The sequence below is a fragment of the Drosophila albomicans genome, chromosome X (assembly GCF_009650485.2).
Source record: "Drosophila albomicans strain 15112-1751.03 chromosome X, ASM965048v2, whole genome shotgun sequence".
Lineage (NCBI taxonomy): Eukaryota > Metazoa > Arthropoda > Insecta > Diptera > Drosophilidae > Drosophila > Drosophila albomicans.
This window is the reverse complement of record NC_047627.2, coordinates 9848457-9978728: the sequence shown is the minus strand read 5'-3', so window position 1 is coordinate 9978728 and position 130272 is coordinate 9848457. Positions and strand designations below refer to the sequence as shown.

Here is a 130272-nt window from a genome sequence, read left to right as displayed (position 1 = left end):
GGCAGGCAAAAGGTGCGGCCCCAAAAAAAACATCGCGACAGAGTGCGGCACGCACAGCAGCAGCAGCATAAGCAGAAGGACATGCAATTTCATTGAGAAAAAGAGGCAGCAGCAGCAACAGCAGCGACAACGAACACCAAGCAGCATCCAATGTTGCCAAAGGACAATCCGTGCGACAGCAAAACTCAGTCGCAGTCGCAGTCGCAGTCGACGTCGTTGTTGCGCCTGGTTGGGGTTTACATTTTGAAGCTGGCACATTTGGTAACATCAGTCGGAAATTCATCTCCAAGCCAGCCAGTTCATCAATCCGCACATCCGCAACATTGCGAGCAATTCAAAAAACAATCTTCTATGTATAAAAACAGTTACAATTTTTTTACAACTTTTTTTTGGCGTGTTGAACGCAAGCAAATGCGTGTTGCAAGTGTTGAACATTTTTTTGTGCAAGTGTTTTATAAACTACAACAAAATGAAAATTCAAAAATTCACTGGGTAAGTTTTGCTTTAAAGACGAAGGAGGCGAACTTGTCATCCGTGCGAGTTCCACTAATCAAGTTTTGGGCGTATTTGAAATTCAAAAACTTGACACGTTGAGCTCGTATGTGTGGCAGTAACAACAGTTGCCCCAACTCAACTTCGAAATTCACATTCTTTAAAATACTTTCCTTTAATCTAACACTTAATCCAAATTTGTAATTAAAGATTCATTTCATGCTGAAACTTTTAACTATCTTTGCGTATTTCAACTCATATTCTTATTAATTTAAACTTGAGTTTTAACCCGAATATATTCCGCATAATATGTTCTTATGTTCTTGTTCAATTACTTTGTAAATCTTTAAATCTTTAAGCAAAAATTTATCACAACAAAATAGTATTCGTATTTTTTTTGTTTTAATATTACTCGCCTAACTAACAAGCTTAAAAGAACTCTACTGATCTCTACAAAATTATTGAAATTTGTCAAGTCAGCAACAGCAATAAATAAATAATATATTGTATATCATTAGCATAATCATATTATATAAAATCATAGCCAATACAAAATTGAATTGCACATTGAGTAAAACAATGTAAACTAAAAGTTTAAAAAATACAAAGTAAATGAAATATTGATTTTAAAAATTAAATGATTTTCACAATTCGTAGAATGTGTTGTTAATGCACTTTATTGCTGTACTGTTGTAAGGAGTTGAGCTACTTAATAGATCAAAAATTTATAAATGAATTAATTATCATCTAACAAGTTAAGTTAATTTTATTCACATTGTAATAAATGAATTAAGGTTAACATTAAGTAAGGATGGGCAGACAGAAAATAAGTGCTACACTCGGCATGTTAAAAAAAAGCAGCGAATTTTTCAATTTTTATACCCGATGCGAATAGGGTAAAGGAAGTGAATGAAATAGTAGTATAGTATATATATATAGTATATATATTTTCTTGATCAGCATCAACAGCCAAGAAGATATAGCCATGTCTGTCTGTCCGTCTGTCTGTCCGTTTGTCCAAATGAGCAGCTAAATCTCAGAGACCATAAGAGATATAATCTTATTTATTATAAGTTCGAATATGTTTATTTAATGTGTTGTTATGGTATTGCTTTAATCACTCAATAAATCTTTAATATCTAAAAAACAAATTATTAAAGTTTTTAAATTAATAATAATACTTTATTTTATATATCAAAATGTGTGTACTTCAACGAATGTATCAATATAACCATAATAATTATTATTATGACGACTGACTTTAAATAAATAAATATTGATGCACTACAAAATTTACAATCATCGTAATATGTAGTTTATGACCTGAGATATAAGTTTGTAATCACAGAAACTACTAAATTGCTTACAAAATTAATCAAATTCAAAATCTTGGTCGCTTCATATACTATTTCTGTCTTTGCAACGTTTACTATCTGAGTTCAAACAATGTTATATTACACTATTAAAAAGTTACAGTGAAGAGCAATTTTTTTAAGTTTATCTTCTTTGTAATATTTAGGAATAAGAATTCAGTTTAAAAAAAAACGTTGCCTGCTTTCAGGCGCGACCAATAAATGTGAGTGCTGTGTAAGAGTGTGTTTGTGTGTGTGTGTGTGTGTGTGTTGTGACTGCGTGCGCCAGCAACATGTGACTTGCTGGCAGAGGCCATTTACCCGCCAAGCTGCTGACGTCATTGTCATCATCTGTGGCAACGCACTGAGGCCAAGCCCAGGTCAGGAGCAGCATCGGCATCGGCATCGACATCGACATCGACATCGACATCGGCAGCAGCACAGTAACCCAGTGCCGTGAGATGACGAGCAAAAACGAAACGAAACGAAACGAAACGAAGCGAAGCAAAGTCAAAGGCCACCGAAAGCCACAATGAACTAAAAAACCAAAATACCGAACGAGCCTGCCACAACAACAACAACAACAACAACAGTCTGCAACGTCATCAACGATGCTGCCAAGTGGGCAGCAAGGGGCAAAGGCAAAGGACACAAGAGGATGGCAAGAGGAGAAGAAAGAGACGGAGAAGCTGTAGCCGAGCCCACAATGTTGGTTGTCCTAGATTTTGGTTAACATTACATTATTATTTGCTTCTCTTTTTTTTTACTCTTAACACTGTTCAGATGCGAGTGCATGTAATTATGCGCAACTTCCTCCCCTTTCCTCTCTCCCCTCTTCCCTTCCACCCTTTCCCCTCTTCCCTTCTGCTGCCCTGCCCGATTGCGTGACGTTACAACAATGAAGGTTGAAGGTTTTGTTGTTGTTGTTGCATTTGTTGCGCGCTGCGTCGCGTCTCTGACGTCCATTTGGTTGCATTGGCATATGGCCTCGCAATTTTGTGGTCGCCTCCTGCAAAGGACACGTTTGACGTGCGCTTCCCACAACGCCAGCCAGCCAAAGGACAGCCCATCGCAACCCATCGGAGAGCAATGCAATGCAGCCCAAGTCAAGTAAAAGGCATTTATGCTGTCAGTAACTGATACTCAGGTGTGTGTGTGTTGTGGTTTCTTTGTGTATGTGTGTGTGTGTGTGTACTTGTGCACATTTAATTACAATGTTATTTCGTGAATATTGATTGAAATTGAATGTGACAGTTTGATGGGGAAACGCAAAACGCATTATTTTAGCTGCACACATTACGTTTATGCGATGCAACTTATTGCGATAACTCTTCATGATTCCCTTATTTGCTCAACCGAAAATAAAAAGATAAAAACATACAAAATAATTGACAAAAAAGGAGATTATTAAAAAGCTTCATTTCATTTAAGTAGAGTACACGAACAATTTATATACTAAAATATAATGAAATACTAAATCTTAGATAAGAAAGATTGAAATAAAGAAGAAGACAAAAGACAGAAGTAGGTGAAATAAGAATAAGAAAGAAGAAAAGGAAAGAAGAAGATCATATCAATGTTTTAGGTACGTAAGAAGATACATTTTAAAGTATTCAAACTCAGTTCAAGTATTTTCTAACAACAAATATTTAAGCAAAAGTTAGTTAAAGAAAAAATTTCCAATTCAAATACACAAATCCTGCTAATCAATAAAGAAAGAAATAAATGCTTAAGCTAAAATCACAAACATTTTCAGGCAAGAAGATTCAAGAAATCCCAATTGTATTTAAAACAAGTAAGAAAGCTACAGTCAAGTATATTTGGTATATTGATATAGTATATTAATATAGTACTACATTCAAAACATACTATAGAGTACTAAACATAACAGATTGTCAGCCAAAGCAGCTAAGTAAAAAGTATTAAATAACTTCTACAATTTTTGTCTAAATTCTAAATAAATTCTGCAGTTATTATTATTATATATATATACTAAGAATCGCTATAATTAAACGACCATAATTTAAATTATAAAGCTTGTAAAAGAAAAGCAAATAAATAATTACTAAAAGTGAGTTCTAATCAGAATAAGAATATTAATGAAAAATCCCAATGGACAGTTATTGAAAATGAAGTAAACAAATCTTAAAGAAGATAAACTATCCCTAACATAGATAGAACATTACATTACCTAACATTACATAGAAAAGAAAACACAAATTTGTCACATTAATAACAAAAAATTGAACTTTAAGTTTGCATTTGATCAATTGAAAAATGTCAATAGCAAATGATTGCAGCTGATGTTATTTGCCACATGCCACATGCCACAAACTCAAAACAAAAAGCGAACAGAGAAAAACACGAACAAGTTCTCACAATTAAAGCGGTAAATGAGGCATATGTTGAAACTACATTTAAGTTATTCCAAATTGAAAATGGCATTCAAATGCCAAATTCGATGAGCTCGAATTTAATTTGCCGGAATACTTATTTATGTATTTTGAGTATAAACTCAAATGCCAACTGCCTTTCTGGCTGAAACTGAAAACTGTTGCAAGTCCTTTTGCAATTGGCAACACACACCAACTACACACACACACATACACATACACATACGTAGGTGCAACATAGTTGCGCAGTTGAAGTCAATTATGTGGCTTCTTCTTGTCTAGCGTGTTGAATTGCACTACAGTTGAACAAAGGAAACGCATTAAGCACTTATTCAACTAATTACTAATGTTGACCTAATCCAACTTGCATTCACAGCTTATCACAAGCGAAGACAAATGTTACACATTAATTTACCATTTAAATATTATTTTAGAAATAAAACCTAGACGTCATAAGTTATTTAGCATATTTATGAAATTAAATCATTTATTTAAATACTATTGTAGTAACAAAATAGAAAGGAAATTCAGATCAGTTAAAAAATAGAGTTTGGAATTCAGTTAGATACGACATTTATCTACGAAAAAATTGTATAATAAAAACAATGTTATTTACTATTGAAGATACAAACATTATATAATGAAAAATATATTAATATTTCTTTACGATTTGATAATATTTGAATGTTTAACTGACTGTAATCAGGCTCTCAAAAAATATTAAGCATATCAAAATATTGGTTTTAATTGACGGAATAATTTCGGTATCCTTTTTTTTTAATTAAAATTAAATTTCGAAAACTATAGAATAAGAATTCAAATAATAATTCATAAATATTATTATTAGTTTGGCCAGCTAATGTCGACTTATTTGTCTAAATTACTTAAATTTCACAAATTCAATTTATTCATCTCAATGTACAATCAGTTTATTCACAATTTAGGAACAAATATTTCTAATGTAATAAGGATTACCTAAATTATTGAAAATATATTTACATAAACATTCTAAATCAGCTTTCCCTGCAAAATTATATATTTTCTATAATTTAAAATACATAATAAATCGTAAATCCTTTTTTCACTTGGATAAATTAAAAATATAACTAAAGCAAATCTCTTATATTAATTTTCTTCAGTTTCATAACTAATCTGTTTAATTTGGAAATGATCTAGTCCTTACACTTTATTTTGTATTATGAATTCACACCTACTTTAAATATTAGATAAATATTTGTTGAAAATAATTAATTATATCTATATTAATCTAAAGTGAAAAAACATATACCAAAACATTTGTTTTTATTTTGAGTAAAGATAAATCTTATACATAATCTTATAAAGATCAATCTTAGCAACTTTATTGTAGCTAAGAATGGTTTTGGAATTATTTTTCTGTTGTAAAAATTAATAAATTCGTACGCAAACCAAAAAAAAATTTGGTAAAACAGAAAAAGTTTCTAAAATTTATCTTACCTATAAACATAGTGCTAATCCAGAGCTATAAGAATAACCTTCACTTATTTTTAAAATTGGTTATGTTTATATTTTTTCACTTTAATTCCGACAGAGAATTAAAATAAAAAATCTATTTCCGAAAACGTTTGAAATTTAAGGAATTGACAGACCTTGGCTTAAAGGGAAGGTAAATAGGATGATGTCCTGTTTAAGATGACCACGATGGCTGTTATTAAGAAGACTAACAACTAGTAATAGTAAAATTAAAAAATAGAATGAAAAGATATTGCTGTTAAAGAAAATCAATATTTATCGAAAGCATTTAGTAATTGTAAATTATTGTAAATTGTTGCTTGACAAAAGTTGCATTTTACTCGTATTTTGAACAACTTAGTTTGTCGATTCTGTGATTCCCCGATTTGATATGGAAACTTAAAAAAAAAAGTAAAGTAAAGAAAAGAAGAAAAAACTGTGCGAAGAAGTAGAAATGCAAGCGCTGGAAACATACGCAAATAACAGAAAGAAGGTGTCAAAAAGCGTTGCAGCTACAAATATGCATGTGTGTGAGTGTATCTATGAGTGTAGGTGTGTGCGAGTGTGTGTGTGTGCGAGTGTGTGTGTGCGAATGCGTTTAGCTGCCGTCCGCTTTGAAAATTATGGTTTCACAAGAGCAACAACAGCTCGACAACGTTCTTGTCTGTTGTCTGCTGTGTGTGTGTGTGTGTGTGTGTGTATGTGTGTGTGTGTTTGTGTGTGTGTGTGTGTGTTGCTGTCCAATGTGGAGCTGTTGGCCTCTTTGCCGCAGACAATCTGTCACTTGATACTCGCCATTTCGCTAAGCGCCGCTGTCCGCTGTCCTCTCCTCTCCTCCCCGCCCCGCCACGCCCCGCTCACCATGCGTTGCCAGTTTAAGCTCCTGATGGTTGTTACCTTGTTGAGATTCCCAACACACGGGGACAGGCCCCGTTATACGGGCGCAGCGCAGCGAAGCATTCCAAACGGCGAGATGCCATACAAGTGATCGGTCAGCGGAGCGAGCACCGCCGAATGCATGACTGCGGGGGGTGACTGCGGACTGGAGGGGGGGGGTGAACGGTGTCACATGCATGCAGAGGAACAATGTTATTTAATTTTCGTAACGCCCTCGCATGGAATACAGCACCACATTTCCACTGATTGCGCGCTCCCCCGCGACTTCTCTTCTCCCTCCTCGAAATGCAACCGAAGAAAAAGAAAGAAGGAAAAAAACAACCCTATATGGAATCGGAATAGGAATCGGAATCGGAATAGGGAATTGGTATTGTTGCAAAGTGGAGTTGCAATTGCATAGCTCGAGGCGGCATCATATTTCCTCACTTTCCTCACACCCTTCTCTCCGCGCTCGCGGTTTCCTCTCTCTCTCTCTTTCTCTCTCTCTCTCTCCATCGCTCGCTGGCGTTGGCGTTGGGCTTCTTCTTTAAAGCCTGCCTCAATGATTTTTTTTCTGCTACGCTCTCATTCAAATGTGTCGCATTGTTGTTCTTGCTGTTTTTTTTTCTATTTTTTTTTTTTAATTGCCTGATGTAAGCGTGCAATCCACTAGCACCTAAAAGTAGGCAGCGACTTTTAGTTTAGCACTCACACACACGCACACACATGCAGGCGGTCTGTGTCCGGTCAAGGCATGCAATATAGTGGGGCTTTCACACACTAATACCGTCTAATAATATTACAAAGTCGCAAGCACACACACGCACACATGTGGGACTTCGCAACGATGCGTGCATCTGTATGTATGCGAGCGTGTGTGTGTGTCTGTGTGTGTGGGTGTCTTCGATGCGGTGCGCCGCACAGAAGGCAGTTCAAAACTTGACTACAGCGGCAACTACGATATATGTGTGTGTGTGTGTGTGTGTTATACTATCGTATCGTAGCTTGAGGGATGCGACGCCTACGGCAACGCTGACCGCGACGTTGACGCCGACGTCGACGTTGACGTTGACGTTGACGCCGTTGTGGTTCACCTGCAACTATAAAAGCTGGCTGGTGGCCTGAACATTGTCTCAGTTAAACATTGTTAATTAAGCGATAACAGCAACGAGCAGCAGCAAATCCATCTAAATACAACAATAAAAATACTATGTAACAACCAAAGCCAGCGTCAACAAAGTAAAAACTACTTTTTTTTAAGTGCATTAACTATACAACATCGTTGCATGGATCACAACGAAACAGGGATACCGAGATTATCCCGATACATTTTTTTTCAAAGAATTTTTTTTCCAACTTTGTGGTTGTCAGTGCAAATTATGTTTCGAAAACTATGGAACAAGAATTCAATTAAGAGGCGAATGTGCAATTTTTGCATACTATTGCATACTTTTGGGTGCAACGTTCAATGTAAATTCCTTGCCTGCTTTTAGGCGGCAAGGAGAAATGCAAATTACTAAAGCGCAGCGCTAGCATTCGTTTTGGGACAAATTATTGATGCATTCGTTATTTATGGAGCTTGGAAATGGTTTCAATTGGAAATCAATAAAGGATCGAACTGAACAACTCAGTATAAAAACAACAAAATTGTAAACAGTCGCAACAACAACAACAACAGCAACAGCAATCAGTAAGAAATCAAATATTCAAAACAGTGCCCAAGAGCCCTAGGCCAAAACACTTTGGAATTGTGAACCAGAACATATGTTGGTTCTGTTTCTCATCATTAATTCAAAACTAACGAAATCGCATCAAATATGCCAATAGAATGGAGTCCGAGGAGTCCTTCAATCTGTCAACACCCACAAATAAACCAAAAAAAAAATGACCAAATACCAATAGTTTGGCGACCAGTCAAATGTGTATAGTGATGCAGTAGAGTGCAAATGTGTAAATGATAACGACTATAAAAATATAATAGAAAAACAACGAATCGAGAGGTGCTTATTGCAGCTGCTGGCCACTGCACAAGATTAGACTCAAGACTCTTGTGCGTGTGACAGCGGCTATTGTAAGAGACCGTAAATACAGCACAGAATCTACAACGACGAATCCGAAAATCGAAAATAACTATTTTTCTTACTGATATGTAAAATTTAAACTATTAATATTTTATCCTCTCCATTATTAGCTTAGATAAGCAATCTTACTGTCTTTTACAACAAATTCCAAAATTATGAATGGCGATAATTAATTAAATTAGCGTTTAAATTCAAATGGAAAGCGCGTTTCGAGAGCATGCCCATGAAGTTGGCTGCACGCAAAAATGCCTCCGACGTGAAGTTGGCGGTGCGCAAATTTTGTCTCACATGACGTTTTTTATTTAGAAACCGATAAGAAAATTCATTTCCTAGAGTAATTTTGGCTAGGTTGGCAGGCTGGCGCTCTAAACAGCTGACACAATATTTTGAAACAGGTAAACAATATTATAAATTTCGCAAAAACCTACAAAATGAGCCAACTGCCAACGCAAGCGCCACATCCACCAACGGGAACACAACAACCACTGCAGCCGCCACCACCAATGGGCCAGAATATTGCACCCACTGGCGCCTTTCCAGGTAAATCGATTGACGAAGCCACATGCACCACGTATGAGAGACCGAATTGAATTTCTCTTTTCAATAGGTTCACTAACACCCGGCTGGAACGATCCGCCACCAATTTCTGCGGAAGCGGCCAGCAATCTCAACTCCCGAAGACCCCGACTGGATCTGCGAAAACGCGTGGCATATCCAATGGATCAGCCACCGCTGCAGCCACAGCCGCAGCCACCACTTTGATTTTAGACAAGGAGGCGATATCAAAATTTCTGATTTCTAGAATTTTTCTTCTTTTTTTTTTAATAAGCACCAGCTAAATATACAATATACATAGCTTCAACAAAAATATATATACTTTGTATAGTTAGTATATACATACATACATTCATACATAGATGAGTACGTGTGCTTTGCACTTACCAGGGCAGTTGAGCACCATCGTATTGATAGAAGCCACCGTTGTGAGACTCATTCAACTTGCAAATAGTCTCAACGATTTGGTCGGTGCTTGTGGTCACATCAAGGGGCGCATTGCCACCTCCCATGTCCGTGCGCACCCAACCCGGATGCAGGCTAATGCAGAGTATCTTCTGGTCACGCAGATCGATACTCATCGATTTGGTGGCCGCATTTAGGGCAGCCTTCGAAGTGCGATACGCATACATGCCGCCCTCCACATTCGACTGTATCGAACCAAGTATTGAGCTCATATTGATGATGGCCGCCCGTCCCACGCCCATTTTTTGCTCCTCATTGGCCTGCGAGGCCTTCTTCAAGAGCGGCAAACAGGCCTTGCTCAGCATTATGGGCGCCACAGTGTTCGTCTGAAGCGTATCGAGCAGATCCTGCTGCTTGGTGGCACCAAGACGCACCGACTTTGTGGCAACACCAGCATTGTTGAAGAGCACATTGAGACCAGCATCTTTGGTAACATCAGCAATTTGACCCACCAGTTTGTCATAGTCGTCAAAGTTTTTTAGGTCTGCCATTAAACAAACACATTATAAAGGTCAAACGCAAAATCAATAAACGAATTTGCTTACCAATCTCAAGCACATGTATGTTCGAATGCTTTTTGGCCAGTTCAGTAAGCTCCTAAAAAAATTCATACATTAACATTTATTAATTTAATTAATCAGTGATTTTAGTTGATTACAATTAGTATAACAAATAAATCCCAGCCCCTTTGAGATCCACGTTTTCATATAAAGATTGCAGTTTTCTAGCATTTACCGTTTGAGCTATAATACCGTCTAATACATATTTAAAAATTCAAAACTCATCATGCGCCAACAACTGTAGGACCTAAATATCGATATTTATCGATAGCGCCATAATCTGTGCTTCAGTGCGTCCATTTTATGCTTTTCCAAGAAGAATACCAAAAAGTTAATTTTTGGTATATTCTGAAATTGAACTCGCGATCGCTTATACAATGTCAATTCGTTAATCAAGTTTTGGTAAGCACTTAGTGCTAATGTGCTAAACTGTTTTTGATTTCTGTTTAGAAAGCAATCTAAAACTAATAAAATGTAACCAAACTATTTAAATAGCGACATATTTGATATAATCCGCCAAGTAAAACAGTATATTAGTGGAAGTTTTATGATGCGGTCACGCTGCTGTGCTTTCCATAACTGGAAGCGAACGAGCGAACGAACGAATGAACGAACAAAGCGTCGTGAGCCGACAGAAAACATAAAAGCAATTGCAAAAAGTTTACCGCTTATTTCGCATTTGCGTTCGCTGTGCGAGTGTTCGAGAGTGTGACGCGGAGTAAATTTAACGTGCTGCTTACTGTTATTTTTGTGTCTGTGTTCTATTGCACTTCCGTATAACAAGAGTGTTTTTCATCTGCGGCTGAATCCCAAACAAGAAAATTAATTAGCATTATTTGGAAATATCTGCTGATCCTATTTGTTAGTCTAAAACACTTGCCCAAACTGCAAAATATGGCGCCCGTCGATAAAGGTGAGTTTAGTTTTTCTCTCTCACACTCGTTTCTGGATTGTTATTTTTTGTGTTGACCTTTTAAAATATTCGAGTAGTTTCGATATGTGATGTGATGTGATGTCTTTGACAAAATGGTCGTGGATGACTCATCATCGAGTAGAAATATTAGTAGTAATTATAATTGCGCGTCATAACTTACTGTGGCCTGCTCTAAATTGCGGCAGGTGGTAAAAAGATGCTGCGGCGGCTCCGGCAACGAGTTAAACGCCTTGACGAGGCCCAAGCCGAGGCCTCGATTGCAGCCGGTTATCAAAATCGATTTCATCCTATTCCCGTTTGCGTTCCTACTGAATTGTTGTGATTGTCACTAGTTTTTTAACACTCGAATTTCGTCACGAAATCTAATCGTGTGTGTATTTATACTTGAGATTAAGTAATTGGGCACAGAGCGAACGCACACACAATAAAAAAAAGTTACGTTAAAGTGGAAGCTTTACAACTGACACTTGCTAACTGTTAACTGTGCTGGTCTGCTCCTTGAGCAACGTCGATGTGGTTGTGGTTGGAGTGGAGTGCGTTAAATGCGCGTTTATCGCTAAACGTTGCCGTCGTCGTGTATTCGCTTTTTGTACGCTTTTTCTTTTTATTATTATTAGACAAGAAGCAAAAAGAGCTGAAAGCAAAGCGCAAAGCAAGCAGCGGCCGGCGACGGCAGCTGACAGAGTTGCCAACTGAGAGCAAAATCAGAATGACATCAGTTGAGAACATGTGGCAACTCTTGCCAAAAAACCAACTGTTGCGCATTTCTATTGTGTTAAGTATATATGCTAATGATGCCGATTATATTATTTTCTTTTGTTAAGCATAACGTGTTTCCATTTCTACGAAAGCTAACTTGGCGACTCTGTTGCTGCCGACTTCTTCAACGCGCATTCTCTTTTCATCGCGCATTCGCATTCAACCGCTCTGCCGCTGTTACGTAGTTGAGCGTCAGCGCTGCTTTCCAATAAATCGTTCCAAGTGTTGCCGCGCTTGCTTGACGACGTCGCGTATTTTTTTGTATGCTTGCCTCTCCGTCTCTGTCTGCATCAAATATATTTTGCACATTGTTGGAAACGCGCAGCGCAGAGTAGTAAACATTTTATTAAAAAACAATAATAATAGAAAATCGTATTTAACTATCTTGTGCTGCAAAAAAGAACGTGCTGTAAAATCAAATCAACGAAAATATGTCGCTGACACTTTGGAATTCGAGATTTTCCGTAACGTTATTGCGCCAGCACACGACGATATTTACGTCAGCTGCTCCAATAACAGCTGCGCATAGTTTACACTACAACTACACGTTCAGTACGAATTCGAAATCACAACAACGGAGAAATCTAGCAACAACAACAAGTATGAAACCAACAAATCAAGGTGGTGCTGAGCGGGGCGGCAATCGCAACTCTAGTTTAGTATCGGGGGGTCGCAATACTCGCAACATTCCGCAGGGTCACACTTCGCTCGACAGCTCGGCAAGTGATACTGGAGTGCCGCCATTTAATCATCCCCATTGCGATCGACAGGCTCAGTATCAACAGCCAGTGCGCAAGGTGAAGCCCCTTCGAGGTAAGAAGCAGCAGTAGGCAGGTGAAGCCCCAAAGCGTGCAGACAGAGAGTCGCAATCATCGCAATCGCGTTTCAGCTGTAAATCGATCAGTATTTTGCAAAGTCAGTTGGCAACGCGAGCGATAAACCGCAATGGCTGCTCTTGTTCTTGTTACTTTATTGTTGCTCAACATACAAACCCAAACACACTCATACACGCACATATTTGCATACTCACATTGTACATCCATAGAGATATATATGTATGTATGTTTGTTATGCAATAACTGTTGTTAAGCGGCTCGCGCTTTTACGCACGTACCTGCGAGTCTTACTTATCGAATTTCATTTTGGCTTTTGCCGGCTCTTTTGCTTGTATTACACATTTTACCTATAGGCAAAAAATTCGCACCGTCACGATCATAACAATGTATGTCGGGGGAGGGGAAGTGGGCGAGGCAATAGGGCCCATGTAGTGCGTAGAGTGTGTGTTTGAAAGCAACTTTCTAACTGTTATGCTGCCCACTTTGTCTGCCTATCAGTCTGTCTTTCTGTCTGCTGATTTCAAATCTCACTTCAGCCTTATTGTGTGCGAAAAAACGTGATAGATAAATAATCATTATTTTTGGGTTTTAATGATTACCGTCTAAAAAGTATGAAATTACTGCAGGAAAGCATTGAAAATTAAGAGGTTCAATTCCTTTCAAGTCTATTCTAAGTAAGATATTAACAAAAAAATACCATAAACAATTATTATTTTCGGTTTCGCAAGAAATATGTATATGCATTTATATTAAACTAATGAATATTCGAGAATTTCTTGACATATGTATTTCACAAGCACAAAACAAAGCGCATCTCCCACCTGATTGCTTATCTAGTAGTACTGGCAATTGATTACGTCATCCGTCATCGTCATTATTATCATGATGATGACGATCTTCATTAACACTTTCGTCATCGTGAATGGCAAAGTGCCATCGTGACTTGTTTGTTCTTTGCCCTTCATAGGGATCACAAAGATCGTTTATTGCAATGTCATCGTCAACTAGTTACGAATTAATCCAATTACACATAGATTGTAATTAGGCAAATTTAGTAACTAACTATATTAACTATTAGATATTCGATAGACACATTGTATTTCCGTCACGATCCTCTCCCAAATTATTTGCATTCATTTGCGGTCGTAATAAGTTGATAAGGCTGTTTTTTTTTATTTTGTTTTTGTGGTTTATTGTTTCCTTAATTAAGTTTTACGAATTGAGATTTGCGCTTATCGGCGACAAACCTTCTGTGCCATGTGGTTCAAAAAAGGCCCTTTTGGACCGTTCCCCATTTATTAGATTTTTATGCCCACTAACCAAGGTTTACTTCAAGTATATAATGGCTCATTGAAGACTGTGCCGTCGTCTTTAAGATCTACAAGTCAGGCACTCAAATAGCTTAAACTATCAAATTTGTGGACAGGTGCTACCCATTAATAACATAGTCTCAATGATTATGCTTATTAATTGATTGATAACTTTTATGGTTGCTCACCAAATATTTGTGGAATTTCTAGAAATGTGTAGCTCTAGTATCTGAACGTCGAGCACATTCTACAGTAGCTGCCCTCTTAGTTGTTTCGTGGTTTGTTGTTATAATAATAACCAACTATTCGCACTCTATCGCTGGCAATTGGCTTATCAATTGCCCTTATAATGCGTCATAATTAGATGCCTAAACCAAACTCTGGGCTAATGACGCAACTAACGGTCCAACAATACGGTTTTCTGATACCGACTTTGATGTGAAGTACATTTGATTAGGTTTGCATGCTTCATGAGAAATTGCGCTCCGCCTCAGGTGTTGCTCTCCGCTGCTCTTTGCTCAACCCTCCCCAACTACTATACATAGTATGTGTAATCCAACACCCAAAAAACTTCGTATAATCGTCGTGCCATCAGTAGAAAATCGTAACCATGGCAAGCGTATTGGGTCAAAGCAAACCACCAGTCAAGGCGGGGCTCAGATGATTGCTCCAGTTTGATTTGCACAGCGACACACATGTTCAATTGTTACCAACTACAACGACAACATTGACAACATCGTCGTCGTCGTCGTTGTCGAGTGCTAGGACAACAAGAAGGCGTGCCGCGAGAAGCCTCAGTTGTGGCGCAAGTTGCTGGCCAAATGCATCTGTTCGAGTTTGTGCCCGCTTCGCTGGCTGATGAGCAGCCCTCGCAGGGTCGCAGCATTTATCGTTCCGCCTATTTGGACATACGATTGCGTCCCCAAATGGAGCAGGGTAGCATCCTCAAGCATCAAGCAGCACAGAATTGAATAACGCTTTCGACTTGCATTAATTTTAATTCCTATTTGTGTTCTTTGCCTATTCGCAGGTAACTATGATTACGATCTGGTTGTGATTGGTGGCGGTTCCGGTGGCTTGGCCTGCGCCAAGGAGGCTGTGGCCAATGGCGCTCGTGTTGCCTGCCTGGACTTTGTCAAGCCGACGCCAACGGGTACCAAATGGGGTATTGGCGGCACCTGTGTCAATGTCGGTTGCATACCAAAGAAGCTGATGCATCAGGCTTCGCTGCTGGGCGAGTCTGTGCATGAGGCTGCCGCTTATGGCTGGAATGTGGATGAGAAGATCAAGCCCGATTGGAACAAACTGGTCACCTCGGTGCAAAATCACATCAAGTCTGTCAACTGGGTGACTCGCATCGATATGCGTGACAAGTAAGTGTTTGAAAAGTTGCCTTCTTTAAGGAGAGTCACTCAACTAATTTAATTTGAATTGTGTTATAGGAAAGTGGAGTACATCAATGGCTTGGGCTCCTTTGTGGACTCACACACACTGTCCGCTAAACTGAAGAGCGGCGATCGCACAATCACCGCCCAGACCTTTGTGATTGCTGTGGGCGGTCGTCCACGCTACCCCAATATTCCCGGCGCCGTTGAGTATGGCATCACCAGCGATGATATCTTCAGTCTGGACCGCGAGCCCGGCAAGACACTTGTCGTGGGCGCTGGCTGTAAGTTTCACCCCTAAACCCCAACACTCCTTAGAATATAATTGTTAATGATAACTTTATAACTCGTTGCAGACATCGGCCTGGAGTGCGCTGGCTTCCTGAAGGGTCTGGGCTATGAGCCCACTGTGATGGTCCGTTCGATTGTGCTGCGTGGCTTCGATCAGCAAATGGCCGGTCTGGTTGCCGCCTCCATGGAGGAGCGTGGCATCCCATTCTTGCACAAAACCGTGCCTCTGTCCGTGGAGAAGCAAGCCGATGGCCGCCTGTTGGTCAAGTACGAGAACACAGAGACTGGCGAGGTGGCCAGCGATGTCTTCGATACGGTGCTGTGGGCCATTGGCCGCAAGGGTCTTGTCGAGGATCTCAATCTGCAGAATGCCGGCGTCTTGGTGCAAAAGGACAAGATTCCCGTGGACAGCGAAGAGACAACCAATGTGCCCCACATCTATGCTGTTGGTGATATTATCTATGGCAAGCCCGAGCTGACCCCCGTCGCTGTGTTGGCCGGTCGCCTGCTGGCGCGTCGTCTCTACGGCGACTCTGATCTGCGCATGGACTATGCCGATGTGGCAACCACTGTGTTTACGCCCCTTGAGTATGCATGCGTCGGCCTGAGCGAGGAGGATGCCGTTAAGGCGCACGGTGCCGATGAAATCGAAGTGTTCCACGGCTACTACAAGCCCACGGAGTTCTTCATTCCCCAGAAGAGCGTGCGCTATTGCTATGTGAAGGCAGTGGCCCAACGCTCTGGCGAGCAGCGTGTCTATGGCCTGCACTATCTGGGCCCCGTGGCCGGTGAGGTTATCCAGGGCTTTGCGGCCGCACTCAAGTCTGGCTTGACCATTCCCACGCTGATGAACACGGTGGGCATCCACCCAACCACCGCGGAGGAGTTTACACGTCTGAGCATCACCAAGCGCTCTGGCTTGGACCCCACACCAGCCAGCTGCTGCAGCTAAACACTTCGAGTGCCCCACCCCATCAATCTAAACGTATTGTCCCTTTCTCCCCCTTCAAAAAGAACAAAACAAAAATGAAACCAATCAACACAGAACACAATGCTACACGACAAAGATTGTCACCAACGAATTAGAAGAGTTGTTGCCGTTTTTATTTAGATTCGATAGAACACAACACACTCCTTTTCCACACAGACACACATACACACACACACACTTACAAAATAGCTCAGTTATTGCACAGACAGGCGAGTTGAAAGGGCAAGACTGTTGTGACAACTCCAGTCGAACTGGAGCAGCACGCACGTGAAACGTCTGACGAGGAAAAGGGAGAATGCAGGCCTTGTTTTCAACACAACCACAACAATGTCGTCCGTTGATGTTGGATATTGTCGTTGCCGTTGCTTCCTCTGCCTCTGCCTCTGTGCGGCATGCACTCAAAATTACGAAATTATCTTACATGTGAATACAAAATATGAATAAAAATAAACTAAACCTGTATTTTTACGGTCGAAAAATAGAATTTTTCACCCACATACAAAAATTGCAATGATTTTTTTTTTTAACTATTTTATTATGGAATAAAACAGGCTTGCTTTGGATTCTGTGGAACTTGGAACTTTAAAGCTTGTATAATCAAAAGCTAATATCAACTGGATAACTTGAATTGAACATAATTCCGTAAGGTAGTAATAAGGAACCATACATAAAAATGTAAACGTGATCCCGTCAAGCATTTAGTCTGTCTTGGAGCTGTTATTACCAAAAGCAACTAGACTAAGTAAATGAAGCCATGAACACTCTTGACATCAATAACTGGAGAAGGTCTGTGTCCGATAAGGTTAGGTAGGAACTAATATTAAGTGCCGCGTAAACGTAAAATCTATTTTTGTGAATTTTTTTTTTTATATAAAAAGTATATTATAGATTGTAAATATACACAGAAGAAGACATATACGATTCTATAAGGTATATACATATGATATGTACACTATAAATGAAAGTATGTTGATGCGACATAGCAAGTATATGTATATGAACACTTACATATACATATCTGATTTGTCTCTTCATATGCATGAACTGAGATTATCAGAGCTAGGCGCTCTATGTGGGTCGAGATTACGTTAAATTTTGGATGCCACGACTGCTTCTGCCTCATTTTAAGAAAATCCTGAACAACTTATATATTTTTAAAAGACAATTATGTATATATGCAAATATTCGAAAGTTGCAATGTAGAGTTCAACATACAATCTATGCTTTAAAACTGAAAGTCTAAGAGACGGATTTTTTAATCTCTCAATAAATCTTTTTATTCGAATAAGGAGAATCTCATTTCTTCAATGTCGCAATAGCGCTATGTGATCTAAAAGCGCTCTAGGAAACTTGTTCTGTACTTTGCTGTCAAATAGACTCTTAGTATACCCTGTAATTTTGGTATAAATTCAACAAACAGAACAAAAGATATTTGAAGAGCAATATAGAATGATTTAAAAGATGTGATAAGGTAAAATATTATGCCATAAACTTTAATATTATATTATTATACCTTATTCTAAACGAGAAACTTTATGGCAACCCTGCATTAAAAGCCAACACCGATATAATTTCTATATCTGGCAAACACTAACTTTGTGTGTCCTGAATTCTTCCCTCTATAATGAAATAATCTTTTTTTGTGATTTCCTTCCTAATGTTACTAAACTAATGAATTGCTGTTGTAAAGTCGCAAAGCAGTGAAGTTTTTAGATTGCTTTATGCACATGTGCATAATTCAGAGCGAAATGGAAATATGATGCTATCTCTAGTATATCAAGTATACGACAAGTCGAAAATAAATATTTTGGCTATTTTTTCTATTTCACGTTTATTTGCGTTTTAAGTATTTTGTTTTTGTTTTTCTCCTAATTTCGTATTGTATAATTGTTTGTTTTGAACAAAAATCAATGACATTTACAAACTGCTCGGTGCCCGCTCAATAAATGTATCTTTTAAATAGCTTCTTCTGCATTCTCTGTCGCTCTTCACGTTCCTGTCGCTTGTCCGACGCTTGTTGCCTGTTGACCGCTGGCTGCTGTTGTTTGCTTAAAGTTTTGAGTAGAATAGCAATAATCGAAGACAAGATACAATAATTAAAAAAAAAAAATATTCAACATTAATTATTTAATATTTATGTTATATCATCAGATCAGAGTTGAAGCGTTATTCGGCATTTAAATCGCTGCGCTCTGCTTGGCCTCCTCATTCTGTCGCTGCTGCTTGTTGACCGCCGATATGCACTTGGCCATGGTGGGCGAGGCGCGTGAAATGGCATCGGTCATGAAGTAGTCGCGCAGCTCCTTGAGCTTCACATCGATGGCACCGCCGCTGATGGATTTGTTCTATGCACCACAAAACAAAAGCAATTAGCTACATGATAAGCAATTCTTTCAACTGAAACTTACGGGTGTTGTCTGTGCGCTCGCATCGCTGTTGCTTGCAGGCACCAACTCGCCGAGACGCGTCAAATGTGGCGCAATATCGTCGAGACGCGAACGCAGCTCATCGAGTGTGTCATAGGCCAGTGGTTTGCCCACAATCTCGGACAGAGCGCGCAATATCTTCCAGTCCTCGCGTGCCATGCCTGGTGGCGAGACACCTGGCAAAGTCTGCTGTGCGCGGCCCTCTGTGTTCACATAGATCGCCTGCTTCTCGGTGTACGCAGCGCCAGGTAGCACGGCATCAGCGATTGAAGCACCATTGTCACCATGCGAGCCAATGTACACAACAAAACAGTCCTTGGGCAACTGATCGCGGGTCAATTTACCAGAATCGGCATTCAGCAGGAACAGCACCTTTGGCTGTCCTTGCAACGCACGCTGCAAACCCGGCTGGTAGCCCACATCGAAGGCGCCCACCTGAGAGGCACTGTTATGCAACACATTGAAGGCATTCCAATCCTGCGGTAGTTAATAAACATGGTAGTGAAGTGACCGCAACAATACGGAAAAGGAGCATTCTACTCACGGGCTTCTTCAGCTTCTGACAGTACTCGGAGATGGTGGCATGAATGGCAGCGCCATCGGGACGCGCCAGCAGATCGGCTCCAATGATAATGGCCGGTTTCTTGGCACCCTCCAGCACCTTGGAGAAGGCATGCGAACCGCTGCACACATCCTTGATGAGGCTGGCATCGGCACCCAAGTTCTCATGCTGATATGACAAATCAATGTTGGGACCAATCGATGCAATCTGCAGCTCATTGTGCACATAGGCCTTGCGCAGACGGGTATTGATCAGCGGGGCCTCATAACGTGGATTGGTGCCAACCAGCAGCACAGCATCAGCTGTCTCCAGACCTGTCACAAAAATACACACAAGCTAGAAATAGCCAAATCGCAAATGTTTGAAGCGACTTACCAGCAATGGTGCTGTTGAGCAGATAGCTGGAACGCACATCGATGCCACTGCCCTTGATGAAGTCCTGCTCGGTCACCAGATTCTCGCCGCCCAAACGATTAACTAGATCCTTGAGAGCCACCATGGCTTCCACATCGGCCAGTTGACCGGCAACACCAGCAACCTGTCCGTTGGCATTTCTCACCGCCTTGGCCACCGCAATGAGTGCACCTTCCCATTCCACAGACTGCAGCTCACCATTTGGCATGCGGACCATGGGTGCAATGAGACGCTGACGCTTCAGACCGTCGCAGGCAAAGCGCGACTTGTCAGCCAACCATTCCTCGTTGACGTCTTCGTTCTCACGGGGCAGAATGCGCAACACTTCGTTGGTGCGTGTGCTGACCACAATGTTGCTGCCAACGGCATCGAGCACATCGATGCTGCTCACTTTGCGAATCTCCCAGGGACGTGCCACAAAGCTGTAGGGTTTGTTGGTCAACGCGCCGACGGGGCACAAATCAATCACATTGCCCGACAGCTCGGTGAGGAACAGTTTCTCCACATAGGTGCCAATTTGCATATCATTGCCGCGTCCCGTGGTGCCCAGATCATCGACGCCAGCAATTTCGGATGCGAAGCGTACACAGCGGGTGCAGTGAATGCAACGTGTCATCACGGTCTTCACCAGCGGTCCAATGTCCTTATCCTCCACAGCACTGAAGTTGACACAATAAAATTATTTCATTTGAAATGGGAATCGTTTTTGTTGCATCCTTACCGCTTGCCCGTGTAGTTGATGTCGGTGAAACGCGAACGATCTGATCCAAAGGCCATGGCCTGATCCTGCAGATCGCATTCGCCGCCCTGATCACAAATGGGGCAATCGAGAGGATGATTCATGAGCAGGAACTCCATAACACCCTCGCGTGCCTTGCGTGTCAAGTCGGAATTGGTCTTGATACGCCAACCCTTCATCACGGGCATAGCGCAAGCGGCGACAGGCTTGGGCGACTTCTCCACCTCGACGAGGCACATACGACAATTGCCGGCGACGGCCAAGCGCTCGTGATAGCAGAAACGTGGGATTTCCACGCCAATTTCAGCAGCAGCCTGCAAAGAGAATAGCAGGGATTATACACATGCACAGCGAGAGAGAGAGAGGGATGAGGAGAAACTTACCTGCAGCACTGTGGTGCCGGGCAAAACCTTGACGGGAATATCATCGACAAACACTTCGATTTTCTCAGGCGCCTTGGCCGGTGTTTGGGCCACAACGGCGCTGGTGCGCACTGCTCGGCTGGCTATTTGGTGTGTGGGTGAGCCGAGTGCGCCCAGCGCCTTCACTAGCGGTGCACGTATCATATTTTCTACAATCAAATCCAATGGATGGACAACAACATTAAAACTTTACCTATGCCAATTACATAAGTTGCAAGCAGGCCAAGCAGACACACAGACAACACGCTCTTTGCTGCCCCGTATTGATTTATCGTTTTATTGTGCAGCTTGCAACGTCAGCTTACGTTTTCTTCTTTGGCATCGAAAGCAAAACAAAAACTTACCAGGAAAATATTTTGCAGCGCTACACAAAAATTTCTAATGCCGAGCAGACAACTTTTTTTTTATCGCTTTTGACAGTCGCACTGTGTAACAGTGTGCAGGGCTGCCAACTTGTTTTAGCATGACAGCTGGTCTGGCCAAATTGCGCGCTCCATTCAAACATCTAGACACACATTACAGGTATTTCAATTGTTTTAATTTTCATAAGACTCGATTTCATAACTATTGCAAGCACTGCTTACATATATTGCTTATTTTAAATTAACTTTTTCTTTAAAATTCGAGCTCATGCAGCCCTGCTGGATATTATTAACATCTGGCAATGCTGTTCATAACAGCTGTTATTGTGGTTTGTTTACTTCTTTTGCAGCAGCTGCCATTCACATGTCGCCGTTAATGCGTGTACGCAACAATGTTTGATGTGCAATCTCTCGAATTCAAATTGTAGTTTCGAACCAGAATGGAAGTGTGGGTCAGACAACAAGACATGGGCAAATGCAACAGCAAGAGTAACAACAATGCAATGTTGGCGCCACTGGGGCAACACACACACCGGCGCCACAAGTGAGATCTGTTGATTAGAGGAGATCACGCGAAAACAACAACAATCAAGTAGCAAGGATGATGAACATGATTGTGCGCATGTGTGTGTGCCAACGCACGATTTGTGCTTAGTCTGTCTGTTGTGCTGTCTGTTTGCCTAGTAATCAGATAAAAATATATTATGACGTACCAGACTGACTTTTCATTGTTAATTGAGCGGCGTTGGCGGCAGCCGCAAAACAAAACAAAACACAAAAAAAAACCTTTCTGGCAACGTCTGACCAACAAAACCCCGGCCCTGAATGATTCGAGATTGAGACGTGCTTGATATCTGTTGGCATCAGCAGCTCAATCTCACTGTCGTCGTCTCCGCTGTCGACTGTGGCGTTGGCGGCGATGCTGCGTCGCCGTTTGTGCCTGGCGTCTGTTTGCTGTCGCGTCGCATCTCTTATCTTGTATCTCTGTTGGTGTTGTAGTAGTATCTGTATGTTTACCCGCTAACCAGTTAAGTACAAAGGGTATTTTAATGATGTGGCTAGCAGCATTTTAATTATTGTGCCCAGCTAAAAGGCTAATTTAATTATAGTCCCATGTATATGTATGTAGGTAGGTATTCAAATAATATGCTAGCTAAAGGGACATTTTAATGCTGTGCCAGCAGAACAGGGCATTTTAATGTGGTGTTAGTACATACATTTGTATGTATGTACATACATACTATGTATGTACATATATGGAAATAGTAAAGTGCTAAGCAGAAGGGATATTTTTAAATTGGGCCCAGCGAAATGGGCAGCAACGCTCTGGTCACACTTTGAGAGCAACAGGTATTTTGGAGTCGCGCAAACTCGCTTTTTATTGTCGCTGATGTTGCTGCCACACGCTCTCCAGCTCTAGCTGCACACAGCGCAGACGTGTCGCCACAATTTGCCGCCGCCGCCGCGCTTGGCGCCTAAAAATCAAACGGGGCGCCACATTGTTTTTTTCGCCTCGCTTTATTTTTTTTTTTGAAAAATAACGTGCAACAACGCCGACGCCGACGGCGGCGACTTGAACTAATAATGTGATTTGTTCTCGTGTGGCTATTTTTGCGCAGCCGGAGTGCATTGTTAATGATCTTCTCCTGCTCTCGGACTCCACTCGACTCTGATTTGTGGCGTCTGGCGTCTGCACTTTTTACAATGTGATAATTTTCAACAATTTACTCCCCTTTTTGCGCCGGCGGCGGCGGCGGCGGCGTTTAACGGTGTCGTCCTTGATGTACCAACAACAACAGCAACAAGACGAACTGTGGAATCGACGGCGCCGGCGAGAAGACGATAACGCAGCAATTTCTGCGCATCATGATATGATGATGATAATTATATGTATGTACGGCAAACAGTCGCAATCGTTGATAGCGACACGCACAACAACAACAACAATAACAACACCAACAACAGCAACTAATACAACACGCAGACACAGTCAAATGATGACAATGCTGATAATGGACTAGCGACAGGGTCACTGCCAACCGCAGCAGCAGCGACGTCGACAGCAGCAGAACTCAGTCGCAGTTGCATTTCCTTTTGCAGGGAATTCGCTGGGGGTCACAATGCAGCTGGCGCGGCAGCAAGACGCCGCCGCAGCAGCAGCAGCTCCATTCAGAGTGACGTCGCTGCCATCAGCAATTTCATTGTAACAGCTGTGCTGTCGCCGTCGCACAACAGCAACAACAACAACATCTCGACATCAACAATGCTCGTAAGAGCGAGAACGACGCGTCGTGATCGCTCGTTTATTCATTCGTGAGTTCGGTTTGGTTCAATTCGGTTCGTTTCGTTCGTTTGCACATCGTGTTCGTTCGGCCGGCACTTGTTCGGCTCTTTGGGCTCCGGCTTTGGCTCTGACTGCGGCTGGTGTTGCTGTTGCTGCTGCTGCTGCTGACTTTGGCTCTGTCTGTCGTCTGTCGTCTCTGGTTGGCGGCGGCAGTGGGCTCCCCAATCTTTCCTTCAAATAAAACCAGTGCCCGCTTGCAATTTTCACTTAGTTTGAGTCTGAACGGCGACTGCGCCGGCGTGTCCGTGTGTGTGCGTGAGTGTGTGTGTGTATGTGTGGATGCGCGTGCGTGAGTAAGAAGCGTATGCACAATAAGATCGCGATACGAATCACTTGAAACTGAAACTGCAATTGCAATCGATAAACAATAATCGGTGAACGCGCGCGCCAAACTAATTATTTGTAGAATTCGTCCTATCGATTTGTAAGCTTCTTTGTTGTTGCTTTCTTTTTGCGCGTGTGCTGCGCATGCGCAACAATAACAAAAGCTTAAGAAAGAACGGAAACTCGAAACGAAAACCGAAACGGAAACTGAAGCTGAAAAATAAAACTAATCAAAATCTAAAATCGCTTAGTCATTGGCCGGCGCATAGATTGTTGTTATTATTTAGTGTGTGTGTGTGTGTGCTTTTTTTTACAATTTTTTTTGTGACTGTGTTTTACTGTGCAACTCTGACGACAACATACAACACTTACCTGACATCATCCCATTATCTTAACGTCGTAATCATAGCACTATAATCATTACCATCAGCGCCACCATAATTATAAGCAGCAACAGCGTTGTCGGCATTTGCGGTTGACATCTTTACGGGCTTCATTCAGAGCAAAATAACCAAAACAAACACAAACACAGCAACGGCAACACAGTCGGATCGGCAACAACACCAACAACAACATCAAGAACCGCGGCATTATTTTGGTGAGTAGCGAGTACGATATATTATACATGTATCTTAAGATCACGGGGGAAACATATAAGATTTGGCGATCTTTATAGTAAAGTTTTTAACATAGCTTTTATTTTTAGGCAATCTTGAATCGATCGCCTTAATCAAATTATTCACATTTTTGTTGTTCAAAATGCCAATTTGCTGTGATTAACAATTGTTTTGTTTTGTTTTTTTTTATTCTGTTGTTAGATCTTAAAAGGCTCCGATACTGAATTATTTAGTATAATATTATGATCATGCCGCTATGCTGGTTGGGCTCGTGATTTTGATCACTGATCGTCGAGTTAAGGCCAGCACCATTTTTTCGAGCGGCGGGTCTAAGGAGAGGGCGCTCTTTGTTTTTCTCAAGAAACTGGGGGAACAGCAAAAACCTAAAGAAAAAACCCACAAAAAAAAAAAATAGACAGTTGTTTTTTTCTTCCAATTTGCTATTTTAAAGCTCAGGCTATTTTCAGTTGTTTCTCTTTTTTTGTGGATTGCTTGTTGTTGCCTTTCGGGCAAAACAGTAGCCATATATTAAGCTAATTTCCTGTGTGATCTCAGCCAGCGCACATACACACAAACAGTGAGAGACAGACTGAAACACACACACACACACACTTGCACACATTCGTATCTGAGAGATACACAAACAAAGCCAGGCTAAATGAACGCCAAAAGCAACTCCCAAAAATGGTCAAAATAAGCGCGGCGCATGTTTTTGGCCAAAACAAAAAGCAACAACGCCACAACACTGTATGCGGCACCAAAACAAATCAAATCAAAACGAATTAAATGATTTGTTATAACATATTTTGTAGGCTGCAGCAGTGCGTCCAAAACTTCATCCATCCGTCAGTCCGTCGGTCCGTCAGTCCGTCGGTCCATCCATCCCAATTGTCTATATCCGTCTCTTTTGTGACGATCCGCGGCCATCCCAAGAAACGCCTGTGCAAAATTTATGGCCTGCATTTTGTTGTACTACAACAAGAAGCTGGAGTCGCAGCTCCAGAGAGAGAGAGAGAGAGGGAGAAACAAAAAGTAAAAGAAAAATAAAAAATCAAAACGACGTCGCCATAAAAAATACATTTTCGGCCCACATGCGATGCGAACCGACGCGGAGACGCCCGCCACTAAAGAAATTAAAATATGCCTCGAGACGGCAACACAGAGAAAAAACATAATAAAAGAAAAAACAACAACAACAACATGTATGTGAGTGTATCTTTGGAGTTACGTGCGATCTGGACAGACCTCCTCGCCTCGCTCTCCACCCCTGGCCCCCCTCAGTTGCTCCTCTGAAAGCGTTAGTCGTTCCGCGTTTTACGTTAAAAGTTTCATTTCATTCATAAAAATAAAAACTGTGACTGTGCGAGTGTGTGTGTGTGTGTGTGCGACGACTTGGGTGTGTGTAAGTGTGTGGTTGTGTGTGTGGCTCAATGAAACTACAACGCATGAATGAAAAATATGTGAATGAAGCTTCGACAATGGGAGTTTAGTCTTGGCGGGTAGGCGTACAAATTGCTTTGGTTTCGTCTCCGGTTCGCTTCAAGTGAAATCTTTCAAAGCCTCAAATGTTCAGCCCCTTCCTCTCACCTCTTCATTCCCATTTATGCTACGCTTTGTAGCAGACTCGTAGATCATTTTTCTCTCAGCGTTTTTGCCATTTTCACGTTCGCTTTATGGCCTGGCCATATGTTGCTATTGCTCTTTGCTGTTGGTGGGCAGAAGATCCTCATCCAGCATAAATCGAGATACTCTGCATTTGCATGCAAGGCGATCATCCGAAATAAATGATCAGCAATCAGTTGATCAGAGATAAGGAACCGAAAGCCAATTTATCTTATATATTAATTTACAAAATTCAAGCAAACAAGTTGAGCAAAATTTTTAACCCATGTAGGAAAACAATATTAAAATAAAAAATACCATAAAAACACAAAATTATTGGGGATAAATTTCTCTTAATATTGATTTCATATATTTAACTTATTTTAAAACGATTTGGCATGCTTGAATATTTCTTGTTTTATAAATCAAATCAGTCGTGTCTTTTAATTCAGAATTTGTTTTGTAATAGAAAATGATCTGCTCATCTCTGATGAACAATTAAAAAATGATCTTGTAAATGTTTAATTTTATTTGTATTATTGCATTTTCTTTTTTGATAGTCTTTTACATTTTTTGTGATCTCCATTATATTTCGACGATCCCTTATTATAATAGCATACAAAATTTTAATACAGAAAAAAATATAATAAAAAACTGACGATCGTCAAAGATATGCCATCATATTTGTCAACGAAATACTTGAACCAAATTAAAAGAATATTTTATATTCATCGTTATGCCATTAATGTTCAACCTTATATAGATCACAACGATTGTCTTGGTATATTTATGAATCATCTAGAATATATTGAGAACTGTGCAGAGTATCCAAAAATGTTCTGCTTTACGTGATTCCATTTTGCGGTTGCGTTTGCGTTCCTTCTTAGGCATGGCGTATTTTTCATTTTTCTGGGAATTTTTTGTTTTTTTTTTTTCAATTTTGTTTTTTTCTCCATTTTTTTTTGTGACTTGGGTCGCATTATTTGCATACAAAGTCGAGATGATCTAAGAGTAGAGCTTAGTTTGTCGCCCATGTCGCAAATGATGACGATGTTGATGATCATTATCGCGAGATGATGATGTGATCGACCAGCCAAATGTAAAGCGACAACAAAACGTGGCTAATAAATTAGGCAAAGCGTCAACAAAGCTGTTGACAAATGTCAATTTTTGAACACCAACGCCAAACAGCCAAACAGACAAACAGCCAAACAGACAGCAAGCAAAAGCCAAATGCAAATACGAATACAAATTCCGAATACAAAATCAATATGGACGATGTGTAGAGGATGACGATGATGATGAGTATATATATTCGTATCGTTGCAGTGAAATTTGTCGATTTTAGCTTCGTTTTTTTTCTTTTTGGCGATTGATGGCTATTGAGGATAAAAGAGCCCAGTTAGGAGAGAGAAACTAACGTACACATGGTATGTGAGATCATTCAGCACGTGGGTCGTTTACACAGCTCGAAAGAAAATAGGCATTTGGCGATTAGATAAATCAGTTAGCCTAATGCCTAATGATTGAATGAGTTACGACTTGAACATGTCGGAACCGACTCAATTTCCGAATGAATGAATGAATGAACGAAAGCTCCTAGCGGAGAGTTCATCAATCAACTTTGGCTGCAATTGCAATTGGCAGCCAACGAAGCATGGCCAACTCTGATCAGCAGACAAAATCATTGATCAATGCTCTCTGCGGATGTGGATGCGCGTCTGCGACTGCAAATGGAAGAGCGAGAGGGAATAAAGAGGAAACTGGTATTTGCTGTCTGCCAAATGAAAATTCAATCAATTGCCCTGACATTTAATGGAGGGAGCCGTCAAATGTGATTGATTGATAATTAAAAGTGGCGCCTGCCAGTCGACGCAGTGCAGCATAATGAACAGCGCCAATGGCCAATTCAGTCAGTCAGTCAGTCAGTCAGAGACTGGAACACGAGTTGATACACAGACACTGAGACTGGGGACTGGAGACTGAGACTGAGACTGCGACTGAGACTGGGTTTGAGACTGGACTCGACTTCGACTTCGACTTGATTCGACGCAACGTTTAACATATGATAATGTGGCGCTTGCTAATTTCGTGCGATTCTTTCAAGTTTTGCCGCAATTGCAAATGAGAATGGCTCGCGGCTCAGGATGGGACGATAGACAATAGGACAGATAGACGGACAGACAGCCAGACTGACTGACTGACTTACTGATGGAGAGACTGTCTCTGGACTCTGGAAGTCGAGCTAAATCATCATTTTATTGTCAACATTATGCTCACGATGGGGTTTTTGTTTTTTATTTTGCATTGCATTTGAATTTAAATTAAAACGGCGCCTGCTAAAGGCGCCAACAGAATCTGTGATGTCTTCGCTTTCACTACGCTCTCCTTGCGAGTCCGCTCATCCGATCATCTGCTTTGGCTGCTCATTAACGGAAGGTCTAGACTCTAGAGTGCTTTGACTTATTTATAGTATCTTAAATTTGTCAGAATTACTTATGAATAATAATAAAATATAAAATAATATTGATAATAATTTATAATTTGAGTAAAATTTTAGGGTACAAGGTGTAGGCATATATCACATTATTTTTTGTGTGTTGTTAGCAGATCGTAAAATATTATACCTTTTTAATCCGTTTCGGTCGTAAATAAGGACTTCAAATCATCATTAACTGTAGACAAGATTATCGCAAAGCAATTGCAAAAAATACTGACAAGCAAAAAGCAAACTCGTCTTTATGATACTATTTCAATGATACACCTTCAAATATTGTAAGAGAAATGTGTTATTATCACTTAAATATACCAAAATAAAATACCTGAAATATACCAATAGTTATATTTCGTATATCGCTATTTTATTTTCAAATATAGTAAGATTTGTGCGGTATTATCATAAAATACTAAAATCTACCGATGCGGTATTATAGTTCAAATACACCGAAAAAATACTGAAATATAATAATATAATACTGAATAATAATGAAAAATAATATATATATATAAATATAATTCGGATATAAATCTATGAATTTAGTATACCAAAAAATACTGAAATGCTTCAAAAATTATATTTCGATATACTACTACATACATGCAAAATATACCGTACTCAAATATAGTGCGGTATTATATTATCATTAAAATATACCAAAATAAAATATATAAAAAAATACTGTAAAGTACCAACATTTATATTTCGTATATCGATATAATACTACATGCAAAATATACCAACTAAAGCAATTAACTTTAAAATTGTTTCTTAAACAGCTTCTACGATTTTTATTTGCCAGCAACTTTTCAATATCAGACATTTCGTTATTTTGTATCTTTCTGGGAAAGAGTATTTAGAACACATTATAGCTGGCTGAAAACTGAAGTCACTCACTCATGTGATTTGTATATTTTTTGGGCACGTTTCGCGCTTGGCAAAATTTAAAAGAAAAGATTTTTAATTTGTTTCCAAGCTAATGAGCTTTGTTTAATTTTATTAATGGAATTGCCAACATTTATCATAAATTACAAATCGTGATCGTGATAACAGCGCCAGTGCCCCCAGAACAACACCAACAACAACAGCAGAAACAACAACAACAAGTTGCCCGAGTCAGTTCTCAGCTTGTGCTTGAAGCTTCAGTTCCCAGTTTCATTTGCTCTCCCAACTTGACTTCGTCATCTGCTCATCTGATGAATAATTAAGTTGTCGTGTGTTGCTTTGATAATAAGAACAACAATGCTGCTGTTGCTCCTCTTGTTGTTGTAGTTCTTGCTAGTTCTTGTTGTTGTTGCTGTTGCTGCTGTGTGGTTTTTGTGTTTCTCTTTCAAGCGCCGCATTCAAATTATTTGCTTAATTTTATTGCTCGTGTTCTGGCAACCAAATATCGTTGCTCACTGTCTCACTCACACTTTTTGGGAACTGCCCAAAAAACAAATACATCATTGGCAACTTAATTTTCCCATTTGCTAAAAGCAAATCAGCTTTTATTTATTGTCCAGCAATAGTTGTCGTTGACATTGTTGATGTTGTGGTTGTTGTTGTAGAATATTTTCGTAGAAATTTGTGCCACAATTGTTGCAAGTTGGCATCGTTGATGTCCTGCCTCGTCAATTGTCAATTGTGGAGCTCAGATTGGCGCCACACAGCGCAGCAGCAACAATTTGCTACCTCATCAGCAATAATAACAGCAACGGCAGCAACAACTGTTGCAACAGCAACAGCAACAACAACAAAAACAGGCAATAATCTTGATGAAATGCGCACAATTGAAATTCAATCTCATTGCAGTGGCAACAATCTTAGCCTAAAGCGACGCCAACACTGCGCTGTGGTTACTCGATTTCGCTATTGCTGTTGTTGTTGTTGTAGTTGTTGTTGTTGTAGTTGTTGTTGTTGCTGTTGTGTCGAGTGACTTGAATGTGGCATTAATCTTGGATTAATCTTATAAATGAAGCATTTCATTCGAGCTTAACGCGTCCAATTTGCTTAAATCCATTCATCTCGCAGCAATTAAACTTGTTCCATCTTAATGGGCTTTCAAAACCTGTCAAATTATTACATTAATCTTGGATTAATCAGTATGTAAGTCACATGAATAATACAATACACAACAAATGAATCAAATATAATTACTCTTGAACAATGCAAATGAGTTCGTCCCATGCTCTTCTCGAAGCTCTTCCTGCTGTTTTAAATTCAAATGTGAATTAACTAATTATTGCATTTCCTACATTGCAAATCTTTTAATTGCTTTGCTAAATGTATTTGTTTATTTTAGATTAATAAACAGATGTTCTCTTAATGCGACAATCAAGAAAAAATATGACTTAAATGCGATGCAAAGTATTTCTTTAATATTCAAATAAAGTTGTCAAGCTATCACTTTTGTTTTTTTTTTCTGTGCTCTACTTTTAAAATTCTGATAATAATATGTTACAGCTGTTTTTATGCCATTCTCATTTTACAATAATATTTCGTGAGAAAACAAATAGATTTGCCTCTTTCAAATGGAATTTCAATATTCAAAATGCTCTTTGTATCAAAATTGCTGAATGTGCAAAATGAGGAATGCAAAAACAATTGCAACATATGATAAAAGATGTAATACATAATATGTTGGAGCTTCATACAAATGGTTTTACAATTTTATAATATAACATATTATAAACATATATATATTTGGTATGAAATTGGTGCAGCATAAAACCTGAAAATTAGTTCCAATTTAAATTAAATTTGTATACTCGCTATCCATAGAATAGAAGGGCTTTACAATTTTGTGCCTACAGAAAATGTAACAAGTAAAATGAGGCATCTTTGACCTCATAAATTATATATATTTTTGATTATCATCAACGATATAGCCATATCCTCCTATCCCATAAAACAAAATCGACTACAAAGCGTAATTTTGAAGATAAAGTTAATTGTAGTACAAGAGTAACAATAACTATAGTATTTATGATTCCTGTGATTTGGTTAAGATCTGATGAAAATTGTAGAAATTATTTCAGAATTACGTTTGTAAGATTGCCTGCTGCAATCGGGTCTTAAAAGCAGTGACAATCTGGGATATTTTGACATCTGTGGTATATTTCGAATGTAGTACTAGGTATACTATATGGATAGCGGGTATCTTACAGTCGAGCACCCTCGACTGTAGCTTTCTAAACTTGCTGTATTTAAATTCATTGTTTGGTTTTGGCGAATCTAAATGTCTAGTTAAATCGAATCTACTTCTGAGCTAAGCTTTAACTTTTGCGGTTCTCGCGTTTTGTATAATACACTTGAAATCTTATTCTGTGGCTAGTCTATACCAAGAATGAGATAAATTCAAATCGAACTGAAATCAAACCTTTAATCATTTGCCTTACAGCTGTCGCCCTGTTGGAGATATAATGCAATCGCTGCCATGTGCCCGCTAATTGCCAAGCTGCTGAGACGCATCGATAACGGCTAAGAGACAGAGATTCTCCCTAGAAAAAACTCATTGAGAGAGTCCCAGAGAGAGAGAGAAAGATAAGGAAAGAAAGAAAGAGAGAGAGAGTAAGAAAATATATAGAGGAGAGCCACACACAAAGTATTTGCAAGCATGAAGCGCCTCTATTTGAGCACTCTGCTCTGCCTGTGGTTCAGCTCTGGCGGCAGCCTCAAGCTTTATGGCCTGCACACCGATGAGCTGCTCGAGGGCGAGGGACAGCTGGTGGTGCCACGGCGTGTGCACGCCGATGGTGCATTCATGACACACACACTCGACTATGCCCACGATCGGGATCATCGGCGGCATCGTCGCAGCACTGACCATCAGCATCAGCAGCCGGAGTTGCATTTCGAGCTGCCGCTGGCCAACGAGACGTTGCATCTGGAGCTGACGTAAGTGCCACCTCACGAAATGTCTGCACTCCTCAAGTATTCTAATGCATTGCCACTTCCACTTCCATTTCCACTTGCAGGCCAAATAGCTATTTCCTGGCGCCGCATCTGATTGTGGAGCGTCATCGTCGCGATCTGAGAACTCGTGCGCCTCCAGAGGCGCATCAGCTCAATTGCCATTTCCATGGCAAGGTGCGTGGCCAGCCGTCGGCCAATGTCGCCATATCCACATGCTCTGGTCTGGTAAGTCAAGATAAATTAATATTTCAAAGAAATTTTGATTTACTCTTCAAAAATATATAAAAAGTTGCACAACAAATTGATAGTAAATTTTATATTTCATGCTTTATTGCAATAACTCCAATAATTGGAATTTCTTTAAAATACTTTACCACTTTTAATAGCAAATTTTATATTTCTTGTTTTGTTGCATTAATTTCAATAATTCTAAATTGCTTAAAATACTTTACCACTTTAAATGCAAATGTTTTTCTACTACATTCCTTATCTTCAGCTATCCAAGAATGTCGATAATAATCTCAATTAATAATGTGTTTAATCATTTTAATTACTCGTCAAAAGTGCCACACAAAATTATTCAGAATTTTCCATCATGCTTACGAAAGCTGTTGCTGTATTTGTATTTTTGCTTATGGCGAAATAAATTGTTTTCACAGAATTTTGCGTATAATTGGGCCTTATTAGAATTTACGACGAAAATATATATAAGCTAGTAAATGCTGATAGTATGTATATATATAGTATATACTCATATTGATAGTATATAGTACAGACTCATTATGGATAGTATATAGTATATACTTATATTGATGATATATAGTGTTTACATATTATACTTATGAATTGTAAATGCATCAGCAAGTTTGTTGCCTAAGTCTTTTGTTTTGAAACACAGTAGCTCACTGTTTTTATTTCAATAACAGGTGGGGCATGTGAAGACGGCCAGCAATGAGTATTATATAGAGCCGTCCAAGCAGTATGCGGCACATCCTATCAATGGGCATCCACATGTGGTGTTCCAGCGCTCCTCGGTGATGCCCAAGCAAAAGGTAAGTCAAGCATTTAGTTGTTGTTTATATAGTTTCTCATGGTTGATTCGCTTAGGCGACACAACAACGACGTCGCCACAAGCGAAAGCGTAAGGAACAGCGCCGAAAGGGTCACATCAGCAATTGTGGCACACGCGAGCCGCGACGACGCATGGAGACGCGTCTCGAGTGGCAGTCGCGTGGCAAGTTTAAAATACAAGGTGGTCGCAAAGTGCGTCGCCATCATCAGCATCATCAGCAGCAACTGCAACAGCAGCAGCATACGCAACATCATCTGCCTGCACGTCATCATCATTACCATCAGCAGCCGCACACAAAGTTCAAGTACGACACACAGCCCGAGGAGCCACAGACGGGGCCACGCAGCAGACGCTCGATTAGCAGTCCGCGGCATGTGGAGACACTGATTGTGGCCGATGCCACAATGTCGGCATTTCACAAGGATGTCGTCAAATATCTGCTGACCATTATGAATATGGTGTCTGCTCTGTACAAGGATCCCAGCATTGGCAATGCCATTGAAATTGTTGTGGTCAAGATTATCGAATTGCAGGAGAACGATACGGCACCCGAACTAAATCTAACGCAGAATGCGCAAAAGAATCTCGATCGATTCTGCAGGTAAATTCAAATCAATGATCACCCCGTCAGCTGGGAATCACAAAGTCATTATCTCGTATGTTGCAGCTGGCAGCACAAGCAGAACTCGGCCAACGAGAATGATCCGAATCATCATGATGTTGCCATACTGATCACGCGCAAAAACATTTGCGGCAACAATTGCATGTGAGTAGACAATGATAAAGTTATTTAAACGAAAAGTTTACATATTTACTTTATAAAGACTTAGACAACAGTTTATTCAGTTCTAAAAAATGATAATTTATTTTAAATTGAATACTTAAATTATTAAAAGCCTATATACCAAATACTAATACGAACAAAACTAATAATAAATAAATATTTGATTTAAAATAAATTTTATTTTATTGAATGATTTGTTCCACTTTGAACGCTTTCTGTGAATCTCATTGCAATCGCAAATTTAAATTTCTAATATTAATATTTTATAAAATTCTAAGAAAATGTATTTATATTAAACTAAATATATGTATGATTTCAAAGAATTTAACTACAATCGCAAGATTATTAAGCATAAATTATTATTATTATATTTTGTGGAAATATAAATTTACTTTAAATTAAATACTACAAACTTCAGCATATACTATTATAAATACATATTGCATGTTTTCTGAGAATTTCATTACTATCGAAAGTTTATTTAGCAACAATAATTTCGTATAATTCAACATCATTTTACTAACTAAATACTACAATCTTCAGACTATATTATTTTAACCACAGACACTGCGGGATTTCGAAGAATTTCATTGTGATCACAAGTTAATCAAGCAACAATTATAATGTGCGAATATCACATTAATTGTTTTTAAATATAATATATTCATAATGCTTAAGGTGTAAACGTCTTTCTTATGTATTTTACATTTCTTCTTTTTTTTGTTATTGTTGCAGGACTCTGGGACTGGCGAATGTGGGCGGCATGTGCAAACCGAGGCAATCGTGCAGCGTCAACGAGGACAACGGCATCATGCTCTCCCACACGATCACGCACGAATTGGGGCACAAGTAAGTCGGCACTTCCGTCAGTTTAGCGGCGCCTTGCATTCGCAGTTGCAGTCGCATTTGCAACATGCAACATGCAACCCATAGAAGAGACAGAGAGAGAGAGAGACACACAGTATGCTAGTTGGCCAACATCGAAATGCACTTTCAGGCCAGTCACTTGTGGCCAGCGGCAAGTGGCAAGTGGCAGGCAGCCAACGCAATGCAAATGCATCAATTGATCGCAGCCAAAGATTTATGTGCAGCCCAATTCGTTTAATGAATGAATCAAAGCAACAACCACAACCACAACAAAAACAACTGCAACTGCAACAGCAACAGCAGCAACTAAAAAATGAATGAATTGCTGCCTCTAAGTGGACGCGACGGATGCTTTTGACACCTGCGTGTGTTGTGTGACAATGATCGCCTGCGTTCCACGCCCACAGTTTGTTTTTAGCATCAAGCAAAACAGTTGCCACCACAGTTGCCTCCTCGCCACTTGCCACTCTCCCTCTTCGCGCCTTGCCCCTTCCCCCTGGCGGCTGCCGCCTCCTTCGCTATTCAAACTCAATTAGTCGCAGACTCAGCGACAAAAACACACACTCACTCATTACCCACTGCTAGGGATGCACAACCACTTAAATGTTCCGTCACTTTTAAGTTTTAACTCAGTTTCTGGTTGTATTTTGAAGCACATTAAATCGTTCAGCATTTAGGTGCACATTCATGAGCTTTTTTAGATTGTTTTTAACGAGCTTTTATGACAAGCAAAAGTCTTATTAAGCTGTTTTATAGCTTGCGCTTTTCTGAGCGTGTTGTTTCTGTTTGAAAGCACATTAAAATGTAACTTGATTGGCCTACATTGTGAACGTTTGTTTAGTCATATATTAATGAGCAATTTTTTAATTGTATTTATCAAGTTTTTATTTTCTGTATGTGGAACATATTTAGAAGTTCTATAGTTTGTGTTTAAAAGCGCATTAAACTGTTACTTGACTATTTTATATGTTGCATATTAATGAGCTTAATGAGCTTTCGTTTTGAGCACTTTTTCATAATAATCACGCTATTAATCAATGTATTATAATAGGTAGGTAACTTTGGCATATTTCAGCTTATAAGCTTTTTTATGGTTTACGAATTTGTGGTTTATTACTTTTATTTGTGCGAATTATTGAGACGATGAAACCTCTAACATTTAATTCAAACACTTGACTTGCAACGTCAAAAGTTTATTTTGTATTTAGTAAATTTCGTTCATGCAAAAAATGTTAATTTAATTAACTTGTCTGTGGCGCTAACTGCTGCTAAAAATCAATATATTGGAAAGTTCATTTTTGAAGTCAAGTCGCAGTTTAGTGCAACCCTGGCGCAAGCTGGCAAAAAGAGTGAGAGGGGAAGTAGGCAGCAATTTGGTAGCCAGTATTGTTGTTGTTGTTGTTGTTGTTGTTGTTGGTGTCGCAGTTGCTGCAGTTGTCGGTTGTCCGGTTTCGTAGGCTTATCTCGTTTCGTGTTCGTGCCAAGTGGATTTTTGTAAAACGCCTTATAAGCGCAGCCAAGTGCCCGTCAGTCTGGCGTGTTCCGATTGAGTCAACCCAGCCAGGCAGCCAGCCAGCCAGCCAGCGGATCACCAGTTCACCAGCTCAGCTCAGCACCCGGCTCCATCATCACAACACTCAGACACACACACACACACGCACACACTTAGACACCTCCGACACCTGTTGTTGTTGTTGTTGTTAGGCAATTTAGGTTTGATTATCGTTGGGTCGAACGGTCATCGTCAGGTGGCAGCTACCGTCCAAACAACGATATGCTTATTCACACTCTGTGTTTGTGTGTCTGTATGTGTGTTGTTGCTGTTGTTCTTAATTTAAGCACTATTCTAATAATCAGGTTTTTGACTCGCTTTTGGCTAGTCGCACAGCGTGGCATAAATTGCTTGTCGCGTTTTGCTGTTGTTTTGCTTCTCCAAAGACAATACAAATAATAAATCTCGTCTCATTTTGCCACTGGCAACTGTCCGAGCGAATGGGGGGGGGGGGGGGGGGGGCGAGCGAAGGGAGGGGGAATTTTACTTAACGCTGTCGTGCAGTCGCAACAATGTTGATCGAGTTTAACCCTTGTGGCGCAACTGTGCACAGCTTGGACATTTGTTTTTAACGTACAACGCTTGCAGCGTTAAAAGGCAGCAACAGCTAGATATGCGACTATTTCAATAACCAACTGCATATAGGAAATATGAAAATATAAAATGAAATATTTTGTATTCGTAAGTGTAGAATACTTTTCTAATTCGATTTAATAATATTTTGTTAACTATTTACTAATTCAATAATTGAGGGAAAGTTATTTTTTGTTTTAAAAAGCAAAAGGGTAACTGACAGAATTTGGTATATTCTTAACTCTTTGGTATATTTTAAATGTAGTACTACATCGTTATACCAAATACAGCTTGTGGTATATTTTAGTTTTTTCTGTTTATTTATTTTGCATATTAGTATAATATGGTTTAATTGAAAATGGGTAGCGAGTATCTCACAGTCGAGCCCATCAGTCTGTAGCTTTCTTACTTATTTTTCTTTTTTGTTTACAAAACATTTTTAGGTACAAGCTTTATACTATATATACTATTCGTAGTACCAACAAAAATAAATATTCCTTTTAGTTAACTATCCTACATACTTAGGGATTCTATAGCTAAATTAGAGCACAGATTATTTTAAGTATTCATATACAATTTTATATATCCATACAAAAACTAGTATACAAACAAATATTATTTAAGAGTTCTTAGTTCTTCGGTTCTATTAGATTTGGTATGACAGAGTAAACATTGCTTCTCTAAGCCTCCAAAAAGCTTGATTTTTATCGTCGTTTTTTTCAGTCCGATTGATTATCCCTCCTCTGGAAACCGATGTACACACAAGCTCATAGGCAAACGAGTCATTGCAAAAAATATAACCGATTTATGTTGTTGGATATCTTTTAGTATTTTTAGTTTTTTATTCTAATTTATTTATATTTTTTTTTTTTTTTGTCATTTGTACTATATTTTTTATTATATTGTTTTGAGTCACCCCAATTTAGTTATTTCTTCAGTTAAGTAATATTTTCTTAGTTACTGATTATATACAGGGTCTCTTAGAGTCAGCTATAACTACTTTTGTTTGTAATCCAACCTAATGCTTGTAACTTGCAGCTTCGGCATGTTCCACGACACTGCAAAAATCGGCTGCCATCCGCGAGTGGGCTCCATAGTCCACATTATGACACCAACCTTTGGGGCGGACACGCTGCAAGTTTGCTGGTCGAACTGCAGTCGCAAGTACATCACACACTTTTTGGAGTAAGTACAAAAAGAGTTAAAAAAAAGTTAATTGATCTTAACAGCGAACAAACTTTTGCATTACAGCCAGGGATTGGGCGAATGTCTGGACGATTCGCCGACCACGATTGCGGAATACAATTATCCGGAGACGCTGCCGGGTGAGGCATACAACGCCAAGCGGCAGTGCCGAATGCAATTCAACCTAACCACAGATAGCGATGTGGGCGCCTGCTCATCGCCACATGAGTTCTGCTCGACGCTGTGGTGTCGCGTCAATGGCGAATGTGTGACAAACATGCGACCCACGGCCCCGGGCACCACGTGTGGCAAGAACAAATGGTGCCAGAATGGCAAATGTGTGCGCATGGAGGAGCTGACGCCCATCAACGGGGGCTGGGGCAATTGGAGCGAGTGGAGCGAATGTTCGCGCAGCTGCGGCGGTGGCGTCTCCACGCAGCAGCGCGAATGCGATTCACCATTGCCCGCCAATGGCGGTGTCTTCTGCATTGGCGAGCGCAAGCGCTACAAGATCTGTCGCAAGCGGCCGTGTCCCGAACACGAGCCCAGCTTCCGGGCCCAGCAGTGTGCGCGCTACGACAATGTCAGCTATCAGGGTGCCACCTACAAGTGGCTGCCCTTCTTCGATAAGAGTAAGTTTGGGAAATTTTAAGATATTTACGGAATAATGTCGATAAGTGCATATACTCTAAATTCTGAATTTAAGATAACTGCGAATCCAAGTTAGTTGCATAGAATTTAAATTAGGCATTGCAGTTAATTGCACATCCAAGTTAATTGTATAAAATCCAATGTTGATCGCATAAAGCAGCTCATCTGTTAACATAAGTGGACTGCACATAAGTTTGGGAAGTTTGTTTGGGAAATTTGAAGATATTTACGGAATAATGTCGATAAGTGCTCTAAATTGTGAATTTAAGATAACTGCGAATCCAAGTTAGTTACATAGAATTTAAATTATGCATTGCAGTTAATTGCACATCCAAGTTAATTGTATAAAATCCAATGTTGATCGCATAAAGCAGCTCATCTGTTAACTTAAGTGGACTGCACATAGGTGCACATTTTGCATTAAAATGTAAAGCCATTACTATGTTTTGTTATATATGAAAAATTTGACTGTTAAATATTAGGGTCCATATACTAAAAATAAAAATGCAGATAATTGCATATCCATTTCCTACACATAAAGTATGTAATTATCTGCAAAATACATTCCAAATGCATATATTTTGAGGTGATCATTCAAAATGAAAATCCAAATATTTGCAAACCCATCTGTTATTTATTTTTATTTTAATTGCACATGGCTTAGCAATAATACGAAATGTGCCCTTATATGTAATGGCATTATTTTAAGCTTGGCAGATTTTAAGCTTATTCACATACAATTTTATGCAATTATATTGGATTAAATGTAGTTGAAGTTATAGAGATTAGTAGTAGAAAAACCAAGAATAAATTTACTTAAAATAAATATTGCATATAATTGCAACCTTTTTGTGTGCAGTTAACGATATTATACTACGGTATTGTACTTCTTTGCTAATCAACTCTCTCTTTCGGTTGTTTTGCAGACAATCCCTGTCGACTGTTCTGCAGCGATGTGGATGACACAATCATCGCCAACTGGGGCGAAACGGTGCTTGATGGCACTCCCTGCACGCTGGGCACGAATAACATGTGCATCGATGGCATCTGCAAGGTAAGTTCGGGTATAAACAGCGCACACTTGTTTCACGGCGAGATCAATTAAACGTGTATTTCATTCAGAAAGTTGGTTGCGATTGGATCGTTGACTCGGACATGCAGGACGATCGTTGCGGTGTCTGTGGCGGTGCTGGTGATCAATGCAAGCCCATAAAGGAAACCTTCATCGAACCCTTCAATGTCAGTGACGGTGTCTACGTTGATATTGTCAGCATCCCAGCGCGTGCTCGTCACATACTCATCCGTGAGTTGGGTAATTCACCGCATTTCCTTGCCATCGGACGGGGTGGATCGGGTGCGTTCTATTTGAATGGCGACAGCTTGATCTCGATGCCAGGGGAATTGGAAATTGCCGGCGTCGAGAGTCTCTACGATCGCCAGGATGAACAGGAGACTATCAAAATACCTCAGCCCATACAGCATTCCATAGTGCTATACGTAAGTTGTATGAAGACCAGTATCCTGACATTATCTAAGCTAGACTATGAGTACTACATATATCTATTGCTCTTGTTTGCTAATAGTCTAGACTTCTGATCTTGTAAAAGTGTATTCTTAGACTAGAAGACTAAAACTCTGTCTTCTTATCTAAGATTCTTCTCTAGTCTCTGATTCTTTTCTTCTTCTATAAGATTCTTCTCTAGTTTTTTATTCTTTTCTTCTTACATACGATTATTTTCTATTCTCTGATTCTTTTCTTCTTATCTAAGATTGTATTCTAGTCTCTGATTCTTTTCTTCTTCTATAAGATTCTTCTCTAGTCTCTGATTCTTTTCTTCTTCTATAAGATTCTTCTTTGGTTTTTGATTCCTTTCTTCTTATATAAGATTCTTCTCAAGTCTCTGATTCTTTTCATCCATAAGATTCTTCTCTAGTCTCTGATTCTTTTCTTCTTCTATAAGATTCTTCTCTAGTCTCTGATTCTTTTCTTCTTCTGTAAGATTCTTCTCTAGTCTCTGATTCTTTTCTTCTTATATAAGATTCTTTTCTAGTCTCTGATTCTTTTCTTCTTCTATAAGATTCTTCTCTAGTCTCTGATTCTTTTCTTCTTCTATAAGATTCTTCTCTAGTTTTTGATTCTATTCTTCTTATATAAGATTCGTCTCTAGTCTCTGATTCTTTGCTTCTTCTATAAGATTCTTCTCTAGTCTCTAGTCTCTGATTATTTTCTTCTTCTATAAGATTCTTCTCTAGTTTTTGATTCTTTTCTTCTTATGTAAGATTCTTCTCTAGTCACTGATTCGTTTCTTCTTCTGATTCTTTTCTTCTTCTATAAGATTCTTCTCTAGTCTCTTATTCTTTTCTTCTTTTATAAGATTCTTCTCTAGGCTCTGATTCTTTTCTTCTATAAGATTCTTCTCTAGTCTCTGATTCTTTTCTTCTTATATAAGATTCTTATCTAGTCTCTGATTCTTTTCTTCTTCTATAAGATTCTTCTCTAGTCACTGATTCGTTTCTTTTTCTGATTCTTTTCTTCTTATCTAAGATTCTTCTCTAGTCTCTGATTCTTTTCTTCTTCTATAAGATTCCTCTCTAGTTTTTGATTCTATTCTTCTTCTATAAGATTCTTCTCTAGTTTTTGATTCTTTTCTTCTTATGTAGGATTCTTTTCTAGTCACTGATTCGTTTCTTCTTCTGATTCTTTTCTTCTTATACAAGATTCTTCTCTAGTCTCTGATTCTTTAGCACTCTAGTTGCTTATTCCTACTCAACTTGTAATCTAATCTCTTTCCACTTGCAGGCGATCGTGCGCGGCAATGAGAGCAATCCGGGCATCTACTATGAGTTCACATTGCCCGCCCTGAATGTGAGCGCTGGGCGACAGCATCAGTGGCGTCTCAGCAACTGGACAGCCTGCTCCGTCAGCTGTGGCGGCGGTGTGCAACATCGTGAGCCCATTTGCCATGAGAATGGTAAAGGTAAAGAATTGACTTAATTGATTTAAAAGTTCTCATTCCTTTATGTACTCATTCCTTATTTCTTATCAACAGTGCTGTCAGATAAGTTGCCTTGCTGGACGCATGCGAAGAACAAACGTCCGTTGCGACAAACACGCGCCTGTGGCGAGCAACAGTGTCCGGCTCACTGGTGGCCCGGACCTTGGCAATTCTGCCCGGTTACTTGTAGGCAACCGGGTGCTCCGATGCCTCAGCGACGTCGCTCCGTTGTCTGTCTCGATCAGCACGATGTCGTTGTGACGGATGCCCAATGCAGCGCGCAGCCTCGGCTGCCCGAAACGGAGCCCTGCGAGGCTACGCTGCCCGAGTGCAGAGCAAAGCCCTGAGGCCAAACAGGAGATGGAAACTATTTATTTGCTACTAATAAATCTAAAGCTAATGTAAGTGAGAGCTGCAAATACTAAATCCCAGTTAGACAGTCAAGCTACATAATTTATTATACGATTCGGTTCAATTTGTGCCGTGGCGCCATCTAGCGTTCAGACATGGCATGCAAATTATGTAAGCCCCTTAATTCTAGTTTGTAATATTGTAATATTGTATTGTACGTATGTGAACTCAGTTCTTGGTAAATTTCCACAATATTTTTTCATTGATTGTAATGATTCTTTTTTTTTGTATTTTCGAAAATCGATCAGTGAAACTATTGGCATAAAATGCTTTCGATCTGTCCATTATAAACTTGATTTCCTTATTTTGAATTATGTGCAATGTCCAGAACATATTTAAAAAACAAAACCAATTTCATACTATGATAGTAGCAAATTTTTGAAATATATATTAAATTTCAAAAAGGGCCTATAAATTTGCACTTAAATAAAATACCTGACAAAAGTATTGTTGATCAACGTTTAATATATATATATATATATTTTTTTATATAATTTTCGAAAAAGCTAACTATTCTAATAGTTATACAGTTAACTTTGGGCACATGAGCGTATGAAGATATCGTGCTTAAAGCTATACATTTGATATATCTAATTCGATCCGAATGCATGCCGGGCATATAACAAATTGTACTAAAAAAAAAATTAAAAAAAAAAAACAAAATATATTTAGAAAAGGCAATTAATATTAGCATTACTTAATGAGAAACATTATAGATTCTAATGATGTATGTAGTATTATCTATGATCGATCTATAAATTGTATTGTATTTTTTTAAAATAAGCCGATAAACATAATCATAATAATTATAATAACAATACACAGTTATATGATGGCGTGATTGTTTAACTAGAAGCGCGTGTTGTCCGGCATTTTGCGGAAGTAGGCAACCTTGTCCTTGGGCACTCGATAGCCATGCATCCAGCGGCTTCCCTTGCGCAGTGATCCATCGATGCCATCCTTCCACACGCCCTGCGGCAAATACACTGCAAGAAATGATAATCAAATTAGTGAAATGTGTGAGTGATTAACGGAAGTCTATTACCTTCGCGTTCCTCGCGACCTGCATCGAGAATGGGCGCCACAATGAGCTCCTCGCCCACAGAGAACTCATCGCTGACAATGAGACAGGCGGGATCATGGGGATCCAACATCCACAGCGGACGCACCAACGGCAAACCCTCCGTCATCGATGAGTGCAAATACTTGTTGAGCAACTTGATCACCACCGTTTGTCGCACATTCTTCAGCTCCTGTGCAACGCGGGTCACCAGCTTGCTCTGGTATTCATCGGGCAGATGACTGAACTGCATCACAGGCAAAAACGTGGCCAGCTGCAGCCAACGTATGAAGAGCTCCATGTCGGGCAGCGGCGGTTGCGCCAACGAGTAGAACGAAACCATTTTGGTGAGCGGTCGCTGAAGCAGATAATCGCCACCAATGGCGCCGGGTAACACAAACGGATAACCGATGACGCCGTAGTTGAGCACAGCCGCGAGCGTTTCGCGGAGTCCCTCCCACGTTGAGTTCGCCGGCGGAGTGCTGACAAATGTCGGTGGCTTGGGCACCACACTTGCCGTCGACACCGCCATGAGTCCGGCACTCTCCAGGCTCTGGGTCAACTTGCGTGCGTACTGATCGGGATTGTCGAGTGGCTGGCGGCATTGATAGTAATGCGGCAGATTGTAGCCAGTGCCCAGATCCAAATAGAAACTCTTGACACCGTACTCGTCCTTCAGCCGCTGCAGCTTCTCCAGCAGCCAGGGCACCGACGCATTGTTCGTGATGTCCAGCACACCGGCGCTGGAGCTGCTCTTGTAGCGGGTGAGCGCCGGGATGCTGCGCTCCGAATGCCGTTCATAGATGAGCAGCTTGCGAGCGACGGCATCCTTGAAGTTGGGACTGTCGGTGCTGATGAACGGCTGGATGGTGAAAACCACCTTGAAGCCACGGCGATGCAGCACAGCGATGGTATCATTCAGCGTGGGAAATCTCGTGCGATCGACGGTGAAGTCACCGATATTCTCCTGCCAAAACTCATTGATCACAATGTGCCCCAAACCGATGGCAATCGCATTCTCCGAATAGTCGCAAATGATCGATTCATTAAGTGAGTCACGATGCGCCTGATGTGGTATCTGCCACACTGGCTCCGCAAGCAGCGGCTCCAGCTCCTCGGTAACGCCATTGAACAGCGGCTGCTGTGTCATCAGCATGTGGAGACTCCGCATATCCTCCGTCGTGCAAATCTTATAGTCCAGCTGCGGCAATTCGGTCAAACGATTCACGAATGTGAAATCATCGTTGGCCGCCCGCAAACAAAACTGATTCTCGGTGCGATTGATGCCAAGCTGCAGCGGAGTGCGTTCATTCACCTGCATCGCCACGCCAATGGAGTTGATGAAATACCGCTTGACCGCATTGCCAAACTGATGCACCTTGTGATCGCCACTGGCATAGGGCATAAAGTCAAAGTTGGCATAGCTCAGCGACCACTCCTGACCCTTGGTAATGCCGCCTCCAAACCACAAGCCATTGTCCCGCTTCAGCTCATAGCAATCGGTGGGCAGCAGGCCGGGAGTCAACGCCTGCCACTGCAGCGTGTAGCAGCGAAAGACTTTCTTGTCCTCGAAGTTCATGTGGAGCCTCGCTATTCCGTTCCATTCGATGCACACGCTGCCATCGCTGCGCCGATGATCCTCGAGGCAGTGAAACGGCGCCGTATCGCTGCCTAGCGTCACTCCCAGATGACCCATTATCACCTCCTTGTCCTCGTGGCTGAGTATGCGAAAGATGCGATCTTTTGAATTGAACTTGATCTTCTGGAAGTAGCTCTTCGTCAGCACCTGCTGATGGTAGGCGACATAAGCATAGCCAATCTGCAAGCCACAAAGGTTATTGCTCATTAATCTTAATATAATAAGAGTATTATTAAGTAACTCACCAGAAAGATGATGATGAAGAACATCATGATCACAAAGATCTTGATCTTGTAGTCCTTTGTCTCCCGCTTCTTCTTGCGAATCAATTGTGGAAAGGCCTTTGGGAAGAACAGACAACAATTAGTTAACTATTGTAATGATATTGTGTGTGTTTTTATTTCAGTATTATTTGGAATTTTTCCCCTATCTTCTTTCTCACGCGCTTACTTTCTTTTTTGTCTCAAGGGTTTTATCACCTTTTGCACACCTAATTAGCTCGTCATATCAGTGTAGTTGCCTTTCTTCTGTCTTTCCCTCACTTTTTTCTAGGTACACCCTTTCTCTACTTTTCTCTCCCATTTTGAATACACTTTATTGATCATTTTCCTATTTATTTTATTCATTCTTCAATGCATTTACTTTTACTTACTTTATTTTTTCTAAATTCCCCTTCATAGCTTTTATTCCTTTCGTCGCTAATTTTCTATTTGCATTCTTCTGATTTTTCAATACTTTTTAGCTAATGCTTTACATTTCAATCCACTGCCCTTTTCTTCCCCTATACCTACCTGATAACTTCAAATTAATTTTTTTATTCTTTCTATTTTTATTTATTTCTTATTCTAGTTTATTGCTTTACCTCTTCTATTTTGGTGTCTTTCATACTCTCTCACTTTTTTTCTATAATACCTAACTTTATCTTTCATTCTTCTTGACTTTACTTTCTCTCACTCCCTGTTTTTCCATTTGCCATACTTTTTCCCCAACTTTTTTGCTCACCTGCATTTTCTCACGCAACAAACTAGCCAAGGAGTTGACGCTGGTGATGGAGGCCTGGTTGCTTGCCACGCTGTGGGTGTCGAAATCACTTGCCAGCATCTCCTTGCTGTTAAGTCGCAGGGCGGGCAGCGGGGCGATGGAGGCGCGTCTTCGGCTGCGAAAGCGATCGCTAAAAAAAAAAAAACACAATAAGAAAAGCAAATACAATTTTCTTGTCTGTGAATGCCCAATAAAAAATACTCTTTTGACTATCGCTGAGTTGTGGTAATGTTTATGATCATGATCGTATTGCTGATAAACGATATTCCCCAGTGATATTCACCTATCAAAGTGCTGACAAACGTCTTATAAATAATGAATTATGCGACTCAGATATGAGTAGTATAGACAAACGCACATAAATATTATAAGATGCTCTTCCAAGACAAGTATTTTGTTTCTTTTTTGTGACAGTTGTCTATTCTCATATCTCAACTGTCGATTTCAGAGCACTAAAATAATATAATATATGACTTCATGCATTGACGTATAATGAATGTATCTTTGTGACGCTTGAGACAAATGTTGCAACCTATTGGATCATTAGGTATACATTTTATTTTCTCTACGAAATATATAGATCTCTTAAATTGTAGACTTGCAAATAATAAATAAACTGACTGCTCTTGAAAAGTAAAGTAAAAATACATTAATCATAAAAATATAAACAAAAATATTGTTGCGAAACTTGTAAATTTTAACGAGGCGTGAGATTTGTTTCAATTCTTATTTAGCCTGCGATTAGGTGTAGTTAAGAGCTGTTCTTATCGTGCTCACTTATCTCTGATTGTACACAAAATGAATAATCTCTATGGTAGTCGACTAAATGATACCCTGCAAAGCATTGGATTGGAGTGCGGAAACTTCGATGAAAGCCTGTTTAATGTTGATCATTGCGGCGTATGAAAACAAAAGGTTGAATGGATTATTTGTTCATTCAAAAGCCTTGGCGAAAAGCAACTTGATGACCCATTTTGCGTATTGTTTTCTTTGTAGAGTGTGAGTTTGTTACTTGGGGCTTATCTTTATGGCGACTTTATGCAAATGCGAAAAGTTCGTGGCACAAAACAGAACCGTTAATGGATCGTAATAAACATGCTCGTAATTGATAAAGGCCTCTTTAAGCTTCGATGTGTGTACAATAAGTATAAGTATTTATATTCGTATAAACATATAAATATTTGTATTTACTCGTATTTATTCTCGCATCCACAGATCTCTCAATGTGCAACGTGTTCGCGATAAGGCCATAAATAAATGTTGTGTGTTGCCCCACAAAATTAGCACATTTGACGAGCAGAATATATATGTATATAGTTAACACAAAGACGACAACAAGTACGAATGTTACCTGTGTAACAAGTAATTATAGTAGTATTATAACTATTTATATGTATATTTATTTTATGGCAATCGAGTCGAGAAATGTGCCTGTTGTGTGTTGCTTTCTCTCCGTTGTTATCACGGCTAATCTCAACTATCTACTGAGCTGGGAAGCTACTTTAAGATATTAAAATCCCGACATCTCAGTTATGTACTTATGTACATCTCCGTAGAATAACACACACACGCCTCACATCAGTTCAGTGCTATCTCCATACAAGTACATGTACATTACATTTATTCGTTGTTGCAATCAACAACGTTTTCATGAACGCCAACACAACAACAACAACGCTTGATTGTGTGTGTGTGTGTGTGTGTGTGTATCTCTGCCTTTCATTTACTTATCAACAACGAGCGAGATTTGCGTTTACCTTCATCTCCGCTCTCCACCAACACCACCCACTGCCATCGCTATGGCATTAATTCGCTTAAACTGCAAAATTACTCACAAGCACGCACAAACACACACGGTTGCGTGTCATCTGTGTGCGAGTTTTAAAAGCTGTTTGTCGAAACTTTTGCTGGGGGATGAAAGCGCAAGCGCAACATCTGTTAAAGCTCACTGTTTGCTGTTATCTGTGCATCCAACTGTTACTGCACTGCTGTTGCGCTGTTAGTTAACAGTCGACTGTTAAACGGTTTTCAATGTGCAATGTAATCAACTTTGGCTGCTTATTAATTCAAATATTCATTGGGTTTTTTTTTGCATTGCAATGAATTTGATTTATTTAATTAATTTTGTTTTGCTGATGTATCAGATATCAGCGTCTCACACTTGCACAAACAGGTTATTTCTATAGGAAATAAATTTCACATTTTTCCAACTATATTTTCGAATGGTCAAACCTTAATAATTTCGGCGCAAGCTTTGTATTTGACAACTTTTCACTGTCTGGACACCGATTAACAACAAACTTGTGTTTCAACGTCCGTTTGACTGCATTTTAACTGTAAATTCAACGTGGGAACAGATTTTGCTGTGGCTGGTATGTTAAGAAAGACACGTTCAAAAATATTCACATGCCACCGACCCCCTTTCCACATGCACAACATTAAATTTGAAGCCAACTGGCATGTCGTTAATGTAGTTTAAACAGAGTGAGTACAACTACAAAAAAAAATTAAATTAATTAATTTAATTGCAAGCTGAACTTTGGCATGAGGCGAGCAATGATCACTGTCTGGCAACGTATGTATGAATAATTACAACGGGAAATGCTACAAAATACCCAACATTTAATAATAGGGTATGAAAAGCATATATTTCACGAGTATAAAAACGTTGGCAGAGCAATCGACTTCTGGATACCCTGTACAAAATTCTAAAGCATGCAGAAAAAGAAAATGTTTTTTCATTTTCTACAATTGAATTGAATGCTAGTTATTGAATGAACTTTTTGATTTGTTGAAATCTAAAAAAATATAATTTTTAAGACTACTTTCTTTGCAGGGTATTTCACATTCTAGTTAGCTCTCCTGGCAAACTCTGACTAATTAACACTTGTATGTCAAGTGTTATTGAAAAATCTTAACTGAACTACGAACTGAACTCAGAAAACTGAAACTGAAACTGAACTTGAGGTTTTCGAAGGTAAAGAATTCCGTGAATGTTCGCTGGATAACTCACCGATAAACTGGCTTCTTGGCATTGCCAAACTCATCGCTGCTGTCGTCGTCGTCGCCGTTGTTGCCATCACCCTTGTGATTGCCATTTGCATTCCCTGAATCGGGCGTCAGATTTACCGCTGTGGGCGTGCCCATGCTCGAGGCGGAAACATCGTCGACAATCTGCATAAAAATAGCAACGCATAAAACACGATTATTATCAACAGCAGCAGCAGCAGCAATTCATTTTATTATTTTGGTCAGATATCTTGCAGAATGAGGCGAGGCGAGGCAACGTGACGTATACGTAATATATCAGCAGCCTGTCATATGACGCCTCCTGCCTGTTGTTTTCTTTGCGGTAATCACTTGAGATGCAACAAAAAAAAAAACAAAAACCAGTGCAATCCAGCGACAGAACCAATATTGATCAGTTCGCATCCAGCAGAGATCGGTTCGATTTGGATTTTGTAGTACCTGCCTTGACCGCGATTAGTTGAGATGTTGCATCCTCATCATCTGCACTGAAGTGGTCACTGGGATTCGGCGAACTCATCGCCAGGAGCACAACTCACAAACTTAACAAAAATACAAAAAAAAAAACAAAAAAAAAAAAACAACAGATCACTGACTCCAGAACGCAGTTCGTCTGCTGCCTTTGCCGGCTGCTTGATAATTGCTCGAATATTGTATTAGAAGTGTCGGTCGGCTTTGCTTGAATTTGCTATCTATGTGTGTCTCTGTGTGAGTGTGTGAATGTGTGAATGTGTGTTGGTTTAATCACTCGACGTCGAGCTTCACAGCTACAGCTACTACGAATACAAACGAGCTTCTCTATGACGAACTCGAAAGGGAAGTAAATAATTATCACAGAGCGGACGAATCGGTTGTAACACCACAAATTCAAAAGAGATGCCGTGTGTGGTTCATCAAAGGCAGGCTTCACTGTACGCGTTCCTGAGTAATTAATTACATCGCTTCAGCTTCAGCTTCGGCTTCGCATTTCTCACAATTTCATTGAGACTTTTGCCAACCGCGCGCGGCTTTCCTATTGCAATAGAGGGCAGCACAAGAAAGAATGAATTAAATACGAGTACACAAAAGAATAATGAAAGAAATGTTGTATATATTTTTTCGGTATATTATATATTCTAAACTTCGATCAGTTATCGTGTAAAATAATCAACGTATTTCCCGCAACACTCAAATATTTTAGGGTATGCCATTTATTTTTATTGCTCATCCATCAAAGCGCGACGTATACATCAAATATGGTAAGTATTATTATTTATTTCGACGCAAAACACTCGCGAGACAAAAAAAGATTTGCTTTTGGTTTATTTAGGGCCATTGGCTAAACATGCTAATTGGTTAAGTGCTTATCCAGGAGAAACACACGCACACAAATACTTTTCTAAAAAATGAATGAGTTGTCGAAAATTAATCGGAGTTGGGGATTCACTATTAATACATATATATGTATGTATATATAATAATCACATTACTTTTGCAACTTGTTCGGCAACTTATTGAGCACACCTCGCGGCAACCACACATCGACTCTCGCCATGGAATTTTGATTTTGATATGTGGCGAGAAATTGCCGTGGCAGACTCATAAATTACTCAGCTCAGTTGACTTTGGCGTGCTTTATAATTGCAGCCGACTAGATTTAGCATTTAATCTAAACTACTTCCCATAAATTACAGTCTATCGGGTTTTGGACATTGTTCTCATCGCTGTGTGTGTGTTCCCGCAGGTGTAAAATATCAACCATCAACTATCTCCGATGTCTGCTGACAATTTAATTATCTTTTATAAACCATCCCGCATTCGATAACATCAATCAAGGGGCAAGTGTTGAGCAGTTATACTCTTCGTTTTTAGAAGTGTTTATAAATTTTACAAAAATAAAACAATTTTTGCTAAATATTCATTTCCATTTCTGCAACTGAAAATCAAGCAAGTATTTCCAGCTTACAAGCAGAACATTTGTAATTAAATTTGCAAAATGTTCATTTCAATTTAGCTGACAAATTAATTTACTGGCATTGTTTTAATTGCCCGACTGCAAACGCTTGGAATTGTCATTTGTCTGTTGTGTTGCATTATATTTGAAATTTTAATTGCAGCTGGTTGAGGCGTCTAATGAAATTCAAATTTCGTTGCATACTTTTGGGCTGCCGCACTTCGGATATAAGTCGAGCTTATTAAGTGCATTCGATATGTTATAGCAAACCCGGAATTGCAAAATTTCCATTTTTTTAGCTACAAAAATTACTTGTTTTGTAGTATAGAAAATACGTACTTTCTGGTATTGGAAATACTTGTTATCTGCCATAGAAAAAAACACTTTTTAAACAATACTTTTTCTTGTTGAATTTAAAATAATAAAAGTTGCAGTTTCTAAATTTGCTTCGAATTAGAAATGCACGTTTCAAAAATGGTGATTTTCTTGTTTAAGTGAATTTAGCATTAAAAAAATGTAAATAAAAACAAGTCAAGCGTCAAGTATACCAGATTGTCAACCAAAGCAACTAAGACACTACTGCAGCAGCTTTTTTTTTGCATAGGAAACCACATTTTCTTTAGGCACAAATTTATAATACTCTTTTCCTCTATGGGCAACCGGTATAAAAACGTTGAAATATAACAACCAAATGCAAGTTTTATCACATTAAGGAATAACAAAAGTTGAAAAAAAGAAAAAACATTTCAAACATTATCCACATTAAAAATTGGTTATTTAATCATCAATCAAATCATCAATCACTATACTAATATAACTATTATAGCTTTTACGAAGTTTTTTTTTTATATTAATTTGGTTTTATTTGCAGAATAATACCGCACTGTTTTGCTTATATTCAAAATGAGTAACGGGTATCTCACAGTCGCGCACACTCGACTGTAGCTTTCTTACTTGTTTTTAATTTCTAAAGAAGTGCTCTAATTAAATAAAATAATAATAAAATATCTGATTTTAATAGATCATTACCAACGCTTACTTACACTAAACGAATATTGTCTTGACTTTGTTGCATAGTGTAATTATCGTAACGCAATATTCTATTGTGTATTTATACTCTAGAATAAAAACTGCAAGCGGCATGCATTACTTAAGAAAGTTCAGATACAAGTTTTATAGTTTTAGGCAGCTGAACTTCAAATAAATTAACACGCATAAAAATAATAACCTGAAGATCTGGTTAATCTGATTGCAATAGGGAATTGTGTTCGTTATTATCAGAGTTTTATCTTATCAAATGGCTATTATTATTTTCTGAATAAGAATTAATGAATACCAATAATTTAACTAAATAAAATGCAGCTTTATAGCATTTTTATAATTTCGAAACACAACTCGAAAATTTCGCACCGCAATCTTGCCTTGAGTTTAAATATTCCAACTCAAGTCACTAATTGAGCATTGCGTAAATATTGCAGGGTAATAAATAAATCATACATGTAGTAGACAAACAAAAATTTTTGCTGACTATTTGCAATTCACATTAATTACAGTCGAAGTGTAAACACAGGTGAAAAGAGAACAACAACAACCACAACAACAACAATAATAGCATTAGAATAGATCAAATGCGTCTCGCTGATCGGCTGGTGACATGATGAGAGGATGAGCTGATGGCATGATGAAATAATGCATTGATGATGATTTGAATATGGCTGGAAAAGCGTTTTCACTGGCATCAGTTGCGTGTTGCGTGTTGCGTGTTGAGTTGTCTTTAAGTTGTTTCCAACTCAAATTGAATTAGCGAATTACTTTTTTTTTTTTATTTTGGGAGGGGGTAAACTACACTCACACATTGTGGCAGAGATAACACTTAATGAGCGTTTTATGATTACTTATTTTTATACGTTTAATGATGCCAGCGATGATTGCTCAACACTTTTGGCGACTGTGCGAAAAACCCGTTTGCAAGATATAACATTTCAGTTCAGCTCTGTTCGGTTCGGTTGACGCTGTGACTTGAGTTCAGACAGAACAATTGACAGCTACATTTCGACTACACTACTCACACTTTCCGTTTGGCTCTCCTCGTGCAGCGCCTCTTGGGCTTGCAGCTGATGCCGTCGCCTCATCGCCTCCAACTCCAGCGAATTGATGCCCGATGGCATCGAGATGGAGTTGCGTCGCAATCCCGGACCAAAATGTTCACGCTCTCGCTCCTTTTCGTTGGCCGGCGGCGATGGTGAAGGCGTTGGCGATGGCGATGGCGATGGCGTTGGTGCTGTGCTTGGCTGAGCGGGCAACTCGTTGATCACCAGCAAACGCGGCAAATCCACATTGCGTCGCTGCCCCAACGAAGGTTTCCGCGAGAGGCGCGTCTCTATCGCAGTAGGTGGCAGCAACGGCTGTTGCTCCTTCTCCTTCGGCTGCTCGTCATCTTCATCAGCGTAGGGCAACTCCAAGGGTAGCCCATGCTGAGCGTTAAGCGCCTGCGCAGCCAACAGCGACTGCGACTGCGACTTCGACTGCGGCATCCTGCGATCAAGGAACACACACGATATGGAATGGATCCAGACAACGACAACGACACTATGACTCTCTGACACGTGCGCACGCGAACGCAAACCGAAACGAAATGAACCCAAAACCCGTCAACAGCGTTGAGAGCGCGACGTTGAGCTCAGCACTGAGGGCAAACTATGGTGGAGAGGGGAAAGGAGGGGAAGGGGAGGCAGTCGGGGGACTACTTGTAGAGGGTGGCAATAGGTAATAGGGTTATGAGCCATAAAGCCGCCGTCGATTTGCCTTTTAATCATCATCGTTATACTATACTTATCATTATCATCCCATTCCGTTGTGGGCAACGATTATCGCCAGCACTGATTACGTATGCGACGCGTTGTACGCATCGCTTTTAACTGGGCCGCCACACACACACGCACACACAGTTCATTTTTGTTCCCCCGCTTTTGTTTGCCAAATAACATTGTTTATTGTTTATTGATTTTGTTAATTAAATTCATTTTTCGCCCCACAAAACAAGCTCTGATCGCTCTGTTTTGTCCACCTAATTACCCAATATCCCTATCGCTCTCTCTCTCTCTCTCCTTCTTCCTCCTTCTCTCTCTCTCTTTCTCTCGCTCTTCTGCTACTCACTATCTTCCTCATTCACCCTCGATCGCTTAACGTCTACGGTTTTAGGCTGTTATCAGTGCACATAAAACGCTAAATCGCGCCAATTGATCAAATAATACGAACAACCTACAAGCGTCAAAGGTTGTCTATACTCTAACGAGTTAAACATTCACACTTCAATGAACATCTTCGATATATTTTTGTTGAATTTTATTAGTTAAGGGTTACGAAATTGCTTTTAAACTGTCTTAAAAACAATTTTCAATTTTGTAGATATCTTTTTCTTTGTTGGCAACAAGATTATTTACAAATTTATGATCGTTTGTCTTTTTCAAACAAAACTTTAACTTATATCTTTTGACTTGTAGCTTATTAATTTATTCTTTTAAACTGTCTTAGCAATAACTTTGATCTCCTTTAAGCAAAACCATAAATAGTGATTATTCTTGTGATTTTTCAATGAACAAAAGCACTTAGAAAATAGATATATAGTATGTACTTAAGGAGAAAGATAATACCACACTGATCTTTTTATAATAATCTATTCGTTTCCATAATAATTTTAAAATTTATAATATCGATTGATAAAACGCAAAAATAATTATCATGCATAATCATTATTTTTTATTTTTTACTTACCAAAAATTATAGTTACTTTTATTTTGTTACGAAATTTACTACAAATTAATCGTTATTAATGATGATAATCAAAAAAAAATCAACTACAAATTAATAATTATTCCATGATTTTTCGGTCCCTGCTTTTAAGTACTAAGAAGCATAATAATAACAAAATGTCTTCTGCAAAATTGCATTTCAAAATGTATACTAAATTTCTCAAAAAATAGTTAATGTAGCACTCTATTAACAAATTTTTAGAAAGCGTCTTAATAACAACTCAATTAACTCAATTGCTGTTGATAACAGGGAATTTGCTATCCTAAACATCATACAATAAATTCACTTAACGGCTATTAACTAGATAAGTAACTACTTGACTTTCAAAGATTTAGAATGTTTCAATGTTTTAGAATGTTTCTCAAATTTGATTGAGTTTTGAATAAAAGCCCAACAATTTTTTAATCATGCAAAAATGCAAATACAAAATTAAATTTTTGACTACAATTTTAAATTGTAAATGAAATAAATTAAATGAATAAAATAAATTAGCTTATATACATAACTTACTTATATGAAAATATAATATTCACTTTGTATGCGTTCTTTTATAAAAACTTTTTTACCATTAAACATTGAATCTATCAATTTAAAAGTTTTCGCTTACAACTGAAGGGTATCTAACATTCGGTGCGATTTTTGCGTTTTTTGTTTTGTTAAATAATAACATGTGTTAACGCTTGGCCAAGAGCGGAACAAGGGACCGCGGCTTTCCCTGATAAGTTGATTAGCGTAGCTCTTTACATATAAGCCAATCGAGCGGGGCTATAAAACGAATTCGCAATATTGTGCTAATAAATTCCTGACTAATAATTCTGCGCAGTGAATTGAATTGGATTGAAAATAGATTGTAATATGGATTATGGCTATCTCAAACCACATCAGATTCATGAACATACATATAGTACTAAGTTACTTATGTACAATGGGCTGTAAGCGCAAATTTCGTAACCAAACCGCAAAATTTCATTTTGAAAAGATAATTGTATTTTTAACAAAAGTGTAGTGAGCTATGAATGCTAAGTGAAAATGGTTGGCTTACAAATTTTAAAAACTAATTGTAACTTGTAATTGTAATTGTAAATAAATTTAAAAATTTGAGATCAACAAAGAACTCAGAGAACACGGAGCTCAGCGGACTTAAATATTGCAAATGGTGGATCATCTATCATTAGAGCTCTTCCTAGCAACTCTAGCAATGCGTATCCTGTGAAAATGCGGAAGGATAAATCAGCAGCAATTAGAACTCCAGTAGTCACCTTCTGAATTAGTGGGGCTATCCCCTATGAAAGTAGAAAGTAACTGACAAGAAAAAAAATAAAACTGTTAAAATTCAAAAATAATTTGTTTTAATATTCTTTTTGTTTTTTTTTTTTTGCCATACCTCTGAAAAATCCTTAAGTACCTTGCAAGGATTGACCTATTTGTAATCAGGATAACTAACTTTATTGATTGTCATTCAAGGACGTTGAGGATTTTCCTGTAAAATTAATCATCAATTTTTTCAAAAAATTGCCAAATAGTATAATATATCAATAATCCACTGTATCTTGATCATTTGAAGGGCGATCTTGCTATCCATGCTATATTTGGCACAAGGATTTGTCTTATGACGACAAACAGAGTAGTGTCCTAAATAGGACGGAAGTCCTTACAGGACTCGAGATATAACAACATTTTTGAATACAGAGAAATGCGTTTTTAGCGGCCAACGAAGTCCTTTGATGAAGACTATTATCGTGCCAAAGGACATTTAAATCGTTCTTATAGTTCTCATGTTTTTCTAGGCCTACGAACTGAAAATTGCAAATGTTGGATCCTTAGACGACGCCACATTTTTTTAATGCCAATTGATAGAGATGGTTCTTGCGATCTTAGCAATATGTGCCCTTGAAAGATGCGCCAAGATTTGGCCAAATTAGGATCATTATTCAAATAATCAGAATGCAGAAACTATTTTTGTTGCATACTTCTAAGCTTTTTTAGCTCCCTATATTTACTTCTTACCTTCTGTTAGTACTTACAAGGTGATTTCTTGTCTTTATTAAAAGACGTTTCATCTCGTCATTCTCGTCGATTCAGTTTATTAATTAAACTTATTAATTACTATTATTACTTTTTAAATCAAGAAACAATAAAATCACAAATACTACCATAAAGATGGAGGAGCTAATCCTGCGCCTTGATGATAGGCAACATTTATTTTAAGTCTTAAATTTATCATTAATTGAAAACTGAAAATGTAACCTCGAGTTTTGTAAGCTTCTCCAAGAAGAGGGTTCCCTAATCTCACAAGTGCCAAGAGGTAACATATTAAGTGTAGTTTTTATGGTCTTTAAAAATAAATGAATTATTTTTTAAATGAACTTCAAGACTGATAAAAAATAATACAAATAAAAAATAGACTATGAAAAACCATTTTATTTTAGAAGCTCCAAATTTCAAAACATTAATATTAAAAATATTTAATATTATTTAAAGGAATTAATAAGAATTCGAGACATAAGGCAAGAAGCTGCACTAACCAAACCCAGAAAAGAGCAACTCGTGATTTTGAAAAGGGGAAAAATGCAATCTTTATTTTCAATAAATTGGTAATTTGTTTAGTTTATTTTTTTGTTTTGTTCTCCACGGCTTCTTTGCGTTTCGTTTCGTCTCATTTGTTGTTGTATTTTGTATGTTTGTCTTCTACAATTTGTTTCTATCTCTTGTGTTTGTTTGTTAGCTTGCATTAAATTGTTTCGTTTGTTTTTTTTTTCAGTTTCACATTTTACTTTACATTTTAACTCGCAGACTGCTGGCGGGAGGTTGTTTTTGTTTTGTGTGTATGTGTGTTGCTTAATTTGGATACTGACTGTACAGTAGATGCTCGATATATGGCTCTTGAGACGCCGTTCAGCGATTGCGTTGAGCGTAACTTGTTAATTATTGAATTAGGCGCATATTTTTGGTTTTTTTTTTATTTGTATTTTGATGTTTATTTCATTATCCATTTATGTTTATTAAATATGTAAGAAAACATTTGATATTCATTTTTATATGACGCTTTGCTTTTGTTTCAATCGATTTTTAAGGAATGTTTTTTTTTTTTGCTTGTTTCTTTCATTAATTTTTTTTTATGTGTGAATTTTTCTTTTAATTTGTATTTATTTACTTTATTTTGTTAGCATATTTCATGATTTTTGCTTTTCGATTTAATATTTAGAAATAAGTATATGCATATGTTTGTTGCTTCACTTCGCTATCCGTTTTCATGTTTTTGCAAATGCAAAAACCACTTTGAAGCCTTTGCTTATGTATTTAATTAATGTGTTAACATTTTTGTTTCTTCTTGTTTTCTTCTTCATATTTTTTGTTCAATTGTTGCCGATCTACATATCTTTTCTAACAAAACAAATACAAGTACAATTACAATTACAATTACAATGGAAAAAAAAAGAACTTAGGGAGAAATAGATAATAAACATATAATAATATGGAATATACATAATTAATTAGTTGTACAACTAAGAACGTAAAACGTTGCTACAGTAAATGGCCAAAGAGCGTTGCGATGCGTTGCGTCTAATTGTGATTTCTCAATCTGCTTTCATTATTTTCTTTTGTTTTTTGGGTTTTTTTATGTTTTTTGCTTTTCTAGACGCAAGTTTTGTGACAAAAAATTTTGTTATGGTTTTTGTTTTTGCTTTGAAACACAGTTCGTATTACACATTACATATTACAATATGCCTTATGCTTGCTTAGATAATTCGAATAAATAACTTTGATACAGGAATACAAAGCGTTTTGCACTACAAATACAATTATACAAACGAAAAGAAATGAAAACAAGTGAAAATCATATAGAGTGAGTGAGAGAGAGAGAAACAATAGAAGACAGCCAAAAAGAGAATGACAGAATGAGAATATACTCGTACATACATAATAATCATATCATAGTGGTAAATATAATCATAATAATAATTGTGTAAATTGTAAATATCACAAGCAGACGTCACTTGCATCGTTGATAAATGTAAATATACATACATATATGTATCTATGCGTGTGTGTGAGTGTATATATATTTATATATGTTTGTGTGTGTGTGTATGTAGAAATATAATTATGTGTATGTGTATGCTTATGTAGCTGTAGCTGTCTCGCCGTGTCTCTAAAGTGTGTTCAATTTTGCATTTTCTTGTTTTCGAGTTACAATTCAAATTTAGCTTGTGCCTAAGTACTATGTGAGTGTGTGGGTGAGTGAGTGTGTGTATGTGTGTGTGTGTATATGAACACTAAACTACATTGCCATCAGATTCAAGTGTTACTTCAATTTCAATCACACACACACAAACACACTCTTGCATATATTAACGGCTCTTAAATGGTTACTAACATTTTCTATTAGAAAATTAGAATGAGTACATAATGTCAACATGTTGTATCGCTTTACAAATCATATTCCTATTCAATATATATGTATGCACTAGTATATATGTATATCAATGTTCATCTATATTAAGTTCTATTAAAATTGACTTTTACATTTTCATTTTGCATGTTCAACGAGCACAAAAAAATTACACAAAAAAAAACCACATACATATTACTAATTTGTAATGATTTTTGCTATTTGCTTACAATTTACATATGTGTATGTGTGTGTGTATATTTATTTATTATAATTATTTGATGTGATTTTGCGATTTTTCATAATTTGTTTTGAATGAGAATCGTTGCAGCATTTACTAACTTGGTGCCATGCTGTATTGCTGTGTGTGTGTGTGTGTGAGTATCATGTGTGTGTGTGTTACCACTTGTTCGCTCTCTTTCTAACACTAACTGGCTATCTCTATGTGTATGTGCTAAAGTGCTTGCTGAACTATTTGAAACATTCTTTTTTTCCGCTGTTAACATTTGTTTTTCTTGAACTCAACTTTTGCTTTCTCCGTTATTGCTGTCGATTAACCCATGTTCGCCCGTCTATGTATCATTTACAAGTATCGTATTTGATATATTTTACAATATAAGACATACTCTTAAATAATATTATCTCGTGTGTTCTCAATTTCTACGACTAAGCGCGAAACACACACACACACATACACATACGCATACACAAACACACGCACACAACTTTGTGATACAAGAAAATTGTACATACAACAGAATTTCGATAAACAAAAACAAAACACAAAACATAACTGAGAATTTGCAAGTGTGTGTGTGTGTGACTGTAAATGTGAATGCATGAGTGTGTGTAAGTGTGTGTGTGTTTATGACTAAGACTGCCTTGGAGCCACTTTGCTGTGATGGTGTGTTGATGATGATGTTGATCTTGAGATGATTGAGTTGCTTTATCGAATTAATCAATGCGCTTGATGAGCCTCCTCCTCGTCCTCGTCCTCCTCCACGTTCTTCTCCTCCTCCTGCTCCTCCATCTTCTGCTCGCATCGCCTTGCTTAGTTGCCTCTTAATCGCCACTATCCTCCCATTTGCGCTCCTCCATGATGCGATCAAAGCAGTCCGCAAGGAATGCGTGCTAAAATAGAGAATGAAATCAATTCGACATATTTATGGAGTTTAAGCATTTGATTTTACATATGGCGTGTAGACTTTGACCCAACGTGCTGGCTTATCTGGACGATTGTACTGAAAGCAGAATGACATGGACTCCTCGTCGCTCTCCGAACGCGTTATGCTGTCCCATGTCAGCTCGACCATTTGCGCCTCCAGCGAGCCATCCTCGCGGCAAGCGTGCAGTCGAAAGCTCTTCATTCCTGCAAACAGAGAACTGTTTAGTAAAATTTCAAACATATACAAATAAGAAAACTACAGTCGAGTGTGTTACCCGCTACCCATTATGAATAAAAGTGCCGTATTAATGTACCTTAAAAATACTACAAATATACCAAAGGCAATTTTTGTTATATTGATACAGTACTACAATCAAAATATACCATAGAGTGCAAAATACACAAGATTATTATGAATAAAAGTGCCGTATTAATGTACCTTAAAAATACTACAAATATACCAAAGGCAATTTTTGTTATATTGATACAGTACTACATTCAAAATATACCATAGAGTGCAAAATACACAAGATTGTCAGTCAATACAAAAGTATTTCCCTAATAACTTCTACAATTCTCTCAATATCTTGTCTTGACTGTTGACGCTGAACAAGAATATATATAATTCATAAACTTATATATAATATATTTAAAAATATATTTAAAATCTAGGCAGCTAACTTTAAAATTTTGTTAATCTTTTATCAATAATTCCATCTCATTAAAGATAATTTACATTAAATACCTGTTCTAAAGTTTTTCAATAATTTGTGTTTATCTATGCTCGCTCTCTTTCATTCAAATGTTTTCAGCCTATTTTCGCCTTGATAGTTAAAAACTTTGTTTACAATTAGCTTAACCTAGACTTGCACTTATTCTAACAGCACCTAACATAAATCTTCTTCTTCGTGGAGCACTTACCCACGGCGGGCACAACATGTCCCTCCTTGCGACTATCACAGGAGCAGTGTGGAAAGACGACATCACCGTAGCCGGGCAGTGTGCGTGCCAGGGCCAAATAATCGTTGGCCTTCTTGGCATCCTGCAGAGCCTTTAACTCGTACAGCCGACCATCGGCACGTATATTGCCACGATTGACCTCATCGACAGCCTGATAAAAGATGAAACGCGATGCCTGCTCGCCATCTGGTAGCGTCAGCTCCTTGGGGACCGAAAAGAGCCAGCGTCGCACACAGAGGCATGTCGATGAGGCGGTGCTGTAGTTCTGCACATAGAGTTGATGGGGAATCTCGTGTGGTTGCAATTTACGCTCAAAATTGTATTCAACAATCTCAAAGAGATAGAAATATTGTTGCGTATAGGCGGTGAGATTGGCGCGCTGCACCAAAATCTCCCATACGACCTGAGCATTTGATGATTTCTTCACCGAAACGCTGGTGACCTCGTGATCGGGCAGCATCACCTTAATGTCCACCGGCGATGCGGAGATATCATCCTCGGTGTCAGTCAAAAAGTCCTGCACAGCATCGCTCTCGGCAATCACACGAACAGCGCACACCTTCTCCAAATACTGTTCGAGGCCGCGCCGACGTGTGTCCAGCTGCTGTTCGCTCAGCTGAAATGGCCATTTGCCCGGCAGTTTGGGGAACGTGAAGCCGCTGAACTCTTTGCGCAGCATCGAATGCAGATTGGCAAACTCCCGATATCGACGCGAGCACAACTGCCGTCCGGCCATGTGTATGTTGAAGACAATGTAGCGTTCGCCATTCCGATTCACGATGCTGTAGTCGGGTATGCTGCAAGGAAATGGGGGAAATGCAAAGCGATAAGTTCAGCACAATCAGCGAAATAACAAGAAGAGAGACTCACCTAATGGGCAAGGAACGCTTGTCGGAGTAATCAATGTAGGAGTAGCCGCTTTGATCCTCCTGCGGCTCCAGTCTATCGGCCTCCTGCTGTGTCACTGATATGACCGTTAGGGTCAAGCAATCGCCACCAGATTTAATCAGATCCACCACCTGTTTGTGTGTGGCGCCCTCCACGCTGACGCCATTGCTGCAAGGAAAGGAAAACAGCAATTAGAAAGATTTCCATATTGCAGCGAAGGATTCCAGCTTAACGCACCGCAAACAGCGACGCTCCAAGGCGGTCAACTGGGCAAAGTGCACGCCATGGAATGGCAACATTTTTTCAGATCGCGATCAGATCAGAGTTGCAGGCAACTCGATAGTCAGTTGACAATTGTCGAGCTGTTTGGCACGCACCGATCATTTTAAGAATCAACAAATATAACATCAAAATCGCAAACAGAGCGTAGAAGCAAGAGAGAGAAAGAAAGAGAGCGAGTATTTGATCAACAGAGCTCTTGTCGTCAATGCACTGATAAGCCGGTCGTCGCCAGCTGCAACTCAAGTCCCAGACGGACGTGATTCGGGTCAAGTTGAATTGGTTTATGATAAACACACAAGTTGTTGAACTGATCCATGGCGCAGCTACTTCTCAACTGAATTGTGTGACAAGCAATACAACAACTTGGACAAGAGCTACAAGAATCAACAACGAAATCATAAAAATATATCCTTCAAATGCAAAATATTTTATAACAATTTACCAATGTATTTTGTTTATTTTGAATACACGATACCCTTGAGTATACCCGCTAGCCAGAGAGGTATTATAACTTTGTGCCAAGAGGAAATGTAGATCCCATGAAATATATATATTCTAAATCAGCGTCAACAGCAGAGACCACATAGTCATGTCTGTCTGTCATTGCTAAACAATTTGGTATATTTTGTAATTTGTGGTATATTTTCAATGTAGTTGTATATTGATATACCATATATATTCATTGGTATATTAATTTGGTATATTTTAAGATAATAATATCACTCTGGTTTGCTTTCATTCCAAATGGGAGTAGTTTCCTAACTTGTTTTTTTTTTGCAATCTATTCTATAAGTTATATTGCATTCGATATACTTAATTATTTCTTCGGTATATGATTTTGATATATATTAAGAATAATAACGAACTGTTTTGTGTTTTATTGACACTGGTTAACAGGTATGTCATAGTCGACCCTTCTCAACTAAAGTTTTCTTACTTGTTCTAGATAATCATAAACAGATGAGTTAATTTGGCCATGTTCGCCTCAGCAACTTTTAAGAGCCACACCGAGCTCTTATTGATCTGCATGAACTAAGAGACTTCGCTCAATACTTTTATTGAGCGTATTCAAATCAAGTTTGTATTTTGAATTTGTAACGCTCTCTTTTAACTTGCTAACGTCATTTTAAAGCTATGCCTATTACAAATTTTGCATTAATTTGTTAGGTAGTTTTTCAAGTTATTTATTGGAATCTCATTCAAGAGCAAACTTTAATTAATCCAATACATATTGATCAACAACTGGTGACGTAGTTAATGCAAATTTTTGAAATTTGTAGACAAACAACCGTTGCACCTTTCTTCCATGATGATCGCTCCATATTGCATGTGACGCTCGTTGCATTATTCACCGTATCAAATGATCAGTATTCGCTTTGAAAATCAGTGAATAACCGCAAAATGCCGCGTTGATCTCCTTGATCGACAGCCACACATATCGATAATGACGTAAGTGCATATGCAAATTTTTGCATTCGCAGACCACGTAGCAACGATGAGTGCATCGCGATTCGTCATTCGTGAAAAAGTGACGTTAGTTCGCCATAACAAATGATTACCCTACAATTGATTCTCAATCGACTAAAGACTTTAGTTGTGTATCCTGTGTTTTGGTAAGCGGATTAGTAACAACGTCATTAGTACAAATTTGAGTAAAACTAATTGCGCCAATCGTAAGTCGCAACAATTGTAAGCGCCTCAAGAAACCCCCTAAAGAAAAGTGTGAGACCCCAGGGCACCTCTGATAAGCAATTGAAAGGTCTCTAATTTGATTACGTGCTCGTATTTCACTTTATTTTTATACCACGCTTCACGCTCACTCTACATTATTTTTTGGGCACATTTTTCTAGCTTAATCGTCACATAAAAATCCCATACAAAAATACTATATAAAATATCTATCGAACCCAAAATAATTTTATTTACAATTGCAAAAAAAAAAAAAAAAAAAAATGTTTCAAGTAACTCACAGTCGATCACGCTTGCATGTTTGTCTCTTTCTTATTGCAGTTGCATTGAAACCGGAAAATTTGACGGCGAACTTTGAGGTCTGCGTGCTGTTGTTGGCTGGCTTCTGGGCCTGCCCCCTGTGAGAGCCACCTTGAGCCTAGGCCAGTTCCACATTTACTACATGGTTTGCTTCTATTTCACCTCATGTTGGACTGTCTCTTTCGTACTCTCTCTCTCTCTCTCTCTCTCTTAGTCTCTGTGCGTCTTTCCGGTTTGACTTTTGCCACCGCAGCACAAATAAATAAATCGCAGCTATCGTGTGTTTGTCGTGTTGTTGGTGACGCACAGGCACAGGCACAACAACACCAACAACAACAGCAACAGAGACGATAACAACAACAAACAATAACATGACTCAGAGACAACATACCTAGCATATTTTTACATTCTACATAATAACTCCTCTGGCATGCTTCTTCCTTATGCATGAAAAGCAAAAAGGCGATGTGGGCAACGTGATCGACGAGTTCGATACTCTGCCCTCAAATAAATATGAACTAATTTAAACATTATTTCAGAATATTACTTTTATTGAATATACACCTATTTATCCTTTAATATTACCTTGTTGACTTTGTAAGATAATATCGCTAATGCTTATCAAATCACTTTTCAATTAGATAACATCTTAGCTGCTGCTTAGTTCTTAACATAAACAACAAAGCTTCAATCAGCAAGACTGTCAAAGGTGGCATGCAAACCTTACTTGCTTCTTTATAAATATATAAAAAAGAAAACATAATATAATACGTTGATTTTCGATAAAGTCGAAAACAATGGAAAGCTACATATGTATATTCATTCACAAATTGACAATTTATAATTACTAGCTAGCCTTTACGAATAAAATAATTTAATATTATAATATTGTATCAACAGAAAATTTAAGAAGCTGACAGAAGATCAAGGAATCCAGAATTATTAATTATAGCTAAGTGTACTCCAAATAAATACAAAAAAAAAAAACAAATTTGATTAAAATCTAACCCGGAATTAGCTTTAATACTTAATCATAATTACGTTTAAATAGATTAATTCTAGAAAGCTTTAATCACCAATCAGCTGTTTCTAAGCTTTTGCCATTCACAGTCGCAGCACTACAAACAAAAGCTAAAAGCTGCAACACAATTTTTAAAGCTTAGTGAAGACTTGGTACACAAATTGTAATTAATGAATTTATAGAAATAAAGAAAAAACTTTTAAAAAGTTAGTCATAGCGCGAAATCAAGTCGCGCAAACTTTTCTTGTGCACAATTTTCAGCCTCCTCGCATTTACCGTTTGACGCTGTGCGTTGATGGTTCAGTCAACCAGCACAAAGAACAAAGAAAAGTGTAAGAGTTGAGCTTACACTGAGCTGAAGATTGTGATTGTAAAACAAAGACGCGGTGGAAAGAAACCAGTTTCAAAAGTTTCCAAATAAATACTAGAAATCAATCTACAACAACAGCAGCAATAATGAAACTGTAGAGGGCGCTGCTGTTGCATGTTGATGATCATTAAATATTATGAATTTCAGCATAACAACGATGCAAACAATTTATTTTGTTTATGGATTTGCCAAATGCATAAATAAAAGAGTATGCATAAATATTTATATAAACTGGTATAAATATAAACGAGCGAAAGCTAAAATTATTTATGATTCTCGAATACTCTGAAAATAGCTAGATTTATGGTGTGCAGGTATTTGCTAGTCGAGCACATTTTGTGCACTCTTAACATTTGCTTGTCAGCCTCCCTCTCTCTTTCCTTTTCACTTCTCATGCTGATAAAAACAGCAAAAGTTGTTTACACACACAAAACATGTGTAAATTCACAAACACACACACACACATACATACACCTAATGCACCTAATGCACTGATCGCTGATGCTCTTTGTGTGTGCAAGAAAGAGAGACTGAGAGAGTCATAGAAAAGTTGTAAAGGCGGATTAAGGTTTATCAATCAAGAGCAAGAGCGAGAGCGAGAGAGGTGTGTGAGCTTTAGTGGCTCCCCTTGCACTCATTTGTGGCGCAGAAAGTAATGGGACTCGCCAGTTGAAGGGTATCTAAGACACATGACCAGGAACGCAACATACATAAATCAATCAAATTAATTCGTTCACGATAAAGCGGCTTTTAGATACCATAGCGTGTGCAACTTCAACACACCTTCTAGCTAAAGCATGACAATAAGAAATATTAATACCACAGTGTTGTGTTGTGACCTTAATGCCAAGGGAAATTTCACAAGATATCAAATAACTGCACATAGAAATTTAATGGCTATAAATTCTAAAAACTTCGTTCATCATCGCTGCCCACTTGCTGGCAATGGGCTGCCAACTTATCGTACTGAGAATTAAGTTGTAGGTGAACTGGCAATGAATATTACAGAGTATCTACAAATAAACATGCCTAAAAAATCCATCTGGTTTCGTTCACATGACTAGACTTAGTAATTTCAATATATTTGAGTATTTACATAATTGCTGTGCTCATAATGTTTCTATTTTATTATGATCTAAGGTTTATTTTGGGGGTCTATTGTATAGCTCATTGTCTGTGATGATTTAATACTTGGAAATAATCCAAAAGAATTTGCAAAAACAATTTTGCTATAAAACACACATGCAATTCAATGTTTCACAAAACTATTTCAACGATTTAAAAAATAATATCTATTAATTTTCTTTGATTTTTTCTCACGAACAACATACCGACTTTTATAGTACTATCTCAACTGGGATTAACCAGCTGTTTCCGAACTGTCCATCATCGACTCACACACAAGCAACACAATGCAAATAAAAGAAATTGAGGGAAAGAAACTAACTGAGGCAAATTTATGGACGTGAACTTGCCCACAACGCAACACAACACAGAGAGCGATGGGGGTCAGACAAATTTTCCATTTAATGGTCTTAAATAAACAATAATTTGATGTATGTGTATTTTGTGTGTTCACACAAACATAAATTACTAATATTTATATACCAATATGCCATATATCAACGGGGAGAGCAACTGGTTCAAAACTAGTTCATTCAATTAGTTCCGCTTTGGAGTTTTGCTGCTTGTTCTATTCTATTCTATCGTCAAGGTCGCAGCTAGTTTCTATGTAAATGCAATTTATATTTTTCTTTGTCATTAATGTCGGTGCAAAGAGGCATTTTAATGAGATTCCCTTTTATTTATATGTGTGTGCACTTAGGTGATGAAATTCATTGACGATAATTGATAACACAGATGAAATACAAGCAGGATAAACAATGTTTCTGAAGGTATTAAAAGCTTCAACTTTGCTGTATACATTGTTTGATCTTGTGTTGTGGCAAGTGTCTATTTCTGGATTATGCATAACGCAGCCAAATAAATCTACATCCAAGGCACAACTGAAACCTCAACCTTCTTCCCTCTCTCTCTCTCTATCTCTCTCGGTTTTTCGCTTTCGGTCTCTCTCAGCTAACCCAACCCAATCTAAACTCAGGCCCAAGTCCGAACTCAACCCAGGCAGTGAGTGACGCAAATCTATTGATTATTCTGGGGCATATGCCGCAAAAGCAACAATAATAATAACAACAACAACAACAACAGCAACAACAACGAGAGCATTAATAACATGAACAACAGTAGAACATGGGCACAAAACCACAAAACACAAATTTCGTGGCAGCATAAAATAAAATTAAAACATGAAAGCAAACAAAGCAAACTTCAACGAATGCCCAAGACCCTTGACAACATATTAAGGGTAGCTTTTAGGTTGCAAATTATATTATAAGTGCATTAGTATCATGGAAAAACTGTTTATAGATCCACAAAAGGGAGAAAAGTTTCAAAAATATGTTAAATTAAATTAATCTAATAATTGATAAAAATAAACATAAAGAATGTGATACAGAATAAATGTTTACTCTATCTAGTTGCTTTATCTTATGTATCATACTAAAGCAAACTTTAAGGTTCGAATATTATTTTTTCTGTCGTTCTATGTGGCCTAAAAAATTCTTTATGGTTTTAAAAGTAAAACCTTATAATCTAATAGTTTTTATTACTATTTTTTTGTAACATTAAATTCTTATATAAAATATACAAAATTTTAGGTTCAAATAATGTTTTTGACCGCAATTTGGCCGATAAAAATACTTTTTATTATAATAATAACGATGAACATAATTGTTTTTGTAACTATTATCTTGTGAAACATAAAATTCGTTTATAATATTTTCATTTTATAGCTAAGCTCGAAATAATATTTTTTCTGTACTCTAATCTGACCTACAAAAATCCTTATTATTTTTGAAAACAAAATACAATATTATAATTGTTTTTGCAACTATTTTCTTGTGAAACATTAAATTCATTTTTAATATATCAATTTTAATATATATTAATTATAAAGCAAATTTAAAGGTTAAAAAAATATTTATTTTTTCCTTCAAATGTAGCCTAAAAGAATAAAACAAATATTTTTGAAAGCAGGACATAATAAGGTAATTGTTTTTATATCTACTTTATTCTGAATCATCAAATTTCATGAACATTCTAAAATTTAAATTCTTAATAAAAGAACTTTTCAATACACTCCAAATCTGTTGCATACTTTATGGCTGCGTGGCAGTATCCTTGGTCAGTTCATTAGAAAGAGTATTTTGCGGGGTTTCCCCCAAAGAGCCAAAAATACACTTATAAAGAACCAACTATTGGTTTTTATTGTTGTCATTGCTTTTTCTGTATTTCTGTATTTTTGTATTATTTTTTGTTAGTTTATTTGGTATTTTTATTGTTGCTGTCGCTCTTGAGGCGCTGCGACAGCAAAATAGTTGCTGTTGTTATTGTTATTCTTGCTATTTGCCTGGGCATTGTTGTCGTAAATGTTTTAACGAGCAGTACGTCGAGCAAAGAATTGAAAATAGTTCATAATCCTCATTGATTGCATCGCAACCTTCCCCCAGATTCCCCAAGAACAGCAGCAACAATGCAATGTTAAGTGGCAAGTGCAGCAATAGCAACAGCAACAATAAAATAACGTGCAACTCGCAACCGATGAAGGCGAAGAGAAGCAGACGCCGACGACGCACAGCACAACAACAAGTGAAAGCCTTATTGAATGCAACACCCACTCACACACACACAGTTTTTCATATTCAAATTGTAGTTTTCCATTGTAGTTTTCCTCTCATTTCATTTGCACTTTTACGCTTCTCGTGCATAGACAGGAGACATTCAGAATACGCAACGAACGAGAAACATAGTTGAAGCTATGAGATCTCCATTTGTGCATCAAATATTATTGCGAACCAAATAGGAATAAGCAATTTGCTTTAAGTTTAACATATTCAGCAGAGACTACTAATCATAGCTTTTCATTCAATTTACTACGAAACCAGCTAATAATTACCAACATTTATGAAAATATGGGCACACTTTTGAAAACAACAAAGAGTTGTAACGATCTTGGTATATAATTCTTTATATAAATAAATAGTAAAATAGTAAAAAAAAATAGCTTTTCATTCAATTTACTACGAAACCAGCTAATAAATACCAACATTTATGAAAATATGGGCACACTTTTGAAAATAACAAAGAGTTGTAGCGATCTAGGTATATAATTCTTTATATAAATAAATAGTAAAATAGTAAAAAAATATCAAGCAAACCCATGAATTTATCTTATTAACTAATAAATACCAAATATTAGGATATTATGGGCACACTGCTCCATAAAACAATAAGTTGTAGCGATCTGGGTATGTAATTATTATTTCAAAATATCAAGCACACCACGTAATTGATTTTGTTTATTGAATTCATTCAATTTAGAACAAAAACAACTAATTTTATGCAAAGATGGGGCATACTATTCAATAAACTTGTATTTAGGGTTGTGATTCATGTACATCAATAATAAACATGAGCAAAATAGTGAATTTGTAAGAAAATATGAAACACAACCTCAAATGAATTTTGTTGATTCAATTTAAGAAACGAAAAGAGAAAAACACAAACAGCTGTTCGTCGATAAGTATCAGTAATCAGTATCATGTATCATTCATTATATTTGAATGATACTAAAAATGGACGGTGCTGAGTAATCACATAACATGCTTACTAATCGGAGTTACTTCTTTAAGTTGAAATTACCATTTAAATTAGCAGAACATTTATTAAACTAAAGCAAGCAACAAATATGTAGAGTATTTCAATGGCCACTGCAATTTCGACTATCACTTTTCAATCGGCTTAAATGACAAGAAAGAGAGAGATACTAGATATGTGCGTGTGTGTGTGTGTGTGTGTGTGTGTTTGTGGTAATCAAAGCCATGTTAAACAATGGAACTTGAACAATAGAGCTATCGATGCAATGCAACTGGCCAATTTTTGGACGAGCCACTTGACAAGGTGTTTAATCTAATCGAAAAGCTGCTTGGCTTCTTCAAATGAAATGAAATGACACTTGCGACAGTTGTTGTCAAGATGAAGGCCATAAAGCAACTGCTGCTCGGATTAATAATATTATTCCAGTTGCTCCAACTTGGACACGGGCTAGAGTGCTATGCCTGCGATTCGGCCGAGGATGCGGAGTGTGCCACAAGTCCGGGCCAACAGCTGGAGGTGGAAGAGTGCTCGGTGGCCAATGATGTGTGTGTCACCTCGATTACGGCGGGATTAACGCGACGCGGCTGCCTGCGTCGCCTCTATCCGAATGCCTATTGTGCCGAGCCCTGCGATCGGTGCAGCACAAGTCTCTGCAATCGTCATGTCTATCCCGTGGATCGTCTGCGTTGCTATCAATGCAGCGGCGCCGACTGCATCGATGTCAGCCAACGGCCACAGCTGCTGTTGCCGTGTCCCGTCTACAATGCAGACGATCGTTGCTACACCAATGTGTTGCATCTGAGCAACACTCAACGAGGTTGCGAGCACACAAATCTACCCGACGGTTGTCCCCATGTCTGCCTCAAGTGCAACTACAATGGTTGCAACGCAGAGTTGACAGTTGGCGAGAGTCGCTGTTTGCAGTGTACACACAATCGGCTCTCGCCGAATCCCGATTGCCAGCGGAATCAGCAGCCAGAGACGGAGGCGGAGGCGGAGCAGAAATGTGCCCTCAACAATGCCACAGTGACGCAGTGCGTCAACAAGGTAATGTACGGACATCGCGAACGCTGCTACACGCATCTCAACACCCAAACGGATGTCCTGCAACGCGGCTGCTCAACCACAATGGGCTTCTTTCCCACCGGCGAGCTGAGCGAATGCTACGGCGACAACTGCAACTCGCAGTGCCAGAACATTGCCTGTGCCACCTGCAACTCCACCAGCGATGCCAATTGCCGTGGGGGCAACGCCTTGAGTAGCAAACAGTGCGTCGATGGCACCAATGCCTGCTTCTCCTGCGAGCAAGGTTAGGGTGAGTGGGGCATACAAAAAAAAGGATTAAGTATCCATGAAACGTAGACCACATAAAAGTAGCAAAAGTAGCAAAAATAAAACAATATTTGATTGGGAAATTCATTTCTCTAGAAGTAATCGCTTTGTTGACAAATCTATCTGCAATGTGTACTAAACATTTGCTAAGATACAAAAGATAAAAAAGTAACTGCATTTTCAATTTATCAGCTAATTATGTTAGTTTTTTGTTGGCAGTCTATGCTTATTATTTTGTGACAAAGATTGCAAATCTAATTGCTACAAATGTTGAGCATTCATTTAATTAGAAAAGAAATAAAAAGGAGCTGCACTATAAAAAAAATTAAAATAATTGCATATATTCTACTTGATTTTGAAGTTAATTTCATTAGTAAAAAACACTCCGAAATAAGGGAAGTATTTTAAACAAGAAGATTGCAAATCTATCTGCAATGCATATTAATCATATCTCAACATATGATATAACAAAGATATAAAAGTATCTTCAATTCATCAGAAATAGTACATGATTTTAAAATTAATTAAGGGTTTTTTTTTTGTATCTTTAATATCTTTTAACATGGATTGCAACGATATCTGCAACACAGGTTTAACATTGGTTGAGATAGAAAACAAAGAAAAGCAAATAAAGTAAAATTATATTTAATTTATGAACTAAAATGAAATTGTTCTACTTGATTTTCAAGTTCAATAGTTACTACATTGAAAAAAGGCTTTATTGAGGATTTAAGTTTACTCTTTTTTCACAATATTTTAAAAAAGTTTGAAAATATATCTCAATAACATATGTAAACCATTTGTCGAAATAGAAAATACTATTTAAAAGTAAATAATATTAGTTCCATTAGACAGAAATAATCACCTCACAAACGTAAAGACAATGTACTAAAGTCTTAAGCTTTATCTTGGAGCTAAAATTAGAAGAGCCGTTAAAGCCTAAAGCTCATGAAATTGTTTAGGTATAATATGAAACGATGAATAAACAATTCTGATTTATTCTGCAATTTCATATGAAATTTTAGCTTTGACAATCTAAGCTTATTATCTTTTAACAAAGATTAAAAAAAGGTATTGATAAGAGAAAAAGAAATATGTATCTTCAGAATAATCTAAACATTTGTTACTAAACAAAAGGCATGAAAGTAGTTAAATTTAAATTGTAAACAATCTTAGTTCTAATTCTGTGAGTAATTTTCTTAAAAATCACGAACTCACGAACTAAGCTGATTATCGTTCTTTATTGAAAAGAAAAACAGATTAAATAATCAACTTTTTAAGCATAATTCAAGCTCCTTTGGTTCACAAAATAATTACTAAATAAATGAAGGTGATCCAGCTTAATTGGGAACACGAAGAGTAAAACTTTGTAGTGAGAAACTTACTAAACGACAATGCAAGTTACTTTGTAACAATTTCTCATTAGAAATGTTCCAACAGCAAACAGAAATAAATGAAAATCGACTGTGGCTTTGAAAAAAGCGGAAAATTAATTTCCCTACTGCAGCAAATGGACGTGACAGCGTTAATTAAAAGTGTTTCATTTATGTCCGATTGTCGGGGAACTACAATTTAAACATAAATAATAGATGCCATTTGAATTGACAGTTACAGGAAAATTGCCATATGCAACATATTTGTGTCGAATCACATTAAAATGTGAAACGAAAATGAGAATGAGTAACATTCATTATTATCTATCAATTATGAGAGTTTATACACACCTATTTATTGGCCAAAAAAAATACGATTAGATTTAAAGCTGTGTTGTTCTCCGGAAGTGGAAATCACAGTTCACAACAGCAGTAATAATATTATTAACATTATCGAATTTTGTTCGCTGTTTTTTATCACATTACAGACACGCTCTTACGTCGCGGCTGTGCGGATGCAAGTTTTGTGCCCGGGGGGGAAGGAGAGACATGTCAGTTGTGCCGCAGCGGCGACAATTGCAATCGCTGGTCGGTGCGCACATGCTACCGCTGCAATTCATTGGAATCGGACGAGGATTGCGCCCAAATGCTGAATCCCAATGCGATGAGTGTCAGCAATTGCAGCCATGCAACCGAATTGTGCGTCAGCACCGTTATCAGTCGGTTGCAAATGGTGCACACAGTCCGGGGATGTGCCGGCGAGGTGCCCGAGTGCACCGCCAATGATCCCTACTGTGTGCGTTGCAATGGCAGCTTGTGCAACGTGGCGCCCACATTGTGGGCCACACAGCAAGAAGCGCTGCAGCTGCAGCTGCAACTGCGGCTGGCAACAACGCCCACAAGACGACAACGACAACAACAACGACAACGACAACGTAGCCAATGGCCAATGCAACTACTCGACTATCTGTGGCCCAATCTGCTAAGCAATTAGCCAAACTGTTTGTGGGGAGGGCGAGACAACAAAAGCAATTATTTGAAAGCTTCGTAGATGAATAAACAATAAGCTGCAACACCAACAACAACAACAACAATGTCTTTCCACCCACCCGAAAATAAAAACAAAACAAAAACAGCAAAAACATTGATAAGACGGAGGATGTGGAGTGATGTTTGTGGCATTTATTTCAGACAGTTGCCAACCGACACATGCAACGCCCCTCAAAAGCGAAAGAGCGAACGAGTCATCAGCACAGGGCTGACAAAAACTAAGGGCTGCAATAGTTTGAATGCTCCAAAAAAATTGTTTGTCAAATAACTTTAATTAATTGTTATGCAATAAAATTGATTTAAGATTATGAAGCATCAATTTTAAAATTTCTATAAATCAGCGAACTAGTTCACACCTGGAGCAACTGTTTGATTGCAGGTTTGAACTAGTTCAGAGTGCGAAAGAGTCATCAGCGCAGGGCTGACAAAAACTAAGGGCTGCAATTGTATAAATTCTTAAAAAAATGCCAGTTAACTTTATTTATTGGTCTATAAAAATCATTTAAGATTATTAAGAAATTTATGTTTAAATTTGTATGAATCAGCGAACTAGTTCGCAGCTAAAGAAACTCTTTTAGCGCAGCTTTGAAGAAGTTAAGAGTGCTTTAGCGCTGCCTGACTAGCACATACCTCGCCATCAACTCAAATATCTATTCCATAAATATACCCCGCTTGACTTAATTTAAAGCAGGGTATAAAACTTTGTCATTAGCCAAGATAAATTACTCTCGGTATCAGCACAATAAAAATTAGTTAAATATTTGCTTATAAACTCGTATTTCTGAAATTCTGAATTGATTTAATCAACATACAGTTTTGCCTGTTGCATATTATTATTGTCGTTATGTGTTTATGCAAACTGTGAATGAATTTCTTGAACGGGTTTCATTTCAAGCAACAACAAAGTTGCCAAAGATCGAACGTGAACGAGGCGTAAGTGTATATTTTAATCATCACAAATTCAAAAACAAAAAAATACACCAAAAAATCTATTCTATCTAAATACATAAGTAGATATGTATTATGAATGTAGGTGTATATCTTTCGTGTTTGTTTGCGTTTTGCAGTTGCTTTGTTTGCTCACGCTCCGACAAATTACCGCTGTTGTTATTCATGTTGTTGTTGTTGTTGCTGTTTCAGTTGATAATCAAATGATGGGCGCTATAAAGCAAGAACAACAACAACAAGAGGAACTAACTACCAGCTGGCCCCCAGAGAATGCACTCGACGAAAAAGTGCGAAAAATAAAAATGTAGAGAAAACAAATTCATTCGCCTGCTTCTGGCGTGTGACGTTAACGTTGGTGAGTGGGAGAGTGGAAGAGCGGGACAGTTAACGAAGTGTGGTGTGTGGGGAAGATGATGGTGGAGAGGAGTGATAGAGGACGAGCTTCGTTTGCTGCCGACGATAATTAAGTTGTTAGACGCAGCGCGCCATGCCGCGCAATGAAACTGTTGCTAAATTTATTAATTGAATTTGTGCGCAGGTTTTCGTTTTCGTTTTATTTGTTTTCTTCCATTTCTTTTCATTCCCAGGAAAGGTTATCACAACGTTGGCGCCCGCAAAACTCAATTAAAATGCAACGTGTTTTGATTGATAGCATAAGCATAGTAACAGCATGGCCAGCTGATGCAAGTGCGAGGGGGAGAGCAACAACAACATTTTGGCATACAAAATGTCAAAGATACAACGATGCAAGCTACAAAAGCTACACGAAGAGTGAAGTTGAAAGACAGAGACAGAAAGAGAGTGGAGAGTGGAGCGATGGACGAGAGCATAAAAACCCAGCGCGTGTACACGACTGGAGACAAGGAGAGCGAGAGAGAGGAGAGGAGGAGAGTGTAAGGGGAGTGACGGGCAGACCGGCGAGGTGGGTTGCTCTGCTAGGGGGCATTTTAATTAGCTTGTGCTCTACATGTCGGCTATCCATGTACATATGTGTGTGAGTAATAGTAGTTGTAGTTGTAGTAGTAGGTGGCGAGTCTAAATGTGAGTGTGACCAAACAATGGCATAAACATTACGCCATACGTAAAACAAAAACAACAACAACACCAGCGACAATGAGAAATATAATCTGCTCGAAACTGTTACCAGCCATTACAACAGCAAAGTTCAGTAACAACCCTCTCGTACTCTCTCTGTCGCACGTACACAACGTACACAGACACACACATACAGAGCAGCATAACATTATTGATTCCCAGCCAGGACTTCAGCAGCAAAGCCGCACACTGAATACTGAACACAACTCAGTTTTAAGTTACTTTTTCCATTTCGAGTGGAGCAATTCAGTGGGTGGGCTACTCTCTTCCACTCTCTCGCTTGCTCTCTTACTCTCTGTCACTCATTGTCGCTGCTGTTGGGAACATGAACATGGCACAGGGACAGGGCGGGGCAGTTGGCAAGCAGGTCAAACACGAATGCCGCGTAAAAAGGAAGCTTTTTTGTACATATGTATGTGTGTATATTTGTGACATTCACATTGCTCGTTGTTTTTGGCAATTATTATCGGTTATTGGTTATTGTATATCGTTCTACTATTTATTTATATGTAGGTAATATATATTCTACACTTACACCTCGAGTATGCGATCGCCTTTCTTGATCCCCGCCTTCTCGGCGGCACCGTTCTCCAGCACTGCACTGACATGCTGCAGGGGGGCATAAAGTTCGCCATTGATGGATCGCAGTTGGCCGCCTTCGGACACCTGTCCGCGCACATTGAAACCGAATCCAGTTTCCGTCTTGTAGATGGTAACAACACGCGGTCCATTGGCGGCTGTGATGGTGGTGTTGTTGCTGCTGCTGCCGTTGTTCTCGCTCATTTCTCTGCTGCGCTGCGCTGCCGGTTCGCGACGCGCTGCGTCCGCTCACACTACACACACACACTCTCACGAGTGCACACTCAGACAAACAGACACAGACAGAGACACGGCACTGTTGTTGCGGTTGTTGTTGTTATTTTACACAATTTTGCTGTTGCTGTGAATTTGCGTAACTTTTGTGTATTTTTTGCAACTTCTTTTGCACTCAAACATTCGCGCGCACACACACACCACAACAATAACGTCGTAACCGAAACATGAATTTAAATACAAATACACACTTACATACACACACACAGGTTAGTTGTTGGCAGCGGCCACTTTTACTTTCCGCAATACCAAAACCAAAAAAAAAAAAAAAAAAAAAACTCGAAACTCCAAGCTCCGGTATTGAATCACACTTGGTTTTGATAAGTGACTTTGTGTGTGTTGGTGTTGGTAGGCTTGGTTGTGTGTATGTGTGTGTTATGGATATGCGATTCCAACGGAGGATATGCTTTTCATTACGTCCGTACACGTATAACGTTTTAATCAAAGAAAGCAAACAACGTGTGCGTATGCACCGCACTTTTAATTTTGCATATTGCTTCTCCGCTTTGCTTAATTCACTTTTGCTTTTGCATTTGCTCTTGCTTCTCTTGCTCTTGCCTTTGCCAATCGCCCAACAACTGCTGCTAGGCGCTAGTGTTGGGTTTGTCCATTAAGTGAATGTTTAATGAACTGAACTGAACAAGTGAGCGACTGCTTCCTGGTCGTTCACATTTCGGAGCGCTCACGAGTGAACACCAACATAGTGTTGTAAACGGAGATGTGGCAACGCTGAATGCAATAACATATTTTCACACAAAGTCTGTTTATTACATTAAAAAATGTATAAACAAAGTATATAAAGCTAGCACATATTAGCATATATTTCAAAGTATATATAATATATAAATTGTAAATGTAAATTTACAACGAATTTGATAGGCAATTCAAATACCATATGTTTACCAACACTTAATGAACCAGTTATCGATTGCAATCAGCTGTTTACCATGTTCAGTCAGTTGCGGCGGTTATATTTGAAATTACCATCGACATTGTATTTTAAAAAGTTGAAATTTCTTTATCGAAATCTGAAAATAAAACCTACAAAATGTTGATATTTGCCCAAGCCACCGAGATGTATGACGATTAGGTAATTAAAATAAAATAACATTTTAACATTATTATCTGTTGCTTTATCGAATAATTTAACATTTCATTAAAAATAATGTGATTAATAAATAGCGAATGATTCAGCATCGACACCCTTTCAGTATTACACAATATTTGAAACAAATGTGATGATTTTCAGAGTCCCCACATTTGCGCAACCACCAAGAATATAGGTTTATTATCATCGTACTATATATGTATTAATACATGGATATTTGTAATTCAATTTTGTTTAATGAAAATTCAAATAAGATAAGAAAAACGATATTATAAAAAGCAAGAAATTACCACACATATAAATAAATACTATATGTATTGGAAAGTTACAGTATTTAACTGACCTGCAATTTAAGTATGATTTACTTTAAAATCCTGCATTCGAAATCTAAACAAAATTATAAAGCGGCGTGACAAAACTCTCTACACACAAAAAGAAAAAAAGAGCTTAAATGCATTTACTTAGAATTAAACAGGAAAAAATAAAAATAATTTGCAAATATAGGGTGCTGCAAAAATAGAAGAAACAGGAGAGAACAAAATGGGGGCTGTGTGTACTCAGGGGCACATTCATAGCATACATAGGCGCCTCTGTTGCGGCGCCATTGCCTCAGTTGTGGGGGGCGTGGCAGCCGCGATGGGCGATTTCTAGAGGGGTGAGAGGACAAAACAAACAACAACAAAAAAAAAATTGCAATCCAAACAATAGAGAAAATACAGCTAAACACGTAGAAAGAAAGCATTTCGATTTGTTTTATTTCACAGTTGCAGCTAAACAAAAACGAAAATTGGAGCTGCTTATGTTTTCTTCTTGTCGAAGATGTCTTGGAGCTTTTGAATGCGTTTAATACAATAATATAATTAAATTAAATTAGAGGCCACTGTCAAGACACACACACACACACTCGCACTCTACACCCACAATCAACGCACACACACACACACACGTTAGAGAAAAAAAGTAAACTTCTTGATGGGAGACTTTTCGTTAAAACAGATTATTTTTCTTTATAGATATAAATATGTATGGGTGGTTTGTGTGTGTGTAAAATGTTGCTGAAATTGTTACAAATGAATACGCCTAGCAAAATTAAAAGGAAAAAACCATTATGTATTAAAACTGAATCATATTAATTCTAATAATTACTATCAAAAAAAAAAAACAAAAAAAAATACATTTTTCGGGGCTACACAAATATTTTGTTTATGCCGAAATAATTTTAGCTAAATAAAATAAAATATGAATATTTTTGTGTGTCTATTCGCTTTACTTAAAATCAATGCCAATATCGTATGTTATATTTGAAAACCTTATAAACAAAATACATTAATCATAAATTTATGAATGTGTTTTGGTGAGTGTAGATGTGTGTGTGTGTGTGCCTGTGTGTGTATGTGTAAGTGTTTTCTAAGTGCGCGCTGCGGCATTAAAAATAATTCGTTAGACAATAGAAAAAAATTGGTTTAATTTAAAATAAGCATTTTTCTTGCTGCATGTTAATTGTATGCTTAATAATTAATGCATTAATTAATTACGTTATCATTTAATTAACATATGTGGTGTACACACATATGGCTTAAAAGGCTTTCAAACTGAAGGTAAAGACAAATGTGTTGTTGTTGTTGTTATTGTTGTTGTTTGCTTCTCCTCTTTTTACTTACTTGGCTAATACAGTTTACAGTTACTTTGGGGAGTTTACTCACTAAATCTTCGCTTTAGGCTAAACGACTAAAAAATGTGTGTGTGTGTGTGTGTGTTATTAAGACCTACAAATTGTTTATGCATTTTGTTTCCTAACATTACTAGTATAACTAATTTCCATATTCTGGTACTTTTGTTGTTGTTGTTGTTGCGGTTGTTGGTTGCTGCTGCAACAGCAATTACCGTTAATATTATTAGCATTACTATCAACAGTATTAATTATTGTTTAATTTAGTCTATAAACTACATAAATACATCCCCAGGTTGTAACGCTCTCTCTCTCTCTTCTCATGCTCTTCCCTTCACATTAATTTCATTATTTACAGCTGTACTACATGTTGTTGTTGTTGTTGTTGTTGGTGTTGAGTGTATGTGTGTGTTTGTGTGGAATTTGTGGAAAATCACTTTTCCGCTACTAGCTAAACTCTCATCTCTATATAAAATTAATGCTAACTCTTGTTTAAGTTTAGTATTGTTGTTGCTGTTTCTTGTTGTTGGTTGTTGTTGTTGACATCACAGACATGTTGCGTGGTGTTGTTGCTGGTGCTGTTGCTGCTGGTTGCACGCTCAATTCCACAGCAGCCAACGTTAACTCTTTGTGATCTCGTCGAGCTGCTGCTGCTTCTGATCCCACCATTCCTGTATGCTGGACACCATCTTGTGGCGTCGGAATCGCATCGATTCACTGACGCACATGTCTACGAAATCCGATTTCATCTCCTGATCGCCCTTGATCAAATTCAAATGCTCCAACAATTGACTGTAATCGCGTCCAGGTCGCCGTATATCACGAAAGATTTGCAGACGCAGGTCGACATTGTGTTTCCGTGCCGCCTCCCGTTGCTCCTCCGTTAAGCCACGTTCCGGCGTTGTCACCACCGACATGTCTCCGCCATTATTGTTGTTGTTGTGCGTTGGTGATGCTTTGGGCTCTAGCTTGGGGCTGCCATTGTTGTAGCTTCGATGGCAATTGTTGTTGCCAATGTTATTGCTATTGCTATTACTATTAACATTATTATTACTACTATTATTGTTGTTGCTGTTGGTGTTGTTGTTGCTGCTGCTGCTGCCGCCGCTGTTGTTGTTGTTGTTGTGGTGGTGGTTAAGTCCGCTGCCCCAGTAAATATGTGGCGTACTATTCGCCGCCAAACTGCCGCCCGCTGTGCGCTTCAATGCATCAAAGCTGTTGGCCAAGAGATCCACTTCCATGTCATTGCCATTTCCCTCGCTGGCATTGCCATTGAGTGTGCTGCTGCTGTTGCTGCCTCCGGTGCTGTTGCTGTTATTGCTGCTGCTGTTGCCGCCTCCACTGATGCTGCTGCTGCCGCTGCTGTTGTTGCTGCTGCCACTGTTGCCATTGTGGCACGTCTGCAGTATGCGCGAGATCTCCGAGGCATCGTTAATATCATTGTGACTGAAATACGTGCTTGGTGTTGTGCTCGATGTTGCTGGCGTGCTGCTGTTAGCTGCTCCCGATGTTGCTGCCCCCGCTGCTGCTGTTGTGGTTGCTGTCGCTGCCGCCAATGCTGCTGTGCTGCTTGCCGCACCCGCTGCTGCAGCACCGCCCAATCCACTGCCAGCTGCTGCCGCCAATGTGGCTGCTGCCGTTGTGGTTGCTGCCGCTGCCGGCGGCGACAACATTGCCCCATGATGACTCGCATAGCCATTGGGCACCAGCATCAGTGGCGGCATTGCTGTTGCCCCGCCAGCTCCCGCCTTATTCATCGCCGTTGTGGCTGGCATCATCAGCATCGCGCTGTCGCTGGCATTGCTGCTGTAGGCGGCATGCTGAATGGTCAGGCCATTGAGTGGCACATACAAGATGTCGTTCACATGATTGTGACAATTGTTGCTCATGTGGCTGCTCATGTTGCTGCCGTAAGCGTCATTGTTGGTGCCATTGCTGGTTGTTGCTGCCGCTGCCGCTGCGGCTGCTGCTGCGGCTGCCGAAGATGTTGCTGTTGCAGCTATTATTGTGCTTGTCGCTGTGCTCAAACTGCTGCTCGGCGTTGCCACATCGGGTTGCAGTCGGGCAGCAATGTTTAGCGGCGATGTTGCCGTCGCCGTTGCAGCTGTCGCAACAACTGTGCTGTTGCTGCCGCCGCTGCTGCTGTTAATGCTGTTGTTGCTAGTGGTGCTGCTGCTGGCGTTGCCACCACCACCACTGCTGCTGCTGCTGCTGATGATGATGCTATTGGCGCTGCCACTTGTGCTGTTGGCGCTGCCAACTCCGCTGCTGCCTGCCCCGCCGCTATTGCTACTATTGCTGCCATTGTCCGCATCATGAGAGCTGAGCACCTCCTCGCTGATGCCATTGATGAAGTTGTGCACGTAGCCATTGAGCGAGGTCTCCTGCTCACTGGCCTCCTCCTCGCTAAAGTCAAAGCTCAGACGCTCCGACAGCCCTGAATCGTTGTTGTTGCTGTTGCTGATGATGCTGCTGCTGCTGCTGCTGCTGCTCGCAATGCTCGATGTCTCCGACGGCGCATAGCTGCTGCTGCTGATGTTGCTATCCTCATCCATCAGCATCAGTTCACCCACAACACTGCTGTTGCTGCTGCTCCCACTGGCGCCGCCAACGCCAACGCCGCTGCCACAGGTCACAATCGCCGGTGAGCTGGGCGAACTGTTGCTGATGCTGCTACAGCTGCTGCTGCTGCTGTTGCTGCGCAGCGAGTCCGTGGAGATGCGTCGAAACTCAAAGGCACGCGGCAATGGTCCCGCCTTGCGTTTGCGTCCGCGCGACGTTCCATCCATCAGCTTCTTGGCATTCGGTCCGCCCATTGGACCGCCAACGTTGCCACCGTTATTACCACCGCCACCGCCGAGCATCAGCACCGACATGCCAGCACCAACGGGTCCACCCATGCCACCAGGATTGCCGCCACCATTGCCACTGGAGGAGGGCGAGACGCCGCCGGCGCCACCGTTGCCATTGGGTGATTTCATGGGCGCCACATCGCTGAGATCAGCCTCATCCACCATGACCATGTGCTTGTCCTTCTTGTAGGGATTGCCAAACATGTGCTGGCGCACATTGGTCGGTTCGATTTCGCGCAACGGATTATCCTTGTTCTTCAGATACTCCTGATAGTTGCCCATCTCGGCAATGGGCAGACAGTGACCCGAATCCTTGGCCACAAAGCTCGTGGGTCGCAGAAACGTTTCGCGCATGCGCACAATCTCATCGACCAGATCCCGACGCGGTATATCGAAGGGATTGCGATAGGATTTCGCCGACGATTGATGCGACAATTGCGGCACCACAATCGTATAGTTCTCCACCGGCTCGATCTCGGCATGGAGCTTGGCGAACGTGTCCCGCAACAACGGATGCCGCACCAGATCGCGACGCAGTGCAGCGCCGGTGCAGAGCTTTGCGGTTTCGACCTGGCGATACGGAGGCTTCGGTTGCTTCAGCTGCTTGTAGACCTTGAGACAGAGATTCTCCTGATCCTGTTTGGCCGTGTTCTTGATGTGCTTCAGCTGATTGGCAATCGTTGGCGACAGATAGTTGTCGACATTCTCGGGCAGCAGGAACTGCAGCAACTGATACGGCACATTGATATTGACCAGCGACTTGCGCAAGAATGGACAATAATATGGCGGTATCGAGCGCACATATGCATTGAACTTGTACATGAGATCATTGGGTGGACTCATATTGTACTTGTGGATGAGGTCGTGCAGCAGCGGCAACAACGCCGGATAGTTGTAGGCCAGCACATAGAGATGCACCTGATTGAAGCTCGGCGATGCCTTTAAATAGCCAAAGGGCAGCTCAAAGCCATGCATCCCATTGGTGACAATCACCTGCCAGCACTTGTTCATCTCCCGCTTGTTGAGTATCTGCAGCGTCAGGGGACATCCCTCGATCTCGTATTTGTCCACCGGAAAACTGCGCACCAGCTGCGGCTCATCGACGGCGGGTGTCAGTATCTTGAGCTTGGGATGGGCGTCGCGGGGCGGCAATGTGATGGCCTTGGAGTCGGGCCAATACGGCTCGGGCAGTGGCCAATAGCCAATGGGGAAGGTCTTTTGTGTGATGTGCTTCTGCACGTAGATCATCTTCTTGATCGGCTGGAAGACAATGTCGGGCGTCGGCTCGTTACTGGATGCGCCCGTGGATGATGCCGCCGATGATGAGGATGTTGTGTTCGCTGTGCCGCCAACACCAGCGCCTGAGCCACCAGCTGTCGCTCCACCTCCGCCACCGCCAGCGTTGCCACCGCCTCCGGTGCCGCCAACACTGCTGTTGCCCGACTCCTTGGGCAGCATGGGCTCAAATTGCAACACGACGCCGGGCTGCACCTTTTGCACCAGACTCTCGATGCACTGATTGAGCACATAGTGGCTGCGCACACGATACGACCGACCGCCGGTCACCTCGCACATGCGTTCGATGGGCGAATCATCGTGCGGCACTTTGCCCTCGACGCGTTCGTCGATCTTGTTGCCGGGCATGCGGAGCACCAGCGAGAAGAGGCGTTGATCCCAGCGAAAGGGCTCTTTGGTGAACTTGGTGCCGGGTATTTGATTACTCAGCGGCAGTATGATCTCCTGATGGACGCCATTGCGATACGAGTAGCGACCGCCGTCTGTGATCACAATGATCACCGATGGCTCCAAATAGAATGGACATCGACCCTGGCCATAGGTATCGATGCCCGATTGCATGCGATTCAAATTGAGCAAATCGAAGGCATTGCGCAACGATTCGCCCATTGAGGTGAGGCCATGACTCTGCAGATTCTTCAGTTCATTCATAAAGGTGGCATGATTCTCCTTCCAGCCGGCCTTCACATTTGCCGGCGGCTCCTCGAACGTGAGCAGCATATACCGATCACCCAGACAGTCCTGTGTGCGCTGCCGGTATTTGAGAAACGTTTCGACGGCGCCCTTGGCAATGTCCAGATATGTCTTTTGCACGCCATTCACATACGCCTTCTGGCACATGGACGACGAGGTGTCCACCAGAAAGAGTATGATTGTCATGGCTGCTCCTCTCCAGCCACCTGATGAGTGAGCTAACTCTCTTTCTTCCTCTTCCTCTCTCTATGTTTCGTGTTGCCAAACTCTACAATAACAAACAAAAAATACAATACATGTAAAACACGTACACACACGCACACAGGCACAGAAACAACACACACATAGACAATGTGATTTGCGAGAGCGAAGATAATTTACCGTTTTCTTTAGTGTTGCTGTTTGCTTCTTGCGATAGCTTTTTATTTTTGAGCGCAGTTGAAAGCGGTGCAAGAGAACAAGATGGAAAGAGTGTGTGTATTATGTGTATAGCGATTGTCTCCCTTCTACTCCTGTTCTAGCACAGATGTTCGGCAACTCTTTTTCCTTGCTCCTTCACTGTTAAACGGTGTTGTTGTAGTACGATACTTTTATAGCTTTATGGTTTATTGGTGTTGTTGTTGATTTTGTATTTTCTGCTCTCTCCCTCTCTCTGTCTCACTCTCTTTATTTTGATGCTGTTGCTCTTCTTTGCTGCTTGCTAGCAGCGTGCTTCGGCTTTTTGTTGTCCTGGACTGAAGCAATTTGCTCTTTTTCTTCGTTTTACTGTGCCGCTTTTATAGTACATGTTGCGTGAAACAGCTGACATTTGGATTTATCAACACAACCAATCAACTCTGCAATGAAATAAAACGAGACAAGAACAATTAATGTAATCCACGATAACGATTTGCATCATGTTGCGCATTCGCACTGTGTGCCATCCACACATTAAATCCAACAACAAAAACAATACTATTCGCTGATTTTGTAATACACTCACAACTCACACACACACAAACGCATGTGCTGCGAGAGAGCGGTGGTGCTGAGAGAGAGAGAGAAGATATGCACATGCATGCATATGTTTGTACATCTATAGTCATCGTAATCACTGATAATGCGCAAGCAAACACAAACGCTGCTCACAAACACACACACACAGCAGACTTGTGCACAAAAAAAAAAAACACGCACAATTTGGACAATAAATGTGCTAATTTTGATCGCTAAGCTTTTAACTGCGCGACTTAAAACACTCTCTCGCTCTTTCTACCTCTCTCTCAGGCATCTTGTGTCTTGGTAATATGCACATACAAACATCCACAACTCTTTTGGCTATGGGAAAAAATATAGGTTTGACATCAATTCAAATGGCAGGCCAACCACCATAGAGACAATGACTCCAATGCGGCTGTGAATATGCTCCACAAAAGTTATTCATTGAGTCAAAACACGAGCACTGAACAGTACTTTTGCTCACCGCTGCCATTAGAGATGAGTGTGCGTGATTTTTGTGAGAAGGCTGCACGATAGTGCGTGTTCACTTAATTTTTTTTTAATTTTTGCTTATCTTAATTTTAATGTAAGAAAACGAAAAAACAAAATAATAACAAAAAAAATTACACTTTAAACACACGTTGCTCGGTTTTGACTTGCAGGCACGTGTGGAGACTTATTATTTGTTCACAACAAAAAAAAAATATATATATTACGATCGTCTCGCTTACAATCACGCACTCATCTCTAATTGGCAGCAACAACTGACCAATGCAGGAAAATGCAAAAATAAAATGTAAATCAAAAGATGATTTAATTAAAGTTGTGCGTTGGCAAAAACTATTTGACAATAATTTCGGTAAAATATACCCACAACGTATTTATTTGATGCGAATGTAAAATGACGCGCGGTATAACCAAAATTCCTCTTATCGGAGCGCTTGCATTTAACGTTGTCATCGCTGCCGCCGCCTTCTGGCGACTAATTGACTGAGTTTTGAGTACAAAGCACTCAATTTCTATTTGAATAGGAGCACACACACATGTGCGCACGCACATACAGACATGCATGCGTGTATTAAATTCACGCTCAACAGCGCAGCAAAGCGTTGCCAGATGTCACATAAAGTGCACAATATACAGCAAAATGAAAACGTTGCTTGCAGTAAGCCAACTACGGCACGTGGATATAATTTTGAACTGGGATACTATCCAAAATTTGAATGGCCCAATCCCATTATGTGCGCAAACACTATAATATTTGCTTAGCACACAGTGAAATTCGCTTTCCAATGTAGTGGCAACGCTGCAACAAGGTAACAAAACATTGGGGGAAGGTGATTCCTATACCATACACGCTCCTGCTGTTTCACATTTCAAAAAGACAATAACAACAACTGGCGATTGTATGATTTAACTCTTTTTTTGCAACATACATAAGCGGTAACAGCTCAATTACTGAAATCAGCTGAGTGTTTGACAGCACAGCAACAACTTAATATATGCAACGACCTTGCCTTTTACACAGGATCGCAAATAAAGTTTTTAGATGTTTGTTGTTGTTGCCATGTTCGTGTGTGTGTGTTTGTGTTTGGAGGAGTGCTCATTATTTGACAAACAGCACGATTAGTGTGACCTTAATTTTAAATGCGACATGGGCACGAACAAGAACTAATTTGCATGTGGCAGTGGGTTGTGTGTAGCTGAGGGGCTAGCTTATCGGTCTCACTCTCATAGTACAAATCGGCTATCGAACGATAAACATTTGCAGTGTTGCATTCGATTAAAGAGAGAGCGAGCGCGCCAAACGTTTAAGCGTTATCGTGTGTCTACGATTTGCAGCTGATTGTGGGTGGATGCATTGTTGTTGTTATTTGTTCCTTCCGAATTATTATAACTTTATAACAATAATTATAGCAGTGCTTGCAACGTCACAAACACGCATTTACACTCACATACTCACTCACGCACAGCTTCATCACCATCATCATCATCTTTAACATCAGTGAGAGTTGTGTGTTTAGACAAAAAAAAAGAAGAAAAAAAACATAAGCTGTGCTATTTTACTATTAGACTGGCAACTATACGGCAATTGGAGCAGTAAGAAACAGAGAGAGAGAGAGGAGGGACAAGCGTGAGCCGTTTAATAATACGAGGATAGTAATTAACCAATGAAATAATTCATAATTTTAATAATCAGAAATATATTTGTTTTACTGTTGCAGAATTTTCGATTAGACGGACGATATGGGGGAGGGGGTACTCATTGTGTTTTGGGTTTTTTTTGTTTTTGAGCGATTTTTTATTCTGTTATATTTTTACTTTGTGCCAACAAAAAATTTATCACCACCTCCGCCGCCGAGCGCGCACAGACCGACGACGACCACAGCCACGCACTCACACAATTATAGGCACACACACACTCGCGAAGAAAAACACGCATACGACGTATGTATGTGGATGTATTAAGGTGCATAGCCCGTAAGCACACAAACAACAATCTTTATACCGCGCGCGCTCGCTCTCACGCTCTCACTACTCACTATACTCCTCTCTCTCTTGGCGTTCAGCACAGCTCGCTCATCCAAGCAGCCGCCCCCGCCGCCCCACCGACCGTTGCGCACAACCCCCATCCATCCTTCCATACAACCAACCAATCCACTCGCCAACTGACTGACTGACTGTCGAGTGCGATGATGACGACGACACGACAACGACAAACCGACCGACCGACTGACGGCCGAAGCGACACGACCACGATACAACCGACCAGTGGTGGCATGTACGTATGTATGTAGTATATGTATGTATGTAGTTATTTGTATGTTTACTTGTAGTATCTCAGCAGGCGGGTAAGTTTGTTTCACACACACACACACCACACTGTTGTGCCCGTCACTCTGGTTGCGTCTCGAATTTGTCGCCTCTGCCTTTTCTATTGCTATTGCTTCTTCTTCTTCAATTCTGGCGCCGCTGGCCAACCAACCTCTCTGTTCAAAAGTGAAAAACTAACTGAGACGCTGCGATTGTTGTTAATTTTGTTGGATATCGATAACTCGATAGCCAGACAGGGGTGTCGTCACATCTCGATTGCTACTATATCGATTGTCGCACAGAGTTGGCTTGATTGAGGGAAACAATTTCAAATCGCGACTTTATAATCTTGCAAGTGCGAATTAATTTCTACAGAATGCTATTTTTAATTTATTGTACATACTTAGATGGGAATGTGTTCCATTGTCAAATTGTGAATATTTTTTGGCTAATCAGTTTTAAAATTAAGTGGTCTATCGCTATCGCGCGTACAATCGTTATGGCACAGGGTCGTTTAACATTCGAACACATGTTGTTATTTCTGTGGCTTTGGCGCGCGAACACACAGCATACTGAACTAAAAGTGAGGCAAACACAACAAGCATATTCCGAATTGTTAATATTTAAATAGTGTATTCACAATAAAAAGCTTGCGCAATGCCGGAGAGTATCATTGCCGGCATTCCGGTCCATTTCCCCTTCGAGCCCTACGAGGTGCAACGTGCCTACATGGAGAAGGTGATAATCTGTTTGCGTGACGGCACAAACGGTGTATTGGAGTCACCCACCGGCACAGGCAAAACGCTGAGCTTACTGTGCTCCTCGCTCGCCTGGTTGCGCACACGTCAATCCGAGGTGGAGAAGGATAAACAAAAGATTAAAATGGAACCCAATTCGACGGCTGCTTCAGTGCTCAGCAATGAGATTATGGCGGCCATGGGCAAATCCAACAATTGGGGTGTACCCAAGGTGATCTATGCTTCACGCACACACTCCCAGTTGAATCAGGCGATGCGTGAGTTGAAACGTTCGGCGTATGCGAATATGCGATCTGTTGTCCTAGGCTCTCGGGATCAGTTGTGCATACACACGGATGTGATGCGGGAACAGGGCAATTCCAACAAGGTCAACATGTGCAAGCTTAAGGTGCACTCGAAGACTTGCTCTTTTCAGCTGCGCGTCGAATCCAAGAAGGATCATCCGGATTTCCGTGGACCCACAATAATGGACATTGAGGATCTGGTCAAGGTGGGACAACGTCTTAAAATGTGTCCATACTATGCGTCTAAGGAGCTGGTCAAGGATGCGGATATCACATTTATGCCGTACAATTATCTGCTCGATCCCAAGGCACGTAAAGCCAATAAAATTGAGCTCAACAATACGATTGTCATACTGGACGAGGCGCATAACATTGAGAAGATTTGTGAAGAGTCCGCATCGGTGCAGATACGCTCCTCAGATGTGGCTATGGCCATGGAGGACCTTACGCACATCATGAAAATCTTTACGAGCGGCGAAACTCTCGATGCAGGAAGCGATGAACCCAAAGATTTCACCCTTGATGATCTGACGCTGCTTAAGGAGATGCTGATCGATCTGGAGAAGGCTGTCGATGAGATTGTGGTGGAAAACAAGACCGATGGACAAACATATCCCGCATCCTTCATCTATGAACTGCTTGCCAAGGCCAATGTAAGTGCACAATTGCTGCAATAAGCATCCGTTAATCTGTATTTTAATTTATATTGCAGTTTACCTATGGCAACTGTGCCACCATCGTCGGCTTGCTGGACAAACTGGTGCAATATCTAATGGTTGCCTCACAGCACTCCATGCTACGAAAGGGCGGCAGCTTTATGTTGCTCTCCGATTTGCTAAATATTGTGTTTGCCAACAAAGAGGATATCATGAGCAAGGTGCATGTTAGCTTCAAGGTTCATGTGGAGATCGAAGAGAGCAAACAAACCAAGCAGACGGCCTCAAGCAAAGTCAACAACAGTGGCTGGCTGGGCAAGGGCAACAATACGACGACAACCACCAAGACGGCCAAGGTTATAAATTTCTGGTGTTTTAATCCCGGTTTTGGCATGGAACAGTTACTCAACACAAATGTGCGCAGCGTGATCTTAACCAGCGGCACATTAGCACCCCTCAAGCCGTTGATTGCCGAGCTGGCGATTCCTGTGGCTCATTATCTGGAGAATCCGCACATTGTGGATCAGAGTCAGGTGTATGTCAAGATCATTGGCACGGGACCCGATCGCGAGCAGCTCATATCCAACTACAAAAATCGGTATGTTGCTGAGATCAGCTTATTTCTTAAATTTGATTTTGATTAATGGGTATTCTGTTGGGAGAGAGAGAGAGAGAGAGAGAAATGGTGAGAAAGAGAGGATCAGAATTGGTGATTCACATTCATAAGAACTGAAAGTGTTTGATGATGTGATTGTATTTCATCAGATCAAACAATATTCGGGGGCAAAATAATTGTTGACATTTATCGAAATTATAACTTAATAAGCTTGATCACATTAGGATTCGTTAAATTGGTATTTTAAAATCGAAAAAGAAATATTAACAAGCTTTTAAATTAAATAATTGGTATTGTTGAGAGTAATATCGATAATTGTATAAAATTGTGTGCAGTTTACTTGCTCCAAGTTCTTTGGTTAAATGCAGTGTGAATTTCGGATTATTGCATAATTTTTGATCTATCTGAATTTGTGGGATATTTTAAATATTTGCAGCAAATACATACATAATAATTATATATGGGTAATTCTCTGGCGAAAATACTCTATATGCAGTGGAAAAAACAAATACCAAAACATTTTTTGATTTTGAGTAAAGATGAAGCTATTGATTAGTACTTTAATTAGAGCTAAGAATAAATTTGGATCTATTTGTATGTTTTAACTTAATTGCAAAAATGAACGAATAGTAACACAAAAAAAGTCCCTTAAAATCTATCTTAGCTCGAAATATAGTACTAATCTAGATCTATAAGAGCTTTACTTATTTAAAATTGTTTCAGTTTGTCTCATGCGTCAAATTCCATCAGAGAATTATCCATCTATAAAGAGAGTTTCAGTAATTTTGAATTTTTATATGTGAATAGATTAATTCTTAGGAAAACAATGTTAGAAACAAAGTATACGATTATTTAAAGGAAAATGTAATTACAAAATATATACGATTTATCGGTTTGCACGATCCGAAGAATGTTAGTCTGCATCTCATTTAAAAGAAAAGTATACCCAACAATATTCATTATTTTAATTGCATTCCTTTGAAACAAAAATATTTTTGTTTTAACTTCTTTTGTTTACTTCTAAATTAAAAGAAACATAAAATAGATAAAGTGACGGTTAGTGACATAAATATGATAGCAAGGGTTTTTCGAAACGATGTTCAAGGAAAATAACTAACATTCCACAAGAAAATATACTAATATGTAATGTATCCACAGTGATAACCCCAAGTACATTCGATCGCTGGGCCAGACCATACTCAATGTATCGCGGATCGTGCCCGATGGTCTGTTGGTTTTCTTTCCCTCGTATCCCATGATGAATGCCTGTGTGGACTCTTGGCAAGCCAGCGGTCTGTGGGCGGATATTTCGAGTCGTAAACCGATTTTCCTGGAGCCGCGGGGCAAGGATCAGTTCACCAGCACCATGGAGGAGTTCTATCAAGCGATACGCGATTCAAAGGGCGCTTGTTTTATGGCCGTTTGTCGTGGCAAAGTGTCCGAGGGTTTGGATTTTGCTGATCGCAATGGACGTGCGGTAATCATAACTGGTTTGCCCTTTCCCCCGCTCAAGGATCCAAAGGTGATACTGAAGCGTCGCTATTTGGAATCAAATCGTACGAGGGAGAATCAGCTGCTGAGTGGCCAGGAATGGTATAGCTTGGAGGCGACACGTGCGGTCAATCAGGCCATCGGTCGTGTCATACGACATCGCAACGATTATGGCGCCATACTGCTGTGTGATTCGCGTTTCCAGGATGCCTCCCAGGTGCAGCAGCTGTCCAAATGGGTGCGCGGCCATCTGGGAGCGAGACCGCAGAGCACACCGTTTGGTCCCATTGTACGTGAGCTGCGACAGTTCTTCAAGCACGCTGAGGCGACGATGGTGAAGCCGGATGAGCGTGCCGAGGAACCTTTGCTGCAGAGCGTCTTCAAGCAGGAGACATCGCCCGACAGCAAGCCACGCTTTGAGACCGCCAGCAAGATTATCAACAACAAATCTCGCATAGCCCTCAATATGGCAACGTAAGTGTGAAATGCAACTGAAATTCAAATTGTATACTAAATGATTTACCATTTTAGGAAAGTTGAGCAAGTGTATTCCGTGGAGAAGTGGACGCCCGAAGAGTATGCCAAGGCCGCCGGCGGCGGGGCACAAGGCGCCAAATCAACTCCCATGGATTTCATAAGTCGCCTCAACACGAATGCCACTGTAAGCATTAGTTGACAATGGTTTTTCTTTATTCACTTCTAAATTATGAATTTTGTTATACATTTTGCAGAGCATCGACTTCAATAGCGATAACACCGGACTAGTGAAGATTCACAAGCGAGAGCGCAGTTCGCCCACAACAAGCGATTCCTTGGCCTCACAGCCAAACATTAAAAAGCGTTACAAGCTGGTGAATGCTGCTGATATTAAGAGCGAACCCTTCGCCTCAACTAGCCAAAGCCAAAGTCAAAGTAATTTAACGAACCCGCCGTCAGAATCCCAGTCAAGTGATTTGCACGAATCCCGCACGGATTTCTTGCGACAGGTTTGTCTTCAACACACACACACAGAATATAGCATAAATAAATAATTTATAACTTTTGGCAAACAGGTGCGCGGTGCCATCAACACCGATCAGTTTCGTAAATTTGGCAGTGCGCTGCTCGCCTACAAAACTGGTGGCTATGAGAGCTTCGATAGCTTAATGCTGATTCTGCTGGACTTGTTAGGCACGCCAGAGTTGCGACATCTTTTGCATATGATGCGTCGCTATCTGAAGAACGAGCACAAGGAGGAATTCGATGTGCGCATAGCCAGCTTGTAGCAGAGCTCGATCGTTCCTTAGAATTAGTTGTAGCATAATTTTATATCAACATTTGTGTGTTGCATTTGAAAAAGTTGTACAGTGATTGTTTGTAATAAGGAATTTAGATTCAAACACTTATTTTAAGGTTGCTTCTGAACAATTATATCTAAGTACAACTACTGTGAATCCTTTTTGTAAAATTGTGATTTGAAAAGAATTAAAATTTACTTTGATTAACAAACAAATTTGTATTTTTAGTCTTACATTATTCTTTTGCATTTTTTTCGTTTTGCAAAATAGAGAAATACCTATTTAAAATACCACAAATATAATTAAAATTGTGGCATTGAAATAGTTCAATATTCAAAAACATTCCCAGAGAAAACAAATTTTGAAATTTGTCATGTAATCCTACACTTTTGCATTTCAACACTCAACGTTTTCCCCAATTATGAATATTATTGAACTAAATAGAAAATCCGTCATTCAATTTTCATACATTCTTTAAGTTTTATTAAAAAAAAAAAAATAAAAACACTTAAACTAACTGCTTAAAATAGATACCAAATAAAATGGATTTAATTATATAATTACTTGTATTGTATGTATATTTGTTGTATGCTTATGGGTTTTCCTTGCTTGTTAATTAATGTACACTTAATGATTACATTTTAATTCGATTTAAGTTACAATTGGTTGTTTAACGTATTCAATTTACGTTACATCTCCGCATCGTCGTCTGGTATTGCCCATTCATGTTTTTTGTTTTGGTTTTATCTTGAAAATTTTCATGTAAGATTTATATATGTATTTGTTTTGCTTTTCTTTAGCCTTTTTGGTTTTTTTTTGTTTTTTTGTATGATTTGGTTAAGCGACAGAACGGACGGGTGGAGCGCCGGGCGTCAAGCAAGGGCTGCAGCGGAAAGACGTGAAGAAACCGAACCAGCAGCCTCAATTGCAGTCCAAGCAAAATCGCCACCGCCAGTTGGCATCTAAGCGATCCGCCCACACCGAACCATTGATTATTATCGTATTCAATTAACGTTTACTTGCTACGGTGCACGCTCTCAAATTAGAACTCTATTTTGCTCCATGCCTTTCAAATTAGCAAAAGGTTTTACTCATCTTGAGCTTTTTGTGTATCATACAACATATTTTTTAAATAGGAAACTTTTTCTTTTAAAACACTTTGGGTATAATTGTAATATCTTAATCTTCAGCAATATTGTATATCTACAAAGAAGTTAAAGCAATTCGAATAAATGAGTCACTAAATAAATGTTGTATGATCTTCTAGAAATAATGTTCTTTTTTCAAATATGGGGCAATTCTGTGGAACATTTGAAGGGTTCTAGCTAGCGTTTTAGCGCACAGTCACATAGCATAGTTTTAAGCTATTTGCTATGGTATATTGCATATGGTTATATGGTTATGTATGTGCTCCATGGATATGTGATACTATTTTGTTCAAAATTTGTGTAACTATTGCTAGAGTTGATTTGGGGGAGATTATGATGAATATGCTAACGCCAGACCGATCGAAGACAATTACTGAGCCGCAGATATGTCCGCTCTCACTCTCATTCTGATTCACTCACTCTCGTGTTGTTGTTTGTTTCTCTCTCTCTTCTTTTTTCTTTCATTCGCTGTCTCAGTCGAACTCGAGCCCGTTTGTCTCTCGTTCGATTTCTTTAATTTTTATTTTGTGGGTATAAAGCGCGCCTTGACCGTTTGGCCCATTGGCAGATGAAGATGTTGCTGCTGCTGCTGTTGTTGCTGCTGCTGTTGTTGTTGCTGCTGCTGTTGCGCCTGCATGTGCTGATTGATCTGTTGCTGTATGGAGAGGCCGCTGGCACTGCTGATAATATGCTGACTGTGCAACGGCTCATTGATCTCGATCTTAATTGCCGTGGCTGCCAATGCGGCTTTCTTGTTTTTGGGCGGTCGACCACCTGTTAAATGGAAAATGGAATCAAAATGTAAATCAACAAACAAATTGGTTAATAAGTAATGCATTGCTTACGCTGCCCCGTCGTGTGTTGCAACGATAGCGGCTGTCCAATCATGGCGAGCGGTTGCTGTGGCGATTGCAGTGTGATCGTCTTTTTGGAGCGCTTCGGTGGCGGCAGCTCGTGATGCGAGTGATTGGTGAGCAAATGCTTGGATAGATGCTGTCGCACCGCAAACGATTCGGCACAATTGGCCACCGGGCAGTTCAAGTAGCGACCCTCCACATGACGCTGCACATGCTTCTTGAGCAGCGACTCCTGATTAAAGCTACTGGGGCAAATGTCGCATTTGAATTTGAACTCATCGTGCATCTTCAAATGCTGATCGAGATGCGATTGTTGCAGAAATTTCTCATCGCATTTGCTGCACTCATATGGAAACGCCAGTCCATGTGTCTTCATGTGCGTATGCAGCTGCGATTGTAGCTTAAAGTTCTTCTCCGGACATCGGGGACAATAATAACCGGTGACGCCGGCATGCGCTTGCAGATGCTGATTGAGTGAGGTGACCTGTGTGAACTTCTTGCTGCACACGTTGCAGCAGTATTGCTGGACCTTGTGGTGTGACTTCATGTGATTGTTCAGATTGGTAACCTGCAACACAAAAATTATCAGTATCAATGATTCAGATTTATTAAACGACAATGTAGTATAGTGTTGCCAATTTAGTCATATTTCTGAATTTCTAAATAAAACAATTTGTTTTCATCAATTTAAAAACAACTTATGTATCAATTACTATAATGCCTGTGACTATTCTTCCAATTATAATTTACTAAATAAATTTGAATAATTTAAAAGTGCAAACGAAGTTATACTATGATAACAAAATATTAATGGCTTTAGATAACGATTTTCTTGAAGAAAACATAATGTTTTGGCGAAGAGTAAATAGAAAAAAACCCCACTTATTATTTTAGGTACATAAATTGTTGAACGTTTTCAATAAAAACTTTTTTTTATCGATATCAGTAGTTATATGAATGCTCAGCTCTTCAAGTCGTTATCAATAACGTGCAGTTGCTATCATTTTATCGATTATTTAATTATTGGGCTCTTGATCAATGCAATAAATTTTATGAAAACCTATCAAGCTTGTACCACTTGTATGATTTTTGTTTATAAGTTCGCGGGGGTTTTAAACATTTTTGAAACCTTTACCTCTAAATACAATGTTATGTTTATGATCATCTATTTACGTTTAGGCTTAATTGGCTTCTCTATCATATGAATTAATATTAGAGGCAAATAAGATTTGAATTTTAGCAGTTTGGCAACACTCATTCTCAACTAGATTGCTCGATACTCAACCTGGGCAAAGCTTCGTCCACATTCCGGCTCATTGCATACAAAGGGTCTCTCGCCCGTATGCAATCGTCGGTGATTGTTCAAATTTGTGATTTGGGTAAACGTTTTGCCGCAATCGACGCACTGATATGGTCGATCATTTGTATGTATGCGCTCGTGGTTGCGCAAATTTGCTGCCTGCGTAAAGCCTGCAAGATAAAAAATATGGATAACTTGCAATTGCCAAAAAAAATGAAACAAAAAAATACATAGTAAATACACAACAAAATATAAAGTGCAGGGATCTTTTAAACATTGAACCGATATCGATGACATGTTTAAAATATCGAAATATCGCATTTGCACTGTGTATCGACCACGCCTCCATCCTTAAAACATATACATATGTATGTATACAATATGACTGTATGCACATACATATGTTGCATATCATACCTTTGTGGCAATAGCTGCAGACAAACTTGCGCTCCGCTGAATGATTTCGTATGTGCGTCATGAGCGAGGATTTGCGCGAGAAGGTCTTGTTGCACAGCGGGCAGGAGCCCTCCTCGTTGAATATCAGATCCACCTGTGTATATTGAGAGCGGCAGAGGCAGAGGCAGCGGCAGTGGGAGCGAGACAGAAAGAGAGTTAGAGTTGCATTTTTGCGGGAGCTTTTGCGGCTTTACTAATTGCTACTATCACACTCACACACACATACACTCGCGTGGCATCAACGCACGCACGCACAATCAACTTACGCTAAACACGCTGGCGGCCAAAATTTTGTAAATTTCAATTATTCGGTGCGCAAATTCTTTGCAAAATTTTTTAAGATTTGTTTAATGGAAATGTACTTTTTTTGTGTCGTTTTTTTTTTTTTTTTTTTTTGATAAATTGTGTATTGCTGCTTATTTTTTTTTTGCGTGCCACGCACACCCACACAAAAGCGTCAACTGAAAATGAATTTTTTTCGCTTTACACAGCGCACAAAACGTCGTGCAGTCGACGTTGGCGTCGCTGTTGCTTCTGACGTTGCTATCGTTGTTGTTGTTTCTTCTGCTGCCGTCGTGAAAAGCAAAGCAAGAAAAAGGCAAGCAAACAGCGCAGATATTAATGAAAAAAAAAAAAAAAACAAAACAAAATAAAAATAAAGGAAAAAAAAAAGAAAAGGAAATAAAATATCGGCAAGGCGAATACTGAATACTCTACAATTAGCATGTGCTTCTGTTTTCCGTTGCTAAGCAATGCGAAATATTATTAATATTTAAATGTTGAATCTACAATATTGTATATAATAAATAATAAAAACTGAAAACTTAACTAGCATATTTTCATATGTAGTAATCTATGTATACAAATATTCGGTTACATATAACTTCAATGACTTGCTATGCTTTAAAATGCGCAGCACAGAAGATTAGAGCATTTGCGTCGTTGTTGTTATTGCTGCTGTTGCTGTTGCCAATATTCTCAGTGCAGCGGTGTGAAAAAGAAAGGCACAAGCAAGCTAAAGAAAAAGGAAACGAACTATGAATGTACATACATACATACATATAATAACACACACATAGTATGCATGTACATATGAGTGTAATCTGCAGTTATATACGTACATACATACATATTGTATGTATATGTACACAACAACAATAAATAAGACAACAACGAACAAGTGCAGCGCCGTCAGGAGCTGCAGTTAATCCATTTGCGTGTGTGTGTGTGTGCGTGCGTCGTTTGCCAACACTATTCGGTCGCTGTAAAATTCTATTAGTGTACGCTCTCTCTTTCACACTCTCACTTACATCTTCTGAATCGTCCTGCGATTGGAGATTCTCGGAAGAACTCGATGATTGCAATTGTTGCTGTTGCTGCTGTTGTTGTTGTTGCTGCTGCTGTTGTTGTTGTTGCTGTTGCTGTAATTGCAGAACAGCAGCAACAGCACTGCCATTTGTCAACTGTGCTGCCACCGCATCGGTGGCGTCATTTGCCGCCGTCGAGGCAGCAGCGGCAGCGGCTACTGCAACGGCCGCCACAGAAGCAGCGGCGCCTGCATCCTGCACTCCTCGCACCGTTTGATGGAAGTTTGAATTGCTCGTCAACTGTTCCGAGCAGCGCACGCACGTTGGTATGCTATAGCCGGGCACTTGGAATAACTGTAAACACAGAGAGAGAGAGAGAGAGATAAAGAGAAGCAGTGTGAGAGAGATTAAAAAATGGCAACAGATCATCAATATTTGAAACTTAAAATTGGCGTGCGCAATGTTGAAGGAAAACCAACAAAATAAAAAGAAAGTGTGTTGGTAAAAATAATCTTAAAAAAAAAAAACGAAAAGAAGAAAAAAAAGTGATACATAATAACGCTTGTTTTTCGGGACAGACTCCACACTCCCCTTCCCCCACCGTCGCCTCCTAATAATAACAAACCAAGGAGCTCTTACACTCATCACACACACACATGCACACACGAATACATACACACGTGTACCCAAAATGCCAGCACTGAACAATAACAACAACAAGTAGAAATCTACAAAGTAGGGTGCGCTCGACTTGCAGACACCCAAGACATGTTCTTCCAAACTTTTGTAATTGTTTATTGCGTATTTTTTTTAAAAGTTTTTGTCAAACGCCAGCAAGAATTGTTGATATTTAAACATTTATTTAAACATAAAATTGATCTGCCTGCGTTAAATATTAATGCTTATAGTCTGGAATATCTCAACAGACGACCCCTCTACCATATGAATGTCTCGGGTATAAATAAAAACAACAACCACACAGCGACCGAATACAGCGTTGGTTCGTTTGTTGTTTTCATTTCATGTTATTTTTTTCTTTCTCTATAGCGTTGTTATTCTTTCGTTTTTGTTTTGTTTTGCTGGCACAGTGGCGTCGTTGCGCAGGGGGCCGAAATAAAAATGTGACAAAGCAAAGCTGCGCTTACAGTAATTATTATTTTTGTCTTCTCACAAACACATATGTATGTCATACATATATGTATGTGGACGAGCTTGTATGCATATATGTATATGTGGAACTGTGTGTACATTAAAGCTTGGCTTATGCTGCGATCCTCTTCCCCACCCTATTCGGTGTGATGTGACCCCTTGCTGCGCACACCGCTGTTGTTGCTGCTGCTGCCTTTGGCGGAATTTTTGTCAATTCGTTTTTTTTTTGTGCTCTTTTGTTCAAAAGGAGTAGGAATGAAATGTAAAAATATTATTTATTTTGATTTTGTCTGTTTTTTTTTTCTCTCGTACATTTTCAAGTTAGCGGCTTGAGCAACTTTGGCTGAGTTGGCTAAAAATAAACCCAAGCAATAGTTTGTGGGTTGGAGAGAGGGAAAGGGGGCAGGGGGTCTACAAAAACACCACAAACACATTGTATGTATGTATTGAAATAAATGTATGTGTGTATACCTGTTTAGATACATTTGTGAGTGTGTGTGTATAATGTGTGCATGTGCGTGTGAGCGAGCCAAACTTTTGCCTTTTGGGGTCGACGACGAGATGTGCGCGCGCTTTTCAACCCCCACCCAACTGATGAAGACGATGCAGCAACGGCAGAACAAGAAGAAGAAATGGCAGCAGCCTCAGCAGTAGTGCAAAATCGGCGCACAAATTCAATTGTTGTGCTTTTTCCCCCGTAAAAATAAGAGACAACATACAAAAAAAAAATCAATAAAAATAGCAAAATACACAATATTTGTAGCTTGTTGCTTTGTGTTTTAATAAAGGCTTTATTTCTTCTTAAATATTAAATATTGTTTATTGGGATAAATAACTTACCGTCGCTGTCTGAAAACACAGCCTACAAATAGTGTCCATGATGCTGCTCCAGATTGACAGTGGCGGCGGGGGCAGGACAGCGTGTTCACAGCGTCTTTTAGTATTATTATTATTTTTGATATTCTTGGTGTTATTGTTTACTACGTCTCGTGCTTACTGTTGCACATGCAGCATCCGAGACGCGGTGGAAGTGCAGAAGGAAGAGGTCGAAGACACAGCGGGATTGGCGGCTAACTTTTTTTTACCGGTTACGATTTACACGCATCCAAAAAGCTTCAATTGCCTTGTGTTCTTTTTTTAACCAATGCAACAACAACACAGTACTACACACATACGCACGCACATACACACGGGCACACTGATCCGCGTTTGTTTAGTTGTTCTTGCTGCTGGCGCTGCCGTTGTTTATGTTTGCCACTTGCACTTGCTTTACCGTGTTGTTTTTGTTGTTTAATTTCTTTGCATTTTTTTTGTTTTTTTTTTTTTTATTTTGGCGTAGGGTTAAAACTGCACTTTATTTTTTTTTCTTTTTTTCATTTACCATTCACGACGAAGTTTTTGGTCCGTCGTTGTCGGTCGCGAGCGAACGAGCGTTTTTGGGGCCCCCGATGTTATTGTTTGGGTGTGTGTGTGTGTACGCGTATGTGCTGAAAAAATATTGTTTTGAATTACGCATATAGTCGTGCTGCTCTAACACATGCATGGTGGTTGCAACTTGTCAAACAGGTGCTGTCTCCCTTTGCAGAACGTACAAAATACACAATTGCCGTTGCCCAGCACTGATTTGCAGTGCGCTAAAATCATGGCGCAAAATTACAAAGTTTTAAATTCCAAATGTAAAATCGATTATTAAATTTAATTAACTAATTAAAATTATATCTAAGAAATAAAACAAATTTAAAGGAAAATTGATTCAACCATTTTAAGTCCACTTCCTGAGAAGGTTCTAGATCTATTTTGGCTGCAACATCACAACAAATGTGGCGGCAGTGGGGAGTTAAGAATGTGCTTGCTGTTTCGCTTTTTGAAGGGTACATTATTTTTGCATCACAAATTAATCAATTAATTAAATAATTAGTTGTTAAAGTGCACACATTAGATACAGTCGCTATAGATGGATAAACATCGTTGGCGCAATCGTTGTATTTAAATCGATTTTATATGTTCATATCGATGTTCTTTCAAATGATGATTCAGTATTTTTTATTTGAATAATTAATTTCGAGAATTTATACATATTATCGACCAAATAATAAAAAGACATAAGAGTATCCTTATTATAATTATAATAATTTCATTTTATTGTGCTTGAGTTTTTTTGAAAGTGGCAACGCCAGCGCAGCCATTTAACCATTCACTGGGAATGATACAATTTTAGAGTTCATGAACTGTGCTATAGATGGTGATTTACAGAGTAGTAGATGGCGCTATTTATTTGAAAATTAAATAATCTGTATTGTAACGTCTTGTTGTATCAACGAAAAATTCAATCTAGTAATCCTTGACTTCTCGGCCGAAAGCTAACATTGTACGAGTATATCGGAAAAATATTCAGTTTCTCTCCAGTCTCAGTTCGACCAGCATTAAAAATTATCAAAAACTAAATTTTTTTTATATTTTTCCAAATTTTGTACAAAAATTATTTTCGATTCCTTTTTTTAATTGTTGTAAATTAACAATGTGCTCTCCTTGTGGACCCTGCAGCCCCTGCGACCCCTGCTGTGGGCCCTTCGAGTGCTCTCCCAAGTGCTACAATGCCGCGCAATTGGAAGCCTTGCCGCAGTGTGCTCCTCGCATTCCGCCTCCTTTCCCAAGTGCATAACTGTGCAGCAGCCTCCGCGTCTCATATGCAAGAAGCGGGTTGTCTTCACAGAGAAGATCGTGCCCGAGCCCATGGTTGTCAATCGCTGCAGACAGATCACTGTGCCGAAAGTTGTGGATGCCACGCGAGTTATCAAAGTGCCAAAGCTAATTTGGGTCTCACAAATGGTTCGGGAGCCCCGTGTCATATACTATCCATCCATGATACCGGATCCCTATGTCGTCTGCTATCCGAAGCGAGTTTGCGAGCCCAGAGAAGTATGCCAATCAATACTGTGCCAACCCAAGCCACAGACCATAGACATCCCGCCGCCGCGCGAGTATTGCTGCTATCCAAATGGGCCCATCAACTACAAGCCCAGTGCCGCTTGCCCACCATGTCCAATAGGACCATGTGCTCCAGGTGGCGCATGTTGTCCACTGCCCTGCTTCTCCACCAATCAGTATCCAGTGTGCGAGACTCGTTGTGGCCCCTGTGGACCACCTTGTGGTCCCTGTGGACCCTGTGGACCTGCTGGTCCTTGTGGACCGCCACGGTGTGGACCCTGTGGGCCCTGTGGACCGGGACGCTGTGGACCATGCGCAGTACCAAACTGTGGACCTTGTGGCTTGACAATGCCATCTGGACCGTACATTCCCGCACCTTGTGGACCATGTGGAACCGGTTGTGGTCCCTTGAGCAATGGACCTTGCGGACCCTGTGGACCATGTGGACCTTGTTCGCCGCCTTGTCCATATGAGTCGCCAGAGTGTGGACCTTGTTATCCTTGTGCACCTACGCCTTGGAACACACACTGTGGACCAGTCGGCCCGTGTGGCCCCCAAGTTCCATGTGGACCCTGTGGACCTTGTTGAGCTTCTCGTAAAACTCTATTAAATTGCAAGTATGATGAGTCGGACAAATCTATTTATAATAAATAATCATTGTCATAAGTATAGAAAGTCTTTAAATTTAAATAGTCAGGATTTCACTGCTATTAAATTCCCTGTTCTCAAATTAACCTTTCATTAAAAAGGAAGCCTCCTTTTGCATCATATTCATTGAACTTATATTTTACCCTGAGTCAGGGTCAGCAAGTTATATTACTCAAGGAAGTGCACACAATAATAAAATTTACAAATACCAAATTTAATCAAACATAAAAATAATATTCTAACAAAAAATAAAAAGAAATAAAAACGAAAATTGATTCAAATACAATAGACAAATGTCCAGAAAAACATATTAAAGACCAAAAAGGCCAAGGGAAACATGAAGCGAGCGCGTCTATCAATCCAAATGGCAATCTCCTGGGGTGTTAACGTTGTCCACCCGTTATTGGCAATCTCCTCCTTGTGGTCGATCTCCTCGGCTGTGTTATTGTTGAACACACTAATATCGGGCACATCAATGCTGGGCACACTTGTTGCTGAACCAACAGAAGCAGCCGAACCCGAAGTTGGGGCAGTATTTAAAGCACTCTCCACAAAAGTGACATCCAGTTTGCGATTCGTGCTGCTGAGCATATGAAGACTGGGTCGACGACTGGGCACTGCGGGTCGAACTAAGACTTGTCCCTCCGGTATGGTTTGAATGGGCAAATTGACGGTTAGATAGTTATTGAATGGCAAATTGCCACCCAGTGAACTGGTGTCCATCGGACGTCCGCTGCCCGAGAAGGATCTGGATCTGGCGTGGCTGCGACGACGCAGCAAATGTGGCGATAGTGTGGACTTGAGGATGTGCTTGCTGTTTAGCTTCTTGATGGGAACATTGTGTTTGCGCCGCCAAATGCTGTTCACAAATGCAAACTCCACCATGCTGCCAAAGATGAAAATGGTGCAGCCCAAAAACCACACTTCCGACACCTTAATGTAACTGACCTTTGGCAGCGTTTTGCCTAGAGTGGGGAAATTCATGACACATTACATATTCGGGATTTCATATGTGTTGTGTTTCTCTAACTCACCCTGAGCCGAGGCAAGTGTGATGAATGTTAAAAGCGTGCTGGTGCCAAGTGTGATGCGTGGAGGCGCCTGATCCGCTTGCAGCCAAAACGATACCCACGAAATGGCCACAATCAACATGGATGGCAGAAAGTAATCCATCAGATAGAAGCCCACGACACGGGTTAAATGCACAGTGAAGCTCAATGAACTGTAATTGCCGGCAAAGGCGCCGTGACGCAAATCGCTGAGATCGGCATTGATGACGGTCTCATTCGACCACGATTGCTTCAGCAGAAATTCGGTAAGGTGCAGTTCGGGATCGTAAGTAATAGGACGCTTTTGTTCCCAATGCAGTACGAGTTCCGATGTGTTGTACATCCAGCTTTCGAGCACGGTGGAGCAATGTTGCTCATCAAAGGGAAATTTCTTCAGATTTAGCCAGCAATAGAGCGTGGCTTTAATGCGCGTGGAGACAATGACAGTGCCATCCGGCGATATAGATGTGAGTATATCCTTTTCCGATGTACCTGCAGAGCATACACATATGTACATCAATAGTTTGTCATGGCAAAGTGGGATGTGGGGATGTGCTTACCCAGTATACTGGAGTCGCGCTCATTGGCGAGAAATATGTGCGGCATCCAGAGCGAGTCGCGCAGCTGTTGCTCACCGAGTATGGGTTGCAAACGTTTAGGCGACACATGACGAAAATTGAGACGAGGATCCAGATAGCGCATCTGCAGCAGCGCAAAGATCTTGAACTGCAGATCGTGTGCCTCCAGATTCTGCATGAAATATATGTACGCACGCATATACACGTCCACGGGCAAACGTGATCCATCCTGGGTGTAGGTTAGCGGTCGCTCCAATCGATCGTAGCGACAGCCGTGTGTGAGGCGATCGAGCAACTGCGTCTGCGACAGACTGTCGCCATTGTCCAGTGTCGGACAATCATCGATGAGTGCTGCGGTGTGCACTGTGCGGCACCACACACTGTTTAATAATATTGCAATAATTAATGACCACATTGCGAAATCTAATGATGAAAAAACAGAACAAACAAAGAAAAAACACGTAATTAAAAAATGAGTTTGCAAAATGCAGACATCAGGCGGCGACTAACTATAACGGTTAAAAAAGCGCCCACTAGGGATGGGTTGAAAGGGTTGGCGCGATCGTTTATTTTTATCGATTTTGCGTGGCATATATCGATGTTTTTCGAAAGATATATTATTTAGTATATTTTATTTAAACATTTTATGGAACGAACAATTTAACGTAAAAAATCCAAATAATAATATTATTTTAATTATTATTATTTTTCTTTTTAATACATGTGCATAATAAAATATAAATATGAACAGATGATAATAAATTTATGGATTTCAAAAGTATATGCCAGATTCTCGTAAGCTTAGTTTTTAATATTTTTAAATGTGAAAATGTTCCTCTATTTATAAATTTGTTTGTAATAACACCGGATAAATGTAAAAATTATTCATTGCTTTTAAATATGCAAGGTTTTTATAATTAAGATTATTTTTAAATTAATTTTTTTAAAGTTATTCTTGAAAAAAACGAGCTAAAGCAATTTAATATTTTTAATCGATTGTTGCATCTCCAATTATGAATGTCAAATGTTCATATGAGGTGGCAACGCTTTGTATGAAACAGCTGTTTTTCGCTGACATGTGGCAGCTTCAAATTTAACATAACTGGCCGCACTCTTTCTAAACTTTAGAATCTAAAGTGCCAGCCGAAACACTAATCCATTCACTGCGAATGACACTTATTTTAGCTTTATAAACTGTGCAATAGATGGCGCTTGTAGAATAGTATTATGCCACATTTAGATGGCGCTATTAATTTGAAAATGAAATAATAACCACCACGGTTGCCATTCCAAAAAAATGTTGTGTACCAAAATTTTGAAAAAATGTACCAATTTTAGCAAAAATGTACCACATTTTTTTTTCGGTATTTTTTAATACTATATTTTGTTAACGTTTTTTTTTTTTAATTATCTTTTATTATTTCATATTTAATTTTTTTAGTATAGTATTAACTATAAAAAAGAAAACAAAAACAGAAATTTCATTTAATCAATTATACTTTTCAAACATAAAGAAAAGAAAAACAGAATTTTCACTTGAATAATAATAAATCAAATTTTAAAATATTTTAGTTAATTGTTAAAAATGAACAGTCTTTTGTAGACCAAACATAGTGAAGGTCTTTACAATCAATCAATTCCTTGCAATACATTATGTTCTTTAGTGTCTTCGATTCAAATTTATTTGGCAATTTAGTTTTCATTACCGAAATTTTTAAAAACTTTCGCTCTGCAGCACCAGAGTTGTGTGGCAACGAAATCAAGTTGTTTATGAATTCTATTAAGCTCCTGAATAGCGGTCGTCAACACCGTTTTTTTACTTTCAATGTCTGTCCAAAATTTACGTATATCTTTTTTTTCCCTGATTTAAAGAAAGTCGGAGTTGGTTCCATTGGGATATTATATCATTAGGATCACCATTGTATAAATTTTCAAAGGTTTTCATTAGAAAGCAAGTTAGAAGGCAAGTTCTTCTTCACTTAGAAATTTGGCTGAATCACAAATTGTGATTCACAATCTATAACTGTTTACGTAGTGGTGGACATTACATTGGCGCATACATATTTTCTCAATTAACACTGTATGCGTTACTTTTCAGTGCTAGTCATGGTTAAATTTCTAACTGATACAAAATTTATATCTGGTGGATCTGGTGGTGGTGTTTGGTACATTTTTGCTCCAAATTTTTTGGGTACAAAACATTTTTTTGGAATGGCGACCGTGCCTATGTGTGCTTTGAAAATTCGGAAGGATATGCCCGAGATATTGCTTGTTTTCGAAAAAACGCCCTTGTTGCACCCTCAAAGTATGGAGAACAATTTTCAACTTTGGAAAGGATTTTGAAAATGAAGTTAGCATAAGTGAGTAATAACTTCAACTGTATGTTGTAGTGTTATCAATTCTTAATCCGTCAATAGTTGTCTTTTTCTGCATTTTCCGCACAACTGGCGCAATTCCCATATTTTTTTTCAAATAACCTAATAGCGATTTGTGCTCTGCAGGAAATAGAGAGAAGGACCGTCTGAATCAATGTTTTGTGAATAACTTCCATTTTTTTGATCCTAGCACATTCGGGCTAGGATTTATATTATGTCTACCAAGAATGAGGTCTTTTTCTCTAAAATTGCTCAAAATATACAATTTTTTCAAAATTTTGAGGCCGGAAGGGGCGGGGAAAAATTGTAATGGGCGTGTCGAATTCTGAAACGTAAGTACATATTGGTGTAAAAATTTGATAATACTAATAATAATACTACTACTCCACACATTTTTCTTGGTCAATAGAATATCATAGACGCACTTGGACAGAACATAGTATATAAGATACATATTCGCGCGCGATTCGCTCGCGATTCGCCTGCGATCCGCGTGCGATCCGCTTGCGATCCGCCTGCGATCCGCGTGTGATCCGCGTGCAAACCGCTTGCGATCCGCGTGCGATCCGCGTGCGATCCGCTTGCGATCCGCGTGCGATCCGCCTGCGATCCGCCTTCGATCCGCGTGCGATCCGCTTGCGATCCGCGTGCGATCCGCCTGCGATCCGCTTGCGATCCGCTTGCGATCCGCTTGCGATCCGCCTGCGATCCGCGTGCGATCCGCTTGCGATCCGCGTGCGATCCGCTTGCGATCCGCCTGCGATCCGCTTGCGATCCGCCTGCGATCCGCTTGCGATCCGCCTGCGATCCGCGTGCGATCCGCCTGCGATCCGCTTGCGATCCGCGTGCGATCCGCGTGTGATCCGCGCGCGATTCGCTCGCGATTCGCCTGCGATCCGCGTGCGATCCGCTTGCGATCCGCGTGCGATCCGCTTGCGATCCGCTTGCGATCCGCGTGCGATCCGCTTGCGATCCGCGTGCGATCCGCGTGCGATCCGCGTGCGATCCGCCTGCGATCCGCGTGCGATCCGCCTGCGATCCGCTTGCGATCCGCGTGCGATCCGCGTGTGATCCGCGCGCGATTCGCTCGCGATTCGCCTGCGATCCGCGTGCGATCCGCTTGCGATCCGCGTGCGATCCGCTTGCGATCCGCCTGCGATCCGCGTGTGATCCGCGTGCGATCCGCGTGCGATCCGCCTGCGATCCGCCTTCGATCCGCGTGCGATCCGCGTGCGATCCGCCTGCGATCCGCTTGCGATCCGCGTGCGATCCGCTTGCGATCCGCGTGCGATCCGCTTGCGATCCGCCTGCGATCCGCGTGCGATCCGCTTGCGATCCGCCTACGATCCGCGTGTGATCCGCTTGCGATCCGCGTGCGATCCGCTTGCGATCCGCCTTCGATCCGCGTGCGATCCGCGTGCGATCCGCGATTGAAGAATTATTAAATAACTAATAATACTTCAATTATAATATTCAAATATTTTAAAAATATAACATAACATAACATAAATCGCGGGGCGAATCGCAGGCTCCGCGATTTATTCTTTTTTTTATTTATTAATTTAGTTTAAATAATTTTTTAATTATTCAAAATATTTTAAAAACATAACATAAGTTGTGTTTTCAAACATTTTCTTCAAGCAACTTAAAATAAGGGACATTTTTCTTGGTCAATAGAATAGTATTATTTAATAATACTTCAATTATAATATTCAAATATTTTAAAAATATAACATAACATAACATAAATCGCGGGGCGGATTCGTCCGCGATTCATTCGCGCGCGATTCGCCAGCGATTCGCCTGCAGGTTAGTTATTTAATAATACTTCGCTCGCGATTTATTTGTAGTATGTGCATGTATCGAGGGTACACTGTACCAATAACTAAACAGCAACACTGAGTTGTATTGTATAGATAAACAAACTCAAGTGGACGTGAAATACGATCACCCACTTCTGCTGCACGCTGGGACAGCATTCGAGCTAAGTCAGCATTCCCATGCTGACCACTTACAATATACATATATACATATGTATATGCCCATAAGACTCTCTCTCCAGATCATAGTATATAAGATACATATTCGCGCGCGATTCGCTCGCGATTCGCCTGCGATCCGCCTGCGATCCGCCTGCGGTCCGGACATGGCGGACATGGCGGACACAGCGGACATAGCGGACATGACGGACATGGCGGACATGGCGGACATGGCGGACATGGCGGACATGGCGGACATGACGGACATGGCGGACACAGCGGACGTGGCGGACATGGCGGACATGACGGACATGACGGACATGACGGACATGACGGACATGGCGGACATGGCGGACATGGCGGACACAGCGGACGTGGCGGACATAGCGGACATGGCGGACATGGCGGACATGGCGGACATGACGGACATGGCGGACACAGCGGACGTGGCGGACATAGCGGACATGGCGGACATGGCGGACATGACGGACATGGCGGACACAGCGGACGTGGCGGACATAGCGGACATGACGGACATGGCGGACGTGGCGGACATGACGGACATGACGGACATGGCGGACATGACGGACATGGCGGACATGGCGTACATGACGGACATGGCGGACATGGCGGACATGGCGGACACAGCGGACGTGGCGGACACAGCGGACGTGGCGGACATGGCGGACGTGACGGACATGGCGGACATGACGGACATGGCGGACATGACGGACATGGCGGACATGGCGGACATGACGGACATGGCGGACATGGCGGACATGGCGGACATGACGGACATGGCGGACATGACGGACATGGCGGACATGGCGGACATGACGGACATGGCGGACATGACGGACATGACGGACATGGCGGACATGGCGGACATGGCGGACATGGCGGACATGGCGGACATGGCGGACATGGCGGACATAGCGGACATGGCGGACATGACGGACATGACGGACATGGCGGACATGGCGGACATGACGGACATGGCGGACATGACGGACATGGCGGACATGGCGGACACAGCGGACATGGCGGACATGACGGACATGGCGGACACAGCGGACATGACGGACATGGCGGACACAGCGGACATGACGGACATGGCGGACACAGCGGACATGGCGGACATGGCGGACATTCAAACATTTTCTTCAAGCAACTTTAAATAAGGGACATTTTTCTTGGTCAATAGAATATCATAGACGCACTTGGACAGAACATAGTATATAAGATACATATTCGCGCGCGATTCGCCTGCGATCCGCCTGCGATCCGCGTGTGATCCGCGTGCGATCCGCCTGCGATCCGCGTGCGATCCGCCTGCGATCCGCTTGCGATCCGCGTGCGATCCGCCTGCGATCCGCGTGTGATCCGCGCGCGATCCGCGTGCGATCCGCCTGCGATCCGCGTGTGATCCGCGTGCGATCCGCGTGCGATGCGCCTGCGATCCGCGTGCGATCCGCCTGCGATCCGCTTGCGATCCGCGTGTGATCCGCGTGCGATCCGCCTTCGATCCGCGTGCGATCCGCGATTGAAGAATTATTAAATAACTAATAATACTTCAATTATTTCATTTTCATCATTTCATCATTTCTCGCGATTCGCCTGCGATCCGCCTGCGGTCCGGACATGGCGGACATGGCGGACACAGCGGACATGACGGACATGGCGGACATGGCGGACGTGGCGGACATAGCGGACATGGCGGACATGGCGGACATGGCGGACATGGCGGACATGGCGGACACAGCGGACGTGGCGGACATAGCGGACATGGCGGACATGACGGACATGGCGGACATGGCGGACATGGCGGACATGACGGACATGGCGGACATGACGGACATGGCGGACATGGCGGACATGACGGACATGACGGACATGGCGGACATGGCGGACATGACGGACATGGCGGACATGACGGACATGACGGACATGGCGGACATGACATAGCGGACATGGCGGACATGACGGACATGACGGACATGGCGGACATGACGGACATGGCGGACAGACCAGACTGACTAACAAAAATTACAAATGTTGAGATCTTAGATGACCACACATTTTGATGATCTTGATCGATAGAGTTCGTCCTTTCGATCCTATGTGTGCTTTGCAAATTCGGAAGGATATGATCGAGATATTGCTTGTTTTCGAAAAAACGCCCTTGTTGCACCCTCAAAGTATGGTATAAAAATAATATTTCATTGGCGCCAAATTTAAAATTTGAAAGCAAACGAGAAATAGCGTGTCTACTAACTTTTGAAAATAACGAACGAAACAAGACAGACCGGACATAGCGGACATAGCGGACAGACAAAAATTACAAATGCTGAGATCTTAGATGACCCCACATTTTGTTGATCTTGGTCGATAGAGTTCGTATGTGCACGGTTGCCACTTTTGGTACAAATGTACCAAAACTGGTACATTTTTTATGCGTTGGAACATTGGATCACTTTTTTAAAATTTTGGTAAATTGGTAAATCACAATTTGTGAATCACAATTTGGGAAATACAAAAAATCTTTCGTGAAAAATGTTTGGTACATTTTTGCTAAAATTGGTAAATTTTTTCCAAATTTTGGTACAAAAAGTTTTTTAGGAATACCAACCGTGATTGTAACGTCTTTCCAGCTTGTTGTACCAACAAAAAATGTAATCTAGTAATCCTTGACTTCTCGGCCGAGAGCTAACATTGTGCGAGTATCTCGGAAAAATATTCAGTTTCTCTCCAGTCTCAGTTCGACCAGCATTAAAAATTATCAAAAACTAAATTTTTTTTATATTTTTCCAAATTTTGTACAAAAATTATTTCGATTCCTTTTTTTAATTGTTGTAAATTAACAATGTGCTCCCCTTGTGGACCCTGCAGCCCCTGCGACCCCTGCTGTGGGCCCTTCGAGTGCTCTCCCAAGTGCTACAATGCCGCGCAATTGGAAGCCTTGCCGCAGTGTGCTCCTCGCATTCCGCCTCCTTTCCCCAAGTGCATAACTGTGCAGCAGCCTCCGCGTCTCATATGCAAGAAGCGGGTTGTCTTCACAGAGAAGATCGTGCCCGAGCCCATGGTTGTCAATCGCTGCAGACAGATCACTGTGCCGAAAGTTGTGGATGCCACGCGAGTTATCAAAGTGCCAAAGCTAATTTGGGTCTCACAAATGGTTCGGGAGCCCCGTGTCATATACTATCCATCCATGATACCGGATCCCTATGTCGTCTGCTATCCGAAGCGAGTTTGCGAGCCCAGAGAAGTATGCCAATCAATACTGTGCCAACCCAAGCCACAGACCATAGACATCCCGCCGCCGCGCGAGTATTGCTGCTATCCAAATGGGCCCATCAACTACAAGCCCAGTGCCGCTTGCCCACCATGTCCAATAGGACCATGTGCTCCAGGTGGCGCATGTTGTCCACTGCCCTGCTTCTCCACCAATCAGTATCCAGTGTGCGAGACTCGTTGTGGCCCCTGTGGACCACCTTGTGGTCCCTGTGGACCCTGTGGACCTGCTGGTCCTTGTGGGCCGCCACGGTGTGGACCCTGTGGGCCCTGTGGACCCTGTGGACCGGGACGCTGTGGACCATGCGCAGTACCAAACTGTGGACCTTGTGGCTTGACAATGCCATCTGGACCGTACATTCCCGCACCTTGTGGACCATGTGGAACCGGTTGTGGTCCCTTGAGCAATGGACCTTGCGGACCCTGTGGACCATGTGGACCTTGTTCGCCGCCTTGTCCATATGAGTCGCCAGAGTGTGGACCTTGTTATCCTTGTGCACCTACGCCTTGGAACACACACTGTGGACCAGTCGGCCCGTGTGGCCCCCAAGTTCCATGTGGACCCTGTGGACCTTGTTGAGCTTCTCGTTAAACTCTTATTAAATTGCAAGTATGATGAGTCGGACAAAACTATTTATAATAAACAGTCACTGTCATAAGTACATAAAGTCTTTAAATTCGAATAGTCAACATAGTTTTGCAACAAGGTTCATATGGTAGCTGAATTAGTTTTTAAGTCGAGATTGGACCGACAGCCTACATGAAATTCAGATTTCAAGATTTAAATATGCGTGTTTATAGAATCGGGAGATTCATCAATATCACGATCAGAACATATACTTGAGAATTTTCTTCAGGAACTGTCCTAAAAGTCCTAAAATTATCATCTAAATTATCCGCTTGATCCGTCTTATAAATCCTCGAAAATATAACATAAATATTTTCAGCAACATATTTTGCAAAAAGTTAAGCAAACCTTCTATTGAAAGAATCTTACTGCTTACTTGATATAGAAACCAGAGGCCTTTAAATTAAAAGCAAATTTTGTTAAGACCCTGATTGATAACTTTATTGAAATTCTCTATAAGATATTATATCTTATCTGTGTGAATTCTCTTCCTGAAAGTGAGTAGCACTTCGATGGTTTTCTAATATTCTAATTTGACTATTTGATCCGTATTGTCTAACTCTTTGACTAAAATATTAAACCCTGTTGATTTTTATAAATCCATCGATTTCAGACCCAAAATAATGTCGCAGAGATGACTATTCTTGTGATGAATGACGCTCAGAAAATTTCTCTGAACGTACTAATTAGTCCAGACAAGAGTAATACTTGCTTGCCTTATGTAGCTTGCACTCACTTTTCTTGTTTCCTCGTCATCTTTTTGGGTTTTCCGACTGGGACACATTACATCGTCATCTACACTTTCCTCATAAGTGGCACAAATCTTGATGGAAAACTGTACCATGGTTTTAATTCGAGACCCATTTATCGATGAAAATGATTGGCAGTCTCGTACATCCGATTCGCTGCATTTTTCCAACGCTTCCTTTTTGTTTTTATCAGAAATTTTGCAGTTTCCTTTGGTTGCCTAAATGACATGCTACATTTACGACGAGGCAAGTTGAAAGATGGATTGCTGGTATATTTTAGAACCTTTCGTCATGTGCTGCTCATCCACATTTTCGCTCAATAAAACAAACACCCCTAAGAACCCTAAAGCCTTCATGGCAATACCGCAAGGAAGGCGTTTGCAAATATTGAGCTATTGGCGTCGATTTTAGATTTCGATCAAAATTTGTTCAAAAGACAAAAATATTTTGATGGCCATATCTTGTGAGTTTGCAATAAATACTGCAAAATTTCAAGCCAAATATACATTGTATTCCATGTCATCAACAATACACAACATTTTAATACATGGAGCACAGATAATAGAATCTTCTGTAGAGCCTGTCGTCTGCCTGGGAGAAAGCGCATAACAAGGCGCTTCGCAAAATATGGGCGGTAAGTGTAGTGTCATAGGATAACTCCGTTGTTTTGATTATTGTTGGGTTTATATTTAGAAGGAGCAGCTGAGGTGGCGCTCCAACGATCAAAATGTCTCTGTTCTTTTACAATATTTTTCAGTCTGAGTAAGGCTAAGTCTCGTAGCTGCGCTGCCGCAGGCGGCGGCAGAGAGATGGCTATGTACTTATGTATAAATTAATATAATAATATACGTTGTTATGCACTCTCAAGTGGAGGCGCGAGGGGTATGCATATGCTGACCGTTTGTTACGATTATGCTGACACTCGCACTTTCTATGTGCGGGCTAAGCCATAACGATCGGTTCATATTTCGGCCACTTAGGGTTTATGACCGGGCTTTGGATTATGTAAACACTGCAACAAAGTGTTACAGTGCGCACCCTTTAAGTACTCTCGGTACAGTGGGTATTCAATATATGTGAATACTACAGTAGGCGTGGCCAGATCAAACTGAAAGTTTGTATATATATATATATATGTATAATGATCTTACTATCAAATGTGCCAAATTACAGCGCTCTAGACAATTATGAAGAGAACAGAATATCTCTTCATAATTGTCTAGAGCGCATTTGATAGTAAGATCATTATACATATATATATATAGATATATATACAAACTACTTAAGAAAATCTACATAGAGTGTTCGTGTCTTCTTTCCAGGGCTACTCAGTTGTGCTGATTGCACAGCAAAGAATGCCCAAAGGTGGGAGGCAAGTTTCTTCTAGTTTTTTAATAGAATCTGAATATTCATTCTTACGCAGTATGAAGAAGGAAAAAAATGGTCAACGGTAAATTTTGAATATGGCCGCTGTGACTCAAACCAAGTGCCCAAAATGTAAAAAACTTTAATCGCTAAATTATCTAAGACTGCCACAGCCATTAAGTTTTATTCCTACTTGATCAAGTCCCGTTGTTTTGCTTCTACAGGAAAAAAAAAATGGGTAGACAAATGATGAAATACATAGATAACACCAGTTGTGAAATGCATTTTCCTTTTCCGAGCGTCCGTTTTATTCGGCTCAGCGATTAAGACTGACCGAATAGCTCAAAATTATATTTTTGGCAGCACAATGTCGTAACAGAGATGAGAGAGTATAAAGAGAGCATCATTAACATCACGAGTGAGTTGTTAGAATAGTTGATAGAGCGTAAAGTGATTCTATGTATGTATATATGTGTAGGCACTCAAATATTGGCAATGCAAATTGCATTTTTATACCTGTTACCCATAGGGTGGGAGGGTATTATAACTTTGTGCCGGCAGCAAATGTATGTAACAGCTAGAAGGAGGCATCTCCGACCCTATAAAGTATATATATTATTGATCAGCATCAACAGCCGAGACGATCTAGTCATGTCCGATCCATCTGTCTGTCCGTCTGTCCGTATGAACACCTAGATCTCAGAGACTATAAGAGATAGAGCTATAATTTTTTTTCGACAGCACTTGTTATGTTTGCACGCAGATCAAGTTTGTTTAAAATTTTTGCCACGCCCCCTTCCGCCATATAAAAAAAATCACTTTGAAAACTATTTCAATAGTTATGACAATGATTTATTATAAATAGTTTCGTCCGACTCATCATACTTGTAATTTAATAAGAGTTTTACGAGAAGCTCAACAAGGTCCACAGGGTCCACATGGAACTTGGGGGCCACACGGGCCGACTGGTCCACAGTGTGTGTTCCAAGGCGTAGGTGCACAAGGATAACAAGGTCCACACTCTGGCGACTCATATGGACAAGGCGGCGAACAAGGTCCACATGGTCCACAGGGTCCGCAAGGTCCATTGCTCAAGGGACCACAACCGGTTCCACATGGTCCACAAGGTGCGGGAATGTACGGTCCAGATGGCATTGTCAAGCCACAAGGTCCACAGTTTGGTACTGCGCATGGTCCACAGCGTCCCGGTCCACAGGGTCCACAGGGCCCACAGGGTCCACACCGTGGCGGCCCACAAGGACCAGCAGGTCCACAGGGTCCACAGGGACCACAAGGTGGTCCACAGGGGCCACAACGAGTCTCGCACACTGGATACTGATTGGTGGAGAAGCAGGGCAGTGGACAACATGCGCCACCTGGAGCACATGGTCCTATTGGACATGGTGGGCAAGCGGCACTGGGCTTGTAGTTGATGGGCCCATTTGGATAGCAGCAATACTCGCGCGGCGGCGGGATGTCTATGGTCTGTGGCTTGGGTTGGCACAGTATTGATTGGCATACTTCTCTGGGCTCGCAAACTCGCTTCGGATAGCAGACGACATAGGGATCCGGTATCATGGATGGATAGTATATGACACGGGGCTCCCGAACCATTTGTGAGACCCAAATTAGCTTTGGCACTTTGATAACTCGCGTGGCATCCACAACTTTCGGCACAGTGATCTGTCTGCAGCGATTGACAACCATGGGCTCGGGCACGATCTTCTCTGTGAAGACAACCCGCTTCTTGCATATGAGACGCGGAGGCTGCTGCACAGTTATGCACTTGGGGAAAGGAGGCGGAATGCGAGGAGCACACTGCGGCAAGGCTTCCAATTGCGCGGCATTGTAGCACTTGGGAGAGCACTCGAAGGGCCCACAGCAGGGGTCGCAGGGGCTGCAGGGTCCACAAGGAGAGCACATTGTTAATTTTTAGCCCGAAATAAAGAAAGTGAAGCGTAAAATTTTGTAGATTTAAAATTTTGTATTTTTTTTTTTATAACTTTTAGATGTTGCTCGAATGGAGACTAATGCGAGACTGAATGTGTTTCGAGAGATTGCCATAATGTTTGTTCTCTAAACAATGCAGAGCATACTATGTTATATTATATATTATCTTTTCAATTTGGAAATTCTAGATAGTAGTAGGCAATGATCATAAAAATGTGTGCAAAGTTATGCAAATCACAATACTGATTATTATAAACCATTCTGCATCAATCATTTTATGATTTTAATCGCTTACCTATTTATAATTTAGAGAATAAAGTTGTTTTGCATTCTGGGCACTTGTTTTGTAAAGTAAAAAGTAAAGTAAAAAGTAAATCAAGTATATCTATAAGATTTTGATATTATTAGAGATATAATGGATCGCTAATTCAACCATTCAGTTTTAAGGTTAAATTGATTTATTTGTAAGTAAACAATTTGTCGCCCAACTAGTTAAATATTGTATTAACTTATTAAAGATTTGTACGTCTGTATAACTGAAATAAGTTGATTAATCCTGCTCATGCTTCGAGCAATCACAACGACGATAACACTAACGAAATACTTACTGCGAGAGTCCAAGAAAACAATTTAATTTAAAGTTTTCTTGTTATGAGAGAGTGCAACAAATGCACAGAAGTCTTGACTGCATTTGTCGGCGTCCATGCGGTAAGCGTAAGAAGGGATTTCGGGGGGGACATGGGGCAATGGGGAATGAGCATGGCAAACGACATACAACATGCAATTTGTTATCTCAAGTATGCAAAAATATGAAAGTTTATTTAAAAGTTGCGTCGCTGCGCTGCGCTGAGCTGAGCTGTGCTGTACTTTGCTTTGCTTTGGTGGGCAGTAAACGCCGCCACGGACGCTGGATAATAATTGTGTCGCCTTCGCGCCAAATGCAAACGGGCGCAAAAGCCACATAGAAATATAAGTACATATAAACATTGGGGCACGCTTTGAGCCACTGGCAAATAATTCATGTTAGCAGGAGACAATTTATTACTTTTACAATATAACTTGGCAAATTGCTATATAAATTCTCAAAAGCAAGAAAGAGACAGAAACAGAAAGAGGGAGAGAGAGAGAGACGGAGAGAGCGAGCGACAGTAATATAATAATAAGGCAACTTTTTCGAGTTAAGCGAGTTCGACTTCAAAATACCCAATGCACAATCTAAATATATGTATATAAGAATAAAAATTATTGTCAGTAATTATCATAGAATCAAGATTAATCATTATTTTATTAAATTGAATTAAATAAAAGTGTAAAGTGTAAAGTGTAAATGTTCACCAAGTTAATACACAAACTTTGCGATTTTATATTCTACATGAGGTACAGAAGCGTAATCTAACTTAGTAAAAACTGAAAAGTAATATATTTAATGTAATGTATTTAATGTAATGTATTTAATGTAAAATGTAAAACAGCCAGAAGAAGTTACATATTCCAAAACAGATTCAACATATAGTCAGCTTTATTTGCCCACCTGCCCGACACCTAAATATCATATAAGAGACCATGCAAAATAGAGCAAATATTTTTGTTCCAGCTTCCCATAGAGTAGAAGGGTATTATAACTTTGTGCCGGCAGGAAATGTATGTCACAGGCATAGGGAGCCATCTCCGACCCTATAATGTATATATATTCTTAATCAGCATCAATAGCCGAGACGATCCAGCCATGTCCGTCTGTCTGTCTGCCCGTCTGTCCGTATGAACACTTAGATCTCAGAGAATATAAGAGATGGAGCTATAATTTTTCGACAGCATTTGTTATGTTTGCACGCAGATGAAGTTTGTTTCAAATTTTTGCCACGCCCATTTCCGGCCCAAAAATTGACAAAACTCGAATAACAAGAGTAATTTTGGTATATAGGATAATAACTATAGTCTTTGTGATTACTGAAAATTTGGTTGCGATCGGATAAAAATTGTCGAAGTAATTAATGAAATACTTTCGTATGGGCAAAAACGCCTACTTACTAGTTGCTGACAATCTGATATATTTTCTACTGAATGGTAAATTTAAAATCCACTGCTATATCGATATTCCAAATATAATCCTCGGCATGTTTTAGTAATTTCTCGGTATATTTGTGGAGTATGGTTCTATTAATCATTTTAGTGGGTATCTCATAGTCCAGCACACTCGGCTATAGCTTTTTATTGTTTAATACTTGCATTTAGGCTAAGCTAGAGTCGAATATGTTGATGTTGATATGTTTTGAAGGTAATACAAATACGGTTCTCCAAATATATAATATATTTGATATATTTTTAGTATATTTGCAATATATTTATCTGATGCATTTTAGCCATCGAGTGTTTTTTCATTGAAAGTATTTGGTTTTATTATAAATTAGTAGCGCGTATCTTAATGTCGAGTCCACTCGATTGATCTTTACTTTTACTTTTACTATTCATGTGTAGTGATTAATCTGTTCTGTCGCTTCAGTTATTGCCAATACTGTTGTCAAATATTCTAAAATAAATTTAGAGTCCCAAGCGCCACTTAAGTGTAGATTAGTAAAGTTGTCACCCTAGCGTGCCTTCATTATTTTAGTTAAATTAACTATTTTCATATTAAACTAATCTTCTCATTATGTTTGTTATTATTATTTAACAACGTTAAGGGGTCCTTCCTTTATATGCACAAATTTCGATGCATAATTTCAGAAAATTCAAATGCTGATTACATGTTTGAGTTCAAGTTCTGTGGAAGATTAAAATTACAGGGTATATGAATACATGAATGTATATAGTGTAAATATGTATGTTAATTATTAAAGCAAGGTATTTCGTGATATTTTCATGTTATTAACTATAAATTAGGCTAATTGAGATTGGACCAATTTCAGTTGTTTTAGAAAATAAAGAATAAATCAATTTGATATACCAAAATGTGGAGTACAGCATCAGAGATCCAACTACTTAAAAGGGCAAAGGGACAGACGATCGGACATGATTTAATACATTTAATTTGTATGTTGAGGTATTAAAAATACCACCAATTTGTATTTATTTCTTTCTATATTCAATAAAGTTTTTTTTCTTATATAATAAAATTTAAATTGGGGGATTTTATGTTAAGCGATTGTTTTTCGTAACATTTTTTTTAGCGGTAGAATTGTTAAAAGTGAATCTATTTTTAATTTCGCAGTTGTATATGCACATATGCATACTCGTAAGAGTGACATCTCTCTTTCAATGGGCCAGAAAACGGGTGCGAATGTAGTGTTCGTTCCGCAGGATTTGGCAAATATACTCTTTGGGACGTTGATTTGGCGCCTGGCATTTCCGTCCAAAATTTGTTGGCTTTGTCGGCAAAAGTTTTGTGCAGCAGCTCCAGATACATGCATATGTTCCGGTTAAGTGGTTTTTGTGGCTAAAAAGCGGAAAACTCATTAAAGTTTATTTCAAACACCAACAAAAAGAAAAGGCAGCAGAATGAAGATAGGCGGATGGGCGATGGGCATCCTTCTTCTGCTTCTTCTTCTTCTTCTCCTTCGTCTTCCCAGTCGCTCCAGAATGTGCGCTCAAAAGTTTTGGTCAAAAATTGAGACATATGCACTTGCCATTTGTTTTACTTACACATGCACACAAACACACATCCACACACATACTGTACTACATAACATATATGTATATTTTTCAAGCCATGTCCATATACGAATAGTAAAGTATTTGCCTCTCTATTGACATTCAGTTCGATTGTATGCAGCAAACATTAAGGCCGCTGCCACTTTTGCTGCGGTTTTTTGCAAAGTTTCAGCATCGAAACTTAATGTGTCTGCAAATTTAATGTGGCTTCAATTAGATGCTAACAAGTAAATAAGCCAAAAATGTACTGCAAACAACTGCATACTCCACATCAAAATATATAATGCAAAAAGGAGACCATTAAAGTGAGTTTATACATCCATGGAACAAGTTATTCACATTATATATTGAAAGGTGTAGAAATTATTAGATGAATATACAGCTGTGTATTTTGAAATAGCAGTGCTAGCGACCTGTTCCTTTTAAAATTGAAAAACTCTATATATAGTATACATCAAAATATATAATGCAAAAAGGAGACCTTTAAAGTGAGTTTATACATCCATGGAACAAGTTATTCACATTATATATTGAAAGGTGTAGAAATTATTAGATGAATATACAGCTGTGAACTTTGAAATAGCAGTGCTAGTGACCTGTGCGTTTAAAATTAAAAAACTATATATAGTATACATATATACATATACATATATGTATATATACATATATATATATATATATACATATACATACACATATATTTATGTAATGGTATTTGGTCTTACTATCTCTGACATCTATTTATTTTTTTTTAAATATGCAGACAAATACACTGACTGTGACAGGTTTTAATACCTGCTATTCATGGAACAATGAGAAGAAGGCATCTTCAATTAATTTAAGAAATAATGTTGTATTGTAATGTTGTATTATAAAATATACCAAATAATATACCGTTAAAATACTAATATATATGCACATATTAAATGTGTGCCATAGTATATTGATATACCAAATATAGTCTTAGGTATATTTTAGTATTCTTTATGATATATTCTACATATGTATTAGAATATTGATATACCAAATTTAGCCTTCGGTATATTTTAGTATTCTTTCTGCATACTGATTTGGAATATTTTAAAAATATTACCAACTCTTGCCCTCTTTCGTGTTTTCTTTTATATGAGACAATTTGCATGCGGTCAGCTTAGTAAGAACGCACATAATAAATATGTTCCTGATTGCCTTGTGAATTGTTCCCTATTCGAAAAGCACGTGCTTATAAATTCATAATCACAAAGAGACCAAGGACTGCAAAAGCATGCACACCTTTCGTAGGATACTCCTACAGAGTAGTACTACTATATGCACATCTGAACACTTTAATTAACTGCAGCAACCTCACGTAAATGGTATTTTCACTTCTTTTTTTTATGCTTAATGTCTCCGACTCCGACTCCGTCTCCGTCTGTGTGTGTATAGTTAAATATACTACGAGTATGTTGCAGCTTGTGCCCACGAGCCATGCGAGGGCAGTGTTAAAAATTGCCAACAGTCTAATAAAGTTTGGTGGCTGCAATGAAGTGGCAGAAATATTTTAAAAAACAATTGGGAAACACATAACATAAATTGTATATAAATGGTACAAGCATTGAGTCTATTTAGTTTGGTGCATCTCAATTTCAATTTTTAACTCATGTTACCATGAAATCTGAAATCTCATTTAATAAAATTTAAGATCCGATAGCAAACTTGGCGTATTGTGTTTTTATAACAAGACTCGAAGATCAATCCACTTAAGCAAACAGACGGATGGCGGAATGAATTTGAATGCAACTTATTCATAAAACAAATTTCAGTGTGTTTCCCACAAACGAGTTGTATCTTTACACTCCACGATTTTATTCTTTTTGTTTTTATGTATTTATTTCATTTATTATATTATTGTCATATTATTCTCAGTTAAATGTACGAATTGCAGCTTTCTCAATCGTTTGGAAATGCACATGAGATTTATTTAGTTTTAAGCTATTTTAAAAGATGATTTTTATTAATTTGCCTGCCCTAAAGGCTTACGTTACAGTCAGACCAGTTTTACCCGTGTGCTGTGCTCTGTATTTTCGTGTTTTTTTTTTTTTTTTTGCTTTTTGGAGCAATTGTATTGCTCTCCTGCCCATAATGTGAACAGCAGACGGCGGCAGCTGTCGCCTTATGATTTAATAAAGTTGTAAGTGTGCGCATCCTCCTCGCATTTCAATGTAAGAGTCGTTTCATATTATGAACGACCGCGTTTTCATCTTGGTCCTCATCATCGGTATCAGTCCTTGCTCCTCCTCCTCTCTCTCTCTCCCGCTTATCCTCTTTCCATCTCTTCCTGCATCGTATCGCATCGCACCGCATCGCCTTGTTTCCCAGCCAGCCAAGCCATATTATCTGGCTCCGTTTGGATGTTATCGCAGAATGTTGTCGTTGCTGGGCCGTTGCCATTCTCGTTGTCCTCATCGTCGCCGGGTCATATAAAATTGTGTTAAAACACTTGCGCCATGCATGTCACCACCGCTTCTCCGCTTCCCGCTTCTCCACCGCTTCTTTTCCGCTCTCTGGCGTTATTTTGCTCATCGCAATGACTCGAATTTGGCCACGTAACTCGTTTTTGGCTGTAACCCCTACCATTTCATTAAAGTTTCTATTTTTTTTTTTTTTTTAGGCATTTATGTTCTTAATACCCGTTATAGAAATTTCAAATTAAAGTCCCGAACTATTTATATACTATATTATTAATAGCAATTTGTGTCCATAATTGCTGTTAGCTTTTGCATCCAATAAATTGTAATTATTTCCTTATCTCTTAACTTTTGACAACATATCATCCACCTCCGCTTATCCAAAATGTCAAAGTTCCTGCGCTATTTTGCATCTCGCGTTATTTTGCTCATCGCAATGACGTCGAATTTACTATCGTTTTTGGCTGTAACCCCTACCATTTCATTATGCTCTCGCCGGGTCACACTTTTTTTTTCCGCTTCCCGCTTTCCACCGCTTTTTTCCGCTCTCTGGCGTTATTTTGCTCATCGCAATGACTCGAATTTGGCCACGTAACTTTTTTGAACCCCTACCATTTCATTAAAGTTTCTATTTTTTTTTTTTTTTTAGGCATTTATGTTCTTAATACCCGTTATAGAAATTTCAAATTAAAGTCCCGAACTATTTATATACTATATTATTAATAGCAATTTGATGTATATTAATATTTCAGTTGAGTTATACTCCATAATTGCTGTAGCTTTTGCATCCAATAAATTGTAATTATTTCGGCTTATCTCTTAACTTTTGACAACATTTTATTTGAATATATCCATTTTGTTGTTGTCAAAGTTTCCACTGCTAACTACAAGTTATTGCTTGTTGGACAACTCCAACTAAATACTTTAATGTACTCAAAGGGAAAAAAATGTAGAATGTTTTTGTTTCTGCATGAGTGAGAAGCAAAATACAGTTCCTCTAATTAAAAGCTGCACTCGAAAAATTTCAATAACACCCATAAATCAGGCAAATGGTCATCAGGGGAACTCGCCATAAAAAAATCCATACCCTGGCAGGTTCTTTTACACACATATGTATGGATGTATGCACATATGTACGTGTGAGCAAATTTACAGGTATTGGAAAATGGTTTTCATATGACATATACTCCTTCTCCACGGTTCTGCCTCGAACATGTAACAATTTTCTCATCTAGACTACGAGATATGCACAAATTCATAGCTTATCCATTGAAATGAATGAAAAAAATACCTTAATTAATTATTGATTCTGAACAAGAATGAAAAAGATAGAAGATCTGGAACACTAATTGATGGAACATTTAGTTTCCTTTGTATCAAAGAATTGTATTATTTAAAAAGTATGGAGAAAGAATGAAATGTTTTTTGAAAACAAGTTTGAAAGTTACAGTTGGGTGTGTGCTGACAGCAACAAAATTCAGTATTATCATTGAAATATACTAAATCAATATTACAAAAAAAAAAAAAAAAAAAAAAAAAAAACTGAAAAATACTGAAAAGTATTTTTGTTATTCTTTTTTATAACAATCGAATTAAAATTAAAATACCAAATTAATATACCGAAAAAATACTAAATTATACCGAACTATATATTTGGTATATTGATGATGGCTCTATTTTTCTTACCCTCAATATCGTCTCTACGCTGACGCTAATCAAGAATATGTAGGCAGATAGAAATAAAGACACATGTGAGTAAAGTAACTCATCTCTTTATAAAAAACTGAAGTCCGCCTTAAAATCGAACAATCCATCACACATGATATTTAATGGGTAATCGTAGCAAAGTGCTCATTTTTGTTGTTGCTAAAGTAAGTTACAGTTAGAGTGTTATATATATGGAAAAGAGAATTGTCTGCTTGTTTTGTTTTTAGCTGTTATTTTTCAAATTGTAAAAGCATCTTATTTGATTGCCGTGCCACGCAGCAATTTAAAAATGCATTCAATTAAATTGAAGTAAAAAAGCCATTGAAAGGTTGACGAATGACAATTTAAAGATGTCGAAAGGAGCTGGAAAATGAGTGTCATAAATTAATAAGAGCGAGACACACGATGAATTGAATGACGCATTGTGATTGCGTTGAATTTCACTGAATTGCATTCTTGATTCATTTACAACTTTACTTTGGAAGCATATCAATTGACTCAATTCCTTGGGATGTTCTTTCCCGCTGTGGTGCTGTATTGTGGTAGCCTTTTTTTTGTGCCCTTTTGCTGCCGCTTCAATGAGTGTAAAGAGTGCAATGTGCAGCAACAACAGCATCGATTTTATATCTACGTTTTCTTTTTTTTTTTTTTTGTGGGTGATGAGAGAGAACTTACCCAAGGCCCCCAATTGAATCGACTCCTACCAACGCGTTCTTTGGCACAGCAGCAAACAGCAAATCGCAATCTGAGCATAAACGTGACAATACTATAAATCGGCAGATTGTCGCCCTTCAATGCTGAATTCTAGTCTGACGGTCTCTCTCATAGTCATCATTAGCGTCGATAACACCTACGTTGTCATTTAACTTAATGCAGCATGCGGCGACAGCATAAAAAACGTTTTGAGTCTTGGATTACAAATGCAACAAAGACCGAGACCGACTGTATAGTTGCTCGCTTGTTATGAAAATGATAAAAAAGAAAGTGAACTAGTGATCGATTTACTAGTAAATACTGAGACAACAAAGTTGGCACAGAATTGTCACAGTATACGAGTATATATTTAAATATATCAATTCTAGATAGTGTTAGTAAATTCCAATACATTTCGGTGATAAAGTTATCAAACACGTAGTTTATTTCGATAATTTATATAAATAATCGAAAAATAACAAGTAAGAAAACTACGGTGAAGTGCGCACGACTGTAAGATATCCGCTACGCATTTTTAATAAAATCAAAACAGTGTGGTATTATTCTTAGTATTGGTATTCTACTACTTTCAAAATATATCATAGAGTACAAAATATACAAGATTGTCCTGAGCGATAGCCACTACCCATTTTTAATACAAAGAAAATAGTACGGTATTATTATTAGTACTAGTATACTACGAGTATGTATTACTCTCAAAATATATCATAGAGTACAAAATATACCAGATTTTACCTATTTTTAATACAAACAAAAGAGTGCGGTATTATTATTAGTAATGATATACTACTTCTTTTAAAATATACCATAGGATACAAAATATTTACCACATGGTTTTGTGAGATATTCATTACTCATTTTCAATAAAAGCAAAACCATAAGGTAATATTCTTAGTATTAGTATACTACTAGTTTCAAAATATACTAGATTGCAAACCAAAGCAATTAAATCACGATATCAGCAGTCGTGCTTATCCCTTCTACCCTATAGATAGCGTGTACAACAACTTGTTTGTTTTTGAAGTCTTTTGTTCACTGAGCTGGTGTTGTCATCACAACAATTTCATCAATTGGCCAGCTATTTTTGTGCACTTAATACCTACATTTTGTAGAGTAAAAACTGATATTATTTTTTTACCAGTCAGTGTTAAATTAAATGTATTCATATTACATATGAATAAATCGGTAACATTTCAGAAACTTGCAATTATTTACTCAATACAAAAATAATTTTAAATTTCAAGTCTCTACTTTATATTGGTTTTGATGAAGTTTAAATAAAACTAATACTAATTATTATTTTATGATCTCCTATTGTAAAATTAATAATAAGTTTTTCTTTAACGAATTTATATATCAAAAAATAATTATTACTTTGTAATATTTATTATAACTTTCAGAATGATTATAAGAAATTTAAATGAAATATAGGAATTTATGTCAACAACTTTTCCAAGTAACAAATTTGGGAATGGGATAAACTAACTAACCGACTGTGCGAATAAAATTGCACAACTGTGAAGAAAAGAATACGATTTGTGCTTTTCAGTGTGCATATTTATGCGGCAGCAAAAACACAGTAAATATTTGCATTTAACATTTATTTAAGTCAGCGGCAAATATGTAAACCAAAAAGGAAAAGCAGACTGTGACAAAGCTGCATAGTGATGGTACATATAAAAATCCAGTGTCGAAGGTGGTGAAATTTAATTTCATTTACTTTGACTTACTATTCTTCATAAACAAGTTTCTGCAATCTAGATGTTGAAAATACTTTGTAAACCTCTTTGAGAAGATTTTGTTATGCTGAAGTCACTCGACATTTGAACAAGTTTTGTGCGTTGCAAATGCATATGAATGCATATATTTATATATATATCATATTATAACAGTTATGCGACTAATTAAATTATATTTGGGTTCCGCATACATGCATAGAAAATTTAATTTTCATTTTAAGTTGGCCTGGTCCACAAAACTCATATTAATTTCTATATAAATGCCATGTACTTTATTTGAGCAGACAAACATTTTATATGCGGAAATCGAGTGTTCGTCTGTGTGTTTGTACACAACCAAGTTAATAAATAAAATCTCACAGACATTACACTTTAATTAAGTGCAGCAACTTTACGTCAATGAAGTTTTTAGTTTTTTTTTTTTGTACTTAGTGTCTCCGTTCGTATGCTGAGCTAATAAAACATGCAAAATATTTATTTCGGCATGTGCCTTGGCTATGTTTGAACACGTGCAAACGCACATTCATACATACATACATACATACTTACATATTTACATACTTACATATGTATGTATATATGAAGAGCCATACATAGTTGGACGAATACGTACATTTTGATATCTGTGTGTAATTTGGCACATTTCATATGAAAAGTTGTCTTGTTTTTGGCCACACGCAAAAGTTTTGCCCATCAGTGCAATACGATGCATTCACAAAGCACAGTGGTACACAATAAATGAAAACCGACTTGAAATTCTCTGTCTTAATATCCAGTTGTTGATGTTTCTTCGTTGATAAATTTGCCCCTGCAAAACAAATAACAACTATAATTAAAAAAAAAAAAATTGTAAAATAAATCTATTTTGAAAGTTGTATAATACAAATTTGTATATATTAAATAATCTTTAATGCCATTTTATTTTTAAATATTTACAATTTTATCATTAAACTTAACATAAATTATTGATCTCTTTATTTTTACTTTAGTCACAAAATTTATAAAGTAACTGAAATTATTTTTAATTTTTATCATATATATTTGATTAAAAGATTTGTATATATATATATATCAAATATTTTAAAAATAAGTAACGAGTTAAAAAAAAAGAGAAGAGGATATTTTTCTTAAGTATACAAGTTTTAATAAAAGTTTTTAAAAAATATCAATAATTCCCATTTCTTATTATAATTTGTTTCTTAAGAAAATCAAATTTTATTTTTAAATTTTTATTCATTTTTGATTTTAAACATGCAAATTTAAATAAAAGGTTTAAATAAATGTCTTACATTACTAAATTTCTAAAATTTTCATATACATAAAAATTAAGGTATTTTGAATTTAAGTAATTTTTGTATCAAATAATATGTATATACATTTATCTTTTATCTTCTTTCTTTATTTAATGACTAATTTCTTTTATTTGCGGTTTGATTTCAGATGGAATCATGTTCATGATGTATTTTTTTACAATAGTCAGTGAATGTTGTCAGTCGCTAGTCAGTAAGGGGCTATAAACTGAAAATATTAATCACTTTCCGAGACGTTGCAATTATGTCGAAATTGTGAGCGCACCACAGTGGCAAGAAAAGTTTCTTACGGTAAAGATTAACAACGCATAAGCATCGCCAAAGCGAGCGTGCATGCTCATGTAAATATGTACATGCATACACCCACACCCACACACACACACATATACAGGCGATAGTGTGTGTTGTTGCCGAGTGTGCTTGGG

General features: G+C 39.4%; 15 protein-coding genes across 30 annotated transcripts; 7 read left to right on the top strand and 8 right to left on the bottom strand.

Moving 5' to 3' along the window:
* Positions 1-9020: 9020 nt before the first annotated feature.
* LOC117563944 (uncharacterized) lies at positions 9021-9676 on the top strand. The gene is made up of 2 exons (XM_034242519.2): positions 9021-9225; positions 9293-9676. Exons 1-2 carry the CDS (start codon positions 9117-9119, stop codon positions 9445-9447), a joined length of 264 nt encoding a protein of 87 aa, XP_034098410.1. The 5' UTR covers positions 9021-9116; the 3' UTR covers positions 9448-9676.
* Positions 9474-11881, bottom strand: LOC117563933 (C-factor). The gene is made up of 3 exons (XM_034242508.2): positions 11360-11881; positions 10251-10302; positions 9474-10189 (listed from the first exon to the last, which is right to left on the bottom strand). The coding sequence occupies exons 1-3, from the start codon at positions 11483-11485 to the stop codon at positions 9624-9626; spliced, it is 744 nt and encodes a 247-aa protein (XP_034098399.1). The 5' UTR covers positions 11486-11881; the 3' UTR covers positions 9474-9623.
* On the top strand, positions 10943-17276 carry LOC117563918 (thioredoxin reductase 1, mitochondrial). 2 transcript variants are annotated; one of them, XM_034242496.2, is made up of 4 exons: positions 10943-11178; positions 15135-15477; positions 15547-15773; positions 15846-17276. In XM_034242496.2, exons 1-4 carry the CDS (start codon positions 11160-11162, stop codon positions 16730-16732), a joined length of 1476 nt encoding a protein of 491 aa, XP_034098387.1. In that variant the 5' UTR covers positions 10943-11159; the 3' UTR covers positions 16733-17276. The 2 variants fall into 2 exon arrangements, with proteins under 2 accessions (XP_034098387.1, XP_034098379.1); XM_034242488.2 differs by lacking the exon at positions 10943-11178 and adding an exon at positions 12319-12558.
* Positions 17277-18612: 1336 nt separating this feature from the next.
* Positions 18613-21835, bottom strand: LOC117570359 (NADH-ubiquinone oxidoreductase 75 kDa subunit, mitochondrial). Its single transcript, XM_034251931.2, has 7 exons — positions 21679-21835; positions 21296-21483; positions 20895-21226; positions 20135-20832; positions 19742-20073; positions 19180-19674; positions 18613-19116 (listed from the first exon to the last, which is right to left on the bottom strand). The coding sequence occupies exons 2-7, from the start codon at positions 21476-21478 to the stop codon at positions 18949-18951; spliced, it is 2208 nt and encodes a 735-aa protein (XP_034107822.1). The 5' UTR covers positions 21479-21483; positions 21679-21835; the 3' UTR covers positions 18613-18948.
* Positions 21836-24664: 2829 nt separating this feature from the next.
* LOC117567393 (A disintegrin and metalloproteinase with thrombospondin motifs 12) lies at positions 24665-43489 on the top strand. Of its 3 annotated transcripts, none has more exons than XM_034247347.2 (13): positions 24665-24962; positions 32463-32959; positions 33040-33202; positions 33904-34029; positions 34085-34650; positions 34717-34815; positions 35569-35682; positions 38864-39010; positions 39077-39642; positions 40588-40715; positions 40784-41158; positions 42462-42639; positions 42712-43489. In XM_034247347.2, exons 2-13 carry the CDS (start codon positions 32679-32681, stop codon positions 43002-43004), a joined length of 3036 nt encoding a protein of 1011 aa, XP_034103238.1. In that variant the 5' UTR covers positions 24665-24962; positions 32463-32678; the 3' UTR covers positions 43005-43489. The 3 variants fall into 3 exon arrangements, with proteins under 3 accessions (XP_034103238.1, XP_034103247.1, XP_051864693.1); XM_052008733.1 differs by lacking the exon at positions 24665-24962 and adding an exon at positions 31016-31168 and having other exon boundaries at positions 40588-40725; positions 40788-41158; XM_034247356.2 differs by lacking the exons at positions 42462-42639; positions 42712-43489 and having other exon boundaries at positions 40788-40979.
* Positions 43490-43871: 382 nt separating this feature from the next.
* Positions 43872-54355, bottom strand: LOC117567406 (myogenesis-regulating glycosidase). 4 transcript variants are annotated; one of them, XM_034247369.2, is made up of 6 exons: positions 53838-54355; positions 49822-49982; positions 46770-46938; positions 46013-46108; positions 44114-45947; positions 43872-44054 (listed from the first exon to the last, which is right to left on the bottom strand). In XM_034247369.2, exons 1-6 carry the CDS (start codon positions 54300-54302, stop codon positions 43918-43920), a joined length of 2862 nt encoding a protein of 953 aa, XP_034103260.1. In that variant the 5' UTR covers positions 54303-54355; the 3' UTR covers positions 43872-43917. The 4 variants fall into 4 exon arrangements, with proteins under 4 accessions (XP_034103260.1, XP_034103270.1, XP_034103279.1 ...); XM_034247379.2 differs by lacking the exon at positions 53838-54355 and adding an exon at positions 50281-50379; XM_034247388.2 differs by lacking the exon at positions 53838-54355 and adding an exon at positions 50277-50358.
* A 6597-nt stretch (positions 54356-60952) lies between these two features.
* On the bottom strand, positions 60953-78797 carry LOC117577939 (sorting nexin-27). Of its 2 annotated transcripts, none has more exons than XM_034262949.2 (5): positions 77699-78797; positions 62970-63155; positions 62061-62896; positions 61165-61343; positions 60953-61105 (listed from the first exon to the last, which is right to left on the bottom strand). In XM_034262949.2, exons 1-5 carry the CDS (start codon positions 77944-77946, stop codon positions 61037-61039), a joined length of 1518 nt encoding a protein of 505 aa, XP_034118840.1. In that variant the 5' UTR covers positions 77947-78797; the 3' UTR covers positions 60953-61036. The 2 variants fall into 2 exon arrangements, with proteins under 2 accessions (XP_034118840.1, XP_034118841.1); XM_034262950.2 differs by lacking the exon at positions 77699-78797 and adding an exon at positions 63225-63365.
* Positions 71563-75414, top strand: LOC117564703 (uncharacterized). 2 transcript variants are annotated; one of them, XM_034243584.2, is made up of 2 exons: positions 71563-72674; positions 74559-75414. In XM_034243584.2, the coding sequence occupies exons 1-2, from the start codon at positions 71717-71719 to the stop codon at positions 75062-75064; spliced, it is 1464 nt and encodes a 487-aa protein (XP_034099475.2). In that variant the 5' UTR covers positions 71563-71716; the 3' UTR covers positions 75065-75414. The 2 variants fall into 2 exon arrangements, with proteins under 2 accessions (XP_034099475.2, XP_051864694.1); XM_052008734.1 differs by having other exon boundaries at positions 71582-72680; positions 74559-74655.
* A 1791-nt stretch (positions 78798-80588) lies between the features above and the next one.
* Positions 80589-89612, bottom strand: LOC117577940 (integrator complex subunit 6). 7 transcript variants are annotated; one of them, XM_034262951.2, is made up of 3 exons: positions 89464-89612; positions 86036-86490; positions 80589-85922 (listed from the first exon to the last, which is right to left on the bottom strand). In XM_034262951.2, exon 3 carries the CDS (start codon positions 85838-85840, stop codon positions 81434-81436), a length of 4407 nt encoding a protein of 1468 aa, XP_034118842.1. In that variant the 5' UTR covers positions 85841-85922; positions 86036-86490; positions 89464-89612; the 3' UTR covers positions 80589-81433. The 7 variants fall into 7 exon arrangements, with proteins under 7 accessions (XP_034118842.1, XP_034118843.1, XP_034118844.1 ...); XM_034262952.2 differs by lacking the exon at positions 89464-89612 and adding an exon at positions 88588-88626; XM_034262953.2 differs by lacking the exon at positions 89464-89612 and adding an exon at positions 88596-88626.
* A 230-nt stretch (positions 89613-89842) lies between these two features.
* Positions 89843-94700, top strand: LOC117577942 (regulator of telomere elongation helicase 1 homolog). Its single transcript, XM_034262958.2, has 6 exons — positions 89843-91141; positions 91201-91742; positions 92919-93725; positions 93783-93912; positions 93983-94237; positions 94304-94700. Exons 1-6 carry the CDS (start codon positions 90104-90106, stop codon positions 94514-94516), a joined length of 2985 nt encoding a protein of 994 aa, XP_034118849.1. The 5' UTR covers positions 89843-90103; the 3' UTR covers positions 94517-94700.
* Positions 94701-95304: 604 nt separating this feature from the next.
* On the bottom strand, positions 95305-102206 carry LOC117573228 (zinc finger protein 239). 2 transcript variants are annotated; one of them, XM_034256281.2, is made up of 6 exons: positions 101586-102206; positions 99600-99950; positions 98251-98383; positions 97819-98003; positions 96522-97101; positions 95305-96450 (listed from the first exon to the last, which is right to left on the bottom strand). In XM_034256281.2, exons 1-6 carry the CDS (start codon positions 101622-101624, stop codon positions 96197-96199), a joined length of 1542 nt encoding a protein of 513 aa, XP_034112172.1. In that variant the 5' UTR covers positions 101625-102206; the 3' UTR covers positions 95305-96196. The 2 variants fall into 2 exon arrangements, with proteins under 2 accessions (XP_034112172.1, XP_034112179.1); XM_034256288.2 differs by lacking the exons at positions 99600-99950; positions 101586-102206 and adding an exon at positions 98556-98708.
* Positions 102207-103137: 931 nt separating this feature from the next.
* Positions 103138-104339, top strand: LOC117574451 (DBF4-type zinc finger-containing protein 2 homolog). The gene is given in 2 exon segments (XM_034258292.2): positions 103138-103396; positions 103399-104339. Coding segments are annotated over 2 exon segments (996 nt in total). The 5' UTR covers positions 103138-103263; the 3' UTR covers positions 104262-104339.
* Positions 104340-104461: 122 nt separating this feature from the next.
* Positions 104462-106470, bottom strand: LOC117574429 (pH-sensitive chloride channel 2). Its single transcript, XM_034258270.2, has 3 exons — positions 105931-106470; positions 105356-105862; positions 104462-105286 (listed from the first exon to the last, which is right to left on the bottom strand). The coding sequence occupies exons 1-3, from the start codon at positions 106361-106363 to the stop codon at positions 104598-104600; spliced, it is 1629 nt and encodes a 542-aa protein (XP_034114161.1). The 5' UTR covers positions 106364-106470; the 3' UTR covers positions 104462-104597.
* A 6668-nt stretch (positions 106471-113138) lies between these two features.
* LOC117574440 (DBF4-type zinc finger-containing protein 2 homolog) lies at positions 113139-114261 on the top strand. Its single transcript, XM_034258281.2, has one exon. The coding sequence runs from the start codon at positions 113166-113168 to the stop codon at positions 114171-114173; it is 1008 nt and encodes a 335-aa protein (XP_034114172.1). The 5' UTR covers positions 113139-113165; the 3' UTR covers positions 114174-114261.
* Positions 114262-117165: 2904 nt separating this feature from the next.
* Positions 117166-118369, bottom strand: LOC117577876 (DBF4-type zinc finger-containing protein 2 homolog). The gene has a single exon (XM_034262834.2). It carries the CDS (start codon positions 118256-118258, stop codon positions 117251-117253), a length of 1008 nt encoding a protein of 335 aa, XP_034118725.1. The 5' UTR covers positions 118259-118369; the 3' UTR covers positions 117166-117250.
* Between the last annotated feature and the right edge of the window lie 11903 nt (positions 118370-130272).

Bases quoted from the DNA above. Each gene is read 5' to 3' on its own strand.
- LOC117563944 (XM_034242519.2), top strand. From the start codon at position 9,117: ATGAGCCAACTGCCAACGCAAGCGCCACATCCACCAACGGGAACACAA. The intron at 9,226-9,292 runs GTAAATCGATTG...TCTTTTCAATAG, and splicing joins ACCCACTGGCGCCTTTCCAG to GTTCACTAACACCCGGCTGG.
- LOC117563933 (XM_034242508.2), bottom strand. From the start codon at position 11,485: ATGAAATCGATTTTGATAACCGGCTGCAATCGAGGCCTCGGCTTGGGC. The intron at 10,303-11,359 runs GTAAGTTATGAC...GAATTTTTTTAG, and splicing joins GCAATTTAGAGCAGGCCACA to GAGCTTACTGAACTGGCCAA. The intron at 10,190-10,250 runs GTAAGCAAATTC...GTTTAATGGCAG, and splicing joins CATACATGTGCTTGAGATTG to ACCTAAAAAACTTTGACGAC.
- LOC117563918 (XM_034242488.2), top strand. From the start codon at position 12,390: ATGTCGCTGACACTTTGGAATTCGAGATTTTCCGTAACGTTATTGCGC. The intron at 12,559-15,134 runs GTATGAAACCAA...GCCTATTCGCAG, and splicing joins AAATCTAGCAACAACAACAA to GTAACTATGATTACGATCTG. The intron at 15,478-15,546 runs GTAAGTGTTTGA...ATTGTGTTATAG, and splicing joins CGCATCGATATGCGTGACAA to GAAAGTGGAGTACATCAATG.
- LOC117570359 (XM_034251931.2), bottom strand. From the start codon at position 21,478: ATGATACGTGCACCGCTAGTGAAGGCGCTGGGCGCACTCGGCTCACCC. The intron at 21,227-21,295 runs GTAAGTTTCTCC...TTCTCTTTGCAG, and splicing joins CCGGCACCACAGTGCTGCAG to GCTGCTGCTGAAATTGGCGT. The intron at 20,074-20,134 runs GTAAGTCGCTTC...TTTTTGTGACAG, and splicing joins GCTCAACAGCACCATTGCTG to GTCTGGAGACAGCTGATGCT.
- LOC117567393 (XM_052008733.1), top strand. From the start codon at position 32,679: ATGAAGCGCCTCTATTTGAGCACTCTGCTCTGCCTGTGGTTCAGCTCT. The intron at 32,960-33,039 runs GTAAGTGCCACC...TTCCACTTGCAG, and splicing joins ACGTTGCATCTGGAGCTGAC to GCCAAATAGCTATTTCCTGG. The intron at 34,030-34,084 runs GTAAGTCAAGCA...TGATTCGCTTAG, and splicing joins CGGTGATGCCCAAGCAAAAG to GCGACACAACAACGACGTCG.
- LOC117567406 (XM_034247369.2), bottom strand. From the start codon at position 54,302: ATGCCGCAGTCGAAGTCGCAGTCGCAGTCGCTGTTGGCTGCGCAGGCG. The intron at 46,109-46,769 runs GTGAGCAAAAAA...TTCTTCCCAAAG, and splicing joins TGTTGCGTGAGAAAATGCAG to GCCTTTCCACAATTGATTCG. The intron at 44,055-44,113 runs GTAATAGACTTC...CATTTCTTGCAG, and splicing joins AGGTCGCGAGGAACGCGAAG to TGTATTTGCCGCAGGGCGTG.
- LOC117564703 (XM_034243584.2), top strand. From the start codon at position 71,717: ATGACACTTGCGACAGTTGTTGTCAAGATGAAGGCCATAAAGCAACTG. The intron at 72,675-74,558 runs GTTAGGGTGAGT...ATCACATTACAG, and splicing joins CTGCTTCTCCTGCGAGCAAG to ACACGCTCTTACGTCGCGGC.
- LOC117577939 (XM_034262949.2), bottom strand. From the start codon at position 77,946: ATGAGCGAGAACAACGGCAGCAGCAGCAACAACACCACCATCACAGCC. The intron at 61,344-62,060 runs GTAAGTGCTCCA...CTCTGTTTGCAG, and splicing joins ACATGTTGTGCCCGCCGTGG to GAATGAAGAGCTTTCGACTG. The intron at 61,106-61,164 runs GTAAAATCAAAT...TCTCTATTTTAG, and splicing joins TCAAAGTCTACACGCCATAT to CACGCATTCCTTGCGGACTG.
- LOC117577940 (XM_034262951.2), bottom strand. From the start codon at position 85,840: ATGACAATCATACTCTTTCTGGTGGACACCTCGTCGTCCATGTGCCAG.
- LOC117577942 (XM_034262958.2), top strand. From the start codon at position 90,104: ATGCCGGAGAGTATCATTGCCGGCATTCCGGTCCATTTCCCCTTCGAG. The intron at 91,743-92,918 runs GTATGTTGCTGA...ATGTATCCACAG, and splicing joins ATATCCAACTACAAAAATCG to TGATAACCCCAAGTACATTC. The intron at 93,726-93,782 runs GTAAGTGTGAAA...TTACCATTTTAG, and splicing joins ATAGCCCTCAATATGGCAAC to GAAAGTTGAGCAAGTGTATT.
- LOC117573228 (XM_034256281.2), bottom strand. From the start codon at position 101,624: ATGGACACTATTTGTAGGCTGTGTTTTCAGACAGCGACG. The intron at 98,004-98,250 runs GTATGATATGCA...TTTATCTTGCAG, and splicing joins CTGCAGCTATTGCCACAAAG to GCTTTACGCAGGCAGCAAAT. The intron at 96,451-96,521 runs GTAAGCAATGCA...TCCATTTAACAG, and splicing joins GCAACACACGACGGGGCAGC to GTGGTCGACCGCCCAAAAAC.
- LOC117574429 (XM_034258270.2), bottom strand. From the start codon at position 106,363: ATGTGGTCATTAATTATTGCAATATTATTAAACAGTGTGTGGTGCCGC. The intron at 105,863-105,930 runs GTAAGCACATCC...TATGCTCTGCAG, and splicing joins GCGCGACTCCAGTATACTGG to GTACATCGGAAAAGGATATA. The intron at 105,287-105,355 runs GTGAGTTAGAGA...TCCCCACTCTAG, and splicing joins CACACTTGCCTCGGCTCAGG to GCAAAACGCTGCCAAAGGTC.
- LOC117574440 (XM_034258281.2), top strand. From the start codon at position 113,166: ATGTGCTCCCCTTGTGGACCCTGCAGCCCCTGCGACCCCTGCTGTGGG.
- LOC117577876 (XM_034262834.2), bottom strand. From the start codon at position 118,258: ATGTGCTCTCCTTGTGGACCCTGCAGCCCCTGCGACCCCTGCTGTGGG.